Here is a 144179-nt window from a genome sequence, read left to right as displayed (position 1 = left end):
CCTCCAACTTTGAGAAAAGAGCTGAAATTTTCAAGTGTGAAAAGAATTCCAGCCTTCACAAATTTTAATAAGACTGTACTTTGGAAATAATTACCATAAATCTACTACTGAAATTGAATTATATCGGACACATTTGAAAAGAGCGGCCCCACTCCACAGACTTGAGCACATAATCTAGGCTGATACTCCAGTGCAGTACTGAGGGAGTGCCGCACTGTCAGAGGTGTCGTCTTTCGGATGAGTTGGGCGTAAAAAAAAAATCCCACGGTACTATTCAAAGAAAAGCAGGAGAGTTCTCCTCGGTGTGCTGGCCAATATTTATCCCTCAACCAACATCACTAAAACAGATGATCTAGTCATTATCGTATTGCTGTTTGTGGGAGCTTGCTGTGTGCAAATTGGCTGCTGTGTTTCCTACATTACAACAGTGACTACACTTCAAAGGTGTCATTCATTGGCTGTCCTGAGGTCATGAAATGCGCGATATAAATGCAAGTTTTTTTTACTGTGAGAAGCGGAACAGTGAACCGAAGAGTCAATGCTTTACACAGTGTTAACTTCCGACATCAGCAGTGTCACCTCTCATTGAGAAAGGCTGGATTTGGTTCAGTGGACCAGTAGTGGCTTGCAGGAGGGAGAAAAGGGTTTTACTCGGTGTTATCAGTGAGGTGTTAACAATTTGAGACAGGGACAGAACATACCTAACGCTATCCTGCTGAAGCAGCCTACTTTTCAAGTTGCAACCTTTGATCGTGGGCTTTACTCAAAAGGCTTGTTCTGCTTTTAAAATGATCCTTGAGAAAGACTTATTGCTATAATTGTGTGTGTGTGTGTGTGTGTGAGAGTGTGTGTGTGAGTGTGTGTGTGTGTGAGTGTGTGTGTGTGTGAGTGTGTGTGTGTGTGTGTGAGTGTGTGTGTGAGAGTGTGTGTGTGTGTGTGAGAGAGTGAGTGAGTGTGTGTGAGTGTGTGTGTGTGAGTGTGTGTGAGTGTGTGTGAGAGTGTGTGTGTGTGAGAGAGTGAGTGTGTGTGTGTGAGTGTGAGTGTGTGTGTGTGAGAGTGTGAGTGTGTGTGAATGTGTGTGAGAGTGTGTGTGTGTGTGTGAGAGAGTGAGTGAGTGTGTGTGCGCGCGTGCGCCCGTTCCCCCTCATGTCCTTCTATCACACTTGGATAACAGCCACTTGTTTCAAGTATGAGGGGCTGCCAGAAAATGCCTCACTAAAAATAAACATAAGCCAGGCTAGGGGGTGCGGCTTAATCACTGGCAAAATATATTGATGGATTGTTATATTTTTAGGATTTTTACGACAGATGTTATCCAGTGTCTGAGCATTCCCAGAGGTGAGACCTTGCTCCCTCTATCCCAGGGGGCACTGATACCTGCCCAGATCTCTGTGTCGGTGAAAGAATATCCACAGAGTTCACCTGATGTCCTGCCGTAACTTTGGCAGGAGAGTGACAGATACCCTGGAGAAATGGTGTAAATGGCCTTGTTTCGCCTCAACACTTTCTCCCGGGGAGGGGCGTGTTTCCGTTGACCTCCCGTCAGAGAATCCCTGCAGAGATTCTGGAGCAGATCTCTGCTGTGTTTCTCATTTGATGTCCCCAGGTGAACAATCCTTTACCTCACTAGGCCTCCACATGTAAACACCGCACCAAGGTGAAAGGTTTTGGATTTTGGCCTGTTCTAGTGAACCAAATTGATTGCTATACAATGCACTGTGATTTACCTGCAAACGGCAGGCTTTTTTTTGTGCTGGATTCAGCCCGGTTAAATGGTCCAAGCCACGTACTATAAACCTGCTGTGTTGACAGTGACAGTAATGTAATTTTAAATATACAGTACCATTTAATAGCAGGTACTCCATAACATGAAGTGAAATTCAGAAATATATTCATATAAATGTAATTGAGACAACATAGCTCAAAGCAATTTTTCTTTATAATGAATATTTAATCAGGATACTTTCTGCTCTCCCTCGTATTCTATTATCACTGTGATACACATTGTCATTAATTTGTACTATAAATAGCAGCACAATGTACATGTTTATGTTCGTTCCCATTATATTCTGAAATACTCACGGCCCTTACTTGTACTCCCATTGATGAGATAGTGACCTGTGTTTCGCAACTTCAAAATTTTGGACAACTGAACCAAAGTGGCCGAGATAGCTTTGTGGATTCATGAAATCAGGCTCTGCAGTCTTGCGATTGATAGAACTGGTTTTAAAGATCCCACGGCACTATTTGTAGAGTTCTCCCGGTGTTCTGGCCTCAACCAACACCACCAAAACACAGAATACCTAACCATTTATCTCCTTTGCTGTCTTTGGGATCTTGATTGTTACATTTATCCACATAACAGCAGTGACTGCACTTAATACTAAAAATCTGGAATTCTCTTCCCCCCCCAAAAGGCTGTGGATGCTGGGGGTTAATTGGAGCTTTCCAGACCGTGATCGATAGATTTTTGCTAGTTAAAGGGTATCAAGGGACATGGAGCAAAGACGGGTAAATGGAGTTGGGGTACAGATCAGCAATGGTCTAATTGAATGGTGGAACAGGCTTGAGTGGCTGAATGGCCTACTCTTGTTCCTATCTTCCTGGAGTAATTAACTGTACGTGAAGCACTTTGAGATGTTCTTGAGAGACCCGATAAGGCAAAGTATATACGCAATGTCTTTCATCTTAAAATTCTTAAAATGCGTTTCTTGTTTAGAAGTAAAAGTTGAGCCCCAGCACCATGACGATACCACAGTGCAAAATAAAACAACAACTTGCATTTATTTATTTTTTTACTCGTTCATGGGATGTGGGCGTCGCTGGCGAGGCCAGCATTTATTGCCCATCCCTAATTGCCCTTGAGAAGGTGGTGGTGAGCCGCCTTCTTGAACCGCTGCAGTCCGTGTGGTGAAGGTTCTCCCACAGTTCTGTCAGGAAGGGAGTTCCAGGATTTTGACCCAGCGACGATGAAGGAACTGCCGATATATTTCCAAGTCGGGATGGTGTGTGACTTGGAGGGGAACGTGCAGGTGGTGTTGTTCCCATGTGCCTGCTGCCCTTGTCCTTCTCGGTGGTAGAGGTCGCGGGTTTGGGAGGTGCTGTCGAAGAAGCCTTGGAGAGTTGCTGCAGTGCATCCTGTGGATGGTACACACTGCAGCCACGGTGCGCCGGTGGTGAAGGGAGTGAATGTTTAGGGTGTGGGGCTGCACTCATCCAGGCAAGTGGAGAGTATTCCATCACACTCCTGACTTGTTGATGGTGGAAAGGCTTTGGGGAGTCAGGAGGTGAGTCACTCGCCGCAGAATACCCAGCATCTGTCCTGCTCTTGTAGCCACAGTATTTATGTGGCTGGTCCAGTTAAGTTTCTGGTCAATGGTGACCCCCAGGGTATTGATTGTGGGGGATTCGGCGATGGTAATGCTGTTGAATGTCAAGGGGAGGTGGTTAGACTCTCTCTTGTTGGAGATAGTCATTGCCTGGCACTTGTCTGGCGCAAATGTTACTTGACACTTATCAGCCCAAGCCTAGATGTTGTCCAGGTCTTGCTGCATGCGGGCACAGACTGCTTCATTATCTGAGGGGTTGTGAATGAACTGAACACTGTGCAATCATCAGCGAGCATCCCCATTTCTGACCTTATGATGGAGGGAAGGTCATTGATGAAGCAGCTGAAGATGGTTGGACCTAGGATACTGCCCTGAGGAACTCCTACAGCAACGTGCTGGGGCTGAGATGATTGGCCTCCAACAACCACTACCATCTTCCTTTGTGCTCGGTATGACTCGAGTCACTGGAGAGTTTTCCCCCTGATTCCCATTGACTTCAATTTTACTGGGGCTCCTTTATGTCCCAAGGCGCTTCGCAAGAGGGTAATCTGTCAAAATTTGACACCGAGCCACTATAAGGAGATATTAGGACAGTTGACCAAAAGCTTGGTCAAAGAGGTAGGTTTTAAGGAGCGACTTACAGGTGGAGAGGCGTAGAGGCGGAGAGGATTAGGGAGGGATTAGAGCCCAGGCAGCTGAAGGCACGGCCGCCAATGGTGGAGCAAAGGAAATCAGGGATGAACAAGAGGCTAGAATTGGAGGAGCGCTGAGGTCTCGGAGGGTTGGGGGGCTGGAGGAGCTCAGAGATAAGGAGGAGAGAGGCCATGGAGGGTTTGAACACAAGGATGAGTACACAATATGCAATACTGCAGCTACCTGCTGACTGTCACTCTACCATTCAGGGTGACTTGCAGTGCACAATACTGCAGCTACCTCTTTGGTCACCTGTCCTAATATCTCAAGCTGTTACTCTGTGCACTGCACAATCATCTCAGCTTTGTGCCTTTCTCATGGTTTTAGTCCCATCACCATCACCTTCTGAGGGCTTCAATCTTAAGCTCTGTGACACACATGCCCCACCCAGTACAATCTTCTCAGCGTGGTCTGCTGGTACTATATAAAGGCCATATCCATTACTTCAGTTCTGGCCAGTCTGTGCTTCCCAGCTGTTACCCAGCACCCTCGCTGTACAGCACATCCAAAAGAATCCAGTCTGTGGTTTTGTGCCGAAGCCATTGTCCAACTCTCAGCACCATTCCTGGGCACTAACCTCATACATTCTCACATTTCAAGATCTGTCTTCTCAGTTGCACTTTGGGACCTTATTTCTATTAAAGGTGCAATGTAAGTGCAAATTATTGTTATCTTCTCTCCCCCTTAGTCCATCAAAACATTTTGAGCAAAATCAATGAAGCGCTTCATCTCTTTCTCATATTCCCGCTCCATAGGGCATCTCATCTGAAAGACAGCATCTGTGACAGTGCAGCACTCCCTCAGTACTGCAGGGCCGCATCTTCGAGCATCCCTTCACAAGAAGCTTCAAGAGGGTCACGTGGAACCCCACTCAGCTCTCAACCCGTAATGGCGCAACCAAACACTGCCAGACATTCATGTTGGAAATGAACATAGAATCAGAATGATGTAGCACGGAAGGAGGTCATTCGGCCCATTGTGCATGTGCCAACAATTAGTCCCATTCCCCTGCCCATTTCCCATAGCCATGCAAATTTTTCCCCTTCAAGTATTTATTCAATTCCCTTTTGAAAGTTATTGCTTCCACCACCCTTTCAGGCAGTGCATTCCAGTTCATAACTCGCTGCATAAAAAAGTTTCTCCTCATCTCATTTCTGGTTCTTTTGCCAATTAATTTAAATCTGTGTCCTCTGATTACCGACCCTTCTGGCACTGGAAATAGTTCCTCCTTATTTACTCTATCAAAAACCCTTCATGATTTTGAACACCTCTATCAAATCTCCCCTTAACCTTCTCTGCTCTGAGGAGAACATCCCCAGCTTCTCCAGTCTCTCCATGTAACTGAAGTCCCACATCCCTGGTACCATACTAATAAATCTCCTCTGCACCCTTTCTAAGGCCTTGACATAGCAATACACGCAGCAGTGCTGCTACTTCCTAGTATGTAGGAAGAATTGAATCAAAACTCCCTTGGGAAGAATTGGATTGGGATTTATTGTTAATGTTCCCCTTACCGCACGCTCACCCGTTCTTTAAATACCCCTTCCTCGTTAATGCCAAGGATTTCACTCAGAGAGTCATTCTACATAAACCAATTCACTTAAAGTGTCTTGGCCAGTGATTAACATCAGTATAATGCACTATTGCAAAGACTAACAATTAACTCTTGGCATATTTGGAAGGCCTCAAGGACCTCACACAAAACCCAGTGTGCTGCTGACAACTCCATTACCTAACTACATCTGCAGTATTACAGTGACTGCCAATATAAGGTTCAGTGTTAATGGCTACAGTAAAAGGAGCTGATACTTAACATAGTCAACAGAATCTGAATCACACAATACACAGTGTTAGCTGAGTTTAACCCAACACAGATTAATTACAAGAGATACAGCCCCTTTCATGCAAGAGGAGACCAACTGAAGCATTGAGCAGCCCAATAGGTTTTGATAATGTGCTGATTTGGGTATCATTAATCCGTCTTTCAGCTCTTCCTCTTCTCTCCCAAAGTCCCTCTTCACCTCATAGTTTTACTAAAAACATTCTTTCTTAAACCTTTGCAAAATCTTTTTCCAAAATCCATCTGCAAATTAGGTGAACAATGTTTCCCCTTATACTGAAACTGGGCGTCACTTCAGGCAATCAGACCAATGATTGCCTTTAATCATTTTTAAAGAGATGAGTTCGGGTGGAGAAACACAATGCAAAGTTGTCGATACCAAAATTAATTATATAATTATAGAACATGACGAGTCATTTTACTGATTATTTTGTTTTACTTCGAGGCTTTTACTACAGCGTGCTTTTGGTCACGCACCATTGGGAATTAATTCCCTTTTGTTTATCTTTTCTTGAGCTGGACAGGTGTACCAGAAATTGTATCTTAGCTTGTGTCGACATTACATGCCACCAGGCCAAAGAGAATAAATCCCGTTGTCTTTCATTGAGTTAGGCAGCCAAGCCCCTGGATATTTAGCCAGCACATTGTCCCTCTCTATGTGTTCATCCATACAATTTTATCAATTACAAGACTGGAGAAAACAAAGACCTCTAGTTTCAAGTTATTTTTGTTGGAACAATTTTAATATTGTCTGCAGTATGACACCAATATTCCTTGAATTAATTCAAATTTGAGCATCTTTTACAGCAGCCCAGTATCAGTCCCCAGCCTGTTCTGGTGGAAGGTCCCATTCTATACCTAAGCCAGGCTTTCTCTTTACAGATCCTGACTGATTAGCAGTGTGTTTCCAGAATGCTCTGTTTTGCAGATTTACCCAGTTCCTTTCTATCTCATTTCATCGGATATTATATAATTTGCTGCCAAACTTGATCAGATGCATCTTGAAGTGTTCTGTTCTTTAAGTTTGTGCATCAGTGCGTTTCACCAACGCTTCCCACTTAGAGTGGTGAGTCATTCCATAATCGGGCCATCGATTTGTTGTGGCAGGTGACTTGTCACTGCTCTGGTCAGTATAGAATCCAGCATTTTCACTGGCCCCAGGACTTTCTCTATGGTATTCAGGCAGCAAGCCTCACCTTACATGGTACAATATCGACAGATACTGAACCCAGCCACCGGCCCTAGCCATAATGGTGTTACACATAAACACTGTGACTTCACCGTTGCAAGGCAAGTGTCAGCAAAGCTAAACCTGTGCTTCATTCAGCCTGCTGACTTCTCCCCCTTCTGTATTTGCATTGAGCCCAAGTCAGATCACTAAGAAACCATTTCCACTGGGATAGAACATGTTTGGCCACGTTGTACAGGGAGTGAAGGACTTACGCTGTACAGGGAGTGAAGGACTTACGCTGTACAGGGAGCGAAGGATGTGCGCTGTACAGGGAGTGAAGGACTTACGGTGGACAGGGAGTGAAGGACTTGCGCTGTACAGGGAGTGAAGGACGTGCGCTGTACAGGGAGTGAAGGACTTACACTGAACAGAGAGTGAAGGACTCGCGCTGTATAGGGAGTGAAGGACTTACACTGAACAGAGAGTGAAGGACTCGCGCTGTATAGGGAGCGAAGGACTTGCGCTGTACAGGGAGCGAAGGATGTGCGCTGCACAGGGAGTGAAGGACTTACGGTGGACAGGGAGTGAAGGACTTACACTGAACAGAGAGTGAAGGACTCGCGCTGTACAGGGAGTGAAGGACTTACGCTGTACAGGGAGTGAAGGACTCGCGCTGTACAGGGAGTGAAGGACGTGCGCTGTACAGGGAGTGAAGGACTTACACTGAACAGAGAGTGAAGGACTCGCGCTGTACAGGGAATGAAGGACGTGCGCTGTACAGGGAGTGAAGGACTGACACTGAACAGAGAGTGAAGGACTCGCGCTGTACAGGGAGTGAAGGACGTACGCTGTACAGGGAGTGAAGGACTTACACTGAACAGAGAGTGAAGGACTCGCGCTGTTTTGGGAGCGAAGGACTTGCGCTGTACAGGGAGCGAAGGACTCGCGCTGTACAGGGAGTGAAGGACTTGCGCTGTACAGGGAGTGAAGGACTTGCTCTGTAAAGGGAGTGAAGGACGTATGCTGTACAGGGAGTGAAGGACGTACGCTGTACAGGGAGTGAAGGACTTACACTGAACAGAGAGTGAAGGACTCGCGCTGTATAGGGAGTGAAGGACTTACGCTGTACAGGGAGTGAAGGACTTGCTTTGTACAGGGAGCGAAGGACTTGCGCTGTACAGGGAGTGAAGGACTTGCGCTGTACAGGGAGTGAAGGACTTGCTCTGTACAGGGAGCGAAGGACTTGCGCTGTACAGGGAGTGAAGGACTTGCGTTGTACAGGGAGTGAAGGACTTGCTCTGTACAGGGAGTGAAGGACGTGCGCTGTACAGGGAGTGAAGGACTTGCTCTGTACAGGGAGCGAAGGACTTGCGCTGTACAGGGAGTGAAGGACTTGCGTTGTACAGGGAGTGAAGGACTTGCTCTGTACAGGGAGTGAAGGACGTGCGCTGTACAGGGAGTGAAGGACTCGCGCTGTACAGGGAGTGAAGGACGTGCGCTGTACAGGGAGTGAAGGACTTGCTCTGTACAGGGAGCGAAGGACTTGCGCTGTACAGGGAGTGAAGGACTTGCGCTGTACAGGGAGTGAAGGACTTGCGCTGTACAGGGAGCGAAGGACTTGCGCTGTACAGGGAGTGAAGGACTTGCGCTGTACAGGGAGTGAAGGACTTGCTCTGTACAGGGAGCGAACGACTTGCGCTGTACAGGGAGTGAAGGACTCGCGCTGTACAGGGAGTGAAGGACTCGCGCTGTACAGGGAGTGAAGGACTTGCGCTGTACAGGGAGTGAAGGACTCGCGCTGTACAGGGAGTGAAGGACTTGCTCTGTAAAGGGAGTGAAGGACGTATGCTGTACAGGGAGTGAAGGACGTACGCTGTACAGGGAGTGAAGGACTTACACTGAACAGAGAGTGAAGGACTCGCGCTGTATAGGGAGTGAAGGACTTACGCTGTACAGGGAGTGAAGGACTTGCTCTGTACAGGGAGCGAAGGACTTGCGCTGTACAGGGAGTGAAGGACTTGCTCTGTACAGGGAGTGAAGGACTTGCTCTGTACAGGGAGCGAAGGACTTGCGCTGTACAGGGAGTGAAGGACTTGCGTTGTACAGGGAGTGAAGGACTTGCTCTGTACAGGGAGTGAAGGACGTGCGCTGTACAGGGAGTGAAGGACTCGCGCTGTACAGGGAGTGAAGGACGTGCGCTGTACAGGGAGTGAAGGACTTACACTGAACAGAGAGTGAAGGACTCGCGCTGTATAGGGAGCGAAGGACTTGCGCTGTACAGGGAGCGAAGGACTTGCGCTGTACAGGGAGCGAAGGATGTGCGCTGTACAGGGAATGAAGGACGTACGCTGTTCAGGGAGTGAAGGACTCGCGCTGTACAGGGAGTGAAGGACTCGCGCTGTACAGGGAGTGAAGGACGTACGCTGTACAGGGAGTGAAGGACGTGCGCTGTACAGGGAGTGAAGGACTTGCGCTGTACAGGGAGTGAAGGACTTACGGTGTACAGGGAGTGAAGGACTTGCGCTGTACAGGGAGTGAAGGACGTGCGCTGTACAGGGAGTGAAGGACGTACGCTGTTCAGGGAGTGAAGGACTTACACTGTACAGGGAGTGAAGGACTTGCGCTGTACAGGGAGCGAAGGATGTGCGCTGTACAGGGAATGAAGGACGTACGCTGTTCAGGGAGTGAAGGACTCGCGCTGTACAGGGAGTGAAGGACTCGCGCTGTACAGGGAGTGAAGGACGTACGCTGTACAGGGAGTGAAGGACGTGCGCTGTACAGGGAGTGAAGGACTTGCGCTGTACAGGGAGTGAAGGACTTACGGTGTACAGGGAGTGAAGGACTTGCGCTGTACAGGGAGTGAAGGACGTGCGCTGTACAGGGAGTGAAGGACTTGCGCTGTACAGGGAGTGAAGGACTTACGCTGTACAGGGAGTGAAGGACGTGCGCTGTACAGGGAGTGAAGGACGTGCGCTGTACAGGGAGTGAAGGACTTGCGCTGTACAGGGAGTGAAGGACGTGCGCTGTACAGGGAGTGAAGGACGTGCGCTGTACAGGGAGTGAAGGACTTGCGCTGTACAGGGAGTGAAGGACTTGCGCTGTACAGGGAGCGAAGGACTTACGCTGTACAGGGAGTGAAGGACTCGCACTGTACAGGGAGTGAAGGACTTGCGCTGTACAGGGAGTGAAGGACTTGCACTGTAAAGGGAGTTAAGGAATTGCGCTGTACAGGGTGTGAAGGACTTGCGCTGTACAGGGAGTGAAGGAATTGCACTGTACAGGGAGCGAAGGACTTGCTCTGTACAGGGAGTGAAGGATGTGCGCTGTACAGGGTGTGAAGGACTTGCTCTGTACAGGGAGTGAAGGACTTGCTCTGTACAGGGAGTTAAGGACTTGCGCTGTACAGGGAGTGAAGGACTCGCGCTGTACAGGGAGTGAAGGACTTACGCTGTACAGGGAGTGAAGGATGTGCGCTGTACAGGGAGTGAAGGACTTGCGCTGTACAGGGAGCGAAGGACTTGCGCTGTACAGGGTGTGAAGGACTTACACTGAACAGAGAGTGAAGGACTCGCGCTGTACAGGGAGTGAAGGACTTACACTGAACAGAGAGTGAAGGACTCGCGCTGTACAGGGAGTGAAGGACTTACACTGAACAGAGAGTGAAGGACATGCGCTGTACAGGGAGTGAAGGACTTACACTGAACAGAGAGTGAAGGATGTGCGCTGTACAGGGAGTGAAGGACTTGCGCTGTACAGGGAGCGAAGGACATGCGCTGTACAGGGAGTGAAGGACTTGCGCTGTACAGGGAGTGAAGGAATTGCGCTGTGCAGGGAGTGAAGGACTTGCGCTGTACAGGGAGTGAAGGACTTACACTGAACAGAGAGTGAAGGACTCGCGCTGTACAGGGAGTGAAGGACTTACGCTGTACAGGGAGTGAAGGATGTGCGCTGTACAGGGAGTGAAGGACTTGCGCTGTACAGGGAGTGAAGGAATTGCGCTGTACAGGGAGTGAAGGACTTGCGCTGTACAGGGAGTGAAGGACTCGCGCTGTACAGGGAGTGAAGGACGTACGCTGTACAGGGAGTGAAGGACTTACACTGAACAGAGAGTGAAGGACTCGCGCTGTACAGGGAGTGAAGGACTTACGCTGTACAGGGAGTGAAGGACGTACGCTGTACAGGGAGTGAAGGACTTACACTGAACAGAGAGTGAAGGACTCGCGCTGTACAGGGAGTGAAGGACTTACGCTGTACAGGGAATGAAGGACTTGCGCTGTACAGGGAGTGAAGGAATTGCGCTGTACAGGGAGTTAAGGAATTGCGCTGTACAGGGAGCGAAGGAATTGCGCTGTACAGGGAGCGAAGGACTTGCGCTGTACAGGGAGTGAAGGAATTGCGCTGCACAGGGTGTGAAGGACTTGCGCTGTACAGGGAGCGAAGGACTTGCGCTGTACAGGGAGTGAAGGACATGCGCTGTACAGGGAGTGAAGGAATTGCGCTGCACAGGGTGTGAAGGACATGCGCTGTACAGGGAGTGAAGGACTTGCGCTGTACAGGGAGTGAAGGACATGCGCTGTACAGGGAGTGAAGGACTTACGCTGTACAGGGAGTGAAGGACGTGCGCTGTACAGGGAGTGAAGGACTTGCGCTGTACAGGGAGTGAAGGACGTGCGCTGTACAGGGAGTGAAGGACGTGCGCTGTACAGGGAGTGAAGGACTTGCGCTGTACAGGGAGTGAAGGACTTGCGCTGTACAGGGAGCGAAGGACTTACGCTGTACAGGGAGTGAAGGACTCGCACTGTACAGGGAGTGAAGGACTTGCGCTGTACAGGGAGTGAAGGACTTGCACTGTAAAGGGAGTTAAGGAATTGCGCTGTACAGGGTGTGAAGGACTTGCGCTGTACAGGGAGTGAAGGAATTGCACTGTACAGGGAGCGAAGGACTTGCTCTGTACAGGGAGTGAAGGATGTGCGCTGTACAGGGTGTGAAGGACTTGCTCTGTACAGGGAGTGAAGGACTTGCTCTGTACAGGGAGTTAAGGACTTGCGCTGTACAGGGAGTGAAGGACTCGCGCTGTACAGGGAGTGAAGGACTTACGCTGTACAGGGAGTGAAGGATGTGCGCTGTACAGGGAGTGAAGGACTTGCGCTGTACAGGGAGCGAAGGACTTGCGCTGTACAGGGTGTGAAGGACTTACACTGAACAGAGAGTGAAGGACTCGCGCTGTACAGGGAGTGAAGGACTTACACTGAACAGAGAGTGAAGGACTCGCGCTGTACAGGGAGTGAAGGACTTACACTGAACAGAGAGTGAAGGACATGCGCTGTACAGGGAGTGAAGGACTTACACTGAACAGAGAGTGAAGGATGTGCGCTGTACAGGGAGTGAAGGACTTGCGCTGTACAGGGAGCGAAGGACATGCGCTGTACAGGGAGTGAAGGACTTGCGCTGTACAGGGAGTGAAGGAATTGCGCTGTGCAGGGAGTGAAGGACTTGCGCTGTACAGGGAGTGAAGGACTTACACTGAACAGAGAGTGAAGGACTCGCGCTGTACAGGGAGTGAAGGACTTACGCTGTACAGGGAGTGAAGGATGTGCGCTGTACAGGGAGTGAAGGACTTGCGCTGTACAGGGAGTGAAGGAATTGCGCTGTACAGGGAGTGAAGGACTTGCGCTGTACAGGGAGTGAAGGACTCGCGCTGTACAGGGAGTGAAGGACGTACGCTGTACAGGGAGTGAAGGACTTACACTGAACAGAGAGTGAAGGACTCGCGCTGTACAGGGAGTGAAGGACTTACGCTGTACAGGGAGTGAAGGACGTACGCTGTACAGGGAGTGAAGGACTTACACTGAACAGAGAGTGAAGGACTCGCGCTGTACAGGGAGTGAAGGACTTACGCTGTACAGGGAATGAAGGACTTGCGCTGTACAGGGAGTGAAGGAATTGCGCTGTACAGGGAGTTAAGGAATTGCGCTGTACAGGGAGCGAAGGAATTGCGCTGTACAGGGAGCGAAGGACTTGCGCTGTACAGGGAGTGAAGGAATTGCGCTGCACAGGGTGTGAAGGACTTGCGCTGTACAGGGAGCGAAGGACTTGCGCTGTACAGGGAGTGAAGGACATGCGCTGTACAGGGAGTGAAGGAATTGCGCTGCACAGGGTGTGAAGGACATGCGCTGTACAGGGAGTGAAGGACTTGCGCTGTACAGGGAGTGAAGGACATGCGCTGTACAGGGAGTGAAGGACTTACGCTGTACAGGGAGTGAAGGATGTGCGCTGTACAGGGAGTGAAGGATGTGCGCTGTACAGGGAGTGAAGGACTTGCGCTGTACAGGGAGTGAAGGACTTGCGCTGTACAGGGAGTGAAGGACTTGCTCTGTAAAGGGAGTGAAGGACTTGCGCTGTACAGGGAGTGAAGGACGTGCGCTGTACACGGAGTGAAGGACGTACACTGAACAGAGAGTGAAGGACTCGCGCTGTATAGGGAGTGAAGGACTTACGCTGTACAGGGAGTGACGGATGTGCGCTGTACATGGAGCGAAGGACTTGCGCTGTACAGGGAGTGAAGGACTTGCGCTGTACAGGGAGTGAAGGACTTGCTCTGTACAGGGAGTGAAGGACTTGCTCTGTACAGGGAGTGAAGGACTTGCGCTGTACAGGGAGTGAAGGACGTGCGCTGTACAGGGAGTGAAGGACTTGCTCTGTACAGGGAGTGAAGGACTTGCTCTGTACAGGGAGTGAAGGACTTGCGCTGTACAGGGAGTGAAGGACTTGCTCTGTAAAGGGAGTTAAGGAATTGCGCTGTACAGGGAGTGAAGGACTTGCTCTGTACAGGGAGTGAAGGACTTGCTCTGTACAGGGAGTGAAGGACTTGCGCTGTACAGGGAGTGAAGGACTTGCTCTGTAAAGGGAGTTAAGGAATTGCGCTGTACAGGGAGTGAAGGACTTGCGCTGTACAGGGAGTGAAGGACTTGCTCTGTACAGGGAGTGAAGGACTTGCTCTGTACAGGGAGTGAAGGACTCGCACTGTACAGGGAGTGAAGGACTCGCGCTGTACAGGGAGTGAAGGATGTGCGCTGTACAGGGAGTGAAGGACTTGCACTGTAAAGGGAGTTAAGGAATTGCGCTGTACAGGGAGTGAAGGACTTGCGCTGTACAAGGAGTGAAGGAATTGCACTGTACAGGGAGTGAAGGACTTACGCTGTACAGGGAGTGAAGGAATTGCACTGTACAGGGAGTGAAGGACTTGCGCTGTACAAGGAGTGAAGGAATTGCACTGTACAGGGAGTGAAGGACTTACGCTGTACAGGGAGTGAAGGAGTTGCACTGTAAAGGGAGTTAAGGAATTGCGCTGTACAGGGAGTGAAGGACGTACGCTGAACAGAGAGTGAAGGACTCGCGCTGTACAGGGAGTGAAGGACGTACGCTGAACAGAGAGTGAAGGACTCGCGCTGTACAGGGAGTGAAGGACTTACACTGAACAGAGAGTGAAGGACTCGCGCTGTACAGGGAGTGAAGGACTTACACTGAACAGAGAGTGAAGGACTCGCGCTGTACAGGGAGTGAAGGACTTACACTGAACAGAGAGTGAAGGACTCGCGCTGTACAGGGAGTGAAGGACTTACACTGAACAGAGAGTGAAGGACTCGCGCTGTACAGGGAGTGAAGGATGTACGCTGAACAGGGAGTGAAGGACTCGCGCTGTACAGGGAGCGAAGGACGTACGCTGTACAGGGAGTGAAGGACTTACGCTGTACAGGGAGTGAAGGACGTACGCTGTACAGGGAGTGAAGGACTTACGCTGTACAGGGAGTGAAGGATGTGCGCTGTACAGGGAGCGAAGGACTTGCGCTGTACAGGGTGTGAAGGACTTACACTGAACAGAGAGTGAAGGACTCGCGCTGTACAGGGAGTGAAGGACTTACACTGAACAGAGAGTGAAGGACTCGCGCTGTACAGGGAGTGAAGGACTTACACTGAACAGAGAGTGAAGGACTCGCGCTGTACAGGGAGTGAAGGACTTGCGCTGTACAGGGAGCGAAGGATGTGCGCTGTACAGGGTGTGAAGGACTTGCGCTGTACAGGGAGCGAAGGACTTGCGCTGTACAGGGAGCGAAGGACTTGCGCTGTACAGGGTGTGAAGGATGTGCGCTGTACAGGGTGTGAAGGACTTGCGCTGTACAGGGAGCGAAGGATGTGCGCTGTACAGGGAGCGAAGGATGTGCGCTGTACAGGGAGTGAAGGACTTGCGCTGTACAGGGAGCGAAGGACTTGCGCTCTTCAGGGAGCGAAGGACTTGCGCTGTACAGGGTGTGAAGGACTTGCGCTGTACAGGGAGCGAAGGACTTGCTCTGTACAGGGAGCGAAGGATGTGCGCTGTACAGGGAGTGAAGGACTTGCGCTGTACAGGGAGTGAAGGAATTGCGCTGTACAGGGAGTGAAGGACTTACGCTGTACAGGGTGTGAAGGACTTGCGCTGTACAGGGAGTGAAGGACGTACGCTGTACAGGGAGTGAAGGACTTGCGCTGTACAGGGAGTGAAGGAATTGCGCTGTACAGGGAGTGAAGGACTTGCGCTGTACAGGGAGTGAAGGAATTGCGCTGTACAGGGAGTGAAGGACTTACGCTGTACAGGGTGTGAAGGACTTGCGCTGTACAGGGAGTGAAGGACGTACGCTGTACAGGGAGTGAAGGACTTGCGCTGTACAGGGAGTGAAGGAATTGCGCTGTACAGGGAGTGAAGGACTTACGCTGTACAGGGAGTGAAGGACTTGCTCTGTACAGGGAGTGAAGGACGTGCGCTGTACAGGGAGTGAAGGACTTGCGCTGTACAGGGAGTGAAGGAATTGCGCTGTGCAGGGAGTGAAGGACTTGCGCTGTACAGGGAGTGAAGGACTTACACTGAACAGAGAGTGAAGGACTCGCGCTGTACAGGGAGTGAAGGACTTACGCTGTACAGGGAGTGAAGGACTTGCTCTGTACAGGGAGTGAAGGATGTGCGCTGTACAGGGTGTGAAGGACTTGCGCTGTACAGGGAGTGAAGGACTTGCGCTGTACAGGGTGTGAAGGACTTGCGCTGTACAGGGAGTGAAGGACGTACGCTGTACAGGGAGTGAAGGACTTGCGCTGTACAGGGAGTGAAGGAATTGCGCTGTACAGGGAGTGAAGGACTTACGCTGTACAGGGAGTGAAGGACTTGCTCTGTACAGGGAGTGAAGGACGTGCGCTGTACAGGGAGTGAAGGACTTGCGCTGTACAGGGAGTGAAGGAATTGCGCTGTACAGGGAGTGAAGGACTTGCGCTGTACAGGGAGTGAAGGACTTACACTGAACAGAGAGTGAAGGACTCGCGCTGTACAGGGAGTGAAGGACTTACGCTGTACAGGGAGTGAAGGACCTGCTCTGTACAGGGAGTGAAGGATGTGCGCTGTACAGGGAGTGAAGGATGTGCGCTGTACAGGGAGTGAAGGAATTGCGCTGTACAGGGAGTTAAGGACTTGCGCTGTACAGGGAGTTAAGGAATTGCGCTGTACAGGGAGTGAAGGACGTACGCTGTACAGGGAGTGAAGGACTTACACTGAACAGAGAGTGAAGGACTCGCGCTGTACAGGGAGTGAAGGACTTACGCTGTACAGGGAGTGAAGGACTTACACTGAACAGAGAGTGAAGGACTCGCGCTGTACAGGGAGTGAAGGACTTACGCTGTACAGGGAGTGAAGGACTTGCGCTGTACAGGGAATGAAGGATTTGCGCTGTACAGGGAGTGAAGGAATTGCGCTGTACAGGGAGTGAAGGACTTGCGCTGTACAGGGAGTGAAGGAATTGCGCTGTACAGGGAGCGAAGGAATTGCGCTGTACAGAGAGCGAAGGAATTGCGCTGTACAGGGAGTGAAGGACGTGCGCTGTACAGGGAGCGAAGGACTTGCTCTGTACAGGGTGTGAAGGACTTGCGCTGTACAGGGTGTGAAGGACTTGCGCTGTACAGGGAGTGAAGGACTTGCTCTGTACATGGTGTGAAGGATGTGCGCTGTACAGGGAATGAAGGACGTGCGCTGTACAGGGAGTGAAGGACTTGCTCTGTACAGGGTGTGAAGGACTTGCGCTGTACAGGGTGTGAAGGACTTGCGCTGTACAGGGAGCGAAGGACTTGCGCTGTACATGGTGTGAAGGACTCGCGCTGTACAGGGAGTGAAGGACTTGCGCTGTACATGGTGTGAAGGACTCGCGCTGTACAGGGAGTGAAGGACTTGCGCTGTACAGAGAGTGAAGGACTTGCTCTGTAAAGGGAGTTAAGGAATTGCGCTGTACAGGGAGTGAAGGACTTGCACTGTACAGGGAGTGAAGGACGTACACTGAACAGAGAGTGAAGGACTCGCGCTGTATAGGGAGTGAAGGACGTACGCTGTACAGGGAGTGAAGGACTTACGCTGTACAGGGAGTGACGGATGTGCGCTGTACAGGGTGTGAAGGACTTGCGCTGTACAGGGAGTGACGGATGTGCGCTGTACAGGGTATGAAGGACTTGCGCTGTACAGGGATTGAAGGACTTGCGCTGTACAGGGCATGAAGGACTTGCTCTGTAAAGGGAGTTAAGGAATTGCGCTGTACAGGGAGCGAAGGACTTGCGCTGTACAGGGAGTGAAGGACTTGCGCTGTACAGGGAGTGAAGGACTTGCTCTGTACAGGGAGTGAAGGACTTGCGCTGTACAGGGAGTGAAGGACGTGCGCTGTACAGGGAGTGAAGGACTTGCTCTGTACAGGGAGTGAAGGACTTGCTCTGTACAGGGAGCGAAGGACTTGCGCTGTACAGGGAGTGAAGGACTTGCGCTGTACAGGGAGTGAAGGACTTGCGCTGTACAGGGAGTGAAGGACTTGCTCTGTAAAGGGAGTTAAGGAATTGCGCTGTACAGGGAGCGAAGGACTTGCGCTGTACAGGGAGTGAAGGACTTGCGCTGTACAGGGAGTGAAGGACTTGCTCTGTACAGGGAGTGAAGGACTTGCTCTGTACAGGGAGTGAAGGACTTGCTCTGTACAGGGAATGAAGGACGTGCGCTGTACAGGGAGTGAAGGACTTGCGCTGTACAGGGAGTGAAGGACTTGCTCTGTACAGGGAGTTAAGGAATTGCGCTGTACAGGGAGCGAAGGACTTGCTCTGTACAGGGAGTTAAGGAATTGCTCTGTACAGGGAGTGAAGGACTTGCTCTGTACAGGGAGCGAAGGACGTGCGCTGTACAGGGAGCGAAGGACTTACGCTGTACAGGGAGTGAAGGACTTGCGCTGTACAGGGAGTGAAGGACTTGCGCTGTACAGGGAGTGAAGGACTTGCGCTGTACAGGGAGTGAAGGACTTGCGCTGTACAGGGAGTGAAGGACTTGCGCTGTACAGGGAGTGAAGGACTTGCGCTGTACAGGGAGTGAAGGAATTGCGCTGTACAGGGAGCGAAGGACTTACATTATTCACAAGTGTTACAATGCCAAATTGGTTCAATCGGTATTTGAAGCAACGGGGAATAAAAGCATATGAGAACATGGTGGACACAATGGGATTAGGAATACTGCTCACCAACATGGACTATTTGGGTCAATCGGCCTAATTTCATTGTTTTACTCTGTAACTGGTGTGTCAGGGTGCCTCTCTGTGCCTCCTAACAGCACACCTTAAACACCTCAATTAAATCACCCTCAATCTTCCATACTCAATAGAATACAAGCCTAGTCTATGCAACCTCTCCTCATCATTTCACATTTTTAGCCCCGTCACCATTCTGGTGAATCTGCGCTGTAACCCCACCATGGCCAGTACATCTTTCCTAAGGTGCGGTGCAGAACTGAACGCAGTACTCTAATTGGGGTTTAACCATTCAAAAATAAACCCTGAAAGGAATTTGAAGGGAGTGCTGGCAATGGATGGATTCTCTAAACTGAGCTGCGCCGACCTAATATCAACAGCAGCGCCAGTTTTGGGTTGTCTGTGCCAGTCAACCAAGAGCAGTGACTCTGTGTCAAAACTTAACGCTGGCAATATTGTCCCCGCAAGGGAAGGCCACGAGTTTCTGAACATAAGCAGAAGCCAAAATTCTGACTAGGTTGGTTAGTCCACAGTTTGAGTATTGTGCACAGTTCTGGACACCATATCACAGGAAGGATGTGATTGCATTCGAGAGGGTGCAGAGGAGATTTACGAGGATGTTGCCAGGACTGGAGAATTTTAGCTATGAGGAAAGATTGGATAGGCTGGGGTTGTTTTCACTGGAACAGAGGAGGCTGAAGGGAGATTTAATCGAGGTGTGCAAAGTTATGAAGGGCTTCGATAGAGTGGCTAGGAAGGATCTATTTCTCTTAGCAGAGAGGTCAATAATCAGGGGGCATAGATTTGAAGTAATTGGTAGAAGGATTCGAGGGGAGCTGAGGAGAAATGTTTTCACCCAGAGGGTGGTGGGGGTCTGGAACTCACTGCCTGAGAGGGTGGGAGAGGCAGAAACCCTCACCGCATTTAAAAAGTACCTGGATATGAAGTGTCTTAACCTACAAGGCTACGGACCAAGTGCTGGAAAGTGGGGTTAGGCTGATGGCTCATTTTCGGCTGGCATGGACACGATGGGCTTACTGGCCTCCTTCTGTGCCGTAAATTTTCTATGATTTCTATAAAGGAATTGATGGGGTAGAGAGAGAGAAAATATTTCCTCTGGTGGGGGGAGTCCAGAACAAGGGGGCATAACCTTAAAATTAGAGCCAGGCCGTTCAGGGGTGATGTCAGGAAGCACTTCTTCACACAAAGGGGGAGTGGAAATTTGGAACTCTCTCCCCCAAAAAGCTGTTGAGGCTGGGGGTCAATTGAAAATTTCAAAACTGAGATTGGTAGATTTTTGTTTGGCAAGGGTATTAAGGGCCATGGAACCAAGGTGGGTAGATGGAGTTAAGATACAGATCAGCCATGATTTAATTGAATGGCGGAACAGGCTTGAAGGGCTGAATGGCCTCCTCCTGTTTCTATGAATGCAAGACACTCACAAGCTGGCAAGCAATCATCATCACTTCACACCTCTTCCCCACCCCCCATTCACTCACACACACAATCATTTTTTTGACTGGCAATACCTGAGAACTGATCGTTCCTATCTAAAAAGACACATTGATTATTGTTCTACAATGATAAATGGGTCCTTATGACAGCCACAGCACAATGACGCTGTATCAAAGACACAGCCTTGAAGAAACAATCAATTAAACCCGATAACACAGGATGAAAGCGTGAATTTAAATTCTAGGGTGTAACTAGGGGACTGGGGGCCGCCTTCTTGCTATTTGATAGCTTGGCTCAGAGCAAAGCAGAGCACTGTTCCCCTTCTGAAGACCCCTGTATTACTTTCAATGCAACCCTAGCAATTATATAAGATTTACAATTTGCTCTGACAGATTGCAGGAGATGCTGTAATAATGTCAGTGTAAATCCTGTGGATTTTTGGTTTTATCACTGAGTAATTCACAAGTATATAAGATATAAGAAGGGCAAAGAGATAATATGGGAAAAGATTAGCAGGTAACATGAAAGGGAACCCAAAAATCTTTTATAAACCTATAAAAAGTAAAAGTATAGTTAAAGGAATGGTGGGGCCTTTTAGGGACAAAAAAGGAAATCTAATTGTGGAGGCAGAGGGCATGACTGAGGTACTGAATGAGGACTTTGCATCTGACTTCACAAAAGAAGAGGATGAGGTTAATGTCGCAGTAGAGGAGGGGGGGAGTAAAGATATTGGATAAGATAAAAATCGATAGAATGGAGGTGCTAAATAGGTTGGCATCACTCAAAGTGAACAAGTCCCCCGGTCCAGGTGGGATGCATCCCAGATTGTTGAGGGAAGCAAGGGTGGAGATAGCAGAAGCTCTGACCACAATCTTTCAATCCTCCTTGGATATGTGAGTGGTGCCAGAGGACTGGAGGATTGCAAATGTTAAACCCCTGTTCAAAAAAGGGGAGAGGGATAAACCTGGTAACTAAAGGCCAGTCAGTCTAACATCAGTGGTGGGACGACTACTCGAGGCCATTGTCAAGGACAAAATTAATTCTCACTTGGAGATGCATGGGTTAATAAAGGACAGCCAACACGGATTTGTTAAAGGCAAATCATGTCTGACTAACCTGATTGAGCTCTGATGAAGTATCAGAGAGGGTTGATGAAGGTAGTGCAGGAGATGTTGTATACATGGACTTTCAAAAGGCATTTGATAAAGTACCACAAAACAGACTTATTCGGAAAATAGAATCACATGGTATGAAAGGGACGGTGGTAACTTGGGTACGTAATTGGCTAAGGGACAGAAGGCAAATAGCAGTGGTGAACGGATGTTTTTCTGACTGGTGAGAAGTATAGAGTGGGGTCCCCCACGGGTTGGTATTAGGACCATTGCTTTTCTGATTATATATAACTGACCTGGAATTGGGTACAGGGAGTATAATTTCAAAGTCTGTGGGTGATACAAAACTTGACAACATAGTAAATAGTGAGCAGGATAGTAACAGACTTCAGGAGGACATAGACAGACCGGTGAAATGGGCAGACACATGGCAGATGCAATTTAATGCGGATCAGTGTGAAGTGATGCACTTTGGGAGGAACAACATGGAGAGACAGTATAATCTAAATGGTACCATTTTGAGGGGGTGCAAGAGCAGAGAGACTTTGGGGTGCATATTCACAAATCTTTGAAGGTGGCAGGACAAGTTGATAAGGTGGTTAAGAAAGTGTATGGCTTTGTAAATCGGGGCATTGAATGCAAAAACAAAGAAGTGATGCTAAACTTTTACAAATCATTGGTTAGGCCTCAGCTGGAGAATTGTGCCCAATTCTGGGCACCACACTTGAGGAAGGGTGTCAAGGCCTTGGAGAGGGTGCAGAGGAGATTTACCAGGATGATACCAGGGATGAGGGACTTCAGTTATGTGGAGAGATTGGAGAAGCTGGGATTGTTCTCCTTAGAGCAGAGAAGGTTAAGGGGAGATTTAATAGAGATGTTCAAAATTGAGGGGTTTTGATAGAGCAAGTAGGAGAAACGGTTTCCTCTGGCAAATGGGTCAGTAACCAGAGGTCACAGATTTAATATTATTGGCAAAAGAACTAGAGGGGAAATGAGGAGACATTTTTTCACAAAAGAGGGTTGTTAAAATCTGGAACGCACTACCTGAAAGGGAGATGGAATCAGATTCCATAGGAACTTTCAAAAGGTAATTGGACATGTACTTGAAGAGGACTCATTTGCAGGGTTAGGGGGAAAAAGCTGGGGTGTGGGACTAAATTGGTCAGCTTTTTCAAAGAGCCGGCACAGGCGCGAAGGGCCGAATGGCCTCCTTCTGTGCTGTAAGATTATATGATTCTAAGAAAGTTACTACAGAATAAAGAAAAAGTCTCCTCGGATTATAAAACTGCCTACAAAAATAGTAAAAAAATCTTTAAAGGTGCCTGCTGACTGGTACTGAACTTCTGATTTTCTCCAAGTGCCTACTCTTTAACTACGACAGATTAATGAACTGCAGTGTTTAATAACAACACTTGAAAGTGTCAAATTATGCACATCCTTCAGGGACCGATGAATATTGGACAGAGCACAATTAAAACCCGATTCTCTTGCAGAAATATTTACAGCCTGTCGTGTCTAAAGCATTGCACGTGCAGGCTTGTGATATTCATAATGACCCTGTGTGTTTCTGTTTGATTCTGTCCCGTCTCCTGTCCAAACGTTGTGCATTGCTGACAGTCTGTATGGTTTTAAAAGGGATATTCTGTGCATTTAAATCAAGATGTTCTGGTCTCAAATCAACTTTTTTATTTCTCTTCTGATAAGTCCTGGAAACATAGGCTGGTTTAGTTGGAGCTAAAAAATATATTTTTGCTACGTCTTACTTTTGCACCTCCATTTAAAGTTAGCCAAGATTGAGATTTGTGAATAGTTAAGTAGGTCTAAAATTATATATTTTTTTTAATTAGCAGATCTCCTGTGGCCTGTCCCTTTAAGGCCATTTCTCAATGGGAATCCACACCACTGCAAAAAGAAGCAACTTCCATGCAAAAATTGCAGTTGACACTCTTGTATTGGTAAGTCCTCCGTAAGATGTAATGTTTTGTTTATATTTTGCTTAATGAGCTCTTTCAATTGCACCTTTTCACCCTGAGCTGAAAGCATGAATTTCAAATACGACATGACTCGTGTCTTATAAATATGGAACAAGATGGGGCTGTATGTGTTTCCTTTAGGTCTTTATTTGAAATTGGATAGCATTATTGTTTAATATTCAGCAACCCACTGCTTCCCAGCATTAAACACCAAGTATAGACACGTCTCAGTTATTGTTTCATCTTCCCAAACAGTACATCACACATCACCTATAACAAATATTAAAAATCTTACATCTGCACACACTTCGGGGGCAATTTTAACCTAACCCGCCCGTCAGGAAACTGACGAGGTCAGGTGCAACTCTGGTTTATAACTCTCCCGATTTTACTCTCCATTGAAGTCAGTAGAGAGTAATATTGGGCAGGGTGTAAAACTGGCATTCCACCCGATCCCATGGGATTCCCGCTCGGTGAGTCAGGTTGAAATAACCCCCGAAATTCATGTCTGCAAAATCTTGCTCCCTGTTGTCACACTTTTGTCACACTTTTATGTCGACTGTTTTCCCATTATAAATTCCTATGTCCACATTTATAATGGAAACTGCCTATGTAAACTTATCAAGCTGTAATTGCACCCTACGCCAGTGGAGTGTGTGCGTCACATGGTATAATGTTCCTGTCTAATTAAAACAGTGTATGCTCCAACTTACCAGAAATAGTGCCACATTATAATTACGTCCTCCTCCGGCGGTGTGGTGGTAGCAACTCAGTTTTGTGTCTCGCAGCTCCTCAGCATGTGCTAAAGAGAAACCCAACTCCCCGGCATCCCAAATTGGCCTAAGTTTTGCTATTTAACTGTAAATAATATCAAATCAAAGTATTATATAAAATTAGGGACACAATAAGGGTATGGTAGCTGAGTGGTTATGGTACTGGACTGAGGAAACTTCAGTGAAACATCTCAGGTCCCTATCTTAGTGTCCCACAGCTAAATTTCACTCTGTAAGATTTCGCCCCTTTTTTTTAAAATCACTTTTAATCTGTTTTTTGTGAAGGGTGTTAGTGCTGGGGAATGGAAAACCTTCCATTTCAGGCACCCAGTGCCAGCATGAAGATGGTCAGCTAGACCACAGCCAGATGAGGGGTGAAACCTCCTCGACTCTGCCCCAACAACAGGCCTCGACCCCAGCCCCAGGACAGCAGCTCTTACTGCTCCAGCATGGTATTTTCTCCGTTCCCCACACCGTTGTCTCTCTCAGTGAACGTTGCCAATTAGTGCCAAATTAAGAGTGGTTTTGTGTCCATAAGGAGCTAATGAGGCTGCCCAACTCATTTCACACAGGACCTATACGGACAACAAACAGAGGAGACTTTCAGGCCATCAGCCTGAGCTGGATTTGAATCCAACTCCCAGAGCTGAGAGGCCAGTATTTAACCCACTGCCCCACCCAGATCCCACCCCTGCCAAACTTCTGTGTATTCGTGTTCCCCAGCAATCTTTTTGCCATTATTCACACATTGCGATAACTTTAACTATGTGATTAGCAGCAATTTATGTACAATGTGTGTAATTCTACTCAATAATCAACCCTTGAGACTTAAGTTAAATGAGTTTGCAGATGTCATATGAGAGAAAAGGTGCATATTAAGTTTGTCTAATACTCAGAGTATTCATTTCTATGTACGTATTGAAGTGTCTCTCTTCACTCAGTCTCTGCATTGCGTGCTTTTATCTTGTCATTATTAAAGTCATTATGAACAAAAAGCAATAACAGTTAATTAGATGTTTAGCAGAAATTTGTTCATCTAATTTAGGCATGAGGGCACTCTTTAGCCTTGCTACGTCTTTCCGTGAGATAATGTGGGCAGAAAGTTTTCAAAGTCCCACGCAACTAGCAGAATCTCCCGCTCAGCTAGCGGCTAATCGGAAACATTAACATCGATGGACTGAAAATCGCAGGCGGAACACCCGTGATTTTCCAGTAAGATGCCCACTGTTTAGGAAGCCGCACCAATGAGGCAGGGTCTTGTAAATATCTGCCCAAAATCTCTCTCTTGGGTGGGATTGGGGTGGGGTGAGGGGGTCATGGTTGTGGGGGATAATAGGAAGTTTCCTACCATTTTTGGGGGGGGGGGGAGGGGGGCTGTCCAATTTAAAATCTGGAATATAAACTATTCAGCGTCAGAAATTGATGTTAAAAAAAGACATTTGTCCGGCGTGGACATGATGGGCCGAATGGCCTCCTTCTGTGCCATAAATTTTCTATGATTCTATGAAAAAAGAGCACACATGGTACAAACTCTGAGCACAAAGATTAGGGGAATCCTTATGCTCCCTCCTAATTGGGAATTTTGTCAGCTATAATATATTCTGCTCCAGTACACCTGTCCTGTTAATCCCAGAATATTTGGAGCTGAGCTTCTCAACAGCCACTTTGAATATTCCCTAAGCCTTCTTGAAGCCATGAAGTAATCATGCTGCTTTGTCCATCTTTGCTTACACACCCAAAAAAAACTTTATCTAGTCTACTTTCTCGGGAATGATTTTAAGATGAAATAATGAAATAAACCTCCTTAATAGTTGAAGATATAACCTCAACAATTGTATTTTTTTTAAAAAGTGTCTTTAATGTAATAAAGTTCCCAAAACGCCTCGCAGAGCCTGCACAGCGAGTTGTGGTGGAAGGATGGTTAAGGGGGGGGGGGGGCGGGGGGGGGGCGTGACTCAAGGCTTGGTTGAAGCAGTAGATTTTGAGGAGGTCTTTGGAAGGGTAGCAAGGCGAAGGAATTTAGGGAAAGAGATGCAAAGAGTGGGATCAAGATCGCTGAAAGTCTGAAGGTGGAAGTGGGGTTTGGGGAGGAGGTGGGGGATGCAATAGATGACAGAGTTGGAAGAGTGGAGGGCATGAGCTGGGATGTAGGGCTGGAGGAGGTTATAGGCTTAGGGTGAGTTGAGGCCATGGCGAGTCTCAAGCACAAAGACAAGGATTTTTAATTCCATGTGTTGGGGTTTGGGGAGAAATAACTGGAACAAAATTTTGAATTTATTAATTATACTTTACACTTGTACAAGAAGCTCCCAACATCACTCTGGTTATCGTTGCTTTCTTGTTCTCAGAAGGACTTGTGTATCTCTCAGTTGCGGATTTCCCATGACGCTGCTCACAAGTAGTCAGGAGTCTGGAGTTTGGGGATGAAATATGGCCACTGACACAGGGAGTAAATGCTTGAGCAGCAGCCTGTCCCTTCAAGGCTACTCTTCAAGAACTCATTGTGGGAATCCAGATGCTTGTAAACTCTTTGGGTCAATTAGAGGTCAATATCATAAGTCTTGTGCCTTACATGCGTCTGTCACACTCCAAGCAGCTCACTCTGTTACAAATGCATAACATCTTTAAGAAACACACCGAAAGAGAACCAATTATTGATCTGGAGTCTGCATTTCACAGGCACTTTCCAACCCCTTACCAAACAACAATTAAGCTCTGACTGACCTTGAGTTCTGTTTACTTAACAACAGTTAGACTTTATGTTCTTAAAGGCAAACAGCTCCTCAGTAGCTAAATAATAATTTGCGCATTAAATGGTAGTCAATGGAAAAGAGAATCAGGCACGGTGTAAAACGGACTGCCGAGTCGCTATCGCCCGTTTCATGCTTTCTCTGAAGACCAATTTCACCCCTATAGTCATTCAACTGAATAAAAGATCCTGAGAGATGGACCAGTCTGTCCATTGGGTCACCTCTCTCCACAGACCATGTATAATTAACCCGACTGTGAAGTCCACCCCACTGTTTACCAAGGAAACATCCCATATAATTGTTCCATAATCCCAAGACATTTGAGCAGAATTTTGGACTATTTCTGTATCCTCTCATGGAAACTCTGGAATATTCATGCATCTTCATATCCCTCGCCGTAGTGTTTGGGCCTTCTGGAAAATTCTGCTAATGATGCACCGACTGCTTGAAGTGATAGGCATTAAGTGGGCGGTAAAAAGTCTGACACGTTTTTGCCCATTTTTAAAAAAATAAAAAGTTAATGTGAGCAGACTGTTCTGGCAGTGACAAGTTTAAAAACAATCACTTCAGTGGTACTTTTGCCAGAATGAGGTCTGATTTTTAATCTTTAAGTGATGTTAAACCGAGGTCTCAGTTGCCTGTTCAGGTGGAAGAAGGGAAAGGGGTTCTCTTGGTGTCATGGGCCAACATGCCTCCTTCAAAACAGGTTAACTGCTCATTTATCTCATTGCTGTTTGTGGGACCTTGCTGTGTGCAAATTGGCTGTCACGTTTGCCTACGTAACAGTGACTGCGCTTCAAAAGTAACTAATTGGATGTAAAACGCTTCGGGAGCTCCTGAGGATGTGAAAAGCGTTATATAAATGCAAGTTCTTTGTTTTTTTAGTGAAATGCATATCTCCTGGAATGCGACTATCAGCTCATTACTAGATGCAAAGCTGGGTCAGAGCTCACATAGCAAGTGTAAGGTGAAAAGTACAATCAGCCCTGTTGGGTGGCTTCAAAAGCCTACATTTTCCGATCGGCATGATTTTATTCTGGCTAGGTTAACGTCACCCTGAAACGGCGGCGATCAGAAAAATGTCTGGCACCATAAAGAGTGAAAGATTATTTCCGATTGTTGGTGAGTTGGTAACATGGAGCCACAGACTGAGGATTATCACGAGATGAATGAAGGGGGAAGTTAGAAAAAAAATCATTTCATGCAGAAGTTTATTAGACAATGGAATCCTTTACAACAAGGGGCTATTGAGACAGAGCCTTAACATCATTTAAAAGGGAATTGGGTAAGTGTTTGGAAAGGAAGAATATAAAAGTTTGCAGGGAAAGGGAAGGTAAATGGGATTAGCATACACAGCTCTAGTTGGAGTTAGCACCAGCGCTGGCACGATGGGCCGAATGGCCTCTTTCTATGCAGTAACTTCTACAATTACCCTTTCTCTGGGTCAAGCAGGACTCACGCTAAATGGCCGAGTAAACTCAGCCAAGAAATGAGCAAGGCGCACTTGTACAGGAAACTCCGTCTCCTACCGTCTCCTGAGAGTCAAGACATTCCAAAGGTGATCATGAGTTCAAATTGAAAGCATCTGCTCTCCTGTGATTGTACAGCGCTGTGTTAAACTGGCAACCTCTCTTATTCCACCAAAAGCTATTGAAATCTGGTCTCGTTCTGTCAAAATATATCCTGGAGATATCGGTGAACTAAAACTTGTTGCATCAGTACCACCCCCCTATTCCGGAAGAAAACAAGAATTCACCCAACTGATTTGGGTGATCCTAACGAGCACACGTGTTTTCATTCTGCAGATTGAATTCATCTCCCAGCTGATGGCAAGCTACTTATCCATCACCCCGCCAATAATGATGTGACACGTCCATTATCATATCATACAGGCACAACCTGATAAAGAACTCGAGCCAAAAACAGATGCCGTCCCTTCACAATGACGGAATGAACTTGCATTTATATAGCGCCTTTCATGACCTCAGGACGTCCCAAAGTGAAGTTCTTTTGAAGTGTAGTCACTGTTGTAATGTAGGAAACGTGGCAGACAATTTGAACATAGCAAGGTCCCACAAACAGCAATGTGATGTTGGTTGAGGGATAAATATTGGTCAGATCACTGGGGAGAACTCCCCTGCTCTTCTTTGAAATAGTGCCATGGGATTCTCAACTTGAGAGGGAAGACTTGGTTTAATTTGAAAGATGGCATCTCAGACAGTGCAGTACTCCCTCAGTACTGCAGTGGGAGCGTCAGCTTAGATTATGTGCTCAAGTCTCTTGATGTGGGACTTTGAGCCTGTAACCATCTGACTCAGAGGCGAGAGTGCTACACGCTGAGCCAAGGCCAACGTGAGAACAAACAAGAAAAAAATGCTTCCTCTCCAAGCTCTGCATGGCTATGTGATTCACACAAAACTTGTATACAACACGATGTCTCGTTCCTATGAGTAGAGATCCATGTCCCTCCCATGCTATCCTGTGCAGACTCTATGGCAGGTATTATCACCATGCTGGTTAGCAAACTTCAATTTATTTCAGCTCTTACAAGGCAAGCAGCCTGTAATTAGCAGCATTTGAATGATAAAACTAACCACTTCAATTCCTTCATCACAAGTGAACAGCTCTCCTGTCAGGAGAGAGTGGAAGGGACTCTACACAGCCTGCCCGTACATTGCACACCAACCACTTCACAAAAAGAAGTACAAAAAATGCTGTGAGCCAGAATTGACTAATTAAATTTCATTTAATTGCTTTCTTCTCCCTAAATGCATCAGATGCGTTGTTGTTTTAGTGTCAAATTATATGTGCCTGTGTCAATAGGACTGGGAATTTAACACAGGCTGAATATGAACACTTATTTATCAACATGCGCAGTAATTAACTCTATGGGCTGGAGTGTGGATGCCATAGATTTGTGTCGGTCAAAAACCCCAGGAGACTAGGCTTGAGGTGCTTCGTGCATTGAGAGCGGCACACAAAGATTGCAGCTACCTGTATTAGAAGCAGAAGAACACTGTGTAATTGCTTCAATGAAAGAAGTACTGCGGTGGAATTTTAAAAAGAGCATTTCTAATGATTTGCTGCATTGTTCTATTAGCTTGGGTGGAACATCAAAGAATGAGAAGCACACGGTACAATGTCAAGGGTAACGGCAATCACAAAATATGCGAGTACTAGCAAGTCTCCCGTGACAGGGCTCGGGGTAAGTTGGGCAGTGCGCTGTTTTACAATGACAGGATCGTTATATTAGGTAGCGTTGCAGTGTATTATTCTGCAGCTATGCCTTCGTTGTGTTTAACCTTGGCCTGTCTTTTTAAGGCCAGAGAGAGAGAGAGAGAAAGCGCACGAGAGAAAGTTAGTTAGTTCCTTAGTTGTGGCACAAAAGAGACCCATGGCTGGCAAACAAGAACTTAACATAAGCAATCTATATTGAAAATCTTACAACCTCCACAACTTCCTCTCAAGTTTCCCCATTATAAATTCCCCTGTCCACATTTATGGTGGAAACTGTCTCGTCACGCTGTAATTACACCCTCCCACCAGTAGAGTGAAAATATGCACTGTGCATTCCGTGGTATAATGTTCTCGTCCTCATAAAACAGCACATCCACCGACCGGTCATCCTGGACCAACACCACTCTGTGAGAGGGATCCTCTCGCTCACTTTACTGAAAATTCTTTATGACAATGATTGGCACTGCTGGTTTCACCCTGTGCAGCGCCTACCGCAGTGAGGGCTGAAACGTAGCCAGGCCTTTGGAGGTGGGGACGTTGGGGGGAGGCAGGACTCGTCAGCAGAAAGCAGGACAACTGGGCAGCAAAACAGCTTAGGCTATCCTCTCTCTCTCTGGGGTTGCCTCCTATCTACAGTTTAGTTTTTCTGTGCGGCTGTTCACAGATTTCCAACATGTAATGAGTCAACTCACTCAAAGGGAGGGAGGGTCAGAGAGTCGGCACTTACGATGTTGTCGGCTTATTAACGGCCTACTCTCCCGTTGGCATTTCAAAATAAATCCGTTCATTTCTGTTTCATGACACAGAGATATTAAACTTTCAGGTTTTCATTTAATATCCACCAGCAAATGTCAACCCAATTCAATGGTGTCAGCTGTGGCTCAGTGGGTAGCACTCTCGATTCTGAGTCAGAAGGTTGTGGGTTCATAGTCCCACTCCAGAGAATTGAGGGTGTAATCTAGGTTGACGCTCCCAGTGCAGTACTGAGGGAGTGCTGCACTGTCTGGAGGTGCTATCCTCTCAGATGAGATATTAAACTGAGGCCCTGTCTGCCCTCTCAGGTGGACATAAAAGATCCCATGGCACTATTTAGAGCAAGAGCAGGGGAGTTCTACCTGGTATCCTGGCCAATATTGAATCCCTCAACCAACATCACTAAAACCATCTGGTCATTATCACATTGCTGTTTGTGGGAGCTTGCTGTGTGCTGCATTTCCTACATTACAACAGTGACCGTACTTCTTTGGCTGTAAAGCATTTTGGGATGTCCTGAGGTCGTGAAAGGCACTATATAAATGCAAGTTCTTTCTTTATATCTCATGATTCCACCCCTTGGCCTGCATTGGTTCAGCCTAACTCTGGGACTTTATTCCCTGGAGAGTAGGAGGTTAAGGGGTGATCTTATAGAAGTCTATAAAATAATGAGGGGCATAGATAAGGTCGATAGTCAAAATCTTTTCCCAAAGGTAGGGGAGTCTATAACGAGGGGGCACAGATTTAAGGTGAGAGGGGAGAGATACAAAAGGATCCAGAGGGGCAATTTTTTCACTCAAAGGGTGGTGAGTGTCTGGAACGAGCTGCCAGAGGCAGTAGTAGAGGCGGGTACAATTTTGTCTTTTAAAAAGCATTTGGACAGTTACATGGGGAAGATGGGTATCGAGGGATATGGGCCAAGTGCAGGCAATTGGGACTAGCTTAGTGGTATAAACTGGGCGACATGGACATGTTGGGCCGAAGGGCCTGTTTCCATGTTGTAACTTCTATGATTCTATGATTCTAACTCAGTTTTAGCAAAGCTTTGGAAACAGGTACTTGGTCCAACCGTTTTCACTGACGATGACCTTGTGAGAAGGGGTGAATTCCCTCGCCGTTTTTGGTGCATTAAAGGTGTACAAATGGAATGAAAAATAGTTTTGTAGCAGGAAAATCAGGCAGAATCCCTTTCCACCCTATTTCCATCGTTAAATCGTTTCCCCTCCCCTCATGCTTTCTTGGCCCTTCAACCTGCCGAGTCCCCACTGCCCTCAATTTCAGTATATGCCAACACTGCTGCAGCTCCCAGTTTCTTGCTTTTACATTCCTAACGCACCCAGGGTAACTTAGGCTGAGAGTTTATAAGAGCGCAGCTGCTGCCAGAATCGGCTGAGACAGGCGGTAGTGAGGGGTTTCTGAAACTCCACAATCTGGAGAGTTTTAACCAGCCATTTCTGCAGCCGGTAAACACTTTTTTGCAGTGAGTTGTTTTCTTTTTGCCGATACTAACCTGGACTTGCTTTTCACTGCTTCCAAGAGGCTCAGACACCACCTCCCCCACCCCCGGCACCATCCTGCCCTCACCCCTTACCTGAAGTGAAGGCTTCTCTGGAGCAGGTATGGCATTCCCTATGGGCATACCCTTGTGTGTCATTATCATGATGTGGAGATGCCGGTGATGGACTGGGGTTGACAAATGTAAACAATCTTACAACACCAAGTTATAGTCCAACAAATTTATTTCGGAGGAAGGAGGAAGCCTCCGAAAGCTTGTGATTTTCAAATAAATTTGTTGGACTATAACTTGGTGTTGTAAGATTGTTTACATTTGTCATTATCATGGAGGAGGCAGAAGAGGAGCTACGCAGCATAGAGCAAAGGAGAGTCAGGCGGCATTTACGGAGGATGCCCCCACCCACCCCCTCTAGAGAATATACAGGCAACACAGGTCATATGAGTACCTTACTGAGGAATTGTGTGTAAGAAGATTGTGCTTCACCAAAGAAGCAGTAGGGTAGCTCTGTCACCTACTTGCTTGCCCGGGTGAGCTCGTTGAACTTCTTGCAGCACTGGTCAACAATCCTAGGGGTGAGACAGTTGGCACCGAGTACCAGTGCCACTTCCCTCCAAGTGGCACGAGTGAAACTCATGGCAGGCTTGCTGGCACGGACACCTCGGAGTCTGTGCCTCGTTAACTCAATTTCCTCGTTCCTCGAGGAGGGCTTGGAGGCCCGAGTCAGAAGAATTCTGCGGTCTCCTTCCGTGCCTGGGTGCTTTGTCTTGCTGCCTTGTTTGGCCGCTCGCTCCAGAGGATCCTGCTGTAGACATTTCTTTGGAAAAGATTGATGAGAAATGCAGTGAAGTTCTGAGAGAGTCAAGTGAATGAGCCAAGCAGAGACACCTTCCTTACCTGGCTGTCTCCCAGTCTGATGCCAAAGTCCGCAGGCTGCCCTGTCTTCTTGAGAGCTACATTCCAGTTTCCATGGACTCCAGCTGATTACACTCTTTTTACACGGAATTTACGCCAATCGTTAGTCCCCGTCCCAACCCCACCCCCACCCCCCCCCCCAAGCCCGCCCCAAACCATTAAAACACAAACTCTGCCTTCTATTTTTAAATGTTAAAATATTTTGAGCCGGCGGCTGTGCACAGTTTCTCCGCGTCATGGTGAGTTTTACCGAGGCCCCCCCGCCGCTGCGTGTGGGCCCCATAGGCCCGAGTGCTAATCTGCTCCTGCCTGACCACCGGCGTTTGTAACCCACCATGAGGAAATTCACCCCCAGAGAAACTGAAGAGCACCAGGGGGTGGGGAGTTCCCCTATTGAAATCTAACACTGCGGCAGAAGCCGTCGAGGCCAACCTGCGATCACTTTGTCAGTGACTAATAACCTTGTGCGGCTGGGAATACCAACACTGGTTGGGGAAAAGGCGGGAAAGTGGAGTTGAGGTTAAAAATAAAATCAGATCAGCCACGATCTCATTGAATGGTGGAGCAGGCTGGAAGGGCCAAATGGCCTACTCTTGCTCCTATCTCTTATGGTATCCCTGGAGGTTCGATCGGGTGACCTTCTGTCTCCAACCTCCCCGCCCGGTCAAACAGCTTTTCTTCGCCATCTCTAATATTTTTTATAACCAATAAGTAAAAGTGCTCAAAGAAAACGGGAAAAAAATAACCCCACTCCGTGATTTTTTTTATGCCCCAATGATTTTTCTCCCGGGTTTTGCTCGCAGCAGTGTCCTGGAGATTAATCTTTAATTCTTGGATGGTTGGCAACCCTATGTGTGGCTGTGTGAAATTCTGCCCCAGAGTTTGAACTGGTTGGGGCTGTTCTGGATTTTCAGGCCTGTCGGACTTAACTGATTAACATTCCAGTCACTAGCCCGTGTTTGCTAACAATGCCCGCAGCTCCTTGTCTCACCAACCCTAGCACATGGTTTGATTCTGATTTGGCTTTGCTGGGAGATAAGAACATTTCTTTGCAAGTGACAGCTTATAGCTACAAGCAACAAAAAATAAATAAATAAATATCCTGTGCAAGCAAAGAGTTCAGTTTGAGCCCCCGATTCATCGGTTCACTGCTGCAAACCCTCTCTTTATGTATGGGTTGAGTGTGGGTTTTTTTTCACCGCACTGACAGAACAAGCTCGTACCTCGCTGGAATGGTTGTGTTGTACCATTAGTCCACAGAACTGGGCAACAGCGACCAAGGGGGACGATCAATCTCCACCTACATAGGAACATAGAAAATAGGAGCGAGAGTAGGCCATTCGGCCCTTCAGGCCTGCTCCGGCATTCAGAATGGTCATGGCTGATTGTCAAACTCAGTACCCAACCTCTGGTCCTGTGCCAGGTACAGCAACCCAGCCCTCAAAGCGCAGGCCACCTGCTTACATTTCTCCTCATGTTTCTCCCTCGCCTATCTGTCCCATTCGAATCTGGTAGGATCCGGAGGTTTGGAAAGGGCTGATGCCTCATTGGTGGGCACATCCTCACAACACCAAGATCTCTTGGTTTCCACAGCTGGAGATATTCGGGAATTAATTAGGGACACGGATTTAAACTTTAGAGTGGCCCCTGAGGCTCCATTTACACACCTACATAGAAACATAGAAAATAGGAGCGAGAGTAGGCCATCCGGCCCTTCAGGCCTGCTCCGGCATTCAAAATGATCATGGCTGATTGTCTAACTCAGTACCCTGTTCCCGCTTTTTCCCCATATCCCTTGATCCCTTTAGCATTAAGAAATATATCTATCTCCTTCTTGAATACATCTAATGACTTGGCCTCCACTGCCTTCTGTGGTAGAGAATTCCACAGGTTCACCACCGCCACCAAGTCCCGTTCACCCATCACCCCCTGTAATTGCTCACTTACATTGGCTCCCGGTCCGGCAACGCCTCAGTTTTAAAATTCTCATCCTTGTTTAGGATTCCCTCCACGGCCTCGCCCCCCTCCCTATCTCTGTAACCTCCTCCAACCCTACAACCCTCCGAGACCTCTGCGCTCCTCCAATTCTGGCCTCTCGTACATCCCCAGTTTTCATCGCCCCACCATTGGCGGCCGTGCCTTCAGCTGCCTAGGCCCTAAGCTCTGGAATTCCCTCCCTAAGCCTCTCCGACGCTACCTCTCTCTCCTCCCATTAGGTTCTCCTTAAAACCTACCTCGTCACCTGTCCTAATATCTCCTTACTTGGCTCGGTGTCAAATTTTGTCTGACAACGCTTCTGTGAAGTGCCTCGGGACGTTTTACTACATTAAAGGCTCTGCATAAATGCAACTTGTTTGTTGTATTTTGCTCGCCAAGACAAGAGGGTCGGACACCCCCGCTAACCAGACAGCTGTGCATCCCGCTGCGAAGGGCATCTGAGCGGGGTGGTTTATGCTGCTTTATGCTAACAGTGGGTTGCAGGAATGTGTGGGGTTCAAGCACTATTCTCTCTCTTTCCCTTTCATCATGTTACTCTGGTCACTATTGGACTCTTTGGAAGGGTCATAGGAAGGAGGCCTGGATCTTCCGTCTCTGACCACAGACGTAGGGACCCAGGGAACGTTGGGTGCTAGACTCTGTTGAACCTGTGGCTCCTCCTTTCTTTGTTTCGACAGCAAACAGGGAGCAGTGGGAATATGCCCTCCGCTTGCTTCTGGCAGCACTCCATCCAGACGAGAAAGGGAAGCTTAGTGGGGGGGGCGAGGTGGGGGTGCATTCACAATCCACGAGCTTAGGTTCAGTACAAAGCTGAAAGCACTTTGCAATGATATTACCTTGGAGCGTGAAGCTGGTTGAAAGGCCTGAACTGACGCAAAAAGCCAAGCGGGGTGAGTCTACCCATCTCACTTTAGCTTGGCTCTGGTATCCAGTTGGGTCCAGATGACGCATTCAGGCTGCATTTAAACTGCAACTGCAATGTCAGTGTGAAGCTGCATCGCTTCACGCTGACACTGACTGCAGCCCAAGACCGGGAAATAAGCATTCCAAAATGTTCAGAGAAGTGATCGAATGCAACATCTCGGAAAGGGGCAGAAAAGGCTGGAAGCACGCAGTAGGTCTGGAAAGAGGAAAGACAGGTGTGGGGCTTTCATCAGAACTGGGAGCTGGCAGACCAAACACACCCGGGTGAAGCTTTGCTCAGGGCCAGCACCACCCTCGGGGGATGGGGGCAGTCTGCACCCCTGCTGTAGATTGTCCCCGTGCGCAAATTGGCTTTCGCGGTTTCCTATATTACAACAGTGACCGCACTTCAAAAAGTACTTCATTGGCTGTACAGCGCTTTGGGACGTCCCGAGGTTGTGAAAGGTGCTGTATAAATGCAAGTTCTTTCTTTTGTTTCCAGTGTTCAGTTCTGGTGAAAGGGTCTGTATTTGAAACGCTAGCCTGTCTTTACTCTCTGCAGATGCTGCTGTGCGGTTCCAATGCCTTCTGCTTTTATTTCAGGCCTTGTGTTTGCAGCTTTCTCTCTTTTTAATTTGTGCATTTTTGGAACAGCAAACTAATTGTCATTCGAGGAGGACTATTAATGGTTTGAATAGCCCGTTCTCTGATCAAATTCAGAGAAGGAGGTTAAATGGGCCATTAGGCAGCCTCCTCGAAACCAGATAAAAGGGTCACAGCAAATTACGGGTACTGGAGGATTCAGTTAATTTCTAATGGTTGAGCTCTTTTACTCCCGAGTCACCATTTACAGTGATAGACTTCACAACACGTTAGTTTCAGGCTTTCTCCTATTGTCGGCTAGGTCCATCAGTATTAGTTCAGGGCCCTGGGAGTGTGTTAATATTTGTGGGGGTCCCTGGGAGTGTGTTAATATTTGTGGGGGTCCCCGGGAGCGTGTTAATATTTGTGAGGGGTCCCTGGGAGTGTGTTAATATTTGTGGGGGTCCCCGGGAGCGTGTTAATATTTGTGGGGTGTCCCTGGGAATGTGTTAATATTTGTGGGGGGTCCCCGGGAGTGTGTTAATATTTGTGGGGTGTCCCCGGGAGTGTGTTAATATTTGTGGGGGTCCCTGGGAGTGTGTTAATTTTTGTGGGTTGTCCCTGGGAGTGTGTTAATATTTGTGGGGTGTCCCCGGGAGTGTGTTAATATTTGTGGGGGGTCCCTGGGAGTGTGTTAATATTTGTGGGGGGGTCCCTGGGAGTGTGTTAATGTTTGTGGGGGTCCCCGGGAGCGTGTTAATATTTGTGGGGGGTCCCTGGGAATGTGTTAATATTTGTGGGGGGGTCCCTGGGAGTGTGTTAAAATTTGTTGGGGGTCCCCGGGAGTGTGTTAATATTTGTGGGGTGCCCCTGGGAATGTGTTAAATATTTGTGGGGGGTCCCCGGGAGTGTGTTAATATTTGTGGGGGGGTCCCTGGGAGTGTGTTAATATTTGTGGGGGTCCCCGGGAGTGTGTTAATATTTGTGGGGTGCCCCTGGGAATGTGTTAAATATTTGTGGGGGGTCCCCGGGAGTGTGTTAATATTTGTGGGGTGTCCCCGGGAGTGTGTTAATATTTGTGGGGGTCCCTGGGAGTGTGTTAATTTTTGTGGGGTGTCCCTGGGAGTGTGTTAATATTTGTGGGGGGTCCCCGGGAGTGTGTTAATATTTGTGGGGGGTCCCCGGGAGTGTGTTAATATTTGTGGGGGTCCCTGGGAGTGTGTTAATTTTTGTGGGGTGTCCCTGGGAGTGTGTTAATATTTGTGGGGGGTCCCCGGGAGTGTGTTAATATTTGTGGGGGGTCCCCGGGAGTGTGTTAATATTTGTGGGGGCTCCCCGGGAGTGTGTTAATATTTGTGGGGGGTCCCCGGGAGTGTGTTAATATTTGTGGGGGGGTCCCTGGGAATGTGTTAATATTTGTGGGGGGTCCCCGGGAGTGTGTTAAAATTTGTGGGGGGTCCCCGGGAGTGTGTTAATATTTGTGGGGTGTCCCTGGGAATGTGTTAATATTTGTGGGGGGTCCCCGGGAGTGTGTTAATATTTGTGGGGGGTCCCCGGGAGTGTGTTAATATTTGTGGGGGGTCCCTGGGAGTGTGTTAATATCTGTGGGGGTCCCCGGGAGTGTGTTAATATTTGTGGGGTGTCCCCGGGAGTGTGTTAATATTTGTGGGGGTCCCTGGGAGTGTGTTAATTTTTGTGGGGTGTCCCTGGGAGTGTGTTAATATTTGTGGGGTGTCCCCGGGAGTGTGTTAATATTTGTGGGGTGTCCCTGGGAGTGTGTTAATATTTGTGGGGGTCCCCGGGAGCATGATAATATTTGTGGGGGTCCCTGGGAGTGTGTTAATATTTGTGGGGGGTCCCTGGGAGTGTGTTAATATTTGTGGGGTGTCCCTGGGAGTGTGTTAATACTTGTGGGGGTCCCCGGGAGCGTGTTAATATTTGTGGGGGGTCCCTGGGAATGTGTTAATATTTGTGGGGGGGTCCCCGGGAGTGTGTTAAAATTTGTGGGGGGTCCCCGGGAGTGTGTTAATATTTGTGGTGTGTCCCTGGGAATGTGTTAATATTTGTGGGGGGTCCCCGGGAGTGTGTTAATATTTGTGGGGTGTCCCTGGGAGTGTGTTAATATTTGTGGGGTGTCCCTGGGAGTGTGTTAATATTTGTGGGGGGTCCCCGGGAGTGTGTTAATATTTGTGGGAGTCCCTGGGAGTGTGTTAATATTTGTGGGGTGTCCCTGGGAGTGTGTTAATATTTGTGGGGGGGTCCCTGGGAGTGTGTTAATATTTGTGGCGGTCCCTGGGAGTGTGTTAATATTTGTGGGGGGTCCCCGGGAGTGTGTTAATATTTGTGGGGTGTCCCTGGGAGTGTGTTAATATTTGTGGGGGGTCCCCGGGAGTGTGTTAATATTTGTGGGGTGTCCCCGGGAGCGTGTTAAAATTTGTGGGGGGTCCCCGGGAGTGTGTTAATATTTGTGGGGTGTCCCTGGGAATGTGTTAATATTTGTGGGGGGTCCCCGGGAGTGTGTTAATAGTTGTGGATGGTCCCCGGGAGTGTGTTAATATTTGTGGGGGGTCCCTGGGAGTGTGTTAATATCTGTGGGGGTCCCCGGGAGTGTGTTAATATTTGTGGGGTGTCCCCGGGAGTGTGTTAATATTTGTGGGGTGTCCCCGGGAGTGTGTTAATATTTGTGGGGGGTCCCCGGGAGTGTGTTAATATTTGTGGGGTGTCCCTGGGAGTGTGTTAATATTTGTGGGGGTCCCTGGGAGTGTGTTAATATTTGTGGGGGGTCCCTGGGAGTGTGTTCATATTTGTGGGGTGTCCCTGGGAGTGTGTTAATATATGTGGGGTGTCCCTGGGAATGTGTTAATATTTGTGGGGGGTCCCCGGGAGTGTGTTAATATTTGTGGGGGGTCCCCGGGAGTGTGTTAATATTTGTGGGGTGTCCCTGGGAATGTGTTAATATTTGTGGGGGGTCCCCGGGAGTGTGTTAATATTTGTGGGGTGTCCCTGGGAGTGTGTTAATATTTGTGGGGGGGTCCCCGGGAGCATGTTAACATTTGTGGGGGTCCCTGGGAGTGTGTTAATATCTGTGGGGGGTCCCTGGGAGTGTGTTAATATTTGTGGTGCGTCCCTGGGAATGTGTTAATATTTGTGGGGGGTCCCCGGGAATGTGTTAATATTTGTGGGGGGGTCCCTGGGAGCGTGTTAATATTTGTGGGGGGTCCCTGGGAGTGTGTTAATATTTGTGGGGGGTCCCTGGGAGTGTGTTAATATTTGTGGGGGGGTCCCCGGGAGCGTGTTAATATTTGTGGGGGGTCCCTGGGAGTGTGTTAATATTTGTGGGGGGTCCCCGGGAGTGTGTTAATATTTGTGGGGTGTCCCTGGGAGTGTGTTAATATTTGTGGGGGTGTCCCTGGGAATGTGTTAATATTTGTGGGGGGGTCCCCGGGAGCGTGTTAATATTTGTGGGGGGTCCCTGGGAGTGTGTTAATATTTGTGGGGGGTCCCTGGGAATGTGTTAATATTTGTGGGGGGTCCCCGGGAATGTGTTAATATTCGTGGGGTGTCCCCGGGAGTGTGTTAATATTTGTGGGGGGTCCCTGGGAGTGTGTTAATATTTGTGGGGGGTCCCTGGGAATGTGTTAATATTTGTGTGGGTCCCTGGGAGTGTGTTAATATTTGTGGGGGTCCCTGGGAGTGTGTTAATATTTGTGGGGGGGTCCCCGGGAGTGTGTTAATATTTGTGGGGTGTCCCTGGGAATGTGTTAATATTTGTGGGGTGTCCCCGCGAGTGTGTTAATATTTGTGGGAGGTCCCCGGGAGTGTGTTAATATTTGTGGGGGGGTCCCCGGGAGTGTGTTAATATTTGTGGGGTGTCCCTGGGAGTGTGTTAATATTTGTGGGGGGGTCCCCGGGAGCATGTTAATATTTGTGGGGGTCCCTGGGAGTGTGTTAATATTTGTGGGGGTGTCCCTGGGAGTGTGTTAATATCTGTGGGGGTCCCTGGGAGTGTGTTAATATTTGTGGGGGGGTCCCTGGGAGTGTGTTAATATTTGTGGTGCGTCCCTGGGAGTGTGTTAATATTTGTGGGGGGGTCCCCGGGAGCGTGTTAATATTTGTGGGGGGTCCCCGGGAGTGTGTTAATATTTGTGGGGGGTCCCTGGGAGTGTGTTAATATTTGTGGGGGGGTCCCTGGGAGCGTGTTAATATTTGTGGGGGGTCCCTGGGAGTGTGTTAATATTTGTGGGGGGTCCCTGGGAGTGTGTTAATATTTGTGGGGGGGTCCCCGGGAGCGTGTTAATATTTGTGGGGGGTCCCTGGGAGTGTGTTAATATTTGTGGGGGGTCCCTGGGCATGTGTTAATATTTGTGGGGGGTCCCCGGGAGTGTGTTAATATTTGTGGGGGGGTCCCCAGGAGCGTGTTAATATTTGTGGGGGTCCCCGGGAATGTGTTAATATTTGTGGGGGGGTCCCTGGGAGTGTGTTAATATTTGTGGGGGGGTCCCTGGGAGTGTGTTAATATTTGTGGGGGGTCCCTGGGAATGTGTTAATATTTGTGGGGGGGTCCCTGGGAGTGTGTTAATATTTGTGGGGGGTCCCTGGGAGTGTGTTAATATTTGTCGGGGGGTCCCTGGGAGTGTGTTAATATTTGTGGGGGGTCCCCGGGAGTGTGTTAATATTTGTGGGGGTCCCTGGGAGTGTGTTAATATTTGTGGGGGGTCCCTGGGAGTGTGTTAATATTTGTGGGGGGTCCCTGGGAGTGTGTTAATATTTGTGGGGGGTCCCTGGGAGTGTGTTAATATTTGTGGGGGGGTCCCTGGGAGTGTGTTAATATTTGTGGGGGGTCCCTGGGAATGTGTTAATATTTGTGGGGGGGTCCCTGGGAGTGTGTTAATATTTGTGGGGGGGTCCCCGGGAGTGTGTTAATATTTGTGGGGGGGTCCCCGGGAGTGTGTTAATATTTGTGGGGGGGTCCCTGGGAATGTGTTAATATTTGTGGGGGTCCCTGGGAGTGTGTTAATATTTGTGGGGGGTCCCTGGGAGTGTGTTAATATTTGTGGGGGGGTCCCTGGGAGTGTGTTAATATTTGTGGGGGGTCCCCGGGAGTGTGTTAATATTTGTGGGGGGTCCCTGGGAGTGTGTTAATATTTGTGGGGGGGTCCCTGGGAATGTGTTAATATTTGTGGGGGTCCCCGGGAGTGTGTTAATATTTGTGGGGGGTCCCTGGGAATGTGTTAATATTTGTGGGGGGTCCCTGGGAGTGTGTTAATATTTGTGGGGGGTCCCTGGGAGTGTGTTAATATTTGTGGGGGGGTCCCTGGGAGTGTGTTAATATTTGTGGGGGGTCCCCAGGAGCGTACTAATATTTGCAGCATGTCCCTGGGAGTCCGATAATATTTGGAGGGGGGTGTGTGGGAGTTTGAAAGGGGTCCCCAGGAGTAAATGAGAGAGACAGAGAGATCCACGTAGAGAGACACAGAGAGATCCATATCGGGAAAGACAGAGACACAGAGAGAGAGAGAGAGAGCGACAGGGACAGAGAGAGAAAGAGAGAGAGAGAGAGCGATAGAGGCACAGAGAGAGAGCGCAAGAGGGGCACAGAGAGCGAGAGAGGCACAGAGAGAGACACAGAGAGCGAGAGCGAGAGAGACACAGAGAGAGAGAGAGCGACACAGAGAGAGAGAGCGACAGAGACAGAGAGAGAGAGCGACAAAGACAGAGAGAGAGAGAGCGAGCAACACAGAGAGAGGGAGAGCGACAGAGACACAGAGAGAGAGAGAGCGACAGACACACAGAGAGAGAGAGAGAGTGACCGAGCGACAGAGACAGAGACAGAGAGAGAGAGAGAGAGAGCGACAGAGACACAGAGAGAAGAGAGAGAGAGAGAGCGAGTGAGAGACAGAAAGACACAGAGAGAGACAGACAGAGAGACACAGAGACAGAGAGACAGAGAGAGAGAGAGAGAGAGAGCGACAGAGACACAGAGAGAGAGAGAGAGCGAGTGAGAGACAGAAAGACACAGAGAGAGACAGACAGAGAGACACAGAGACAGAGAGACAGAGAGAGAGAGAGAGGGAGAGACCGACACTAACCTCAGTGAGACCTCAGTGACCTACACCGACTCCATGTCCCACTCGCCCATCACCCCTCCATCCTCTTGGACCCACACGGGCCCACGATTCCCCAACTCACTCAGCTCAAAATCCAGTGGTAGCGGCTGTGATTAAAATGCTGGAGCCGTGATGCACGCAGAGCGAGCTGAAACAGCGCCACTCGAGGTTGAGTGGTAAGCCAGCCGGGCGTCCCAGAAAGAACAATGATCACAAAGGTCAGTACAAATGAGGGAGGCCATTCTACCTCAGCCTTTCATAGAAACCTTTGAGCCCTCATCACTCCTTGCCCATCGATCAGTCTGCGTGATGAAGTGCCTCCTGACATCAACGCTGAATTTGCCTATTGTACGTATGTCTCCTGAAGACATTGACACATGCATTGCTGCAGTATCATTCCAAACATGACAAGGACAAAAATTGAACAGGCTCACCGCACAATGACAATTGGCGTCAACCATTTGCAGCTCCAAGCTTCTACCTGGGAGGCTGACACAAGTGCCGCAGACTGAAGTTTTAATTACAGTCTCCAGTTCTCAGTAGTGAAAGTATCACACTCAAATACAGTCCTTGCAAGCATTAGTGAGCAAAAGGCATAGCTGGAATCTTCAAATATTGCACCTAAGTGAAGCCTAAACTTTCCTTCTTGCAATGGTATCTACAGGTCTGGATATCTTTACAGATCTTTAACAGCTATGAGTTGTGAGGCACAACCTACCTTAATAATGCACTCGCCCTGCAAATGTAGGGTGCAAGGTGCATGACATGAATATTTAACCCACTTCCCACCCTCAATTCTCCATATTAACCCTCAGATATCCATAACAGGAATGGTTCATCCTATCTCTGTAACCTCCTCCAGCCCTACAACCCTCCAATAACTCTGCGTTCCTCCAACTCTGGCCTCTTGTGCATCCCCCACTTCCTTCGACCCACCATTGGCAGCCGTGCCTTTAGCCGTCTAGGCCCTAAGCTTGGAATTCCCTCCCGAAACCTCCCCATCTCTCCACCTCTCTCTCCTTTAAGACTCTCCTTAAAACCTTTCTCTTTGACCAAGCATTTGGTTACCTGTCCTCATGGCTCAGTGCCAATTTTTGTCTGATTATGCTCTTGTGAAGCGCCTTGATACCTTTTATTACGTTAAAGGCGCTATATAAATGCAAGATGCTGTTGTTGTTATCCTGTGGCATTGCACTGGAGGCGGATAATTAACTCACTGGAGCGGGTTCCTACTGCAAACACCGTCTGAATTAAAATCCACCCCAAGTATAGTCTTTAGCTGAGGGGTTAGAGAGCGGGGGATCAATTGGATCAGGGTGTGCAGATGATAGTCCCCATTTTCAAGTCATACATTCTGTCCTTATTTTTATACAATACTTTGATTTGACATTATTTATAGTTAAATAGCAAAACTTAGGGCAATTTGGAAAGCAGAGTAGTAGAGTTGGTTGGAGCAAAGGCGGGTCTCTGCAGTACAGGCTGAAGAGCTGGGAGACGCCATCACTGGTGGGAGGGTGTAATTACAGCGTTACATGTTTACATAGGTAGTTCCCAATATAAACGTGGACATACAATGGAAAAAGTTGACACAAATGTATGACAAAGACATGACAACGGGAAGTAAGGTTCTGTAGGCGGTAAGGGCCCACAGATGCAGGATTTTTAATATATTACAGAGATTTCTGCACTATAGTGGAAGCATAACATAATTAGAATATTTCAGCTGTTCCCATCTGATAAGGCACTATATAAATGCATTCCTTATTTCTTTGACCGTCTCTGGGTTTTGTGCCAAATCACAAGTTGAATATTTAGCAATCAGTCATCATTGTTACATTTTATTATTTGCCATAGTTGACCATCTGCCAAGTAATATTTTACATAGAATCACATAGAATGTACAGCACAGCACAGAAACAGGCCATTCGGTCCAACTGGTTCGTGCCGGTGTTTCTGCTCCACCCCTCCCACCCCTCTTCATCTCACCCTATCAGCATATCCTTCTATTCCTTTCTCTATCATGTGTTTATCGAGCTTCCCTTTAAATGCATCTCTGCTATTTGCCTCAACTACTCCTTGTGGTAGTGAGTTCCACATTCTCACCACTCTCTGGGTAAAGAAGTTTCTCCTGAATTCCCTATTGGATTTATTAGTGACTATCTTATATTTATGGCCTCTCGTTCTGGTCTCCCCCACAAGTGGAAACATCTTCTCTATGTCTACCCTATCAAACCCTTTCATAATTTTAAAGACCTCTATCAGGTCACCCCTCAGATTTCTCCTTTCTGGAGAAAAGAGCCCCAGCCTGTTCAAATTTGATATTGTAGCAGCATTTCTGATACCTCAAGTTTCCCCAAGAAGGAGGCCAACTGGGCAGGGACCCATAGAAGACAGGGAAACACCATTCGCCACCAACAGGGATCTGCAGCTTACAATGGCAGCATGATCTCATTGAAACACATAAAAATCTGACAGGGTTAGACAGACTGGGTGCAGGGAGGATGTTTCCCCTGGCTGGGAGGTCCAGAACGAGGGTTCACAGTCTCAGGATACGGGGTAGGACATTTAGGACTGAGATGAGGAGAAATTTCTTCACTCAGAGGGTGGTGAACCTGTGGAATTCTCTACCACAGAAGGCTGTGGAGGCCAAGTCACTGAATATATTTAAGAAGGAGATAGGTAGATTTCTAGACACAAAAGGCGTCAAGGGGTATGGGGAGAGAGCGGGAATATGGGTATTGAGATAGAGGATCAGCCATGATCATATTGAATGGCGCAGCAGGCTCGAAGGGCCGAATGGCCTGCTCCTGCTCCTATTTTCTATGTTTCTATGATACCGCTGCAGACAGCTGAGCTGTAAAAGTCTTGCTGCGCGGTGAAAGCCCAGCAGCCTTGCCGACTAACCCAGTGAAGTGTTCGACCTCTTCATATCTGCTCTATTAAGGACAATGACAAATGACAGCACAGAAGGAGGCCATTCAGCCCATCGGGCTGGTGCCAGTCCTAGCCCTTCAAGTGGAGCCGTCTAGTGTAATCCCACTCCCCCTGCCCATTCCCATATATTCTCCCTTCTCAAATACTTATCCAGTTCCCTTTCAAATGAGGTTACAGTCCCTGCCTCTTGTGGTAAATCACACCATGTTCTAACCACCCTCTGCATGAAAAGAAATCCAAAAGTATCCCTTTGTTCTGGTGATAATCCTCGGTCTGTGCCCCCTCGTTGTCGATTTCTCAACCAGTGGAAACAGTCTTTCACTATTTGCTCTCTCAAAACCTTTCCTAATTTTGAAAAGCCTCTTAACCTTCTCTGTTCCAGGAAAATAATGCCCTCATTTTTTGAGCCTTGCTTCAAAACCATAACCTCTTTTTCTTTCTTGAAAGGCCCTTTTAAAGCGGTTCCCCTATAGCTCCACAGTGCACGTGTTGCCACACAAATGAAAGTAATTTACAAGCTTGCAAGTCCGAGTCTTCACTTGTGGGGATTGAAACAAGATGCAATCATGGAGTGTAGAACACAAGAGTTTGTTTGAACTGAATTAATGTATGCTATGCCCTTTTTAAATTTGTGGGCTATTAGCGTCTGACTCCTGGGATAACACATGCTGCTGGCCTTGCTGTTCACCATTCTGTATCCCATATTCAAAGCAATAAAAGAAAGAAAGAGCTTTCACATCTTCAGAACATCCCAAAGCGCTTCACGATTAATTATTTTGAAAACATTGGGCCCGATTTTAGCAGGCCTGCGGGTTCTCGGCGGATGGGCAAGCGCGCCCGGTGAAATTAGTGGGTTTCCCGCGCGATCGTAGCAGGCAACCCACTAATTGGATTCACTTACCTGCTCCTCCGGGTTCCCCGCTGCTGATCTGCGCGTCGGGCGGGCTGCGCATGCGCAGTAAGATCTGTCAGCTGGAGGCGCTCTATTTAAAGGGGCAGTCCTCCACTGACAGATGCTGCCACAAACAGCAAAGATGACTGCATGGAGCAGCCCAGGGGGACGGCTGCTCCCAGTTTAATGATGCCTCGCCCCAGGTATCAATACACGGGGTGAGGAGGAGGGGGAGGACAGAGATCTTCCACCCGGCGGTCGGGAGGAAGCGGCCCGCCTCTGCCACCAGGAAGGCCTGGCTCGAGGTGGCAGAGGGGGTCACCAGCGCCACCAACATATCGCCCACCTGCACACAGTGCAGGAGGCGGTCCAATGACCTCAGTAGGTCAGCCAAAGTGAGTACACGTAGTCTTTCCCCTACACTCCATCTGCCACATCACTGCCCCCACCCCACATCTCCTTCGGCACTGCCAACACCACTCTGTCACATCACCCCTCATACCCACTCAAACCTCTTCCTTATCTTACCTGCACCTACTCACCTCGCCAGTACTCATCCCGCCACTACCACGCAACCCAATCCTCATACAATCTCATGGCTCTATCCCATACTCACCCTCTCGTGCATCTCTCTCACGGCCAGCCTCACTCAACCTGCCACTACCTGTGCTGCAGCCACAGGGCATGCATCACATATGTGCAGTAGGCAGCGTAAGGCAAACGTGTCGTGAGCATGAAGGGGATGCACAAGGGTGTTTGAGGGATTGTCATGGTTGTTACTTATATTGAATTTCAGAACAACTCACATCACACATTATATTGGCACCACTACTGCCATGTCTTTGCCTGTCCGGTTTGTGCAATAATGCCCGCTCCTGGGTATCACTTTGAGGACCCACCACTGATGCCACCCATTGTGTCACTGCAGAGTGGGTGTAGGTGTATTTGCAGGGCTCTTCTGCGCAGACGACTGAGAGACATCGGGGATGTCCCCTGTTGCAGCCTGGAATGCTGTGGAGGAGAAGTTCGGGAGGGCAGTGGTGACTTTGACAGCGACAGGTAGGAAGATGGTGCACGGGCCAGCCAGGAGCAGCTCGGCATGAAAGAGGCTGCAGATGTCCACGGCTACATGTCGAGTGACTCTGAGCCTCCGTGTGCACTGATGCTCAGAGAGGTCCAGGAGGCTGAGCCTCGGTCTGTGGAACCTGTGGCGAGGGTAGTGCCCTCTGCGACGCATCTCTCTCTGCAGTAGCCCTCCCTCCTGCTGTACAGGTGGATGTGTCACAGCACTCTGTTGTGGAGCTCCACGTGTCAGAGGTGGACGGCGTGGATGGCGAGGCTGGTGAGGCTGGTGATACCGTTCGCCCTCCGAGGAGGTCATGACTGCAGCTACGGCGGCCCCCATCTGCAAGATGTACATCTGAGGGAGTCCGCAAGGTAGGTACATGTCTCCGGACCCCGGGGTAAGTGTGCAGGTTGGTGACTTTGACCGTCAGGAGGAGGGTGGTGGAGGCCAAACTTTGTCCCAAGTGACAGAGTGGCCTCCTGCAATGGGTGAGGGTCTCCCACCCCCCCCACCTGTCAAATGGACCTTTGCAGCTGCCACAGGCTGACAGCTGCAACACGTCCATTCGAGCTGGGAGTGTTTCCCCCAGTGTGGGAAACAGTCCCATGTTGATCAAAAATCCCACATAGTCCCTTAATCAGGTCAGTTAATGACCTGAAATACCAAACTAAATATTGTCAAGTGGCATCCCGCTGGCTTTAATTGCCTGCGGGATTCCCACCAGCGGGGGCTGCGCGCGCACGCCAGCGCGTCAGCGGAGAACCCGGAAGTGGGCGGGATCAAGGCGCGATCCGGTCCCGCTCCTGGACTTCGCGATTTTCAGGGCCCCCCCGCCGAGAACGCACCCGATAGCGGGTGCTAAAATCGAGCCCATAGACATTATTGTCATGTAAGCAAAGCTGGCAACCGATCTGCATGCAGCAAGATCCCATAAACAGCAATGAAATGAATGACCAGTTGATCTGTTTTGGCGATGCTGGTTTTCGGACCACCGAGGGAACTCCCTGCTTTTAAGTAGTGTCGTGGGATCTTTTACATCCATCTGAACAGGCAGGTGAGGCCTCAGTTTACATAGAAACATAGGAACAGGAGGAGGCCGTTCAGCTCCTTGAGCCTGTTCCGCCATTCAATCAGATCATGGCTGATCTGTCCCTCAACTCCATTTACCCGCCTCTGCTCCATATCCCTGACTACCCTTACCTGACAAAAATCTATTGATCTCAGTCTTGGAAATTTTAATTGGCCCAGCATTTACAGGCTCTTCGGGGGAGAGAGTTCCAAATTTCCATTACCCTTTGTGTGAAAAAAGTGCTTCCTTATTTCTCTCCCAAACAGCCTAGCTCTAATTTTAAGACTACGCCCCCTTATTCAGGATTCCCCCATCAGAGGAAATGGTTTCTCTTTATCTACCCCATCGAAACCCTTAATCACATTAAATACCTCAAATAGATTGCCCTTCAACCTCCTAAACTCAAGGGAATTCAAGCCAAATTTACACAAGCTGGCCTCATAATTTAACCCTTTAAGCCCTGGTGTCATTCTGGTGAAGCTACACTGTACTCCTTCCAAGCCCAAGGTATTTTTCCTGAGTTTCGCCGCCCAAAACTTCACGCTGAACTCCGGATGGGGTCTGATCAAGGCTCCTTACAAATAAAGCATCGCTTTTGAATTCCAATCCCCTTGAGATGAAGGCCAATATTCCATTGTCTCCGTTTGAGTGTCTACCGTCTGTCACTCAATACGCCATTTTGTCAGCTGAGTGGAGTTGTCCGTCTCGACCATGATGTCTGGAGCATAGATTGGCCTTTACTTGGGCATTCTATTTGGAAATGGGGAAGCAGGAGAAGGTATTTACGCTCGAAACATATCATTTGCTGATGAATCAAAGCAGCATGGACAGAGGATTGTGTCACAGACTACCCTGTCGCCCCAACCTGCCGAGTCATTTGGAGATTATTCCACCCTTTTTTTCTCCTTGATGTCACTCAACACTGAGTGTCCTCCCCTAACTGGTATAGGCTTGACCACAAACTCCTCAGCAGTGCCCATCAAAGCAGGGCTCTAATTAACTGGAAAATCACAATATAAGTCGTCAACTAAGACACGGAGATTCAAATGACTGTCCATCCTGCAGGTCAACCTTCCAGTCAAGAGTTACCAGGACTGTGTGACCTGCTCTGCTGCAACACCCCACAATTTGTGTTACTTTGTAAAGCTGAATCTGCGGGGTCGAGGTCCAATATTAAGATCTTATCTGTGTTCATCTTGGGCCGAGAGTGCCAATGTTGAAATATGTGATGTTAAGGCAGTTCCACTTTACAGTTCTCCTGGGAGCTGGATTGAAGATCTCCTCCAACTCATGTCACTTATAACCCTTTACATCACTGATGGCACAAAGCTAGATGTAGGTTCAACCAAAAATGCCTCTAGACAGCAATACTCAACTGTGGTTTCCCTTGCTGTTTTCATTTATTATTGTGTTGATGCAATGTCGCATCTGAATGACTTCTTGTGAATGCAGGGAAATGAAACAGATTAAATGGAATATCAAAACCGTGACAGAATTTTAGCAGAAAATAAAGTGCCATTTGAAGACAAGTATTCGGCTATCAGAACCCAGGGACAAGGTTGACAGTTCGTGCAAAATCACTCGACTGGCGAAGAGTCTGATGAGGAGATTCTCGACCCCTTGAGCAAGATTTAAACCAGGTTTTCTAAAAGGGATGAAACAAGCCAGTATCTGCATATTATTCCTTTGATGGGGTCATGGAGTAAATGTGCAGCGTATGGTCCCGATCTCAATTTAAGCCTGGCTCCCAGAGCTGAAAGACATGCTTCAGAACAATGGCAATTCAATTGCTAGTGTCCCTTTGGGTGGAAATCAAATGGGATCATAACAGGTTCTATCACACCCAAGGGATAAGTTTTCTGATGGATTGTTATTGTTATCAGCTGAAATAAATTGGTATAACTCAAAGCTAAAATCAAGCATCCAGAATCAGAGAATTTTACAGCACAGAAGGAGGATATTCGGTCCATTGCTCCTGTGCCAGCTCTCTGATAGAACTCTCCTCTCAACCCCATTCCCCTGCCCTTTCCCCATTCGGCCCATCGCTCCTGCGCTGACTCTTTAAAAGAGTTCTCCACTCAATCCCATTCCCCTGCCCTTTCCCCATACTTGCTTAATTTCCCTTTGCAGATATTTATCCATGTCCCTTTTAAAAGTTATTCTGCATCCACCATTGTTTCTGGTAGGACATTCCGGGGGTAAAATTGGATAGGGCCTGTTTTTGGGCGGGGGCAGTATGATCCGCTATTACCCCGCGCCCAATGGTCCCTGCGCAGGCAGGACGAGACTTCCATGGAATTCGCACTTTCCACCAGCAGGGGAGCTCCAATCTCTTAAAGGCAGGCTTTCTGTTAGAAATCTCTTAAAGGTATTTGCTGAAAATAACAGTCTGCTGTCTGCACAGAGTCTGAACGGAGATCAGATATCGCACACGTAAAACACAGATGCAGGTCCCGTCCCTATGTTTACATACTGATAAGTTAAGTTAAAACATTGAATAAATGTTGCACACCACTAAATCCCACATCCTCCAATCTGCATGCCAGACCTCACCAATCTGCCGATCTGAGTTTGTACCAGGCCTGCGAGGGTGCGTGCACCAAGGTTTTCTGCTGATGCACCAGAGGTGCAAGAGGTGGACAGAAGGAGGGATATCCTATATCCGCAGTGGGTGGGGGGGCAAGAGGCCCTCCAGACATATACCCAAAAGGCAGTGGGAGGCAGTAGGGGATGAAGTCAATGCCAGGCGCACAGCATCATGAACATGGATGCAGTGCAGGAAGAAGTTCAATGCTTTGACATGAGTGGTCAAGGTGAGTGAGGTCAACTGTCAAGTGGCGTCTCCTACCAACTGCACCATGAGCCGCATCCACTGCACCATGCACTACACCCCCCATCACCCACATACCAACAAACTCTTTCCATCAGTTCTCAACTCTTCCAATCAGATGCTTCCTCTCACCCTCACACATTAGCACTGTTGCAAGCCACCCACCCACAACTCACAGGCCACACACACTGGCAGCTATTCAACCATGACAGGCATATCATCCAGACGCATGTCCCTCTTTCTTGCAGGAGAAGGTGGCGCATATCAGGAGGCAGCAAGTGGCGGTGGCATTCAGCCCCTCGATCCTGTTCCGCCATTCAATGAGATCATGGTGGACCTGTGACCTAACTCCATATACCCGCCTTAGTCCCATATCCCATAATAACCCTTGGTTCACAGAAATCTATCAATCTCAGGTTTAGAATTCATAATTGAGCTAGCATTAACTGCCGTTTGCAGAAGAGCGTTCTAAACTTCTCCCACCCTTTGCATGTAGAAGCATTTCCTAACTTCACTCCTGCATGTCTTGGCTCTAAATGTTCGGCTATGTCCCCTCGTTGTATTATTCAAGTATAGGAGAACTCCAAAAACAGTTACAAGAAGCAATAATCCAGCCACTAACCTGTAAATCCTGCATGGTCCCTTTAAATAGCACTGGTGGGGGGTCCTCCAGGCACTCGAAGACACGTTCAGATGGTCGGGGTTAAGACTGTGCGTTGAGTTGAGCGTTAAGTCCCAAAATGGTGTCTATCACTTTAAATCAGCATTGCACACTGATTGAATCCATTTTCTCCCTACTTTACATGATTCCAGCGTACGTTATCTGCTCCTGTGCTAACTCCTATACCAAGATAGCGTCCGGCGCACGTCACGCTGGAAACGTGCGTGCGCAGCCAAGACGCCATCTTGGCATTTCGGGAGGCCGCGTAGCGCAGAAACAACAGGCGCTACACGGCCCAATTTAGCGCCCTCCATGTCCTAACAACCCCCTGAATAAAAAATAATGAGTACACCTAACCTTTCCCTTTGTTCTTTTGGTGATGATCTTAAATTTATGCCCTCTAGTTGCCCGTGCACAGACCACGGAAAATGGTTTTCCTCAGTTACCTTATCAAAACCCCTATAATACTCAACCCCACTATTAGATAACCTCGTCTGCTGCAATGCAAAGAGCCCCAGTTTCTCTAATCTCTCCTCATAACTAAAGGCTCCTGTTGGGAGACACCAGGTCAAGTCCCTGGGTCACTTCATAGGAACATAAGAACATAAGAAATAGGAGCAGGAGTAGGCCAATCGGCCCCTCGAGCCTGCTCCGCCATTCAATAAGATCATGGCTGATCTGATCCTAACCTCAAATCTAAATTCATGTCCAATTTCCTGCCCGCTCCCCGTAACCCCTAATTCCCTTTACTTCTAGGAAACTGTCTATTTCTGTTTTAAATTTATTTAATGATGTAGCTTCCACAGCTTCCTGGGGCAGCAAATTCCACAGACCTACTACCCTCTGAGTGAAGAAGTTTCCCCTCATCTCAGTTTTGAAAGAGCAGCCCCTTATTCTAAGACTATGCCCCCTAGTTCTAGTTTCACCCATCCTTGGGAACATCCTTACCGCATCCACCCGATCAAGCCCCTTCACAATCTTATATGTTTCAATAAGATCGCCTCTCATTCTTCTGAACTCCAATGAGTAGAGTCCCAATCTACTCAACCTCTCCTCATATGTCCGCCCCCTCATCCCCGGGATTAACCGAGTGAACCTTCTTTGTACTGCCTCGAGAGCAAGTATGTCTTTTCTTAAGTATGGATGCCTTTTAGTCATTTCTTGCTGTTAGACTAAGATCACATAGTGATCTGTTCAACACAATTCTTTCTCTCCTCGTTACGTTGGGACTCAGCAACAGAGGATCTGAAGAAAGAGCTATCATAACCCCACTTCACTCACAGCAGAGATGAGTGTTAGTGGGGAAGGGGGGCCAGGAAGACCTGGGGAAACTCCGAGATTTGGAGTGGGGAAGGGCATGTTTAAACCCATAACTTTCGGATGAGACGTTAAACTGAGGCTCTGTCTGCCCTCTCAGATGGACTAAAAAGATGCCATAGCACTATTTCATAGAAGAGCAGGGGAGTACCCTCTCCCCACCCACTCCTCCCCCCCCCGCCCCGTGGTTCCTGGCCGATATTTATCTCTCAACCAACGTCACTAAAAACAGATTATCTGGTCATTTATCTCATTACTGTTTGTGGGAACTTGCTGTGCGCAAATTGGTTGCCGCGCTATTTACATTGCAACAGTGACTATACTTCAAAAGTACTTCATTGGCTTTGGGACGTCCTGAGGTCATGAAAGGCTCTATAAAAATGCAAGTTCTTTGTTTCTTTCTCTAATTTGGGACCAGAAAAAATGCCCCCCTTCATTGCCCCCCCACCCCCGACAGTGGCTGTGCCTGTGTGGGTGTACACGCCCTGTTTGATAAACATAGTGTCAAGTTGGCTGGATTACAATGCCCATTAATTTTTCATGAAGAAAATACTGGAGGTGCAAGTTAATTAGAGTTGTAAAAAAGAGTGCGGAGACCTTCGGGGCAGGAGTTTTATTTTAAGGATATTGCGAGGCTTTCTGTCTCGCTGTTCCAACAGAAGAGGAAACGCTGAGCGAAAAGGCGAGACGGCTTCCCCCTTCTTTTACCTCGTGACTCCTGGTAAAAACTAAAAATTCCTGAAGAGTGTGGCATCTGGAGGGGGGAAAACACCTGGTGAAATGCCAGAACAGCGAGCTACCAGGAAGCGTTATGGGCGAGCTGTCAAAGAGCTGGCACATCGCATGTGTGCTGCAGGCCATTCCCGCAGAAAATCTGCCAGTTAGTGCATGTCAGCTGGAGACGGTAACCTGTTAACTAGCAGATCTTAATGCAGCTTGTAAATATACAGAGCACTTGGGCTAGATTCTCCTCCGCAATTTACCCCCGAAATTGGGTGGGAAGGCAGCGGAGATCGAGGAAAAGTTCCAGCAGGTGGGCCCATCACGGCCTCCGCCCGTCCCCATCTCGCTGGTATTGGCCACTTCTTCCCAATCCGCTGCAAGCAAATGGCGGTGGGGACAGAGGACCCAGGTTCCCAGTGAATGGTCCTGGTGTCAGCCCCTCCAAGCACCACTTTATGTGGTCACCGTGTGGAAGGTAACAGCCTTGAGGGAATGCTGAAGCCCTCGGTCTCAGTCGAGACCTTCGTTGGGAGATTCGATGCAGTCCTTGGGGCACTTTCTGCCCCCTTTAGCTGGCACTCCTGCCCCTTCTGGTGCCATGGTGGCATCACCGTCAGGATCCTCCTCTTCACCCTGGCCCATTCCCTCTTTGCTGTAATGCTTCTTCCATCAAATCCCCAAGGATCTTCAGTCTGGTGACGTCATGATCAAATATAGTTACCAGGGCGACCCGATGGGATCCGGACCCAAACCCACAACCCCCAGCTTAGGAGTAAGAAAACCTTAAGGTTTTCAATCTCTCTTCAATCCTTCAATAAGCCTGTCAGTTCGAAGTGGCCCTGCCTCCATCTAATGTTCCTGATACCACGTTTAAGTACACTTAATGCTTTTGCGGCCAAAGTTTACAACCACTCATAGGAACATAGGAACAGGAGTAGGCCATTCAGCCCCTCGTGCCTGCTCCGCCATTTGATAAGATCATGGCTGATCTGTGATCTAACTCCATATACCTGCCTTTGGCCCATATCCCTTAATACCTTTGGTTGCCAAAAAGCTATCTATCTCAGATTTAAATTTAGCAATTGAGCTAGTATCAATTGCCGTTTGCGGAAGAGAGTTCCAAACTTCTACCACCCTTTGTGTGTAGAAATGTTTTCTATTCTCACTCCTGAAAGGTCTGGCTCTAATTTTTAGACTGTGCCCCCTACTCCGAGAATCCCCAACCAGCGGAAATAGTTTCTCTCTATCCACCCTATCTGTTCCCCTTAATATCTTATAAACTTCGATCAGATCACCCCTTAACCTTCGAAACTCTAGAGAATACAACCCCAATTTGTGTAATCTCTCCTTGTAACTTAACCCTTGAAGTCCGGGTAACATTCTAGTAAACCTACGCTGCACTCCCTCCAAGGCCAATATGTCCTTCCGAAGGTGCGGTGCCCAGAACTGCTCACAGTACTCCAGGTGCGTTCTAACCAGGGTTTTGTATAGCTGCAGCATAACTTCTGCCCCCTTGTACTCCAGTCCTCGAGTAAGCTTTCTGTCTGGAGGGTAATGTTGACTTGCATTTTTGTATCATTGAGGCCATAACAGGCTCCAATATCTCAGCCCCAATTTAGTAATTCTGGTTGGTGTAAAGCAAGATGTTAACCCCCAAACTGGACATATGGCGTTGCCTTCTGTGCTTCTTGTTAGTTGTAACGCAATACCATCCGCTCTCTGAATAAACGACATTGGTCCTTCTCAAATTCAATGGTTCAATTAGGGGATTCTTCATCCAGGGCGAAATCACAAGCTGGCAGTGCACTTTGTAAAATGTCACATCTGCACAACCAGGATCCACTTTTCCTGGAACGGCATGAAGTGTTTGGTGCAATCCAGAACCCTTCTTATCCCCTTTACTGATATCTTTGATCTTAAGATAATTTATAAATTCCTTATTTACCAACAAGCCCATCGATTCCACTTTAAATACTTCCATTGGTTTTACATCAGCAGATAGCAATGATATTACCACTAGCACGGGAATTTTTTTTTTATTCGTTCATGGGATGTGGGGGGCGCTGGCGAGGCCGGCATTTATTGCCCATCCCTAATTGCCCTTGAGAAGGTGGTGGTGAGCCGCCTTCTTGAACCGCTGCAGTCCGTGTGGTGAGTCAGTGCTGTTAGGAAGTGAGTTCCAGGATTTTGACCCAGCGACGATGAAGGAACGGCGATATATTTCCAAGTCGGGATGGTGTGTGACTTGGAGGGGAACGTGCAGGTGGTGTTCCCATGCGCCTGCTGCTCTTGTCCTTCTAGGTGGTAGAGGCCGTGGGTTTGGGAGGTGCTGTCGAAGAAGCCTTGGCGAGTTGCTGCAGTGCATCCTGTGGATGGTACACACTGCAGCCACAGTGCGCCAGTGGTGAAGGGAGTGAATGTTTAGGGTGGTGGATGGGGTGCCAATCAAGTGGGCATCACACTCCTGACTTGCGCCTTGTAGATGGTGGAAAGGCTTTGGGGAGTCAGGAGGTGAGTCATTCGCCACAGAATACCCAGCCTCTGGCCTGCTCTTGTAGCCACAGTATTTATATGGCTGGTCCAGTTAAGTTTCTGGTCAATGGTGACCCCCAGGATGTTGATGTTGGGGGATTCGGCGATGGTAATGCTGTTGAATGTCAAGGGGAGGTGGTTAGACTCTCTTTTGTTGGATATGGTTTGAAGTTTGGAACTCTCTTCCACAAACGGCAATTGATACTAGCTCAATTGCTAAATTTAAATGTGAGATAGATAGCTATTTGGCAACAAAGGTATTAAGGGATATGGGGCAAAGGCAGGTATATGTAGCTGGATCACAGATCAGCCATGATCTTATCAAACGGCGGAGCAGGCACAAGGGGCTGAATGGCCTACTCCTGTTCCTATGTTCCTGTGGTCATTGCCTGGCACTTGTCTGGCGCGAATGTTATTTGCCACTTATCAGCCCAAGCCTGGATGTTGTCCAGGTCTTGCTGCATGCAGGCTCGGAATGCTTCATTATCTGAGGGGTTGCGAATGAAACTGAACCACTGTGCGATCATCAGCGAACATCCGCATTTCTGACCTTATGATGGAGGGAAGGTCATTGATGAAGCAGCTGAAGATGGTTGTGCCTGGGACACTGCCCTCAGGAACTCCTGCAGCAATGTCCTGGGGCTGAGATGATTGGCCTCCAAGAACCACTACCATCTTCCTTTGTGCTAGGTATGACTCCAGCCACTGGAGAGATTTCCCCCCGATTCCCATTGACTTCAATTTTACTCGGGCTCCTTGGTGCCACACTCAGTCAAATGCTGCCTTGATGTCAAGGGCAGTCACTCTCACCTCACCTCTGGAATTCAGCTCTTTTGTCCATGTTTGGACCAATGCTGTAATGAGGTCTGGAGCCGAGTGGTCCTGGCGGAACCCAAACTGAGCATCGGTGAGCAGGTTATTGGTAAGTAAGTGCCGCTTGATAGCACTGTTGACGACACCTTCCATCACTTTGGTGATGATTGAGAGTAAACTGATGGGGCAATAATTGGCCGGATTGGATTTGTCCTGCTTTTTGTGGACAGGACATACCTGGGCAATTTTCCACATTGTCGGGTAGATGCCAGTGTTGTAGCTGTACTGGAACAGCTTGGCTAGTGGCGCAGCTAGTTCTGGAGCACAAGTCTTCAGCACTACAGCCGGGATGTTGTCAGGGCCCATAGCCTTTGCTGTATCCAGTGCACTCAGCCGTTTCTTGATATCACGTGGAGTGAATCGAATTGGCTGGAGACTGGCTTCTTTAATGGTGGGGATATCGGGAGGAGGCCAAGATGGATCATCCACTCGGCACTTCTGGCTGAAAATGGTTGCAAACGCTTCAGCCTTGTCTTTTGCACTCACGTGCTGGACTCCGCCATCATTGAGGATGGGGATGTTTATGGAGCCTCCTCCTCCCGTTAGTTGTTTAATTGTCCATCACCATTCACGACTGGATGTGGCAGGACTGCAGAGCTTTGATCTGATCCGTTGGTTGTGGAATCACTTAGCTCTGTCTATAGCATGTTGCTTCCGCTGTTTAGCATGCATGTAGTCCTGAGATGTAGCTTCACCAGGTTGGCTCCTCATTTTTAGGTACGCCTGGTGCTGCTCCTGGCATGCTCTTCTACACTCCTCATTGAATCAGGGTTGATCCCCTGGCTTGTTGGTAATGGTAGAGTGAGGAATATGCCGGACCATGAGGTTGCAGATTGTGCTGGAATACAATTCTGCTGCTGCTGATGGCCCACAGCGCCTCATGGATGCCCAATTTTGAGCTGCTAGATCTGTTCTGAATCTATCCCATTTAGCACGGCGGTCGTGCCATACAACACGTTGGATGGTGTCCTCAGTGCAAAGACGGGACTTCGTCTCCACGAGGACTGTGCGGTGGTCACTCCTACCAATACTGTCATGGACAGATGCATTTGCAACAGGTAGATTGGTGAGGACGAGGTCAAGTAAGTTTTTCCCTCGTGATGGTTCGCTTACCACCAGCCACAGGCCCAGTCTGGCAGCTATGTCCTTCAGGACTCGGCCAGCTCTGTCAGTCGTGGTGCTACCGAGCCACTCTTGGTGATGGACATTGAAGTCCCCCACTTAGAGTACATTCTGTGCCCTTGCTACCCTCAATGCTTCCTCCAAGTGATGTTCAACATGGAGGAGGACTGATTCATCAGCTGAGGGAGGACAGTAGGTGGTAATCAGCAGGAGGTTTCCTTGCCCATGTTTGACCTGACGCCATGAGATTTCATGGGTTCCAGAGTCAATGTTGAGGACTCCCAGGGCCACTCCCTCCTGACTGTATATCACTGTACCGCCACCTCTGGTCGGCCTGTCCTGCCGGTGGGACAGGACATACCGGAGATGTGATGGAAGAGTCTGGGACGTTGGCTGAAAGGTATGATTCTGTGAGTATGGCTACGTCAGGCTGTTGCTTGACTAGTCTGTGGGACAGCTCTCCCAATTTTGGCACAAGTCCCCAGATGTGAGTGAGGAGGACTTTGCAGGGTCGACTGGGCTTTGTTTGCCTTTGTCGTGTCCAGTGCCTAGTGGTCCGATGCCGGGTGGTCCGTCCGGTTTTATTCTTATTATGACTTTTTTTAAGCGAGATTTTACAACTGAGTGGCTTGCTGGGCCATTTCAGAGGGCAATTAAGAATCAATTACGAAATCTGTCGTGAAACAACCTCACCTTGCTTGCAAGGCTTCCTGGCATAATACACCAATCCAAGTCTTCGCACCTTACACCAATCCATGTTCCCATCTGATTTCCAGGTTTTCATTTGTTTGTCCAATATAAAACTTGGGATCCAATTGTTTTCTATAACATTTAACGTCCTTTTGTATCTGAACATTGTAAAAACCCTCCATGCGTAATTGCCTTTAAGATCAGTTGTTCCATAATCTTTATTGTTCTGAATGATTGACAGTATCGCTAACCTGTCTCCCTGTCAGTCCTTTTATTAAAACCAGGAACTCTCCTTGCTCTGATATAACATCCCCCGCCCGCTTATTCATTCCTTTCAGCAATCTCTCTAATTGCTTGTGCATTGTTTTACCGTGTTCCCGTTGTCTCTATGTGAGTTCATCTGAATCTCTTCCCGATTGTGCTTCGTAAAACTGTACCATTCCTCTTGGCGTGATGAAAATCTACATACATTCAATTGCATAAATCAGAAGACAAAAGATACAGAGGGAAAAATTTAACAGAGCAGGAATAATCTCTGACTGCGAATTATAACAAGCTTCTTGTGTTTGCGTCACCACAAGTTCGTTCATGCATCTTTTCCTGCGCCTCCAATTTTGAAGTTTTAGTCTCAATTTTAGATCACATCTGCACTCAGGCATGCATGCAGGGAAACATTCACATCGGCCTCGGTATCGGTTCCCCTGCTTGACACAATAATCCAAGTTGAGCACCTTCTATGAGGCAGTTTTCCTGGCATACATCTGTTAACTTAGACAAGTTTACCCTTTGCTTATACACTTCTCCCTCTAAATACCCCACAGAATGTGGTTCTGCCAATTCGGTAAATACTTGGGTTGTAACATCCACGATAGGTGTGGGCAGGGTAAAAGTGCAGGTTTATTCTCATCCCTAACTTGGCCCATTGGGTGAATAGTAGCGTACCCCAGATTGCAGATTGTTGATACAGGTGGAACTTCAACCCTCACCATTTCCCTTAGAATACCAACGGACGGTCATCGTCCCTTAACATATCTTGGAATTCACCTTGCATCTAAAATCTCAGTGTTTGAGCAATAAACGAAAGTACATATGCCATACAAATAGTTGCCCATCCTATTTTCTTTGCTCGCTCGTTTCCCTTGTATATCATCTCATTTATTTTATCCTGTGTCTGAGTGAAAAACTTGGCAATATTGTGCATATAATAGACGCTATATCGTTCTTCCTGTGCTGGCTCATTAATTTTGTTTAGGGTTGGTGCATCGACCAGTTTGGCCCGCACATATTCATAATGACGTGCATGCTTCTTTATAGTCTGAACATCTCCCCAATACCAAATTGACATTCCTGTTCTGAATACCCCCAGTATTGCACCTACCTATCCCACAGCATCCACTATAATTGTCTTGTCCTGAAGATGCCCTCCTCTGGTCTAGTTTTTACCCCCGTTATGTTGTCTATCACTCTCTACCTCTCGTTCCCATTTTATCTGCACATCTCTTGTGGGCATTTACCACAGTACCGCAAATTGGACATTATTCGCTTATGGCACATTTTATAGTTTTTAGGTCCCTGTCATATAATACACCCCAATAATAAATGTAATTAATATCACATTGTCCATTTTGCTTCATCTATGGAGAAAGCAGAAAGAATTCTTTCTTTCTCCTCCAGTTTCTTTGGAGACTTGGAGTAGGACACCCTACACAATCTTGACCTGACGTCTCAGCTGTCTGTCATCTTGGACACTCTGTACTTTGCTACCGACTAACTTCCCCTGTTGGACGGCTGTAGACCCACAGGGTCAAAGTCGCCCCAAATGTGGAACTAACGCTGTGTAAGACAACGTGATTTTAAAACTGCTTTGCAATACTGACTGAAAAGAAGGCGGAGCCAGCTTCATCATAGCCGCTCCACTCAGGCAGATCTCAACTAAATTTTAAAAACTTTGTCGAATTGAAAAGAAAACAGTTGATTTTGAGCTCAAATCTCACAGACATGAGAAAGGACATAGTCCCGTGACTGTATAATAATTCCCCAAACTCTTTTGACTTCTTCTTGTACATTAACAGTGATACTATGCTTAGAAAACACAATGATTGAAATGCTTATTGTAAACGACCAGGACTACAAAGGGTGAACACTGCTTCAGTTTTGTGACAAAAAGAGGAAATCGAACCAGCTGCAGCCTGCAAGCTGCAGAGTGCAACACCTAAAGAGACAGTACACTAAAACTAAAGAAAAATCCAGTAGCTTGTAACAGTAGGAGAGAGAGATTCACTAGATTGATTCCTGGGATGAGAGGGTTGTCCTATGAGGAGAGGTTAAGTAGAATGGGCCTATACTCTCTGGAGTTTAGAAGAATGAGAGGTGATCTCATTGAAACACACAAGATTCTGAGGGGTTGTTTCCCCTGGCTGGCAAGTCTAGAACTCGGGGGCATGGTCTCAGGGTAAGGGGTCAGCCATTTAAGACTGAGATGAGGAGGAATTTCTTCACTCAGAGGGTTGTGAATCTTTGGAATTCTCTAGCCCAGAGGGCTGTGGATGCTGAGTCATTGACTATGTTCAAGGCAGAGATAGATGGATTTTTGGACTCTAGGGGAATCAAGGGATACGGGGATCGGGCGGGAAAGTGGAGTTGAGGTCGAAGATCAGCCATGATCTTATTGAATGGTGGAGCAGGCTCGAGGGGCCGTATGGCCTACTCCTGCTCCTATTTCTTATGTTCTTATGTTCCCTTTTCAGCTTTTCTCCATTTTAAATCATCTATCCTTTATCTCTCATCTGAATTTTCAATCTCTGATATTTCCTCAATTTTGTTACGATTTAAAATCTCATGTGGGAAAGACCATTTATCAGACTTGCATTGGCTCTCTTGTTTAAAAGATTTCTCCTTTTCTTCCGTTGCTGGAAGGATGGGGGTATAGTGACTGGAAAGAGGTTACTGGAGAACCAGCCGGGAGTTCTAGTCTCTTTCTCGGTTCACTATCTGGAACCTCTACGGCTGCCTCTCTCCCTTCTGGTCTTTTACGCTGTATCACGCTTTGGGTTTGTTTAAACGATTCTTTGACTTCTGCAACTTTCATTTCGCAGTCCTCACCTACGCCTTCACAATCTACTTTATTCTCACCCTTGTGTTATTGTGTTGTCTGGGGAGCCTCCTCTGCCAGCCCTTCTCCGTCTACCTCGTCTGCATCACCACCCGTTTGGGTCATTGTACATATACTGTCTCTCTTAACTTGGAGCCGTTGTCTGTTTCTGTTGTTGGGTAGTCAGGTGGGTTACTAATTTATCTAATTTTTGTTCCACTCCTCCCGGTTTTTGGGTAGTCATGGTATGATTTCCCTCGTTGTTTCTCTGCCGGGGGTGGGGTGGGGGTGGGGGGCGCTACATTACTCCAGCAGTCTACAGTGTAATGACCCATTTTCTGACATCGGAAACACCTGTCATTACGACCTCCTGTTCCTCCCATGACTTCTCATGTTACCGCAGCCACCACAGCCCCTTAGTCGGCTCAATTTGCCCCATAACTCCTGAATCATTAACTTACACCATGTGTGGTCTACTGAACTCATGGGTCGACATATAATCTCCCTTAAAGCCCCTCTACAGTCGGCAAATGCCGACTCCAGTCTCCCATTTTTCTCTGTCTATCTCTCTCTCGTAATGTTTTCTGACTCTGTAGTCCCTGTGCTGTCACAGTTTTAGCCACCAACTGCAAACTCTCCAGCATAGTCAAGACACCAGTCAGACATTCTTTCAATCTCTCGCTTTCATCTGACTGTCTCTTAATTGCCCTGTTTTTTCATCTGACTGTTTCTTAATTTCCCTGACTTTTTCGTCTGACGATCTTTTAGTTTCCTCTAACTGTTTCCTATTTTCCTCTTTAAATTGTTTAATACGTTCCTCACTCTTAAGCGAACGCAAGTTGGCCGCCCACATAAAGGTCCTTTTGCCAACCCTCACCCTTCATCTTTTTATTTCAAGCTTGATCCTCGACCCATTCCATGGCCGTCTCATAAGCCTCATCCTTCTCCACTATTTTGGAGATTCATTCTAAAGGTTCCTCGGACCCCTTTAGTTTCTTTTTCAGATTAGTTCGAACATTTCGTGGACATTTTCCATGCTCACTTATACTAAACAAAACCTCACTTCCAGAATTTGAACAATTCACGTCTTTCGTGATCAAATTAAGTCTGTCGATTTTTAAACGTTTTTTTCCCTTTTAGATGTTTAATTTTATGTCAACGCGAAACATTGATTAGTCACCTCCTGGCTGGCTCGCCAATTTGTAACAGATTCGGAGGTGACACCAAATGGTAATCAGTGTCTCATTTATTAATAGTCAAATCAAACATGTAAACGTATCAAATATTTAGACAAAGATCAAAATAATATTACCCTGTTTGATCTCTGGGCAGAGGTTATAATTAAGTTGGGCGACGTGGTCATTTCACGTTTTCCAACAGTGAGGTAGTCTTCTGATAGTCAGGTGTCTTTCTGACTTCTGACAGTGAAGTCGTCTTCAAACAGCTAAGTGTTATTTCGACAGTTCACGTTTTCCAACAGTGAGGTAGTCTTCTGATAGTCAGGTGTCTTTCTGACTTCTGACAGCGAAGTCGTCTTCAAACAGCTAAGTGTTATTTCGACAGTTGGGTGGTATTCACTCATTCCTCTGCCCTGAGCTCAAAAGACGTTGGGATTTATGTCACCACCCTCCCCCCACCCCCACCCCGGCCAGAAACTCACACCATATATGGAACTATATTCGCAAGACCCTCATAGATTAACAAAGTTATTTTTCAAAGAATTCAAGATGGTCAGTCTGTTTTAACATTACTCATTTAACCGCAAGACTTTTTTCAAGGTAGTTTTTCAAGTGGGCAGTTTGTTTGACCACACTCATCTAGCGAGCTCATCATGATCCTGATCTTATTGCTATCTTTGGATTATTGTTCTGCTTTTAGGGTCAGTGTTCCTCTTTTATCATGTAGCTGCCTTGTCTCGCAGGCAGGGTGACAAGGCTCAGAGACTAGTTTACAATTCAGCATAATAAGCCACACACTCAGCAAAATACACAGCACAGTCTGCACAGCATGATGGTTAGTAGCATTAAGAAAAAGATGTAAATTTTTCCCCATTTCTAATATTCTTTCAATGGGGCGGGGACGCAAAACAGGTGGTATGGCATCGGTCGCCTGTTACATGCTCTGCTGACGCCTGTTACACGCTCTGCTGACGCCTGTTACACGCTCCGCTGACGCCCGTTACACACTCCGCTGACGCCTGTTACACGCTCTGCCCAGTATTCAGTCCAGTTGACTTCAATAGATGCGAATATCGGGTGACCAATGCGATTCCGCCTGTCCCGGCTCCCCGCCCATGTCCAATTTCACCCCCGAGATCTTTCCTCCTGTGATATGGAACGTCACTTACCAAATTTGATCATTTGATATGTTGATATGGTTAAATGAAGTGGGGGTGGGAGGAGGCTCATGTGGAGTATAAACACCGGCATGGACCAGTTGGGCCGAACGGCCTGTTTCTGTGCTGTAAAATTCTATGTACCGTAATTCTATGTAAAAATCGGCAGTGATACTGGAATCAGCCCAGGTCATACAGCATAGACGTAAGCTATTACTAGTATCTAGTGTGGTCCTTATTGTACAATAGTTTCTGATAGAATTCGCTCCTCATTAACTCCATATTCCTGGCTAAAAAATAAATGGTATGGAGGTGAGGATAAAGGAGCTGAACTACGTACCACCAATGCATAGTTGGGCGTCTGCCATTAGTGCTCAACACACTGCAACCACAGCTTAACAGTTACTCGATGCAGCAAGAAAAGAAAGGACTTGCATTTATACAGCACATTTCATGTCCTCAGGACATCCCAATTAATTTTGAAGTATAGTCACTATAGTTACGTAAGCAAATGCAAAGCCAATTTGCACACAGCAAGATACCACAAACAGCAGTAAAATGGACGACTGCTTCATTTGTTAAGGGATGAATGTTGGCCGGGACACCAGGAGAGCTCCCTGCTTATCTCTACATAGTGTTGTGGGATATATTACATCCAGCCCTACTCAGTTTAATGTGTTATCAGAAGACAACACTTGTGACAATGCAACATGGCGGGACGGGAGGAGAGAGGGGGGAGGGGACCGTCCACCCTCTGTCTGAAGTGGATTTGAACCCAAATACCGCAGGTCGAAAAGACAGAAGCTGAGCCTAATAGGAAAAAAAAACGTTCTGCACTTTTAGCTTGGTGTCAAAATGTATAAAAATTGGAGAGTAAAAAAATGGCACAAATGTCTCGTTCAATAAACCTTTCATGAGCAAAAATAAATGTCAGTTGGGTTTAATGGTCCGTCATGTGCTAAATTCAGACACAGTATTCAAACTATTATTTCTGCTCTCTTCATTACTTCGCCTCTCATTTTTCACATATGTTATGCTAACCAGCCAAGAAGCCAAGGTATTTGCATTTAATAGGCCGGGCAGCACTTGTGGGCATAAATAAATGGATGTTACTGTACTTTATCTGTATTACTCGCTACAAGCCGTACACATCGCACTAGCTGTCAACTTCCTTTTAAAGGTTTGCATAGCTGTGGAGTTGAGAGGACTGGATAGAAAGAAGAAAGGAAGAATTTGCATTCATACAGCACCTTTCATGACCTCAGCACGTCCCAAACCGCTTTACAGCCAATGAAGTAGTTTTGAAGTGTAGTCACTGTTGTAATGTAGGAAACACGACAACCAATTTGCCCACAGCAAGGTCCCACAAACAGCAATGAGATAATGACCAGATCATCTGTTTTAGTGATGTAAGGTTGAGGGATAAATATTGTCCAGAACTCCCCTGCTCCACCTGAGAGGGCAGATAATTACAGCGATTAAAGGCGCATTCACCCTGCAACTGTGGTGTCAGCACGAAGCCGTATCGGCATTTCAAAAGGGAATTGGATATATTCTTGAAAAGGAAAATGTTGCAGGGCTATGGGGGAAAGAGCAGGTGAGTGGGACTAATTTTTTTCTTTGATTCGTTCATGGGATGTGGGCGTCACTGGCGAGGCCGGCATTTATTGCCCATCCCTAATTGCCCCTTGAGAAGGTGGCGGTGAGCCGCCTTCTTGAACCGCTGCAGTCCGTGTGGTGACGGTTCTCCCACAGTGCTGTTAGGAAGGGAGTTCCAGGATTTTGACCCAGCGACGATGAAGGAACGGCCGATATATTTTCAAGTCGGGATGGTGCGTGACTTGGAGGGGAACGTGCAGGTGGTGTTGTTCCCATGTGCCTGCTGCCCTCGTCCTTCTAGGTGGTAGAGGTCGCGGGTTTGGGAGGTGCTGTCGAAGAACCCTTGGCGAGTTGCTGCAGTGCATCCTGTGGATGGTAAATTGGATAGCTCTTTCAAAGAGCCGGCACAGGAAAGATGGGTCGAATGGCCTCCTTTCTGTGCTGTTAGATTCCATGATTTAGAAAGGCTGAAACCTCACCTGCATTCCCCAGTGGAGGGCGGTGCTCACACGGAGTGCATCGTGGGAAATTCTGGGGGCTTGAGCCATGAATTCCCACTTAATTAGTTTTAACTTTGGGTCACCTTTACACTAGAGGCCCAACTCCGCCTTGGGATCTTTAACACCCACCTGAATCCGGAATCTGGGCCTGACTTGGCACCATGGTGAATTGGATTGAGGAGGGTGTTTCGCACCTCTTCACTCTGAAAGGATATTATATTCTGAAGACAGGGTGCATAAACTTGGTTTGTATTCCCTTGAGTTTAGAAGATTGGGGGTGAACTGATCGACGCGTTTAAGATGATTAAGGGATTCAACAGAGCTCTGTTTTTTTAATTGGCATCTCCACATCATCTGTTTTTTTAGTTCTGGCCGTTTGTATATTCGGTGGGCCTGTAGGTAACACCTATCTGTCTGAACACTTTGGTTGCCTTGGCAACGGGCAGTTGAAAAGACTCTCTGTAATCACCAGGCATTGTTCTGTAATTTATAAATGCGATAGGTTCGAGGATTTCAGTTCCACATTCACCTGAGGAAGGAGGAAGCCTCCGAAAGCTTGTGGATTTTAAAATAAAAATTGTTGGACTCTAACTTGGTGTTGTAAAATTATTTACAATGATCTAATAGAATGGCGGAGCAGGCTCGAGGGACCTCCTCTTGTTCCTAAGAATCAAGACAGGCCTTCACGGCAGACTCATACAGCATACGTTTACCATCGGTGCGAAGTGGCCCCGGCACCACACACGGCCCCAAGCCTGTAGCGTGATTGAACCATTAATTGTCGAGGTAGAAGGGCAGTAACTTTCCAATCCATTGGGAGCTCGGTCAGTGTATAAAACTGGTTTGCAGAGTTTTTTTCAAGTGGTTACAAGTGCTATTCAGCTATGTTCACACTCAAGTGACTCAGTGCTTAATTCTAGATTTGGGTCAGTTGATTTATAAACGAGCTCTCTCTTTTTTGCACTGGAGGCAGACTGGAAGCAAGCTGAGTGGGCATCATCTATAACTGAATCCCTTACTGCCCTTTTTCCATTACGAGAGAGAGAACAAACTTGCATTTATACAGCACCTTGCCACATCTCCTGATGTCCTAAAGCCTTTCACCTATAATAAATTACTTTTGAAGTGCAGCTAGTATGCCAGCAAATGTGGAAGCCTTTTTTGGAGCACAGCCAGATCCCACAACAGCAATGAGCGAAATGTCCAGTTAATGTTTTCTTGGTGGTGTTAGTTAAAGGAGGAATGCTGGCCAGGACTCCGGGAGAACTCCTCTGCTCTTGTACCATCAGACTTTTAACGTCCACCTGAACAGGCAGATTAACATCTCCTCTGAAAGATGGCACCTCCAACAAGGCAGCACTCCCTCAGTACTACACTGCACTGGCAGCTTACAGTGGACCTTGATTCCCCAACCTTCCGACTATATCTATGGTTTCAGATTCTGTGATCGACGTACCACTGAACAGAAAAATTCACACTCAAGTTTATTTGGGTGACACTATTCCAAATTCGGGTCTGCCGCAGATGTGGACTCTGGTTCAGGGGTGTCAGCCGCTCCCTTCAGTGTCTGACCGCCTGATCTTTGCAGAGGTTGTCTGCCACTGCCCTGTATCTACTCGTGGGTTATCAGGACTCAAGATTGTAACAATAAAACTCCCCTGTGTTCTAGACCAGGTTTACGTGTCTCACACCCGTGTAAGCCCCTTCAATCTCTCTGATGGCGGATCGAGTTAACACTGGGTGGGACGATGTTCCATTTGATTCATGAACTGTTTCCTCCAATTTACACTACAACTGTGGTGTCAGCACAAAGCTGTATCGGCACTTCAAAAAGGGAATTGGATATATTCTTGAAAAGGAAAATGTTGCAAAATGTGGGCAAAACGTACAGCGTGCTGAGTATGATGGGCGACACTGGGTACAATCGGTATAACTTACAAATAACAAAGGACAGGCATTCACAAGCCCATTTGTGCTCACCTTAATATAAAAGGACGATCTGTCTCTGCACCCTGCCCCTGAGCACAAGTCAGAGCTGATCTCCTCCTCACAACCTCTCCGCCGCTTAACTGACCTTTTTGGTGTCAATGGGCCCGATTTTAACACCCGCTACCGGGTGCGTTCTCGGCGGGGGGGGCCCCGAAAATCCCGAAATCCAGGTGCGGGACCGGATCGCGCCTCGATCCCGCCCACTTCCGGGTTCCCCGCTGACGCGCCGGCGTGCGCGCGCAGCCCCCGCTGGTGGGAATCCCGCAGGCAATTAAAGCCAGCGGGATGCCACTTGAGAGTATTTACTTTGCTTGTTCAGGTCATTGACTGACCTGATTAAGGGACTGTGTGTGATTTTGGATAAACATGGGACTGTTTCACACACTGGGGGAAACACTCCCAGTTGAAATGGACGTGTTGCAGCCGTCAGCCTGTGGCAGCTGCAAAGGTCCATTTGACAGGTTGGGGGGGGAGACCCTCACCCATTGCAGGAGGCCACTCTGTCACTTGGCACAAAGTTTGGCCTCCACCACCCTCCTCCTGATGGTCGAAGTCACCAACCTGCACACTTACCCCGGGGTCTGGAGACATGTACCTACCTTGCGGACGCCCTCAGATGTACATCTTGCGGATGGGGGCCGCCGTAGCTGCAGTCATGACCTCCTCGGAGGGCGAACAGTATCACCAGCCTCACCAGCCTCGCCATCCACGCCGTCCACCTCTGACACGTGGAGCTCCACAACAGAGTGCTGTGACACATCCACCTGTACAGCAGGAGGGAGGGCTACCGCAGAGAGAGATGCGTCGCAGAGGGCACTACCCTCGCCACAGGTTCCACAGACCGAGGCTCAGCCTCCTGGACCTCTCTGAGCAGCAGTGCACACGGAGGCTCAGAGTCAGTCGACATGTAGCCGTGGACATCTGCAGCCTCTTTCATGCCGAGCTGCTCCTGGCTGGCCCGTGCACCATCTTCCTACCTGTCGCTGTCAAAGTCACCACTGCCCTCCCGAACTTCTGCTCCACAGCCTTCCAGGCTGCAACAGGGGACATCCCCGATGTCTCTCAGTCGTCTGCGCAGAAGAGCCCTGCAAATACACCTACACCCACTCTGCAGTGACACACTGGGTGGCATCAGTGGTGGGTCCTCAGAGGGATACCCAGGAGCGGGCATTATTGTACAAACCGGACAGGATTTGCGAAGACATGGCAGTAGTGGTGCCAATATAATGTGTGATGTGAGTTGTTCTTTAATTCAATAGAAGTAAGAACCATGACAAACCCTCAAACACCCTTGTGCATGCCCTTCATGCTCACGACACGTTTGCCTTACGCTGCCTACTGCACATATGTGATGCATGCCCTGTGGCTGCAGCACAGGTAGTGGCAGGTTGAGTGAGGCTGGCCGTGAAAGAGATGCACGAGAGGGTGAGTATGGGATAGAGCCTTGAGATTGTATGAGGATTGGGTTGCGTGGTAGTGGCGGGATGAGTACTGGCGAGGTGAGTAGGTACAGGTAAGATGAGGATGAGGTTTGAGTGGGTATGAGGGGTGATGTGACAGAGTAGTGTTGGCAGTGCAGAAGGAGATGTGGGGTGGGGGCAGTGTTGTGGCAGACGGAGTGTAGGGGAAAGACTACGTGTTCTCACTGTGGCTGACCTACTGAGGTCATTGGAGCGCCTCCTGCACTGTATGCAGGTGGGCGATATGTTGGTGGCGCTGGTGACCTCCTCTGCCACCTCGAGCCAGGCCTTATTGGTGGCAGAGGCAGGCCGCTTCCTCCCGCCCGCCGGGTGGAAGATCTCTGTCCTCCCCCTCCTCCTCACCCCATGTATTGATACCTGGGGTGAGGCATCATTAAACTGGGAGCAGCCTCCCCCCTGGGCTGCTCCATGCTGTAATTTTTGCTGTTTGTGGCAGCATCTGTCAGTGGAGGACTGCCCCTTTAAATAGAGCGCCTCCAGCTGAAAAATCTTACTGCGCATGCGCAGCCCGCCCGATGCGCAGATCAGCAGCGGGGAACCCGGAGGAGCAGGTAAGTGAATCCAATTAGTGGGTTGCCTGCTACGATCGCGCGGGCAACCCACTAATTTCACAGGGCGCGTTTTCAACGCGCCCGCTGGCCCACCCGCCGAGAACCCGCACCCCTGGTAAAATCGGGCCCGATGTCTTTCTTCAAAGACAACCAGAGATCAACAGAGTTTGTCAACTCCAACATGCTACTTGTCTTCCTGAATGGCCAGACATTGTGAACCAATGGGCCATTGTATGGGATTATGTGCAAAACAACTGCCCCTCCCACAAAGTTAACACCTTTTAAAGAAAGAAAGAACTTGCATTTCTGCAGCGCCTATCATGACTTCAGGATGTCCCAAAGTGTTTTAGAGCCAATGAAGTACTCTTGGAGTGTAGTCACTGTTCTAATGTAGGAAACGTGGCAGCCAATTTGTGCGCACAGCAAGGTCCCACAAACAGCAATGAGATAATGACCAGATAATCTGTTTTAGTGATATTGGTTGAGGAACAAATATTGGCCAGGACACTATTGGCTAGAACTCCCTAGCTCTCCTTCTGCTCCAGCAGTGGAGAGATGCCTTTCAATGCATCGCGAATGCTGCACAATCCTGAACAATCCGATTAAAAGCATGTATCTCATCAACTGAGACAGACTGGTCATATGGCAACGTGAGGCGATGCCAATCTATTAGTGTCGACGGCCAGGAATCTCCAGAGACAGCACTTGTGACAGGGTGCAGACACCGAGCAGAGTTCCTGCGAGCCTCCTGCTCTATCCCATATCCCCAAGATGCGGTACTCATTTGATTCAGTTCCAAGGGGTGACGAGCTCAGTGCACCTTGTGGGATTTGAACCCAGGATCCCCTGGCAGCCAGTCCAGAACTCAATTAAGAACACTAAATTTAATTCGAGAACAATTTTACACTTAGGAAAAGTATTAGCTCCCCAACCTTTAGAAGGGATTGAGTTACCATCTATTGCTGAGTACAAGATCTAAAGAGATAAAAGAGAGGATGAGATCATTGCTGATATTAGTTTTACTGATGGAATTTAATTGTAAAGCTCCACCCTAACCTTGAAAGCCATCATAAATGGTAAAAAAAAATCGACAATAATTTAAAAAATAAATTTCTGGCCTGCGGATTTCATTTTTAAAGTTTCCAGATCTATCATGCAAAGGCAAAAATGGTCTGCTCCAAAATTGGAAAAGTGACAAACATAAAAAGGATACCCGATATGCAGTTATCATGATGAAAATGTTGGTGGACAGCAGCAGTGAGCCTGCACCTTTCTCCTTCTACAATTATCTAACAGCAAGATCCCCGAAAACAGATCACCCGGACGGTCAGCCAAGTGCTGCCTGCAGGACCTTGCTTTACACAAAATGGCTGCCGTGCTGGTCTAACACAACAGTCACTACACTTTCAAAATGGCTGCCACGTTTGCCTAATAGAGCCGGCACTACACTTTCTGAATTAATCTGTATGAAGCACTTTGGGACGTCCTGAGAAACATGATTCATTGTTCTAAAGTTTCAAGTCTTTCTTTCAGTATAATTTATTCTGTCTGTAATTCTAGCTCATTTGGGCCTCTGGTTTGGTTGACAGTTCATTTTTGAAAGAAGTGCTGACAGGAAACTAAGTTTTCTTACATTCCTTTTGCTTCTCTGTACTGTTCCAGCGTGCTGTCGTGACAACATCAGTACAAAAATTCCGCAACAGACTTTGTCTGTTATTGTAAATATTGCAGCCAGGCTTCCTCAGAATGTTCTGCGGTTTATTCTTTGGAGCAAGATGATTTATGGCACTACCGTCCCCTTCAGAGACAGAGATGAATTGCCTCCAATTCCTGACTTCAATTGCAACTTGTTTCCTGCATCATGTACGGACTGACTTTAACACTACTCTTGCTTATTGTCCTCTTTGACAAGGCTCAAAATTAACACTCTTGTGCCCAACCAATAGATTTGGTATGGATCAGTGACAATGGGTGATTGACTGACCTGATGGAGCAGTAAGTTAAGTCCTGACCTCCGGCATTCCTCTGCACTGAACTTATTGTCGAAAGGTTTCTTATGATGTATTTCTAATATTGAGCACTCGTCAGTTGAAGGCAAGGTTGGACAAATGAGGGAAGGGCGTGTATGAGGTGAATCAGGATCAGTGGAAACACTGCAAATCCAACCTCCAAAGAAAGTGCAGTCAAGGGATTCATGTTGTCATTTCAAATTCCCCCAAACAATCTGCAGTGAAGCTCAGAGATGGTGAATGAGTGGCTGCTGGTCTTGTGACCATTTGGAACTGGACTGAGACTGATGATTGCACTTTTAACGAAAAGGAAGATCTGATTTTCATTCCATCATGGAATTAAACGCATCTCAAAAGTTGGAGGCCACTCATTTGCTCAATATCTCCAAATTACAAACGATCCCGTTAGTTTTGCCTTAGTGCTTTCAATCATACCTCGGTGAAAGAGCTAAGCAATAATGAATCATGTAAAATGGAGAGCCGGGTGAAAGACAAAACTGAAACCAAGTCAATTAGTGAGTTCGGTCGTCCTTGGCTCAGTGGTAGCACTCTTGCCTCTGAGACAGTAGGTTTTGGGTTCAAGCCCCACTCCAGAGACTTGAGCAAATATCCTAGGCTGGCACTTCGGAGCAGTACTGAGCGAGTGCAGTATTGTTGGAGGTGTCGTCTTTTGGGTGAGATGTTAAACCAAGGCTCCATGTGCCCTCTCAAGTGGACGTAAAAGACCCCATGGCACTATTCGAAAAAGAGCCAATATTTATCCCTCAACCAACAACTTAAACAGATTATGTGGTCATCTATCACATTGCTTTTTGTGGGACCTTACTGTGCGCAAATTGGCTGCCGTGTTTCCCTACATTACAACAGAGGCTACACTTCAAAAGTACTTCACTGGCTGTAAAGGGCTTTGGGACATCCTGAGGTCATGAAAGGCATTTTATAAATGCAAGTTCGTTTTTCTTCTTTCTTTCTATCCTAATAAGTCAAGTTTTGGGAACTGCATGCTCCATTTTGGTTATACGGGTTTCTGGAATTTTCCCAGCGTTTGAGGTCTGGAGTCATACCTAGCACAAAGGGAAATGGTGGTGGTTGTTGCAGGCCAATCATCTCAGCCCCAGGACATTGCTGCAGGAATTCCTCAGGGCAGTGTCCAAGGCCCAACCATCTTCAGCTGCTTCATCAATGACCTTCCCTCCATCATAAGGTCAGAAATGGGGATGTTCGCTGATGATTGCGCAGTGTTCAGTTCCATTCGCAACCCCTCAAATAATGAAGCAGTCCGAGCCCGCATGCAGCAAGACCTCGACAACATCCAGGCTTGGGCTCATAAGTGGCAAGTAACATTCGCGCCAGATAAGTGCCAGGCAATGACCATCTCCAACAAGAGAGAGTCTAACCACCTCCCCTTGACATTCAACGGCATTACCATCGCCGAATCCCCCACCATCAACATCCTGGGGGTCACCATTGACCAGAAACTTAACTGGACCAGCCATATAAATACTGTGCCTACGAGAGCAGGTCAGAGGCTGGGTATTCTGCGGTGAGTCACTCACCTCCTGACTCCTCAAAGCCTTTCCACCATCTACAAGGCACAAGTCAGGAGTGTGATGGAATACTCTCCACTTGCTTGGATGAGTGCAGCTCCAACAACACTCAAGAAGCTCGACACCATCCAAGATAAAGCAGCCCGCTTGATTGGCACCCCATCCACCACCCTAAACATTCACTCCCTTCACCACCGGCGCACAGTGGCTGCAGTGTGTACCATCCACAGGATGCACTGCAGCAACTCGCCAAGGCTTCTTCGACAGCACCTCCCAAACCCGCGACCTCTCCCACCTAGAAGGACAAGAGCAGCAGGCACATGGGAACAACACCACCTGCACGTTCCCCTCCAAGTCACACACCATCCCGACTTGGAAATATATCGCCGTTCCTTCATCGTCACTGGGTCAAAATCCTGGAACTCCCTTCCTGACAGCACTGTGGGAGAACCTTCACCACACGGACTGCAGCGGTTCAAGAAGGCGGCTCACCACCACCTTCTCGAGGGGCAATTAGGGATGGGCAATAAATGCCGGCCTCGCCAGCGACGCCCACATCCCATGAACGAATAAAAAAAAACTCCATCCATTCATCCATGAATTTCACAAATTGGTAGCCGTGCCGATAAGATCTGTGTGCGCTCATCGTGGGTTAACTGGATGACAGAGACAGATCGATTTTGCACAGAGTACAGCCTGAGAAAGCAAGAGACAAATTTCTAAACAATTATAAGTTATCTTTCAGCTTGCTACTTTGGTTTGTCTTATAGGAGCGCACTCAGCAAAAGACCATCGTCTAAACCACATCCTTCAACCCCACTCATCCTCCTACCTTCCTCCAATGACGTAAGGACTGGTCACCCGATCAATAAAGTCCACACCACACCCATACATTTTGGTGCTTTGTGATCTAATATTCAGATGGTCACTGACTCCGATCATTGATAATGTAGATTAATTCATCACTGTCAAGGCAAACTGATCAGTAGTCAACATTTTTGAAGTGGTTTCTATGAATCAGCTTAATTGTGAAATGTCACTCTCTAATTCACTAGCTGTCTTTGGGCTCCTCCTGACTGGTTTGCAATCTGTTATGTAGAGTTCTCATTGAAGCTGCAAGAAATCAAAGCCAAAAAGCTTTGCTCCAGTTAGTGTTGTGTTTTCTCTCATCGTTGGTGCTATCGCAGAATTAAATCTGAGCCAAAAGCCAACAAACTTAAAACCACCCCCATTACTGCGAGTAAATGCTTGGGTTTTGTGGGCCTAGAGGTTTTGAAAAGCGTTGTTCTTCGCGCTGCTGCCTCCTAAATCAGAACACCAAGGGGTTCGATTTTACCCCTACCTGCTTGGTGGAAAGCGGGCCGGCGGGCAGTTGAAAACGAACAGGTTACTTGTCCCACTCGGCCCTCGACCCTCTCCCGCCATTTGCAATTTTAACCTGGCAGATGAGACGGCCACCTAAAGCAGGCCGGGACCTCCCTAATTCATGCAAATCGGGTTCCTGTGGCGTCAGTAGGACCCCGATTGCATTTTAAGCGGGGCTTGAGCGGGGAAGCTGCCGCAGCATTCCCACCGGGCTGAAAGAGGGCAGCAGCTGGTGGGAAGGACTAAGAGACTCTAGGTAAGCGAAAGAGCTTCCTTGGTGGGGCCAGGCCTGCACCTCTGGCCCTCACAAGGAATGTCACAGCATTCCCTCAGAACTGCACTGGGGGTATCAGTCTAGATAAGGTCTGAACGATAGCATCAAGGGTCTCACAAGTTCACTTCTGTCCGATTATAAACACAATGCTTTAAGTTGTCGAATTAAGTTTCAACTCGACTCAGTTGATAGCACTCTCTGCTCCGAGTCAGATTGTATGTGTTCAAGTCCCACTTCAGGACGTGAGCATGTCACCTAGGCTGACACTCTAATGCTCCACTAAGGGAGTGCTGTACTGTCGGAGGTACCGTCCTTCAGATGAGACATTAAACCATGGCACCGCTTGGCTTGTCCAAGCCAGATGTTAACAATCTCATGGCACATAGAATTACATCGAGTCTACAGCAGCGAAACAGGTCGTTCGACTCAGGTGGTCAATGCCGGTGTTCATGCTCCACACGAGCCTCCTCCCACCCCACTTCATCAAACCATTTCAGCATATCCTTCTATTCCTTTCTCCCTCATGTGTTTATCTAGCTGCCCCTTAAATGCATCTGTGCTATTGGCCTCAACTACTGCTTGTGGTAGCGAGTTCCACATTCTCACCACTCTCTGGGTAAAAAAGTTTCTCCTGAATTCCTTATTGGATTTATTCTTTACCCAAACTTCTTTACCCAAAGAGTGGTAAGAATGTGGAACTCACTTCCTGGTGAAGTAGTTGAGGCACCATTCAAGGAAGAGAAAGAGAGTGCTTCCAGTGTCTTGGACAATATCCCTCCCTTGACCTAACACCATCAAAAACAGATTAACTGGTCATTCTATCTTGTTGAGTGTGAAATTGCCATTTGGCTCCACTTGAAAAAGTAATTCATGATCTGAGAAGCTCTTTAGAACATTCTCTGGAGATGTGCTTGGCAAGTCTTTCTTTCTATTGATTGGTACTGCCTCACTGTGGCACCGACTTTTAAACAATCAATTGATTCACACACAGTTCTAATCTCGACTCGCTTTTCAATTGTTCACGGCAGAATTCCTCCAATGTTGGCAAAGTACATGAAGATTTCATGGATTGCACATCATAAATGAAGCCCATTATCAGACAGTTAATGCAGTTTTAGTATTCAGTACATGATTAGCCAACACATGCAAGCTGTGACCATAAACAGGTGATTTAGACTAGTTATGCAACATAAACAGGTTGTTAGGACATTATTAGTATGCAGAAGAGGATTAGGATCTGTACACAAGCTGCGACCGTAAACTTGTAATTAGCTAACAGCCATCTTCTCTGTCTGTTTGTGGTCTTTGCTTATGGGCCTTTTGTCAAGGCTGTCCCTTCACCTACAGATGAAATGATCAGTTAATTAACGACTTGGTGTCGCCACACCTCTCCACTTAGTTCTTGCTGCACTTATGGGTTTATACTGGGTTTAAAAAAAAAGATAAACTGGGTCTATGAGTCTGCTGCTAGAATAAGGGAGCTGGATTTAACGGTGTAAACGCATGGAGCCCATTCAACTAAGACAAGCACAGTATAAAATCACCCAGTGAGTGTTTTTGGCTGCTAATTTCCCACTGCTTTATGTAATGCCGTTCCACTTTTACTTGCATGTGTAATGCAGAGTCCCTGTATGGAGTCTCGATAGATGAGAGCATAGGTCAGAAATAGGACCATAACACGATAGGGTCGATTCTGGGGTCCACAGTCCCATCCAGAGAGGCTGCTTGCCCAGAATCTCTTAGAAATTCCCCCAACATCTCTGCTGACTTCAACCGAAAAAGAAATCATGGAACTAGTGGCATTTTGACCTTCCTAAAAGTAGCTCCATTTATTTGAGATTGTTGTAGAGGTTATCGGCAGCCATTCTAATGGGACGAATTCTGTAGATATTTTTACAACAGCCAGGGGACAAAATTATGTGCAACTAAATCACTGTCCGCGCACACTGTTGGAAAAACACAAGTGGAGAGCAGCTGTGTGACCCTTTTCTCAATGGCTCGTCAGCCAGTCTTTGTCTGGTTTCTCACTCCCGCACATCAGTCACTGTCAGCTCCTCAAGCCAGATCGGCTACTGTTAAAGAAAGGACTTTATGGTTGAAAGCAGAGTCAAAAGAAAACCCCAAAACACGTCTTCCCTGTTCACAAGGAACACTTATGCCTTTTACAAAAGCCAGGGGGAAAATATTTTGGACCTTACTCACTGCAGGCAGACAGGCTTAATGTCTTTCAAACATGCATTACTTTCTTCATCATTAGTGACTCAGTTCCTTTCAATCTGTCATAAAGTCCATCACTGTCTCCTTAATCAACTATTATATGATAAATGTTTGCTGGGTCACCTCTCTTGCTGTTCCTTGAATAGTGCCACGGGAGCTGTAACATTCACCTGAAAGAGCAGGCTTGGTTTAACATCTCATCCAAAAGACAGCACCTCCGACAGTGCAGCCCTCCCTCAGTACTGTATTGGGAGTGTCAGCCTGGATTATGTGCTCATGTCTCTGGAGTGGGGACTATGAACCCACAACCTTCTGACTGAGAGGCAAGAGTGCTACCCACTGAGCCATGGCGAACACATTGCTGGTGGATGTACGAGCTTGCAGCCAAAATAACATAAAATATGTTAGACGTATCAGTGCCCTGCTTCCCATATAACTCACAGGGAATATAGCAAGTGTGGACAGACTGGTGTATATGCAATAGTCAGCTTTGTTATGTAAATAAATAGATTAAAAAATGAATCTATAATTTTATAAAAATGTTACCTTGGCATGCCATTCCTGTCATGGCACTTCTCTGGCAGAGCTGATCACCTGCCCATTGTAGAACCCGCCCGATTTACATTCCATGAAAATTTGCTTCTACAATGGGCGGGCAATCTGCTCTGCTAGACCACTGCCCAGGCAGTGAAGGTGAAAGTTGTCCCCAGTATAACATTGGGCTTACCATGAGCAATGTCATAGAATCATAGATTCTTACAGCACAGAAGTCAGGAGTGTGATGGAATACTCTCCACTTACCTGGATGAGTGCAGCTCCAACAACACTCAAGAAGCTCGACACTATCCAGGACAAAGCAGCCCGCTTGATTGGCACCCCATCCACCACCCTAAACATGCACTCCCTTCACCACCGACGCACAGTGGCTGCAGTGTGTACCATCCACAGGATGCACTGCAGCAACTTGCCAAGGCTTCTTCGACAGCACCTCCCAAACCCGCGACCTCTCCCACCTAGAAGGACAAGAGCAGCAGACACATGGGAACAACACCACCTGCACGTTCCCCTCCAAGTCACACACCATCCCGACTTGGAAATATATCGCCGTTCCTTCATTGTCGCTGGGTCAAAATCCTGGAACTCCCTTCCTAACAGCACTGTGAGAGAACCTTCACCACACGGACTGCAGCGGTTCAAGAAGGCGGCTCACCACCACCTTCTCAAGGGCAATTAGGGATGGGCAATGAATGCCGGCCTCGCCAGCGACGCCCACATCCCATGAATGAATTTTTAAAAAGGAGGCCATTCGGCCCATCATGCCTGTGCCGGGGCTGTTTGAAAGTGCTGTCCAATCAGTCCCACTCCCTTGCTTTTTCCCCATAGCCCTACAAAAGGATCTTGGATGCATCCATTACATGTCAGATGTCACATACAGATGCAAATTAATCTTAGAAAAGAAGACAAATAAAGCCAGGTACTGATCTGCGGCCTAAGATTGCCAGCAGTTTCTCAGTAGCTACAATTACCTGAATTTCCCTAATTAGGGCAGTGGCTTTATAGGTACACACGAGCTCCAGGCCTCAGACTACCTGAGAGCAACACCACCGGAGATCCAATATTTATGGAGAAAACACACGATGGAGTCTGTTGGAAACATGTCCGTTGGTCCATGTCAGGTTATATGTAAAATAAATGATGCTGTCCTTTAAATAAAGTGGGATAAAAGAGGGAGGAGGGATTAAGGTTAAAGCTGAAAGAAACTGTGCAAACTCGTTGATCAAGTGCAACCAAACTCGCTTTGTCTATTCGAGTGAATAGTGAGGTTTACTCTAATTGACTAGAAACTGATTGTGTAGGTCCTCAGTCATTCTTTTATTGTCTTCACGAGGAGGAAAAGTTGCCTGAGGAGATTATCCTGCACTACCTTTGCACACTTTCAGACTGCACTGGCTTGGGGGGGGGAGCGAGGCGCTGTCTGTATGAGGTGACGCATAAAAGCTCCAATTCCCAAAGGCTTGCAGGTTTCCGCAAGAAGGTCGATGATCCGGACAGAAAGGCCGCAAATGCTGGAAAGGTGCTGCAAGCCCGTCAGCGCCTGAAAGGCACGTTAACGGTCCAGGTGCGCGCCCCTTCATCAGAACGAAACCATCAGCTTCTCCCACTCCCACTCGCAAGTCAGAGCACTGACTCCAGGAAAAATAGACAGGTGTTTGTCCCACAGCAAAGAGGCCCCATCAAGCTTTGACATTCCTCTTCGCCTATGCTGTAAAATGGACTGATGTTCATCCATTACCAAATGCTTCTGGCCACTGCAGATCTACCCAAGCAAGAAACAAGTCATTTAAGTGTACTCTATATCCATAAAACTGCTGAGGAAAATTACTTTCACTGTGAGCACTGCAGCCGCACTTCAGAGAATAATCAGCGTCTAAGTATAATACTAATTTAACAAGCCAAAGCTCATGACGGTCGAGTGAAAGGAAAAAACAGCAAAAATCGGAAATCACAACAGAAAATGCTGCCAATGCACAGCAGGTCTGTCAGCTCCTGTGCAGAGAAAAATGCAGGTTTATGTTTCAGCTGTGGGCCGTTTGTAAAACTGGGAATCAGGAGATGGAATTGGGTACAGGAGGCGGGAAGGGAAGGGGGAAGAGATAATTGGTGCGATGCACAAGCAGGCTGTCATTGAGATATAATCCCCACCAGTTTCACCTCTCTTCAGATTTTGGAAAAAATGAGTTTGGCCATCTCCTCATTTGCTGTCTCCGTCCCTTTTGCTCAGGACCCATTTATCTTCCCGTTGCTCCGTTCTGATGAAGAGCCAGTACGCGAATTGTTAACCTGTCTTTTGAACGGATGCTGTGTGTTTCTGGCACTCTGCTTTTCCCAACCGCTGTAATAACCTTGTGGTACTGCCGGGCTTGATACTGAGCTGTACAAACTGCTCTTACATTGGTACAGTTTGCACTTGGACTGCCACCCCTGGCACTGACATTGTAAATCCAGCAGCAAGCAAAAGAACTTGTACAGTGCCTTGGGACATCCCAAGGCACTTTATGACCAATGAAGTACTTTTGAATTGTAGCTACCATTGTAATGTTAGGGAAATGCGACAGCCAATTTGTGCAAAGCAAGCTCCCACAAACAGTGTAGGGGGTGGTGGTGTGTGTCAGCTTCACCTCTGACTTCTGAGCGGTTCGAATCGCTCCCACTCCCTGGGTTCTAGACCTTGGACTTATTTGGGGGTTGTGACAAAAAGTGCAGCAGACAACTGGTTTTGGTGCAAGAAAAGAAACTGGGTTTATTGAAGTCACAAATGAACTTATAACATTAGGATTACACTGAGATTATACAGACCTACAAAAGTACATTTAGTTAAGAATGGGGAACACACGGCATAATGAGGGAAAATCACGCTACTAATCCCCTTACCCTTGTCCCACCCCCAAAACCTAACTAAATTGAACTAGGAGAGGTCAGGGATCATGCTCACCAACAAGGGTTCCTTGACAGTTTGAAATCCAGCCAGGTAAGCCGGTTGCAGTTTTGGGGTACGCTCTTTGTGTCCTTTGGGGCCTGCCGTCCCCATGTGGTCCTGGTCTGTGGCATCTGCGAAGGTTCTTCAGTTGGGTGGAGTCCGCTGATGCGGCAAGGCACGGTTGTGGGTGGTCGATCTTCATGGAGGGCTGCGGTTGCGGCCTTGTTGTCTTCGGTTGAGCCTGCCACGCCGTGCCCCTTGCCGTGATGTTGCCTGCGGGCCTGCGAACCTCCGGATCTCCTTCCTCCGCTTAGCTCAGCTATCTCTCCCTGCTTAAACTCTGCTTAAAAACTGCTTAAAAACCTTCGTAACTGGTGGCCCAGTTATACTGTTTTTCGAATTTCTTATCTGAGCCCCAAATCAAGGTTAGTTCTTTGTCTGATTTAGGTGGGCTTCTTCAGGTGATCATAGTTTTTTGCCTCAACTGGTTTTGGGGCGGTTGTCTCGCTGTTTTTAATGGGCTTGCATAATGTTTATCGTTGCCTTCCTGCCCCCATAACTAGTCTTGAACTGAAAGCCATTGTATATGTGAAGTCTTGATGGGCTCGCATAATTGCTCCATTGTTGCCTTCCTGCCTTAGTCGCTAGTAGTGATTATTTATGCAAGGTTTTGATGGGCTTTAGTTTCGTGTAAGATGAAGTCTTTCTCTGGGTTGATTGTTTTAAAGGGAAGAATGCGTATTCTGTCTCCTCTCGTTGTCTGGTTTCAGGCAACAATCCACACTGCACCCGACAAGCCCGGGCATGTCAAGTCCCAGGCCCTCACGGGCCTAACCTCCTGTCTGCAGGGTTCCACATTTAACCCAGCAGTTGGGTCCTCTGCCATAAAAGTCCAAAAGTCATATCCTCGTTGATGATATGAAAAATGTGGGAATTTTGAGAACCCTTCAACAGCAATGAGATACTGACCAGATAATCTGTTTTAGCATTGCTGGTTGAGGGATAAATAGTGGCCAGGACACCGGGGAGAATTTCCCCTGCTCCTCTTCAAAATAGTGCCTTGGGATCTTTTACGTCCACCTCAGAGGGCAGATAGGGCCTCAGTTAAACGTCTCATCTGAAAGTCAGTACCTCTGACAATGCAGCACTCTCTCAGTAACCATTGACCAGAAACTTAACTGGACCAGCCACATAAATACTGTGGCTACAAGAGCAGGTCAGAGGCTGGGTATTCTGCGGCAAGTGACTCACCTCCTGACTCCCCAAAGCCTTTCCACCATCTACAAGGCACAAGTCAGGAGTGTGACGGAATACTCTCCACTTGCCTGGATGAGTGCAGCTCCAACAACACTCAAGAAGCTCGACACCATCCAGGACAAAGCAGCCCGCTTGATTGGCACCCCATCCACCACCCTAAACATTCACTCCCTTCACCACCGACGCACAGTGGCTGCAGTGTGTACCATCCACAGGATGCACTGCAGCAACTCTCCAAGGCTTCTTCGACAGCACCTCCCAAACCCGCCACCTCTACCACCTAGAAGGACAAGGGCAGCAGGCACATGGGAACAACACCACCTGCATGTTCCCCTCCAAGTCACACACCATCTGACTTGGAAATATATCGGCCGTTCCTTCATCGTTGCTGGGTCAAAATCCTGAAACTCCCTTCCTAACAGCACTGTGGGAGAACCTTCACCACACGGACTGCAGCGGTTCAAGAAGGCGGCTCACCACCACCTTCTCAAGGGGCAATTAGGGATGGGCAATAAATGCCGGCCTTGCCAGCGACGCCCACATCCCATGAACAAATTTTTAAAAAAACTTAATTCTTCTTCCGTTCCATTACCCTAACCCCAACCCCAACAGTTTTTTATTTAAACACTGAGTGTAAAAACAACATTGTCTTTCCTCGAATGCTTTAATTTGGCCACAGAAAATGTGAAGCATTGTTATCACGGCATCCGTGTTGCTGTGGGCTCGGGGGGGGGGGGGGGGGGGGGGAATTCGGAGTTGCAATCAGCGAAGGAAAGAATTTACCGAGTCGGTTGCTAGGAGATGCCACGAGCAGCCAATTTCTCAGTTCCATTTAGAGACTGAAAACTGTGAATGTCGGACAGACAAAAGCCGCTTTCAGATCACGCGAGACCCATGCTGGCGTCTCCGGCGACCGACCTATGGGTCGTGTGCCACCTGCTTGCAATCTGAAAAGAAACCTGTCCGGTTTGCTCAGGTCAGCTGCTGGGGAGGCCCGCCAACAAATTATCACTTTCAGTCAATATAACCGCCTAGAATTACATCGAATGTACAGCACAGAAACAGGCCATTCGGCCCAGCTGGTCTATGCCGACGTTTATGCTCCACACGAGCCTCCTCCCACCCTACTTCATTTCACCCTGTTGACATTTCCTTCTATTCCTTTCTCCCTCTTGTGTTTATCGAGCTTCCCCTTAAAAGCATCTCTGCTATTCGCCTCAACTACTCCTTGTGGGAGCGAGTTCCACATTCTCACCACTCTCTGGGTAAAGAAGTTTCTCCTGAATTCCTGATTGGATTTATTAATGATTATCTTATATTTATGGACCCTCATATTGGACCACCCCCCCCCACCCCTGACAAGTGGAAACATCTTCTCCATGTCTACCCTATCGAACACTTTCATAATTTTAAAGACCTCTATCAGGTCACCCCTCAACATCTCTTTTCAAGAGGAAAGAGCCCCAGCCTGCTCAGTCTATCCTGATAAGTATAACCTCTCAGTTCTAGTTTCATCCTTCTAAATGTTTTTTGATTCATCTCTGGTGCCTCTACATCCTTTTTTGTAATATGGAGACTAGAATTGTGCACAGGACTCCAAGTATAATCTAACCAAAGTTCCATACAAGTTTAAAATAACTTCTCTGCTTTTCAATTGTATTCCTCTGGAAATGAGCCCCAATGCTTAGTTTGCACTTTTTATGGCCTTATTAACCTGCATTGCTACCTTTAATGATTTGTGAATCTGTACCCCTTGATCCATTCAGACTCTTATTTTCCAAGGAGTAGGTGGCCTCTTTATTCCTCTTACCAAAATGCAACACCTCACACTTATCTACACTGAGATTAATGTGCCATTTACACACGCATTCTGCTAGTTTGTTCATGTCTTCTTGTATTTTGTCACAATCTTCCTCGGTATTAACTACATCCCCAATTTGGTTTCATCTGCAAATTTTGAAATTGTACTTTCGATTCCCGAGTCCAGATGTAAATGGTGAACAACAGTGGCCCTCGCACTGATCCCTGTGGAATCCTCCGACAGCAGATCAGTGGACCCCTGGGGAAACGGCGGAGAAAGCAAAGAAAAATACAAGGCTATGGGAAGAGGCTGGAGAAGTAGGAGTCGTGTTGGATTGCTCTAGCGAAGAGCCAGCACAGACACGGTGGGCAGAATAGCCACTCCCATCACTGCATTACTAATGCCAATGTTTCTGGGATGGGTAGGATGGGTGGATTCGGTGGAATTGACTGCTTTACCGACTCGGGTTTGACAATTGTCATTTTAAGCGTCTGTTGGGACCGTCCATCAGTTCTGTTCCTGGTGTCCTCCTCTTTGGGGTCAGCGAGGGGAGGGGATTGGAATGGCTGCAAACACCATTCACCAGTCTGCACAACATCATACATACACCAATATGACACTTTTGTTTCCACACTGTACGCACAAAAATAGACTCTCTGCTAATTCTGACTGTGAACTCGCTTAAACTCATTTCATGCAAAGACGACACAAACATAGGTTGATAAGCTGGTGGATTTCCAGAGGCATTGCTCATCATGAGTCGGAAGAGGCGATGTTACATTAGGACAGGACCATGGTACTATGGAACACGGAACTGAGTTCCTTTAAAGCCATCAGATCTAATTACTGTAAATATCTCACGAGGTCAATGAGAGGGTAATTAATTGTTTTCTTAAGATTGGCGGGTGCTCGTAAATCTCTGGTTCCTCCCCATGGCAAGAAGAACCCATCAAATAATATCTAGCTTTCTTCTTTTTAACTGAAATGAAGGGCAGCGTATGGAGTGCGGGGTCTGGAGTACGGGGTCTGGAGTGCGGGGTCTGGAGTGCGGGGTCTGGAGTACGGGGTCTGGAGTGCGGGGTCTGGAGTGCGGGGTCTGGAGTGCGGGGTCTGGAGTGCGGGGTCTGGAGTGCGGGGTCTGGAGTGCGGGGTCTGGAGTGCGGGGTCTGGAGTGCGGGGTCTGGAGTGCGGGGTCTGGAGTGCGGGGTCTGGAGTGCGGGGTCTGGAGTGCGGGGTCTGGAGTGCGGGATCTGGAGTGCGGGGTCTGGAGTGCGGGGTCTGGAGTGCGGGGTCTGGAGTGCGGGGTCTGGAGTGTGGGGTCTGGAGTGCGGGGTCTGGAGTGTGGGGTCTGGAGTGCGGGGTCTGGAGTGCGGGGTCTGGAGTGCGGGGTCTGGAGTGCGGGGTCTGGAGTGCGGGGTCTGGAGTGCGGGGTCTGGAGTGTGGGGTCTGGAGTGTGGGGTCTGGAGTGCGGGGTCTGGAGTGTGGGGTCTGGAGTGCGGAATCTAGATTTCAGAGTCTGCAGTGTAATGTGCAGCCTTTGGAGTGCGATATGTGATGTCTGGAGTTGGGCTTCTGGAGGGCAGTGTCTAGACTGCGATATGCAGCCTCTGGAGTGGAGTGTCTGCAGTGTGATGTGCGGCCTCTGGAGTTCAGTGTTTGCAGTGTGATGTGTGGCCTCTGGAGTTCAGTGTGTGCAGTGTGATGTGCGGCCTCTGGAGTTCAGTGTCTGCAGTGTGATGTGTGGCCTCTGGAGTTCAGTGTGTGCAGTGTGATGTGCGGCCTCTGGAGTTCAGTGTTTGCAGTGTGATGTGTGGCCTCTGGAGTTCAGTGTGTGCAGTGTGATGTGTGGCCTCTGGAGTTCAGTGTGTGCAGTGTGATGTGCGGCCTCTGGAGTTCAGTGTCTGCAGTGTGATGTGTGGCCTCTGGAGTTCAGTGTGTGCAGTGTGATGTGCGGCCTCTGGAGTTCAGTGTTTGCAGTGTGATGTGTGGCCTCTGGAGTTCAGTGTGTGCAGTGTGATGTGTGGCCTCTGGAGTTCAGTGTCTGCAGTGTGATGTGTGGCCTCTGGAGTTCAGTGTCTGCAGTGTGATGTGCGGCCTCTGGAGTTCAGTGTTTGCAGTGTGATGTGCGGCCTCTGGAGTTCAGTGTGTGCAGTGTGATGTGCGGCCTCTGTAGTTCAGTGTCTGCAGTGTGATGTGTGGCCTCTGGAGTTCAGTGTCTGCAGTGTGATGTGCAGCCTCTGGAGCTCAGAGTCTGCAGTGTGATGTGCGGCCTCTGCAGTTCAGTGTGTGCAGTGTGATGTGTGGCCTCTGGAGTGCAGTGTTTGCAGTGTGATGTGCGGCCTCTGGAGTTCAGTGTGTGCAGTGTGATGTGTGGCCTCTGGATGTTCAGTGTCTGCAGTGTGATGTGCGGCCTCTGGAGTTCAGTGTGTGCAGTGTGATGTGTGGCCTCTGGAGTTCAGTGTCTGCAGTGTGATGTGCGGCCTCTGGAGTTCAGTGTTTGCAGTGTGATGTGTGGCCTCTGGAGTTCAGTGTTTGCAGTGTGATGTGTGGCCTCTGGAGTTCAGTGTTTGCAGTGTGATGTGTGGCCTCTGGAGTTCAGTGTGTGCAGTGTGATGTGTGGCCTCTGGTGTTCAGTGTGTGCAGTGTGATGTGTGGCCTCTGGAGTTCAGTGTTTGCAGTGTGATGTGTGGCCTCTGGAGTTCAGTGTCTGCAGTGTGATGTGTGGCCTCTGGAGTTCAGTGTGTGCAGTGTGATGTGTGGCCTCTGGAGTTCAGTGTGTGCAGTGTGATGTGTGACCTCTGGAGTGCAGTGTCTGCAGTGTGATGTGTGGCCTCTGGAGTTCAGTGTCTGCAGTGTGATGTGTGGCCTCTGGAGTTCAGTGTGTGCAGTGTGATGTGTGGCCTCTGGAGTTCAGTGTGTGCAGTGTGATGTGTGGCCTCTGGAGTCAGTGTTTGCAGTGTGATGTGTGGCCTCTGGAGTTCAGTGTCTGCAGTGTGATGTGTGGCCTCTGGAGTTCAGTGTGTGCAGTGTGATGTGTGGCCTCTGGTGTTCAGTGTGTGCAGTGTGATGTGTGGCCTCTGGAGTTCAGTGTGTGCAGTGTGATGTGTGGCCTCTGGAGTCAGTGTGTGCAGTGTGATGTGCGGCCTCTGGAGTGGAGTATCTGCAGTGTGATGTGTGGCCTCTGGAGTTCAGTGTCTGCAGTGTGATGTGCGGCCTCTGGAGTTCAGTGTCTGCAGTGTGATGTGCGGCCTCTGGAGTTCAGTGTTTGCAGTGTGATGTGCGGCCTCTGGAGTTCAGTGTTTGCAGTGTGATGTGTGGCCTCTGGAGTTCAGTGTCTGCAGTGTGATGTGTGGCCTCTGGAGTTCAGTGTCTGCAGTGTGATGTGCGGCCTCTGGAGTTCAGTGTCTGCAGTGTGATGTGTGGCCTCTGGAGTTCAGTGCCTGCAGTGTGATGTGTGTCCTCTGGAGTTCAGAGTCTGCAGTGTGATGTGCGGCCTCTGGAATTCAGTATCTGCAGTGTGATGTGCGGCCTCTGGAGTTCAGTGTCTGCAGTGTGATGTGCGGCCTCTGGAGTTCAGTGTTTGCAGTGTGATGTGCGGCCTCTGGAGTTCAGTGTTTGCAGTGTGATGTGTGGCCTCTGGAGTTCAGTGTGTGCAGTGTGATGTGTGGCCTCTGGAGTTCAGTGTCTGCAGTGTGATGTGCGGCCTCTGGAGTTCAGTGTGTGCAGTGTGATGTGTGGCCTCTGGAGTTCAGTGTTTGCAGTGTGATGTGCGGCCTCTGGAGTTCAGTGTCTGCAGTGTGATGTGTGGCCTCTGGAGTTCAGTGTCTGCAGTGTGATGTGCGGCCTCTGGAGTTCAGTGTGTGCAGTGTGATGTGTGGCCTCTGGAGTTCAGTGTCTGCAGTGTGATGTGCGGCCTCTGGAGTTCAGAGTCTGCAGTGTGATGTGTGGCCTCTGGAGTTCAGTGTCTGCAGTGTGATGTGTGGCCTCTGGAGTTCAGTGTGTGCAGTGTGATGTGTGGCCTCTGGAGTTCAGTGTCTGCAGTGTGATGTGCGGCCTCTGGAGTTCAGTGTCTGCAGTGTGATGTGTGGCCTCTGGAGTTCAGTGCCTGCAGTGTGATGTGTGACCTCTGGAGTTCAGTGTGTGCAGTGTGATGTGTGGCCTCTGGAGTCAGTGTTTGCAGTGTGATGTGTGGCCTCTGGAGTTCAGTGCCTGCAGTGTGATGTGTGACCTCTGGAGTTCAGTGCCTGCAGTGTGATGTGTGACCTCTGGAGTTCAGTGTGTGCAGTGTGATGTGTGGCCTCTGGAGTTCAGTGTCTGCAGTGTGATGTGTGGCCTCTGGAGTTCAGTGTGTGCAGTGTGATGTGCGGCCTCTGGAGTTCAGTGTCTGCAGTGTGATGTGTGGCCTCTGGAGTTCAGTGTGTGCAGTGTGATGTGTGGCCTCTGGAGTTCAGAGTCTGCAGTGTGATGTGTGGCCTCTGGAGTTCAGTGTCTGCAGTGTGATGTGCGGCCTCTGGAGTTCAGTGTGTGCAGTGTGATGTGTGGCCTCTGGAGTCAGTGTTTGCAGTGTGATGTGTGGCCTCTGGAGTTCAGTGTCTGCAGTGTGATGTGTGGCCTCTGGAGTTCAGTGTGTGCAGTGTGATGTGCGGCCTCTGGAGTTCAGTGTGTGCAGTGTGATGTGCGGCCTCTGGAGTTCAGTGTGTGCAGTGTGATGTGCGGCCTCTGGAGTGGAGTATCTGCAGTGTGATGTGTGGCCTCTGGAGTTCAGTGTCTGCAGTGTGATGTGCGGCCTCTGGAGTTCAGTGTCTGCAGTGTGATGTGCGGCCTCTGGAGTTCAGTGTCTGCAGTGTGATGTGTGGCCTCTGGAGTTCAGTGTCTGCAGTGTGATGTGTGGCCTCTGGAGTTCAGTGTCTGCAGTGTGATGTGCGGCCTCTGGAGTTCAGTGTCTGCAGTGTGATGTGCGGCCTCTGGAGTTCAGTGTTTGCAGTGTGATGTGTGGCCTCTGGAGTTCAGTGTCTGCAGTGTGATGTGCGGCCTCTGGAGTTCAGTGTCTGCAGTGTGATGTGTGGCCTCTGGAGTTCAGTGTCTGCAGTGTGATGTGTGGCCTCTGGAGTTCAGTGTTTGCAGTGTGATGTGCGGCCTCTGGAGTTCAGTGTCTGCAGTGTGATGTGTGGCCTCTGGAGTTCAGTGTCTGCAGTGTGATGTGCGGCCTCTGGAGTTCAGAGTCTGCAGTGTGATGTGTGGCCTCTGGAGTTCAGTGTCTGCAGTGTGATGTGCGGCCTCTGGAGTTCAGTGTGTGCAGTGTGATGTGTGGCCTCTGGAGTTCAGTGTTTGCAGTGTGATGTGCGGCCTCTGGAGTTCAGTGTCTGCAGTGTGAAGTGTGGCCTCTGGAGTTCAGTGTTTGCAGTGTGATGTGCGGCCTCTGGAGTTCAGTGTTTGCAGTGTGATGTGTGGCCTCTGGAGTTCAGTGTGTGCAGTGTGATGTGTGGCCTCTGGAGTTCAGAGTCTGCAGTGTGATGTGTGGCCTCTGGAGTTCAGTGTCTGCAGTGTGATGTGTGGCCTCTGGAGTTCAGTGTTTGCAGTGTGATGTGCGGCCTCTGGAGTTCAGTGTGTGCAGTGTGATGTGTGGCCTCTGGAGTTCAGTGCCTGCAGTGTGATGTGCGGCCTCTGGAGTTCAGTGTCTGCAGTGTGATGTGTGGCCTCTGGAGTTCAGTGCCTGCAGTGTGATGTGTGGCCTCTGGAGTCAGTGTTTGCAGTGTGATGTGTGGCCTCTGGAGTCAGTGTTTGCAGTGTGATGTGTGGCCTCTGGAGTTCAGTGTCTGCAGTGTGATGTGCGGCCTCTGGAGTTCAGTGTGTGCAGTGTGATGTGTGGCCTCTGGAGTTCAGTGTGTGCAGTGTGATGTGCGGCCTCTGGAGTGGAGTATCTGCAGTGTGATGTGTGGCCTCTGGAGTTCAGTGTCTGCAGTGTGATGTGCGGCCTCTGGAGTTCAGTGTCTGCAGTGTGATGTGCGGCCTCTGGAGTTCAGTGTTTGCAGTGTGATGTGCGGCCTCTGGAGTTCAGTGTGTGCAGTGTGATGTGCGGCCTCTGGAGTTCAGTGTTTGCAGTGTGATGTGCGGCCTCTGGAGTTCAGTGTTTGCAGTGTGATGTGCGGCCTCTGGAGTTCAGTGTCGAGAGTGTGATGTGTGGCCTCTGGAGTTCAGTGTGTGCAGTGTGATGTGCGGCCTCTGGAGTTCAGTGTCTGCAGTGTGATGTGCGGCCTCTGGAGTTCAGTGTCTGCAGTGTGATGTGTGGCCTCTGGAGTTCAGTGTCTGCAGTGTGATGTGCGGCCTCTGGAGTTCAGTGTCTGCAGTGTGATGTGCGGCCTCTGGAGTTCAGTGTCTGCAGTGTGATGTGCGGCCTCTGGAGTTCAGTGTTTGCAGTGTGATGTGTGGCCTCTGGAGTTCAGTGTCTGCAGTGTGATGTGCGGCCTCTGGAGTTCAGTGTCGAGAGTGTGATGTGCGGCCTCTGGAGTTCAGTGTCTGCAGTGTGATGTGTGGCCTCTGGAGTTCAGTGCCTGCAGTGTGATGTGCGGCCTCTGGAGTTCAGTGTCTGCAGTGTGATGTGCGGCCTCTGGAGTTCAGTGTCTGCAGTGTGATGTGTGGCCTCTGGAGTGCAGTGTCTGCAGTGTGATGTGTGGCCTCTGGAGTTCAGTGTCTGCAGTGTGATGTGTGGCCTCTGGAGTGCATTGTTTGCAGTGTGATGTGCGGCCTCTGGAGTTCAGTGTCTGCAGTGTGATGTGCGGCCTCTGGAGTTCAGTGTCTGCAGTGTGATGTGCGGCCTCTGGAGTTCAGTGTTTGCAGTGTGATGTGCGGCCTCTGGAGTTCAGTGTGTGCAGTGTGATGTGCGGCCTCTGGAGTTCAGTGTGTGCAGTGTGATGTGTGGCCTCTGGAGTTCAGTGTCTGCAGTGTGATGTGCGGCCTCTGGAGTTCAGTGTCTGCAGTGTGATGTGCGGCCTCTGGAGTTCAGTGTCTGCAGTGTGATGTGCGGCCTCTGGAGTTCAGTGCCTGCAGTGTGATGTGCGGCCTCTGGAGTTCAGTGTCTGCAGTGTGATGTGTGGCCTCTGGAGTTCAGTGCCTGCAGTGTGATGTGTGGCCTCTGGAGTTCAGTGTGTGCAGTGTGATGTGCGGCCTCTGGAGTTCAGTGCCTGCAGTGTGATGTGTGGCCTCTGGAGTTCAGTGTCTGCAGTGTGATGTGTGGCCTCTGGAGTTCAGTGTCTGCTGTGTGATGTGTGGCCTCTGGAGTTCAGTGCCTGCAGTGTGATGTGTGGCCTCTGGAGTCAGTGTTTGCAGTGTGATGTGTGGCCTCTGGAGTCAGTGTTTGCAGTGTGATGTGTGGCCTCTGGAGTTCAGTGTGTGCAGTGTGATGTGTGGCCTCTGGAGTCAGTGTGTGCAGTGTGATGTGTGGCCTCTGGAGTTCAGTGTGTGCAGTGTGATGTGTGGCCTCTGGAGTTCAGTGTCTGCAGTGTGATGTGTGACCTCTGGAGTTCATTGCCTGCAGTGTGATGTGTGGCCTCTGGAGTTCAGTGTCTGCAGTGTGATGTGCGGCCTCTGGAGTTCAGTGTGTGCAGTGTGATGTGTGGCCTCTGGAGTCAGTGTGTGCAGTGTGATGTGTGGCCTCTGGAGTTCAGTGTGTGCAGTGTGATGTGTGGCCTCTGGAGTTCAGAGTCTGCAGTGTGATGTGTGACCTCTGGAGTTCAGTGTGTGCAGTGTGATGTGTGGCCTCTGGAGTTCCGTGTGTGCAGTGTGATGTGCGGCCTCTGGAGTGGAGTATCTGCAGTGTGATGTGTTGCCTCTGGAGTTCAGTGTCTGCAGTGTGATGTGCGGCCTCTGGAGTTCAGTGTCCGCAGTGTGATGTGCGGCCTCTGGAGTTCAGTGTTTGCAGTGTGATGTGCGGCCTCTGGAGTTCAGTGTCGAGAGTGTCATGTGTGGCCTCTGGAGTTCAGTGTTTGCAGTGTGATGTGCGGCCTCTGGAGTTCAGTGTCTGCAGTGTGATGTGTGGCCTCTGGAGTGCAGTGTTTGCAGTGTGATGTGCGGCCTCTGGAGTTCAGTGTCTGCAGTGTGATGTGCGGCCTCTGGAGTTCAGTGTCTGCAGTGTGATGTGCGGCCTCTGGTGTTCAGTGTTTGCAGTGTGATGTGCGGCCTCTGGAGTTCAGTGTGTGCAGTGTGATGTGCGGCCTCTGGAGTTCAGTGTGTGCAGTGTGATGTGTGGCCTCTGGAGTTCAGTGTTTGCAGTGTGATGTGTGGCCTCTGGAGTTCAGTGTCTGCAGTGTGATGTGTGGCCTCTGGAGTTCAGTGTCTGCAGTGTGATGTGTGGCCTCTGGAGTTCAGTGTCTGCAGTGTGATGTGCGGCCTCTGGAGTTCAGTGTCTGCAGTGTGATGTGCGGCCTCTGGAGTTCAGTGTCTGCAGTGTGATGTGTGGCCTCTGGAGTTCAGTGTTTGCAGTGTGATGTGTGGCCTCTGGAGTTCAGTGTCTGCAGCGTGATGTGCGGCCTCTGGAGTTCAGTGTCTGCAGTGTGATGTGTGGCCTCTGGAGTTCAGTGCCTGCAGTGTGATGTGCGGCCTCTGGAGTTCAGTGTCTGCAGTGTGATGTGTGGCCTCTGGAGTTCAGTGTTTGCAGTGTGATGTGCGGCCTCTGGAGTTCAGTGTCTGCAGTGTGATGTGCGGCCTCTGGAGTTCAGTGTCTGCAGTGTGATGTGTGGCCTCTGGAGTTCAGTGTCTGCAGTGTGATGTGTGGCCTCTGGAGTTGAGTGCCTGCAGTGTGATGTGCAGCCTCTGGAGTTGAGTGTCTGCAGTGTGATGTGCGGCCTCTGGAGTTCAGTGTCTGCAGTGTGATGTGTGGCCTCTGGAGTTCAGTGTGTCCAGTGTGATGTGCGGCCTCTGGAGTTGAGTGCCTGCAGTGTGATGTGCGGCCTCTGGAGTTCAGAGTCTGCAGTGTGATGTGTGGCCTCTGGAGTTCAGTGTCTGCAGTGTGATGTGCGGCCTCTGGAGTTCAGAGTCTGCAGTGTGATGTGTGGCCTCTGGAGTTGAGTGTCTGCAGTGTGATGTGCAGCCTCTGGAGTTCAGAGTCTGCAGTGTGATGTGTGGCCTCTGGAGTTCAGTGTCTGCAGTGTGATGTGTGGCCTCTGGAGTTCAGTGTCTGCAGTGTGATGTGTGACCTCTGGAGTTCAGTGTCTGCAGTGTGATGTGTGACCTCTGGTGTTCAGTGTTTGCAGTGTGATGTGCGGCCTCTGGAGTTCAGTGTCTGCAGTGTGATGTGTGGCCTCTGGAGTTCAGTGTGTCCAGTGTGATGTGTGGCCTCTGGAGTTCAGTGTCTGCAGTGTGATGTGTGGCCTCTGGAGTTGAGTGCCTGCAGTGTGATGTGTGGCCTCTGGAGTTCAGTGTCTGCAGTGTGATGTGTGGCCTCTGGAGTTGAGTGCCTGCAGTGTGATGTGCAGCCTCTGGAGTTGAGTGTCTGCAGTGTGATGTGCGGCCTCTGGAGTTGAGTGCCTGCAGTGTGATGTGTGGCCTCTGGAGTTGAGTGCCTGCAGTGTGATGTGTGGCCTCTGGAGTTGAGTGCCTGCAGTGTGATGTGCGGCCTCTGGAGTTGAGTGTCTGCAGTGTGATGTGCTGCCTCTGGAGTTGAGTGTCTGCAGTGTGATGTGCGGCCTCTGGAGTTGAGTGCCTGCAGTGTGATGTGTGGCCTCTGGAGTTGAGTGCCTGCAGTGTGATGTGTGGCCTCTGGAGTGCAGTGCCTGCAGTGTGATGTGCGGCCTCTGGAGTTCAGTGTCTGCAGTGTGATGTGTGGCCTCTGGAGTTCAGTGTTTGCAGTGTGATGTGTGACCTCTGGATTTCAGTGTGTGCAGTGTGATGTGTGACCTCTGGAGTTCAGTGTTTGCAGTGTGATGTGTGGCCTCTGGAGTTCAGTGTTTGCAGTGTGATGTGTGACCTCTGGAGTTCAGTGTTTGCAGTGTGATGTGCGGCCTCTGGAGTTCAGTGTTTGCAGTGTGATGTGCGGCCTCTGGAGTTGAGTGCCTGCAGTGCGAGGTGTGAAGTGCCACGTCAGGAGTCTGGCGTATGAGAAGTGGCAGGCTGCAGTAGACTTTGATCGATATATGATAGATAGAAATATGAAGCCGACAACAGCCAATTGTGAGCTGCACTCTCTGGGGCTGCTGATATCACAACTTGGTGCAGCTCGGATGGTTTGCTTTTCGAGACCGTCGAATTCACATCAAAACTCAGCGAGTTGCTGCAACTCCAGACTGGAACACGGCCGTCCCCTCGAGCGCAACCCACTGAATGGTAAAATGTGCCCTCACCGATCGTTGCCCAATCACCTGCCCTGCCAAGTGTCTCGAGGGAACGTGGCAGAACCACAGATGTGACACTGTCGGAATAATGAATTGCACTTGCCTAAGCGTTCAGGGAGCTCGTTAAAATGCAGGGCCGGGGGGGGGGTGGGGGTGGGGGCGGGAGCGGGCAGGGCAAAGTCGCACATTTTGAAATGATATGGGCCAGTTCAACTTTTATCTCCCTGCACTTTGTGAATTACGCAGTCCATGGCTGGGACATCCCTGATTCCACCGGCCGTACCTTGCTGGAAGTGTGCCAGAAACCCTATCTACCCGCGTTAGTGGGGTTTACGCCGTACGTCCGGTGAGGTAACGCCGGCAGAGCGGGAGGAGCTCCGAAGAATTTCCCGGTCAATGTAATCTCTTGCTTGCTTTGTAACAAGAAAATTTGTAACAGGTAACAGGCTGTGCCCTGAGCACTGACATCACACTGCCTGCACTGTGCTTTTAGTACATAAACATACATACGGGAATCAGAGAGTCATACCTCGCACAAAGGAAGATGGTAGTGGTTGTTGGAGGCCAATCATCTCAGCCCCAGGACACTGCTGCGGGAGTTCCTCAGGGCAGTGTCCTAGGCCCAACCATCTTCAGCTGCTTCATCAGTGACCTTCCCTCCATCATAAGGTCAGAAATGGGGATGTTCGCTGATGATTGCACAGTGTTCAGTTCCATTCGCAACCCCTCAGATAATGAAGCAGTTCGAGCCCGCATGAATCAAGACCTGGACAACATCCAGGCTTGGGCTGATAAGTGGCAAGTAACATTCGCGCCAGAAAAGTGCCAGACAATGGCCATCTCCAACAAGAGAGAGTCTAACCACCTCCCCTTGACATTCAACGGCATTACCATCACCGGATCCCCCACCATCAACATCCTGGGCGTCACAATTGACCAGAAACTTAACTGGACCAGCCATATAAATACTGTGGCTGCAAGAGCAGGTCAGAGGCTGGGTATTCTGTGGCGAGTGTCTCACCTTCTAACTCCCCAAAGCCTTTCCACCATCTACAAGGCACAAGTTAGGAGTGTGATGGAATGCTCTCCACTTGCCTGGATGAGTGCAGCCCCAACACTCAAGAAGCTCAACAACATCCAGGACAAAGCAGCCCACTTGATTGGCACCCCATCCACCACCCTAAACATTCACTCCCTTCACCACTGGCGCACCGTGGCTGCAGTGTGTACCATCCACAGGATGCACTGCAGCAACTTGCCAAGGCTTCTTTGACAGCACCTCCCAAACCCGCGACCTCTACCATCTAGAAGGACAAGGACAGCAGGCACATGGGAACACCACCACCTGCACGTTCCCCTCCAAGTCACACACCATCCCGACTTGGAAATATATCGCCGTTCCTTCATCGTCGCTGGGTCAAAATCCTGGAACTCCCTTCCTAACAGCACTGTGGGAGAACCGTCACCACATGGACTGCAATGGTTCATGAAGGCGGCTCACCACCACCTTCTCAAGGGCAATTTGGGATGGGTAATAAATGCCGGCCTCGCCAGCAACGCCCACATACCACGAATGATTGAAATAAAAAGGTGCCTGGGATTTATCGGGCGTCTCCTCCGATAGGCGGAAAGACTGTTTACATGTCAATCCGGGGCTTCTGCCAATCTTCTGCAGGCCGATCGAGGAAATTCCTAATGATGATGTGATTGGAAAGAAATAACTTGTGTTTATAGAGCATCTTAGCACCTCCATGGAACATCCCAAAGCACTTTGCAGCCAGTATAATACTTATTGAAGTATGGCCTCTGTTATCTAGTAGGATAACATGCCAGCCCATCAGTGACCATTTCAAGCACGACATCAGTAATCTCAATGTTAGGTCCTTATTATCAGCGCCACAAGACAATCCGCCTCATTTTCATGATGGATCTGCTGGGCCAGATCATTAGAAGCCATTCCTATCTGGACCAGCGCGGACGATGGGCCAAATGGCCTCCTTCTATGGTTCTGAGGGCTGTGCTCTGTTAGCGACAGTGGGGTTGCTTGTGATACCTCAATGTCCCCTCCCAGCACCCACCCCCAAATGTATCTGACCAGATTCGGGGCGGTAGGGATCAAAGTATCGGTGGCTGGAGGACTTTGGTTTAACCGAAGGTACAAACGTACACCAATCTGGTGGCATGGCCAATGTTTTTGTTGAATCTGAATTTCTGACACATTTGGGAATGTTCTTTGCAGCTAAAATGCTGATAACAATGGTGCCGGAAGGAAGTAATTGCAATGCTGTTGCCAAGGAAACACTAATACTGTGCTGCCGACATTCGCCTCCTGTTCTCATATTTCAGTCAGCACACTCTCGGTCCACAGAATGCACAATATGTGAGAGTGCTGGCGTCTTTTCTTCCTCAGTAGGCAAATGGCAACGGAAAATAAACATAACAGCAGCAGCAAAAGCATGCATTTGGACAGTGGGGCTTCAATGTGAAGCAACATCCCAAAGGTGTAAAGAAAATGGACGCCATAGGAAGGAAGAGATTAAGGGGAAGGTCAACGATACGGGTTTTGAGCAGGCTCTTAATGCTGGAGAGAGCAGTGGGGAAACAGTTCCAGAGAATAAGACTCAGTTTGCTGAATGCTTTGCCACCAAGGGTGGAGTCAGGGGAATGGGCCACTCAGGAGGGGATCCAATGAACTGGCCCACAAGATCTTTCATTAACATAAAAAAGCATTTGGTCATCACTTCACAACGGTGCGCTGGAGATCTTCATATTTTCTATGTAGTTCTTCTTCGCAGTTCACGACTCATTATTGGCAGAATCGGACAGGGTCGCCCTGACTGGGTGGAACCCTGTGTCTCCGAGCAGTCAGCCAAAAGGGCACACAGGAGGATACCTGGGAGCAAGCCACCTACCTACAGAAGGTAGGTTCACATGAACCGAAGAAACGCAGACAATAATATGTAGTCAATGAACGGTGTTGTGACAGGTGAAGGTGTGAAGCAACAGTCAGTGAAGCAAGTACAATGCTGAACAATCAGAAAAGAGAAGGCTGAGGGATGACCGAATTGAGGTCTTTAAGATTACGAAGGAGTTCGATAGGGTAGATGTAGAGAAGGTGTTTCCACTTGTGGGGAAGTCCAAAACTGGCGGCCACAAATATAAGATCGTCACTAATAAATCCAATAGGGAATTCAAGAGAAACTTCTTTACCCAGAGAGTGGTTAGAATGTGGAACCTACTAAAATGTGGAGCAGTTAAGGTGAAAACAATAGATACATTTAAGGGGAAGTTCGAGAAGTACATGGGAGAGAAAGGAATAGAAGGTTATACTGATAGGATTAGGTGAAGTAGGATGGGAGGAGGATTATGTGGAGCATAAACACCAGCATAGACCAATTGGGCCGAATGGCATGTTTCTATGAAATAAATTATTTGTAATTCTAAGTAATTCTATCTACTCACATCACGAGAGTGTAAGTCTGAGGGAGTCAGTAGAGAGTCCGTCTGAGGGATCAGTAGAGAGTCCGTCTGAGGGATCAGTGGAGAGTCCGTCTGAGGGGTCAGTGGAGAGTACGTCTGAGGGGTCAGTGGAGAGTACGTCTGAGGGGTCGGTAGATTGTAAGTAGAGGGGTCGGTAGATTGTAAGCCTGAGAGAGTGAGTGGAATGCAAGTCTGAGACATACACTACTGACCCCCTCACACTTACACTCGACTGACCCCCTCAGATTTACACTTGACTGACCCCCTCAGACTTACATTTGACTGACCCCCTCAGACTCACACTCTACTGACCCCCTCAGACTTACACTCTGCTGACCCCCTCAGACTAACACTCTGCTGACCCCCTCAGACTCACACTCTACTGACCCCCTCAGACTTACACTGTACTGACCCCCTCAGACTTACACTGTACTGACCCCCACAGACTCACACTCTACTGACCCCCTCAGACTGACACTGTACTGACCCCCTCACACTTACATTTGACTGACCCTCTCAGACTTACACTCTGCTGACCCCCTCAGGATAACACTCTGCTGACCCCCTCAGACTGACACTCTGCTGACCCCCTCAGACTTACACTCGACTGACCCCCTCAGACTTACACTCTGCTGACCCCCACAGACTCACACTCTGCTGACCCCCTCAGACTGACACTCTGCTAACCCCCTCAGACTCACACTCTGCTGACCCCCTCAGGATAACACTCTGCTGACCCCCTCAGACTTACACTCTGCTGACCCCCTCAGACTTACCCTGTACTGACCCCCTCAGACTTACCCTGTACTGACCCCCTCAGACCTACACTCTGCTGACCCCCTCAGACTTACACTGTACTGACCCCCTCAGACTTACCCTGTACTGACCCCCTCAGACCTACACTCTGCTGACCCCCTCAGACTTACACTGTACTGACCCCCTCAGACCTACACTCTGCTGACCCCCTCAGACTTACACTGTACTGACCCCCTCAGACATACCCTGTACTGACCCCCTCAGACCTACACTCTGCTGACCCCCTCAGACTTACACTGTACTGACCCCCTCAGACTTATAATGTACTGACCCCCTCAGACTTACAATGTACTGACCCCCTCAGACTCGCACTCGACTGACCCCCTCAGACTCACACTCTACTGACCCCCTCAGACTTACACTCTACTGACCCCCTCAGACTTACAATGTACTGACCCCCTCAGACTCACACTGTACTGACCCCCTCAGACTCACACTGTACTGACCCCCTCAGACTCACACTGTACTGACCCCCTCAGACTTACACTGTACTGACCCCCTCAGACTTACACTGTACTGACCCCCACAGACTCACACTCCACTGACCCCCTCAGACTTACACTGTACTGACCCCCACAGACTCACACTCTACTGACCCCCTCAGACTAACACACTACTGACCCCCTCAGACTTACACTGCACTGACCCCCTCAGACTTACACTGTACTGACCCCCTCAGACTTACAATGTACTGACCCCCTCAGACTTACACTCTGCTGACCCCCTCAGACTCACACTGTACTGACCCCCTCAGACTTACAATGTACTAACCCCCTCAGACTCACACTCTACTGACCCCCGCAGACTAACACACTACTGACCCCCTCAGACTTACACTGTACTGACCCCCTCAGACTTACACTCTGCTGACCCCCTCAGACTCACACTGTACTGACCCCCTCAGACTTACAATGTACTGACCCCCTCAGACTTATACTCTACTGACCCCCTCAGACTTACACTGTACTGACCCCCACAGACTCACACTCTACTGACCCCCTCAGACTTACACTGTACTGACCCCCTCAGACTCACACTCTGCTGACCCCCTCAGACTCACACTGTACTGACCCCCTCAGACTTACACTGTACTGACCCCCTCAGTCTCACACTCTGCTGACCCCCGCAGACTCACACTGTACTGACCCCCTCAGACTTACACTGTACTGACCCCCTCAGACTCACACTCTACTGACCCCCTCAGACTCACACTGTACTGTTGCAACAGAGGAATTGGGGGAACACACCAGTAAATGTGGGGAATTGGGGCAGGGCACCAGTAAATGGGGAATTCGGGGAGGGAACCAGTAAGTGGGGGAATTGTGGAAGGTGACCACTAAATGGGGGGAATTGGGGAGGGCTCCAGTAAATGGGAGAAATTGGGGAAGGGCACCAGTAAATGGGGGAAATTGAGGAAGGGCACCGGTAAATAGGGGGAATTGAGGAAGGGCAACAATAAATGGGGGGAATTGGGGAAGGGCACCAATAAATGGGGGAAATTGAGGAAGGGCACCGTGAAATAGGGGGAATTGGGGAAGGGCACCAATAAATAGGGGGAATTGGGGAAGGGCACCAATAAATGGGGGGAATTGGGGAAGGGCACCAATAAATGGGGGGAATTGGGGAAGGGCACCAATAAATGGGGGGAATTGGGGAAGGGCACCGGTAAATAGGGGGAATTGGGGAAGGGCACCAATAAATGGGGGGAATTGGGGAAGGGCACCGGTAAATAGGGGAATTGAGGAAGGGCACCACTAAATGGGGGGAATTGAGGAAGGGCACCAGTAAATGGGGGAAATTGAGGAAGGGCACCAATAAATGGGGGGAATTGGGGAAGGGCACCAATAAATGGGGGAAATTGAGGAAGGGCACCGTGAAATAGGGGGAATTGGGGAAGGGCACCAATAAATGGGGGGAATTGGGGAAGGGCACCGGTAAATAGGGGGAATTGGGGAAGGGCAACAATAAATGGGGGGAATTGGGGAAGGGCACCGGTAAATAGGGGAATTGAGGAAGGGCACCACTAAATGGGGGGAATTGGGGAAGGGCACCAATAAATGGGGGGAATTGGGGAAGGGCACCAATAAATGGGGGGAATTGAGGAAGGGCACCAATAAATGGGGGGAATTGGGGAAGGGCACCAATAAATGTGGGGAATTGGGGAAGGGCACCAATAAATGTGGGGAATTGGGGAAGGGCACCAATAAATGTGGGGAATTGGGGAAGGGCACCAATAAATGGGGGGAATTGGGGAAGGGCACCAATAAATGTGGGGAATTGAGGAAGGGCACCAATAAATGGGGGGAATTGGGGAAGGGCACCAATAAATGTGGGGAATTGGGGAAGGGCACCAGTAAATGTGGGGAATTGAGGAAGGGCACCAATAAATGTGGGGAATTGGGGAAGGGCACCAATAAATGTGGGGAATTGGGGAAGGGCACCAGTAAATGGGGGAATTGAGGAAGGGCACCAATAAATGGGGGAATTGAGGAAGGGCACCAATAAATGGGGGGAATTGGGGAAGGGCACTGGGAAATAGGGGAATTGAGGAAGGGCACCAATAAATGGGGGGAATTGGGGAAGGGCACCAATAAATGGGGGGAATTGGGGAAGGGCACCAATAAATGGGGGAAATTGAGGAAGGGCACCAATAAATGGGGGGAATTGGGGAAGGGCACCAATGAATGGGGGAAATTGAGGAAGGGCACTGTGAAATAGGGGGAATTGGGGAAGGGCACCAATAAATGGGGGGAATTGGGGAAGGGCACCAATAAATGGGGGGAATTGGGGAAGGGCACCAATAAATGGGGGGAATTGGGGAAGGGCACCGGTAAATAGGGGGAATTGGGGAAGGGCAACAATAAATGGGGGGAATTGGGGAAGGGCACCGGTAAATAGGGGAATTGAGGAAGGGCACCACTAAATGGGGGGAATTGGGGAAGGGCACCAATAAATGGGGGGAATTGGGGAAGGGCACCAATAAATGGGGGGAATTGAGGAAGGGCACCAATAAATGGGGGGAATTGGGGAAGGGCACCAATAAATGTGGGGAATTGGGGAAGGGCACCAATAAATGTGGGGAATTGGGGAAGGGCACCAATAAATGGGGGGAATTGGGGAAGGGCACCAATAAATGGGGGGAATTGGGGAAGGGCACCAATAAATATGGGGAATTGAGGAAGGGCACCAATAAATGGGGGGAATTGGGGAAGGGCACCAGTAAATGTGGGGAATTGAGGAAGGGCACCAATAAATGGGGGGAATTGGGGAAGGGCACCAATAAATGTGGGGAATTAGGGAAGGGCACCAATAAATGTGGGGAATTGGGGAAGGGCACCAGTAAATGGGGGAATTGAGGAAGGGCACCAATAAATGGGGGAATTGAGGAAGGGCACCAATAAATGGGGGGAATTGGGGAAGGGCACCGGGAAATAGGGGAATTGAGGAAGGCCACCAATAAATGTGGGGAATTGGGGAAGGGCACCAATAAATGTGGGGAATTGGGGAAGGGCACCAATAAATGGGGGAATTGAGGAAGGGCACCAATAAATGGGGGGAATTGGGGAAGGGCACCAATAAATGGGGGGAATTGAGGAAGGGCACCAATAAATGGGGGGAATTGAGGAAGGGCACCGGTAAATAGGGGAAATTGGAGAAGGGCACAAATAAATGGGGGAATTGGGGAAGGGCACCAATAAATGGGGGGAATTGGGGAAGGGCACCGGTAAATAGGGGGAATTGGGGAAGGGCAACAATAAATGGGGGGAATTGGGGAAGGGCACCGGTAAATAGGGGAATTGAGGAAGGGCACCACTAAATGGGGGGAATTGGGGAAGGGCACCAATAAATGGGGGGAATTGGGGAAGGGCACCAATAAATGGGGGGAATTGAGGAAGGGCACCAATAAATGGGGGGAATTGGGGAAGGGCACCAATAAATGTGGGGAATTGGGGAAGGGCACCAATAAATGTGGGGAATTGGGGAAGGGCACCAATAAATGTGGGGAATTGGGGAAGGGCACCAATAAATGGGGGGAATTGGGGAAGGGCACCAATAAATGTGGGGAATTGAGGAAGGGCACCAATAAATGGGGGGAATTGGGGAAGGGCACCAGTAAATGTGGGGAATTGAGGAAGGGCACCAATAAATGGGGGGAATTGGGGAAGGGCACCAATAAATGTGGGGAATTAGGGAAGGGCACCAATAAATGTGGGGAATTGGGGAAGGGCACCAGTAAATGGGGGAATTGAGGAAGGGCACCAATAAATGGGGGAATTGAGGAAGGGCACCAATAAATGGGGGGAATTGGGGAAGGGCACCGGGAAATAGGGGAATTGAGGAAGGGCACCAATAAATGTGGGGAATTGGGGAAGGGCACCAATAAATGTGGGGAATTGGGGAAGGGCACCAATAAATGGGGGAATTGAGGAAGGGCACCAATAAATGGGGGGAATTGGGGAAGGGCACCAATAAATGGGGGGAATTGAGGAAGGGCACCAATAAATGGGGGGAATTGAGGAAGGGCACCGGTAAATAGGGGAAATTGGAGAAGGGCACAAATAAATGGGGGAATTGGGGAAGGGCACCAATAAATGGGGGGAATTGGGGAAGGGGACCGGTAAATGGGGGAAATTGAGGAAGGGCACCAATAAATGGGGGGAATTGGGGAAGGGGACCGGTAAATGGGGGAAATTGAGGAAGGGCACCAATAAATGGGGGGAATTGGGGAAGGGGACCGGTAAATGGGGAAGGGCACCAATAAATGGGGGAATTGGGGAAGGGCACCGGTAAATGGGGGGAATTGGGGAAGGGCACCGGTAAATAGGGGAATTGAGGAAGGGCACCAATAAATGGGGGGAATTGGGGAAGGGCACCAATAAATGGGGGGAATTGGGGAAGGGCACCAGTAAATGGGGGAAGTTGAGGAAGGGCACCAGTAAATAAGGGGAATTGAGGAAGGGCACCAATAAATGGGGGGAATTGGGGAAGGGCACTGGTAAATGGGGGGAATTGGGGAAGGGCACCAATAAATGGGGGGAATTGGGGAAGGGCACTGGTAAATGGGGGGAATTGGGGAAGGGCACCAATAAATGGGGGGAATTGGTGAAGGGCACCAATAAATGGGGGGAATTGGGGAAGGGCACTGGTAAATGGGGGGAATTGGGGGAGGGCACCAATAAATGGGGGAATTGGGGAAGGGCACCAATAAATGGGGGAAATTGAGGAAGGGCACCGGTAAATAAGGGGAATTGAGGAAGGGCACCAATAAATGGGGAGAATTGGGGAAGGGCACCAATAAATGTGGGGAATTGAGGAAGGGCACCAATAAATGGGGGAATTGAGGAAGGGCACCAATAAATGTGGGGAATTGGGGAAGGGCACCAGTAAATGGGGGAATTGGGGAAGGGCACCAGTAAATGGGGGAATTGGGGAAGGGCACCAGTAAATGGGGGAATTGGGGAAGGGCACCAATAAATGGGGGAATTGGGGAAGGGCACCAATAAATGGGGGAATTCGGGAAGGGCACCAGTAAATGGGGGAAATTGAGGAAGGGCACCAGTAAATGGGGGAATTGGGGAAGGGCACCAGTAAATGGGGGAATTGAGGAAGGGCACCAGTAAATGGGGGAATTGGGGAAGGGCACCAGTAAATGGGGGAATTGGGGAAGGGCACCAGTAAATGGGGGAATTGAGGAAGGGCACCAATAAATGGGAGGAATTGAGGAAGGGCACCAATAAATGGGAGGAATTGAGGAAGGGCACCAATAAATGGGGGAAATTGAGGAAGGGCACCAATAAATGGGGGGAATTGGGGAAGGGCAGCAATAAATGGGGGAATTGGGGAACGGCACCAGTAAATAGGGGGAATTGGGGAAGGGCACCAGTAAATGGGGAGAATTGGGGAAGGGCACCAGTCAATAGGGGGAATTGAGGAAGGGCACCAGTAAATGGGGGAATTGAAGAAGGGCACCAGGAAATAGGGGGAATTGGGGAAGGGCACCAGTAAATAGGGGGAATTGAGGAAGGGCACCAATAAATGGGAGAATTGAGGAAGGGCACCGGTAAATGGGGGAATTGGGGAAGGGCACCAATAAATGGGGGGAATTGGGGAAGGGCACCGGTTAATGGGGGGAATTGGGGAAGGGCACCAGAAAATGGGGGAATTGAGGAAGGGCACCAGTAAATAGGGGGAATTGGGGAAGGGCACCAGTAAATGTGGGGAATTGGGGAAGGGCACCACTAAATGGGGGGAATTGGGGAAGGGCACCAATAAATGGGGGAATTGAGGAAGGGCACCAATAAATGGGGGGAATTGAGGAAGGGCACCAGTAAATGGGGGAATTGGGGAAGGGCACAAATAAATGGGGGAATTTGGGAAGGGCACCAATAAATGGGGAGAATTGAGGAAGGGCACCAATAAATGGGGGGAATTGAGGAAGGGCACCAATAAATGGGGGAATTGGGGAAGGGCACCAATAAATGGGGAGATTTGGGGAAGGGCACCAATAAATGGGGGAATTGGGGAAGGGCACCAGTAAATAGGGGGAATTGAGGAAGGGCACCAATAAATGGGGAGAATTGGGGAAGGGCACCAATAAATGGGGGGAATTGGGGAAGGGCACCAATAAATGGGGGGAATTGGGGAAGGGCACCAATAAATGGGGAGAATTGGGGAAGGGCACCAATAAATGGGGGGAATTGAGGAAGGTCACCAATAAATAGGGGGAATTGAGGAAGGGCACCAGTAAATAGGGGGAATTGAGGAAGGGCACCAATAAATGTGGGGAATTGAGGAAGGGCACCAATAAATGGGGAGAATTGGGGAAGGGCACCAGTAAATAGGGGGAATTGAGGAAGGGCACCAATAAATGGGGAGAATTGGGGAAGGGCACCAATAAATGGGGAGAATTGGGGAACGGCACCAATAAATGGGGGGAATTGGGGAAGGGCACCAATAAATGGGGAGAATTGGGGAAGGGCACCAATAAATGGGGGAATTGGGGAAGGGCACCAATAAATGGGGGGAATTGGGGGAAGGGCACCAATAAATGGGGGAATTGGGGAAGGGCACCAATAAATGTGGGGAATTCGGGAAGGGCACCAATAAATGTGGGGAATTCGGGAAGGGCACCACTAAATGGGGGGAATTGAGGAAGGGCACCAATAAATGTGGGGAATTGGGAAAGGGCACCAATAAATGGGGGAATTGGGGAAGGGCCCCAGTAAATGGGGGAATTGAGGAAGGGCACCAATAAATGGGGGAATTGGGGAAGGGCACCAATAAATGTGGGGAATTCGGGAAGGGCACCAATAAATGGGGGGAATTGAGGAAGGGCACCAATAAATGGGGGGAATTGGGGAAGGGCACCAATAAATGGGGGAATTGGGGAAGGGCACCAATAAATGGGGGAATTGAGGAAGGGCACCAATAAATGGGGGGAATTGAGGAAGGGCACCAGTAAATAGGGGGAATTGGGGAAGAGCACCGGTAAATGGGGGGAATTGGGGAAGGGCACCAATAAATGGGGGAATTGGGGAAGGGCACCAATAAATGGGGGGAATTGAGGAAGGGCACCAATAAATGGGGGGAATTGGGGAAGGACACCAATAAATGGGGGAATTGGGGAAGGGCACCAATAAATGGGGGAATTGGGGAAGGGCACCAATAAATGGGGGGAATTGAGGAAGGGCACCAATAAATGGGGGAATTGGGGAAGGGCACCGGTAAATGGGGGGAATTGGGGAAGGGCACCAGCAAATGGGGGGAATTGGGGAAGGGCACCAGCAAATGGGGGGAATTGGGGAAGGGCACCAATAAATGGGGGAAATTGTGGAAGGGCACCGGTAAATAAGGGGAATTGAGGAAGGGCACCAATAAATTGGGGAAGGGCATGAATAAATGGGTGAAATTGAGGAAGGGCACCGGTAAATAGGGGGAATTGGGGAAGGGCACCAATAAATGGGGGAAATTGGGGAAGGGCACCAGTAACTGGGGGAATTGGGGAAGGGCACCAGTAAATAGGGGGAATTGAGGAAGGGCACCAATAAATGGGGAGAATTGGGGAAGGGCACCAATAAATGGGGAGAATTGGGGAAGGGCACCAATAAATGGGGGGAATTGGGGAAGGGCACCAATAAATGGGGAGAATTGGGGAAGGGCACCAATAAATGGGGGAATTGGGGAAGGGCACCAATAAATGGGGGGAATTGGGGGAAGGGCACCAATAAATGGGGGAATTGGGGAAGGGCACCAATAAATGTGGGGAATTCGGGAAGGGCACCAATAAATGTGGGGAATTCGGGAAGGGCACCACTAAATGGGGGGAATTGAGGAAGGGCACCAATAAATGTGGGGAATTGGGAAAGGGCACCAATAAATGGGGGAATTGGGGAAGGGCCCCAGTAAATGGGGGAATTGAGGAAGGGCACCAATAAATGGGGGAATTGGGGAAGGGCACCAATAAATGTGGGGAATTCGGGAAGGGCACCAATAAATGGGGGGAATTGAGGAAGGGCACCAATAAATGGGGGGAATTGGGGAAGGGCACCAATAAATGGGGGAATTGGGGAAGGGCACCAATAAATGGGGGAATTGAGGAAGGGCACCAGTAAATAGGGGGAATTGGGGAAGGGCACCGGTAAATGGGGGGAATTGGGGAAGGGCACCAATAAATGGGGGAATTGGGGAAGGGCACCAATAAATGGGGGGAATTGAGGAAGGGCACCAATAAATGGGGGGAATTGGGGAAGGACACCAATAAATGGGGGAATTGGGGAAGGGCACCAATAAATGGGGGAATTGGGGAAGGGCACCAATAAATGGGGGGAATTGAGGAAGGGCACCAATAAATGGGGGAATTGGGGAAGGGCACCGGTAAATGGGGGGAATTGGGGAAGGGCACCAGCAAATGGGGGGAATTGGGGAAGGGCACCAGCAAATGGGGGGAATTGGGGAAGGGCACCAATAAATGGGGGAAATTGTGGAAGGGCACCGGTAAATAAGGGGAATTGAGGAAGGGCACCAATAAATTGGGGAAGGGCACGAATAAATGGGTGAAATTGAGGAAGGGCACCGGTAAATAGGGGGAATTGGGGAAGGGCACCAATAAATGGGGGAAATTGGGGAAGGGCACCAGTAACTGGGGGAATTGGGGAAGGGCACCAGTAAATGGGGGGAATTGGGGAAGGGCACCAATAAATGGGGGGAATTGGGGAAGGGCACCAATAAATGTGGGGAATTGGGGAAGGGCACCAATAAATGGGGGAATTGGGGAAGGGCACCAGTAAATGGGGGAATTGGCGAAATGCACCGGTACATAGCAGGAATTGGGGAAGGGCACCGGTAAGTCGGGGGAATTGGGGGAGGGCACCAATAAATGGGGGGAATTGGGGAAGGGCACCAATAAATGGGGGAATTGGGGAAGGGCACCAATAAATGGGGGAATTGGCGAAATGCACCGGTACATAGCAGGAATTGGGGAAGGGCACCGGTAAGTCGGGGGAATTGGGGGAGGGCACCAATAAATGGGGGGAATTGGGGAAGGGCATCAGTAAATGGGGGAATTGGAGAAGTGCACCAGTAAATGTGGGGAATTGAGCAAGGGCACCAATAAATGTGGGGAATTGGGGAAGGGCACCAATAAATGTGGGGAATTGGGGAAGGGCACCAATCAATGTGGGGAATTGGGGAAGGGCACCAATAAATGGGGGGAATTGGGGAAGGTCACCAATAAATGGGGGGAATTGAGGGAGGGCACCAATAAATGGGGGGAATTGGGGAAGGTCACCAATAAATGGGGGGAATTGGGGGAGGGCACCAATAAATGGGGGGAATTGGGGAAGGTCACCAATAAATGGGGGGAATTGGGGAAGGGCACCAATAAATGTGGGGAATTGGGGGAGGGCACCAATAAATGGGGGGAATTGGGGGAGGGCACCAATAAATGTGGGGAATTGTCGGAGGGCACCAGTGAACCCGAAATGAGTGAGGACATCCGTAAATGGACAATTTGGAGAAGGGCACCACAACAGGGGGAATTCACTGAGACAAAAATTAGACACTCAGGCCTCGAGTTAGTGCAGAGAAATGCCTCGAGGTCAACACCTTATGTCACACATCTGAATTATGAGCACAGACTGGAGAAACCTGATCTGTTTGGTTCTGAAAGGAGGCCAGTAAAATTGGCCCACTGCAGAGGTATATACAAACAGTATCGAAGAGTCTAATCCAGTTAAACTCTGACGAGAGGACAAAGGTAATGGGCAAACTATTAGAATCAATACTGAGAGATAGGATAAACTGTCACTTGGAAAGGCATGGTTTAATCAGGGATAGTCAGCATGGATTTGTTCAGGGAACGTCATGCCTTACAAATCTGATTAAATTTTTTGAGGAAGTGACAAGGAGGATTGATGAGGGTAGTGCAGTGGATGTTGTCTACATGGATTTTAGTAAGGCATTTGACAAGGTCCCACATGGCAGACTGGTCAGAAAGTTAAAAGCCCATGGGATACAAGGAAAGGTGGTGAATTGGATCCAAAATTGGCTCAGTAACAGGAAACAAAGAGTAAAAGTGCCACAGGGCTCAGTGTTGGGTCCCTTGCTGTTTGTGGTATATATTAATGATTTGAACTTGAATGTAGGGGGCATGATTGGCAAATTTGCAGACGACACAAAAACTGGCCGTGTAGTTGATAGTGAAGAGGATAGCTGTAGACTCCAAGAAGATAACAATGGGTTGGTGGAGTGGGCGGAAAAGTGGTAAATGGAGTTCAACCCGGAGAAGTGTGAGGTAATGCATTTAGGGAGGGCAAAGTAAAAGGGAATATGCAGTAAACGGGAATATATTGAGAGGGGTAGAGGAAGTGAGAGACCTTGGAGTGCATGTGCACAGGTCCCCGAAGGTGACAGTACAGATTGATAAGGTTGTGAAGAAGGCATACGGAATGCTCTCCGTTATTAGCCGAGGTATAGAATACAAAAGCAGGGATCTAATGATGGAACTGTATAAAACGCTGGTCAGGCCACAGCTGGAGTATTGTGCGCAGTTCTGATCACCACATTACAGGAAGGACGTAATTGCTGTGGAGAGAGTGCAGAGAAGATTTACAAGAATGTTGCCAGGGCTTGAAAATTGCAGCTACGAGGAGAGATTGGATAGACTGGGGTTGTTTTCCTTGGAGCAGAGGAGGCTGAGAGGTGACTTGATTGAGGTGTACAAAGTTATGAGGGGCCCAGATAGAGGAGACAGGAAGTACCTGTTTCCCCTAGTGGAGAGTTCAAGAACTAGAGGACATAGATTTAAGCTGATTGGTGGAAGGATTAGAGGGGACATGAGGAAACATGAGGGGACATGGACGAAAGAACTGAATTCCAGAGGTGAGGTGAGAGTGACTGCCCTTGACATCAAGGCAGCATTTGACCAAGTGTGGCACCAAGGAGCCCGAGTAAAATTGAAGTCAATGGGAATCGGGGGGGGAAACTCTCCGGTGGCTGGAGTCATACCTAGCACAAAGGAAGATGGTAGTGGTTGTTGGAGGCCAATCATCTCAGCCCCAGGACATTGCTGCAGGAGTTCCTCAGGGCAGTGTCCAAGGCCCAACCATCTTCAGCTGCTTCATCAATGACCTTCCCTCCATCATAAGGTCAGAAATGGGAATGTTCGCTGATGATTGTACAGTGTTCAGTTGCATTCGCAACCCCTCAAATAATGAAGCAGTCCGTGCCCACATGCAGCAAGACCTGGACAACATCCAGGCTTGGGCTGATAAGTGGCAAGTAACATTCGCGCCAGACAAGTGCCAGGCAATGACCATCTCCAACAAGAGAGAGTCTAATCACCTCCCCTTGACAGTCAATGGCATTACCATCACTGAATCACCCACCATCAACATCCTAGGGGTCACCATTGACCAGAAACTGAACTAGACCAGCCACATAAATACTGTGGTTACAAGAGCAGGTCAGAGGCTTGGTATTGTGCAGCGAGTGACTAACCTCCTGACTCCCCAAAGCCTTTCCACCATCTACAAGGCACAAGTCAGGAGTGTGATGGAATACTCTCCATTTGCCTGGATGAGTGCAGCTCCAACAACACCCAAGAAGCTCGACACCATCCAGGACAAAGCAGCCCGCATGTTTGGCACCCCATCCACCACCCTAAACATTCACTCCCTTCACCACCGGCGCACAGTGGCTGCAGTGTGTACCATCCACAGGATGCACTGCAGCAACTCGCCAAGGCTTCTTCGACAGTACCTCCCAAACCCGCGACCTCTACCACCTAGAAGGACAAGGGCAGCAGGCACATGGAACAACACCACCTGCACGTTCCCCTCCAAGTCACACACCATCCCGACTTGGAAATATATCGCCGTTCCTTCATCGTCGCTGGGTCAAAATCCTGGAACTCCCTTCCTAACAGCACTGTGGGAGACCCTCTCAGGTGGCTATGAAATATCCCATGGTGCTATTTTGAAGAAGAGAAGGGGACTTCACCCCAGTGTCCTGGCCAATATTTATCCCTCGACCAACATCACCAAACAACAGTTTATCTCATCACTGCTGTTTGTGGGATCTTGCTGTGCGCAAATTGGCTGCCACGTTTCCTGCATTGCAACAGTGATTACACTTCAAAAAGTACTTCATTGGCCGTAAAGCGCTTTGGGTCGTCCTGAGGTCCTGAGAGGTGCTCTGTAAATGCAGCATGGGGAATGAGTGGAGTCGGAGGGAGAAGTAGCTCAAAATTATGTGACGGGGGTGGGTTGTCGTTCTATTTTTGATGGATGAAATAGGATCGACCACATGTCCTTTGTCAGCCACGTCGATCTCGCGACGTTTGTGAGCTTACTCGTGGGGAAAGTACATTCAAATCAACTGAGAGGCAGCAGAGTGCCAGAAAGATTATTCTTTTCAGTGGTGTGAGAGGAACTTTTTTTCAAGTTGCAGTGAGTTATTTTCTGGTGTTGTGATATTTACTTGCCACTGCAGAATTAACGCCAGGGAATCCCCATTTGAAAATCATCTGCGCCAAATGTTTTAGATGTGCGAAAAGTTTCTGACCGACTGTCGGGCACAAATCTGTGCAGCGTTAGATCTTTGATTGTTATCCCGACAACACAGACAGCGACTGATTAACGATGTCCCCTCGCTCTCCCTACTACCTTTATAGATTGGTGTGTGCAGTCTTATGATAACTATCATTGGCCGGGATCTGCCTGCACTTAGTCAGCAGTGAGCCGCTGGGAGGATTAAGCTGGAGTGAGTGTAATATGGAATCTGTCAGTCGCTGCATGAGATAGATAAATATGCAGTCAGTTCAGCCAAGTAATGGTTTCCCGGCATGGGGGAGAGGGTGTGGGGGGAGGGTGGGAGATAGCTGGGGACACTTGTGTATTCAGATGGCACACTCCAAAAAAAAGGAAATGGGAAAATGACCACGCAAGGCAGACATTTCTCATTCTTCGCAAAATCCCCACTGGTCCATCACAGCAGCAGCAACAACTTGCATTTATACACCGCCTTTAACATCATAAATTGTCCCAAGGCGCTTCACAGGAGCGTTATCAAACAAAATTTGACACAGCCACTGTAAAGGGATATTAGGACAGGGGACTGAAAGCTTGGTCGAAGAGGTAGGTTTTTAAGGAGCGATTTAAAGGAGGAGAGAGAGGTAGAGAGGTGAAGGTTAAGGGAGGGAATTCCAGAGTTTAGGGCCGAGGCAGCTGAAGGTACGGCCGCCAATGAAATCGGGGATGCATGAGGCCAGAATTGGAGGAACAGGGGCTTGTAGGGCTGGAGGAGGTTACTGAGATAGGGAGGGGCGTTGCCATGGAGGGATTTCAACACTCTTGAATAATCCCTCTGTAGTTTTTTTTTCTACTTTTTTTTGTTCTCCTGGCCTGCTGGCTGAAAGGTAAGAGTAAGGACTCTCCCTCTCCCGTGTAACTGACTACCCAGGTACTGATAATGCTGCCTGCGGTGCCTGAGGCACTGTAGAGCTTCGGCCACTGGGGTCTTGAATTACTGGGAATGGAAGCCTGAGGCCTACTTATTCTTGAGCGCAGGGCGATTCAAGCAGAAAGCACCTAAAACACCAGGACAATGCACAAAACTCATCAAGGTCCCAAAATGCCATGCAAATTAGAGTGCCTTCTGTGGCTGGAATGGGATCTTTAGCGGCCACTTGAACAAGCAGACAGGGGCCTCAGTTCAGCCTCCTACCTGGAAGGCAGCATTCACTCAGCACTGCATTGGAGCGTCAGCCTCGATTATGTACTCCAGTCTTGCGGGACCGCACCTTTCTGACCCAGAACCGAGCTGTTACCTAACGAGCCAAGCTGCCAATCACTCACCTACTTAGAATCAGTGCAAATGCAGATTGCAGGTTTACACGTAGAAGTTTAGATGAAAGTCTGAAGTCTTCCATGTGTGCCTTTGTATGCCAGGAGGGTGAGAAATAGTTTTTTTTTTATTTGCAAGCCATGTTAAGAGAAGATATGAAATGGAAGAAAGAACAACTTGCACTCATAGCGTGCCTTTAATTTGAAAACACGTCCCAAGGCACTTCACAAGAGGGTAATCGGTCCAAAAAAAAAAGGAGGCTGAGCCAAAGGAAATATTAGGGCAGGTGACCAATAGCTAGGTCAAAGAGGTGGAATTTAAGGAGGGTCTTAAAGGAAGGGAGAGGTGGAGAAAGAGGGGGTTGGAGAGTGAATTCCAGAGTGTGGGACCGAGACGGCTGTAGGTGTGACTGCCAGTGGATGGGGCGCTGGAAGGGAGAGGGGATATCCAAGAAGCCAGAGTTGGAGGAGGAGAGGGTTCTGGTGGGGGAATGGGATAGAGGTGGGTTATAGCCAAAGGAAACTTCTATACCAAGCCATTCACTGAGATGTCCTCGATCGGGATTGAGAGACATTGGATTTTGACAGTGAGCAGATTTACAGCCTTCACCAGTTGAAGCTGCCTCATCTATATAGATACAGTTGGTAATGACTCTCAAGAATCTGCCCTTGGAGAACGTATCATCCTGACTGCACTGACATCTCACAAATCATGTCAAAATCAGACTTAGATCAACCATGAAAAGAGAAGAAATTTGAATGAAAGTCAAACACAGTTGCCAGAAGCTAGGTTGATGCTTCACATTATGTCAACAAGTTGTCTTGGTATTTTTTTTGTCTACTTACACCAAACAGGTTGTAATACAGCGTGAATTGCGATGAACTGATGTGCAGTAAAAGCTCGTGGGGTCACTTCATTGTCAGCTTGGCAAAACTGCCAGAAGGACGAGCACAGAATCTAGGCTGAGACTTCAGTGCAGTACTGAGGGAGTGCCGCACTGTCGGAGGTGCCCTCCTTGGGTTGAGATGTGAAACAGAGACCCTCGCGGTTTGGTTGACCTGTAAAGACCCCGTGGCAAGAAGCTGTCCTCACCAGCATTCCATCTACCGATGAAAACAGAACAACTAGTCGTCTATCTCTCTGCGGTGTCACTTGCAGTATCTTCCTGTGCAAAATGGCTGCTGCATTTGTCTATACTACCTGTAACTGTTTCACTGTTCGTGAAATGCTTTGAGATGTGCCTGAGACATGATAAGGTGCTAAATCCAGGCAAGTTGTTACGTCCTCCTCCCAACTCCTAAAATGTAAAACGTGACATTTTCAAACTCAAAAGTTGGGTGTCGGGGGCGGGGTGCGGGGGGGTAGATTTTAACTCCTGGGTGGGAAGCTGGTGGGACCCACAAGAAGCCCGGACACCCGGCCGATACTGACGGCTGGGCCTCGTGTACATCCCGCCGGCCAGCTGCCCACCCAAAATGGGCATAAAGAGGCAGCTGGCCAGCTGCCAGCAGGCGAAGATCGGGCAGCCCGGAGGGCCGTCCGCTGGCAGTTGGGTAAGTCGGTGCATAGCGGGAGTAGGGGTGGGTGAGGCGGGGGGGGGGGGGGGGGGGCGGTCAGCAGAGTTTTGAGGGGGTGGGAGCACAGGGGAAGCAATGGTCCAGTCTTTCCTTGTGGAACCCGGAGAAACGCTCCTGCTCCTCCTGGCCCTACAAAGATAAGTTCAAATCTTACCTTATTAGCTCCTTGGCTTCTTCCCTGACTGGTTTCACCGAGCAGGGCGCCCTGCTCGATTCGTCACCAAGATGCCACCAGGGTCCTATGTACGACTTGGGAGCCCAGTGAGGCTCCTCCCGCACAAGTCAGATGGGCACCTCGGCTTCCGGCAAAAAAAAAACAGCCGAGTTACATCAGCTATGGGACGTGGAATGGAGCAGCAAATAGCGCCCCTTGGTTTCTGCTGGTCGGAGGGAGTTAAACCACCCCCTGAAAGTAACAGCTAAAAGACGTGTTTTGTTCAACATTTTTACCTCTCGACTTGTCTATTCCAATGCTCTCCTGGCCGGCCTCCCATCTTCCACCCTCCGTAAACTTAAGCTCATCCAAAACTCTGCTGCCCCGTATCCTAACTCGCACCAAGTCCCGTTCACCCATCACCCCCTGCGCTCGCTGACCCACATTGGTTCCCGGTCCGGGAACGCCTCGATTTTAAAATTCTCATCCTTGTGTACAAATCCCTCCACGGCCTCGCCCCCCTCCCTATCTCTGGAACCTCCTCCAGCCCTACAACCCTCCGAGATCTCTGCGCTCCTCCAATTCTGGCCCCTTGCGCATCCCCGATTTTAATCGCCCCACCGTTGGCGGCCGTGCCTTCAGCTGCCAAGGCCCGAAGCTCTGGAATTCCCTCCCTAAATCACTCCGCCTCTCTCTCCTCCTTAAAACCTACCTCTTTGACCAAGCTTTTGATCACCTGCCCTAATATCTCCTTATGTGGCTCGGTGTCAAATTTTGTTTGATAATCGCTCCTGTGAAGCACCTTGGGACATTTTGCTACGTTAAAGGGGCTATATAAATGCAAGTTGTTGTTGAAATGCATCAACCAGGTCAATTCAAACTCAGCTGCTCAGGGATATCTTGACAATGGCTGCGTTTATTAAATCGGAGAATCAAGCCCAGTTTTCATAAGTTTCTCAAGTGTGCACTGTTTCTGATACTTGCCCAACGGGGGCAGAATATTTCAACTTAAATATTGGAATGCTAACATTAGTTGTTTATCCTCAATTGAAACTATCTGTGACATAATTAAAGCACAGAGTGCAGCTGTCAGATTCCCCAGGGCATTGATTTTTAAGCAATTTCTGTTCTGTGGAGATGTTATTCATCAAACACGAGTCCACTTAGACTGCTTCTAAGTGATGTTTGTGACCTGGAGCCAAATAAAAGTTTTGCATTCTGTCTCCAGGCTGCTGAAACCCCTGCCTGTTCTATCAACATCAAAGAGTAATCATACAGTGGTGGCAAGCAATGCCAGAGAGTGTCTCCACTGAACGCACTCTCAATTGAAGTTTTTTTTTATTCGTTCATGGGATGTGGGCGCCGCTGGCGAGGCCGGCATTTATTGCCCATCCCTAATTGCCCTTGAGTTGGAGGGAAAAGTGATAAAACTTCAAGGGTCATCAGCGGGAAGCAAAGGGGCAAGAATCAGTAAGTCGGCAGCTTATAAATTCATCGCATACGAAGTCTCGAAAGGTCAAGGAGAGTTTTCCGTCTTCCAGATGAGACGTTAAACCGAGGCCCCCTCTCCCCTCTCAGGTGGACGTAAAAGATCCCAAGGCACTATTTCGAAGAAAAGCAGGTGAGTTCTCCCCGGTGTCCAGGCCAATATTTATCCTCAACCAACATCAGATTATCTGTTCAATTATCACATTGCTGTTTGTGGGATCTTGCTGTGCGTAAATTGGGCTGCCACGTTTCCCACATTGCAACAGGAGGATTTTTCCCCAGATTCACACTTAACTGTCAGCGCAGCGCACAAATTCCCTGAAGCGTTCTTTGAGAGGCAGTAAGTGGTCAGTTTTTCAAAGGTAGTGAATGGCCTCCGTGCAAGAGGGACCAGTCATTGTGGGTCACTTGGGTTCATACCACTGACCCTCAAGGATCCTATATAACGCTCAATGGTGGGGCGCATCACCCCACTGTCCCAGCACACCAAGGGCCGAATGCCAGGGTTTTCTGACATCCAGCGGGCAAGGACACTCGACCCTGTAAATTTACAATTCCCATTCCCATTAGTCCCCATATATCTCCAGTTACCGAGACTAACAGATCTTGATTATTCTGAAATAGGATTTATTCACCAACGAAACAGCAGGGAAAAGAACAGCTCTTTCCAAACCCCCAGAGCCACGCAGATCAAACAGAACAAAGCAGCCCGTAAGGAATACAAGCGCAGATAGGACCGAGTGGGCCGGGCTTTGTGGGCTGGATTACCAGAGCTCGAAGGCTGAAAATGCCTCACGCCTCTAGGCTGGACAGCACTGCTTCGGTGGCAGGATCTGCTGCAAAGGCTGTTAGCTGACAACAGATCAGGACCCCCTTTTATTTTGCGGTCAGTTTTGAAGCAAATCCCAAAAGAAACATGGCTTCATGCTTTATTTTCATCTGAAGTTTTCTAAAGACAGTAAGTGCTATAAATGGCATGGTCTTTTCCTGATTTGCTCAGTAATTCTGCCATTAACGTTACCGGTCCTTTCACACCAATGTGTCAGTCACCTAATCCGCAGTTTCCATTCAATTGATCCCTTTATCCTATCATCTCTCTAAAATTCCCATTTAAGTGTGCTAGACTGTAAGGCAGATTTACTTTTTAGACTGAGTTTGATCTAAAGGATCCTCTGAAGAAAAGGTATTGTCATCTGGTGTATAATGACACACTCGTCTTCAGGCTCCAATTACACCAGCCGAAGATTTTGACACAAGAAACCATTAGATGAGGGAGAGGCTGAATGAGTGAGAGTGGGCACATTATCTTTCATTGCTTGTTCCGTGTGAAACTATCACTTATTTTCCAAGCACGACACATCATGTTGTGTTGTGTAGGATGGGAATTCTGTCAAAAAATTAATTATCCAGCCATCTCATCTTAATTTTTAAAAGAATCACTGCCACTCAAGTAAATTGAAAAAAATGTGACGAGTGCTGCAGGGAGAAACATATCATTTTCTGCCACCTCCCTGTCAGTTCATACCGTTCCTCCAGGAATCACTGTCTCTCTCTCACACACACACACACACACACACGGGTGTGCGTACACACGCATGGATATTGCATACATGCATACACACATACATGCATACGTGTATACACACCAATGCATAATTGTATATTCACACAGATGCAACACTATAAAATCCAGTAAAGAATTTTACAACTTGCAATATTTGGTGTACAGTTTATGTGCTGATATGTTTGATCCTTTGTTGGCTAGTTATTGCAATTGTAGATGAATGCACCAGTGCAGAATTTGAAAAAAATACAAATTAACATGGTTTAACAATTTAATACCATACCTGTGAGACCGTGGGTCACATCTGTGTCTTTTGATAAATAGTGACAACTACCCTGTGTGCACTTCCCACATGTGCCTCTTTGTGCCACGTATTTTAATGAAAGCGTGACTTGAATTTTAATAGCATCTCTCAGAAACATCCTGGAGTATTTCACACAGAATTAATTATGTTGAAACTGCAATCACTTATTGTGTAGACACATGCAGCAGCCATTTTGCACAGAGCATCCCATAAACAGCAATGAGATGAATGTCCCATACATCTATTTTTGGTGCTTCAGGGAGGAATGCTGGCTCGGATTTCAGGAAAACTCCTCTGTTCTTCTTCAAACAGTGCGATCTTTTACATCCACCAGAACAGGCCTCCGTCAGCCTCCCCTATGCTCGCTGACCTACATTGGCTTCCGGTCTGGCAACACCTCAGTGTTAAAATCCTCATCCCTATTTTCAAATCCCTCCATGACCTCGCCCCTTCCTATTTCTATAACCTCCACCAGCTCCTACAACCCTCCAAGATCCCTGCGCTCCTCCAGTTCTGGTTTGCGCATGCCCGATTTTAATCGCTCCACCATTGGCGGCCGTGCCTTCAGCTGCCTCGGCCCCAAGCTCTGGAATTCCCTCCTTAAACCTCTCCGTCTCTCCACTTCACTCACCTCCTTCAAGATGCTCCTTAAAACCTACACCTTTGACTAAGCTTTTGGTTACCTGTCCTAATCTCTCCTTTTGTGGCTCGGTGTCAAATTTTGTTTGATAATCGCTCCTGTGAAGCGCCTCGGGACATTTTACTACGTTAAAGGCGCTATATAAATGCAAGATGTTGTTGTCTAACATCTCATCTGAAGGACAGTGGAAACTTTAGAGATGCTCCTGGATTTTCTCATTTGTTTCTTAAACGTTCAGTCCAGTACCACTATGGACTGAGTTGGGAGACAGTGGCATAGATTTGTCTCGGGCAGTAGTGCAAAACGGGCGATAGTGAATTGGCGATAGTGAATCGGCAGTACGTTTTGCACTCTGCCCGATTTTCTCGTCCATTGACTTCAATGGAAACATTGGGCATCATTTTAGCACCCGCTATCGGGTGCGTTCCTGGCGGGGGGGCTCCGAAAATTGGAGAATCCCGGAGCGGGACCGGAGCCCGGCTCCAACCCGCCCACTTCAGGGTTCCCCACTGACGCGCTGGCATGCGCGCGCAGCCCCCGCTGGTGGGAATCCCGCAGGCAATTAAAGCCAGCGGAGTTCCACTTGACAATATTTATCTTGCTTGTTCAGGTCATTAACTGACCTGATTAAGGGATTATGTGAGGAGGGGTGGGATTTTATAGAAAACTGGGACTGTTTCCCATACTGGGGGAAACACTCCCAGCTCGAATGGACGTGTTGCAGCTGTCAGCCTGTGGCAGCTGCAAAGGTCCATTTGACAGGTGGGGGAGGAGACCCTCACTCATTGCAGGAGGCCACTCTGTCACTTGGGACAAAGTATGGCCTCCACCACCCTCCTCCTGACAATCAAAGTCACCAACTTGCACACTTACCCCGGGGTCCAGAGACATGTACCTACCTTGCGGACCCCCTCAGATGTACATCTTCTGGATGGGGGCCGCTGTAGCTGCAGTCATGACCTCCTCGGAGGGCGAACAGTATCACCAGCCTCACCAGCCTCGCCATCCACGCCGTCCACCTCTGACACGTGGAGCTCCATAACAGAGTGCTGTGACACATCCACCTGCACAGCAGGAGGGAGGGCTACCGCAGAGAGAGATGCGTCGCAGAGGGCACTACCCTCGCCACAGGGTCCACAGACCGAGGCTCAGCTTCCTGGACCTCTCTGAGCAGCAGTGCACACGGAGGCTCAGAGTCACTCTACATGTAGTCGTGGACATCTGCAGCCTCCTTCATGCCGAGCTGCTCCCGGCTGGCCCGAGCACCATCTTCTTACCTGTCGCTGTCAAAGTCAACAATGCCCTCAACAACTTCTCCTCCGCATCCTTCCAGGGTGCCACCAGGGACATCGCCGATGTCTCTCAGCCGTCTGCACAAAAGAGCCCTGCAAATACACCTACACCCACTCTGCAGTGACACAATGGGTGGCATCAGTTGTGGGTCTTCATAGTGATCCTCAGGAAAGGGCATTATTGCATAAACCAGACAAGATTCGCAAAGACATGGCAGTAGTGGTGCCAATATAATATGTAATGTGAGTTGATCAGAAATTCAATATAAGTAACAACCATGACAAACCCTCCAACACCCTTGTGCATCCCCTTCATGCTCACGACATGTTTGCCTTACGCTGCCTACTGCACATATGTGATGCATGCCCTGTGGCTGCAGCACAGGTAGTGGCAGGTTGAGTGAGGCTGACCGTGAAAGAGATGCACGAGAGGGTGAGTATGAGATAGAGCCATGAGATTGTATGAGGATTGGGTTAAGTGGTAGTGGCGGGATGAGTACTGGCGAGGTGAGTAAGTGCAGGTAAGATGAGGATGAGGTTTGAGTGGGTATGAGGGGTGATGTGACAGAGTAGTGTTGGCAGTGCAGAAGGAGATGTGGGGTGGGGGCGGTGATGTGGCAGATGGAGTGTAGGGGAATGAGTAAGTGTACTCACTTTGGCTGACCTACTTAGGTCACTGCAGCGCCTCCTGCACTGTATGCAGGTGCGAGATATGTTGGTGGTGCAGGTGACCTCCTCTGCCACCTCGAGCCAGGCCTTCCTGGTGGCAGAGGCAGGCCGCTTCCTCCCGCCCGCCGGGGGGAAGATCTCTGTCCTCCCCCTCCTCCTCACCCCATCTATTGATACCTGGAGTGAGGCATCATTAAACTGGGAGCAGCCTTCCCCCTGGGCTGCTCCATGCTGTAATTTTTTCTATTTGTTGCAGCATCTGTCAGTGGAGGACTGCCCCTTTAAATAGAGCTCCTCCAGCTGACAGATCTTACTGTGCATGCGCAGCCCGCCCGACGCGCAGATCAGCAGTGGGGAACCCGGAAGACAAAGTAAGTGGATCCAATTGGGCTGCGATCGCGCGGGTGGCTGACTAATTTCACTGGGCACATTACCCACGCGCCCAGTAGCCCCCCCCCGCCGCGAACCAACAGCCCTGGTAACATCGAGCCCATTGAGTGTGAATTGAAAATTTGAAAACTGAGATTGGTAGATTTTTGTTAGGCAAGGGTATTAAGGGTTACGGAACCAATGTGGGTAGATGGAGTTGAGATGCAGATCAGCCATAATCTAATTGAATGGCTCGAGGGGCTGAATGGCCTCCTCCTGTTCCTGTATTCCTATGTAAAACGGTCTTGCCGATTCACTTTTGTTCATTGTGCACTATCACCCAAGGTGAATCTGTACCCCTAAATTACTCTTCTGCTTTGTGTAAAACAGACCCACTTACCTTCATCACCTGTGTCCAATAACCAATTAAAACTCTAAAGTGGTGGTGCATAATTGCGTAGCCCCAGTGAGTGCCATAATTGCACCTTAAACTTTTAATTATAGCCATAAAAGTACCCATTAGTATAAATCTTTAACACGACCGTGTAGTGAAACCCAACAAGCACACTATGAATTAAATAATTGTATTATTCTTGTGCTCATTCACAAATGGGAGAGCTCCACTGCAGTAAATTCACACGAGAGATCTACATGCAAACCATTTTTATGTATGCCCGAAGTTACATGCTGGAGCTTTCTGATTGGTCCGTTGTTCCTATTCTTTGTGATTGGCGTCTATTTGAACCAATCACACTCTGCCAAAAATATTCTCTACGGTGTCATGTTGTGAAGTGATAATCACTTCTTGGGTTAACCTGCATAGCAACATCACTGCATGTCAAAAGTAATCCATTGGCTGTGAAGCATTTTGGGCTGTCCTGATGACAAGACAAGATGCTCTATCAAAGTCTTTCTTTCATTGTCATCCAATAATATCCTGAGACACATCTTCAGTGGAAGTCTGTTTCTGAAGAACGATTCTCAAACAGTCCACTTCATTCTTCAATCAGCTATCCTGCTGTCCTGCTCCACCTCAGGACCTTTGTGTTTGTGTGATATAAGAATAGAGCACTCAGCTGATGGCGGGACCCCGCTCACCACCTCGTCAGTATGGGGAAGGAGGCACGTGGATATCAGTGGCGGAAAGTGTAATATGCCCCGTTTCACGTGCAAGCCATATTAATCGATCCTGCTTAACTCCTACGCGAGTCCTTGGGTCCATCAGTGCTTAACCTTTGACAGGTTAGTTCCCGCCAATGCAATGACATACACCCACAAGGCATCTGTGTTCATGTGACATGACAATAGCGTACTTGACCGATGAAAGCATGAAGTCTAAGATAGTCTTGAAATAGTTCTCAAACTTAATCATTGCACTGTAACCAGAACCAAATGGAGATGAATGAAAGAGCCCCATTTTTTTGATCTTTTGATTCCAGAGATGCTCCCAAAACTGTGGTAGAATGGGACAATCCCAAGGGTGCACAGGCAATATTCCTTTCGAATACCAAACAAGAACTCAGTCTTTGTCAGCAGGATCGACTAGTCAGCAGTCCTTGCAACCCAACGTCTCCTTTCATCTTTTGTCCTGGGAGGAGGAAGAAAACACCATTCTGAAGACACCAGCCCAGGCCACATCAGCTAGTTCCCTGGTTCACGTTGACCTTTAGCAGGACAAGACTCCAGCCGCACACTTGTCAGGTTTGTACTTATTTATTTATAAATGATACTCTTCCCTCTTGGGCAGAACGCGGGCTAGCTGACCACCAAAGCCCGCTCTGGTGGCAGACGGAGAAGATAGTGGCGGTGCATAGCAGAAGGGCTGCTTAGCAAATAGTTTTTACACAATGCCTGCCTTGCGCATGTTGCTGTTGAGGGGGTTGGAGCTGTAAATGTCCGTTAATTCAACGCAGCATATAGAGCGGAAAGGAATGCCCAAGCACCCAATTAATGAACATTATCTTGAGAAGAACTAATCATTCTGCCCGCCAACAGCTTAACGAGGCAGGGAGAGTGTGAAAATTCAGTCATCTGAATGGATGGTACGCAGATCCATGCCCAAACCACCCAATTTGATTCAATACGTTGAACCTAAATACTAGATCAAGAGGGTGGGTGAGATGGTCAGAGCTGCTCCTTTAAAGAGAACACTGCAGTTTGTTTTTTTGAAGGTCACAAACAAAGCGCCCTGATATTTGTTTTATCATTTACAGCGAGCCCTTTATATTCGGTGCATAAAGTTTCTCATACCTCATTATCTGTGCAGAACTGGGGAGAGCAGTGGGATGCTTGACTTCTTTTTCTAATTCCTCCGGCTCTCCATGTTTATTACAAATCAGAATGCATTAGTGCAGTGCCCATAACTCGTTCGTCTTTTTCCCAGACACAGCCCTACATTTTATACCAAATTAACCTTACTATCTGCACGCCAGGCTGCACAGCCGTGTTACATTCTGATTAGCACTCTGTCCGCTTATGTTTCTCTTCTCTTAAAGTTTCTTCCTCCCCACCCCACCCCACCTCCCCCTCCCACATTTGTATACAACAGGAACATCACACTCAGATTATTTTCTTCTCTGTCTTGCTTTCAGTTCAGCCTGTCTACGTGTGACTGCACATGCCGACCTCACGCTGCAGATGTCACACTACAGATGTTGCACTAAAGACATCACAGTACAGATGTCGCACTAAGACGTCACATTATGGATGACGTGGTACAGACATCTTCGTTTTTACAGATGCAAACTATTTTAATGTACTGTATTTGTCTCAGCTTGAGCCGGAAACTGAAAAGCACATTCCAATTGACAAAGTTCCCTGATCAAGCAACAGCTAAATTCCAAATAACATGGGGTTCTGCTTACTTAAAAATTAGACTTGTGGCCTTAAAGGAACATACATGACTGACACTTAGTAGAATGATGCATTGTGCATTACATGGACAATCTTGTCCTTACAAAGCAGTGTATCATCTGACAACAACACAGGAGAACTGTTAGCATATTAATAACATTCTTGCATTCAGCAAACATCTGACACACTTCAGATATCACACTTGAAAGTGTCAAAAGTATATAAAAAGAGAGAAGAAAGCCAGTCATTTCCTGCTGGTATTCTGACCTGACCTCCAAGGCCAGCCTGGCTTCTTGCAAAAGCAAGAGCCAGAAATTACAAGCTGCTGCCAACCTAAAGAAACTTTCCTCGGCAATCTGTAGAAACTTCCCTCTAATTAACCTCAGTGCCTATTTGGGCCATTTCCAAAAAGAGACAACCTGATCAGTGGCCTTGAGGAGGCAGGTCAAATTAAACAACATCCCCATCAGTTAATCATCCCAACCGTGCTCCAGACCGCCAACTATCCATGAGCAATGCTACAGGAGATCAGCTAGCTGACAAACACATGCATATGGTTTGTGAAGTTACTGTACTGGTACAGTTCAACACCTATTGGGAACCACCCACTGTTTGAGTGAGGGTCAGGAAATCTTGGCAAGAGTCCTTGAGGTTTGGCTGGGACTGGGGGAGTTCGAGTCCTGCCTGCCTGTAGGCGTGAGTTGCTGAACTTTGTGGACACAGGGAGAGGGTGGTTAGTTTGTGGTTCCATTCTGGCCTACGTGGGAGGTGACCTGGGCATGTTTCGGCAGTGGCTGACTCACGTAGCCTGCCAGAAAAGGCCCAGCTAGCTTTTCTCGTCCACTTCAAAATAAGCACTTTCAGATGGGACCACCAGGGTTTTATAGGGTAGACATAGTGAAGATGTTTCCACTTGTGGGGAATCCAAAACTAGGGGTCATAAATATAAGATAGTCACTAATAAATCCAATAAGGAATTCAGGAGAAATTTCTTTACCCAGAGAGTGGTGAGAACGTGGAACAGATGCACTTAAGGGGAAGCTACATAAGTAGAGAAAGGAATAGAAGGATTTGTTGATGGGGTAAGATGAAGTAGGGTGGGAGGAGGCTTGTATGGAGCATAAACACCGTGTGGACCAGTTGAGCTGGGTAACATAAGAATCTTGGGGATTCTGACGTTACCCAGCTCACTCACCTCTCTGGTTGTGTTTTATGTTGTGGCACTACATCTCCAACACATCAATGTCTTTTTAAAGGTAAGGTGACCAAAAGTCTCTGGTCGCTACGTGCAGTGGCTTCATAAATCCATTCACTACACATGATGACCAGAGCAATTCTTGCCCCAATTTCTAAGAAATTATCATGCATCTTGCACATGTCAGTCACACTTCAGATATGACACAACTTAGATGTCACGTTCCAGATCTCCTGATGTCAACACAGACATCACGCTCCTGATGTTAACACAGACGTCACCCTCCTGATGTCAACACAGACGTCACAGACCACTCGTCACACTCCTGAAATTAACACAGACGTCACATTCCAGATACACGCATGAGACGTCACACATCAGCCATCACACACCCGACATCATATTTTCAAAGTTACAGATGCAAAATTATCTGTAAAAAAAAAGAGAAAACCAATGATTGCCTGAAATTTGCAAGCAGTTATAACTGCACTCTGATAATTGCAACAGTTTGTCATAACTACCGTAGCCTAGATTTGCCTATGAAGAAGACCATCCTTAAAGGGAAAGGCCAGGATAGCAGCTAAACATCACAACTATGCTCCAGACCCCATATCTCGCAGGAGCAATGCCATAGGACATCCACTAGTTCTATAAATATGTCCTCATCAGTAAATTATACAAGATTAGAGTATCGTCTTTCAACTTTAGTCAAATACCCTCAAGATGGATGCCAACATTTCCTTACCTTTGTTGAGAGTAGCTTTACATTGAGTGGTCAGTGATGAAACTCAAGTTCCTCTTCCTTCTGCACTGTTACTAATGGACCCCCCTTCATGTGTACGCATTCACAGTATCAACATGCATCATCTGATGTGCTTCTATATTTAAATCCATTTGCAGACCATTTTATAAAGAGGGTGTTGGTATCCTTTCGAACGCTGTGCAAACCACCAATACAACTGGTCCAAGCTCGGAAGGTCTGCTGAAAAGGATTGAGTACGTGGTGCGTGTACTGCATCGGCATATCACGTCCAGCGGCACGAATACAACTTTTGGAGCACTTTCATATGTGTTTAAGATCCATAGGTGAGACTGTGACCAAAATGAGGCACATTGTCCAAATTAAGATGTGGAGATGCCGGTGATGGACTGGGGTTGACAATTGTAAACAATTTTACAACACCAAGTTATAGTCCAGCAATTTTATTTTAACACCTGAGGAAGGAGGAAGCCTCCGAAAGCTTGTGAATTTAAAATAAAATTGCTGGACTATAACTTGGTGTTGTAAAATTGTTTACAATTGTCCAAATTAAGTTAGTGGTTGTTCTTTTTAAATCCAATCGCACTACATAAGCAATTTAAAGTAAAACACTGACTGCAGTTTGAATCCCTGTACCAAGCATACAAATATTGCAAGTTTAATTGGTTACAAGCTGGAGAGAGGAATAATTCAAACTTAATCAATGTTGTGTGGTTGGTTCAGTTTGTCTGTGACTGACGGTACCGTTGAGATTTGACTGGAAGGAAATTCAAAATCTAGGTGTCAGCCATGACTCAGTGGTAGCACTCTTGCTTCTGAAGATTATGGGTCCGGAGACTTGAGCAAATAATCTAGGCCGACACTCCCAGTGCGGTACTGAGGGAGTGCTACACTGTCGGAGATGCCGTTCTTCGGATGAGACGTTAAACCGAGGCCCCATCTGCCCTCTCAGGTGGATGTAAAAGATCCTGTGGCACCGTTTCGGAGAAGAACGGGAGGAGTTCATTACGACAGTGGCGACACTTCAAAAAAAAGTACTTCATTGGCTGTGAAGCGCTTTGGGACATTCTGAGGTCGTGAAAGGCGCTATATAAATGCAAGTCCTTTTTCTTTCTTTAGGAAGTCCCAGAAACTTTTTTTTTTAACAGGATGAGAAAAAACTGTTCTGTTCAAACTGGGGACAGTTGTAAAATCCCCGGAGAGTAGGCAGTTTGACATTTCAGAGGAGCAACTAGTCAGTATGTGTCAGTGTGATATTCCTGAAAGAAAGGTGAAACACTGCGTATATTTAGAAGGGGTTTTTTTTCTTACTAAGGATTGGCTTGGTTCTCACAGTTGGGATCTTATTATTATTATTATTATTATTATTATTTATTATGTTCACCCAAGGGGTTGGGGCAAGTTTCAGCCTGTGCCAGCCTCAGATCCGGAAAAAATAAACGGAAGGCGAGCGGGAAATCTAGCCCGTGTTTTGCAGAATTTTCTGACTGACAAATGGCAATGACGACTGCCTCAGGACCCCTTGGACTAAGGAGTAAAAAGGAAAAACACCATCTCACCGTTCCAGCCAGGCGAGGGTAGTATTAGGCTTGACTGCGATGCACGCTATGGTCGAATAGCCCAAGGGCAAATCACACACGATAAACTATGACTTAATGAAGGGCACCCATGGAACCACGGGGCCTTCGGGAGAGAAGAGAAGGAGAAGGACAAAAAAAAAATGGCAAGGCCACAGTTCTCAGCTCAAATCTGCTCAATTATCGCAGCCGAATAATCGCGGCAGCTCTTTAATCAGCTGCCGCCTTTTAAGGACATTGAAAGCGATTGAGATTAGCCTGCTTTGTTGGCACCACGCTGTCTCAATTGCCTGGGTGACACTGCAATCATTTGAAATGCTCTCCAAGTCAATAAGAAAAAGGGAAAAAAAAAACGACATCAATATTTGGAATCTTCTCCACTCTTGAAAGAGGCAGCTCGTTTGATCTGAATTCAATGGAGTGTGGCATGTTCAGAGGTGGGAGACATCAGTCAAGGGCACTGAATTCGAACTGCAGCTTGTTATTCGGCAGTGTGGGTCTGATTTATTCAATCATTTTTCACCTCCGCGTCTCTATCATTTATTGCGCTCCCTTTATTCACTACTTGTTCACTGTCTGTTTCATTACACCAAGTGCCACAGTTTAAAACAAAAAATTCCATTAGCTTTTCCAACCCCCACCCCCCTTTCAGAGCCTGAATAATTCACTTGATGGAGTTTGCATTGCAGTTTGCTGAAGTGTCTCAGGAAGCAGTAGAGATTAACCCGTATACAGTGCATGAAAAGCCAGGGTACGTAATCTCCTTGCGGCTGCCCACATTAAAATTTATTGTTGGCACACGACCTAAAATTGTGCAGTGTTCTGTTGCCAACTTGTCAAAGTCCTGTTCACTCCAGGCACATTTTGGAACCTCAATCACAGCAGTTGATATGTTTGTTGAGAAGAAGAGCAAATTAAGAAATGTCATAACAGCTCAAAATGTTAGAAATCGTGCAGACGAAGATACAGGGCTATGGGGAGAGCAGGGCCCTGGGATTAGTTTGGGATTGATACAGGACTATGGGGAGAGAGCAGGGCCATGGGATTAGTTTGGGATTGATACAGGACGATGGGGAGAGCAGGGCCGTGGGATTAGTTTGGGATTGATACAGGGCTATGGGGAGAGCAGGGCCGTGGTATTAGTTTGGGATTGATACAGGGCTATGGGGAGAGAGCGGGGCAGTGGGATTAGTTTGGGATTGATACAGGACTATGGCGAGAGAGCGGGGCAGTGGGATTAGTTTAGGATTGATACAGGGCTATGGGGAGAGAGTGGGGTAGTGGGATTAGTTTGGGATTGATACAGGACTATGGGGAGAGAGCAGGGCCGTGGGATTAGTTTGGGATTGATACAGGACTATGGGGAGAGCAGGGCCGTGGGATTAGTTTGGGATTGATACAGGACTATGGGGAGAGCAGGGCCGTGGGATTAGTTTGGGATTGATACAGGGCTATGGGGAGAGCAGGGCCGTGGGATTAGTTTGGGATTGATACAGGGCTATGGGGAGAGAGCGGGGCAGTGGGATTAGTTTGGGATTGATACAGGACTATGGGGAGAGAGCGGGGCATTGGGATTAGTTTGGGATTGATACAGGACTATGGGGAGAGAGCGGGGCATTGGGATTAGTTTGGGAACGATACAGGGCCATGGGGAGAGAGTGAGGCAGTGGGATTAGTTTGGGATTGATACAGGACTATGGGGAGAGAGCGGGGCATTGGGATTAGTTTGGGAACGATACAGGGCCATGGGGAGAGAGTGAGGCAGTGGGATTAGTTTGGGATTGATACAGGACTATGGGGAGAGAGCGGGGCATTGGGATTAGTTTGGGAATGATACAGGGCCATGGGGAGAGAGTGAGGCAGTGTGATTAGTTTGGGATTAACACAGGACTATGGGGAGAGAGTGAGTCAGTGGGATTAATTTGGGATTGATACAGGGCTATGGGAAGAGAGCGGGGCAGTGGGATTAGTTTGGGATTGATACAGGACTATGGGGAGAGAGCAGGGCTGTGGGATTAATTTGGGATTGATACAGGGCTATGGGAAGAGAGCGGGACAGTGGGATTAGTTTGGGATTGATACAGGACTATGGGGAGAGAGCGGGGCATTGGGATTAGTTTGGGATTGATACAGGACTATGGGGAGAGAGCGGGGCATTGGGATTAGTTTGGGAACGATACAGGGCCATGGGGAGAGAGTGAGGCAGTGGGATTAGTTTGGGATTGATACAGGACTATGGGGAGAGAGCGGGGCATTGGGATTAGTTTGGGAACGATACAGGGCCATGGGGAGAGAGTGAGGCAGTGGGATTAGTTTGGGATTGATACAGGACTATGGGGAGAGAGCGGGGCATTGGGATTAGTTTGGGAATGATACAGGGCCATGGGGAGAGAGTGAGGCAGTGGGATTAGTTTGGGATTAACACAGGACTATGGGGAGAGAGTGAGGCAGTGGGATTAATTTGGGATTGATACAGGGCTATGGGAAGAGAGCGGGGCAGTGGGATTATTTTGGGATTGATATCGGACTATGGGGAGAGAGTAGGGCTGTGGGATTAGTTTGGGATTGATACGGGGCTATGGGGAGAGCAGGGCAGTGGGATTAGTTTGGGATTAAAACAGGGCTATGGGAAGAGAGCGGGGCCGAGGGATTACTTTGGGATTGATACAGGGCTATGGGGAGAGAGTGGGGCAGTGGGATTAGTTTGGGATTGATACAGGGTTACGGTGAGAGAGTGGGGCAGTGGGATTAGTTTGGGATTGATACAGGGCTATGGCGAGAGAGCGGGGCAGTGGGATTAGTTTGGGATTGATACAGGACTATGGGGAGAGAGCAGGGCCGTGGGATTAGTTTGGGATTGATACAGGACTATGGGGAGAGCAGGGCCGTGGGATTAGTTTGGGATTGATACAGGACTATGGGGAGAGCAGGGCCGTGGGATTAGTTTGGGATTGATACAGGGCTATGGGGAGAGAGCGGGGCAGTGGGATTAGTTTGGGATTGATACAGGACTATGGGGAGAGAGTAGGGCTGTGGGATTAGTTTGGGATTGATACAGGACTATGGGGAGAGAGCAGGGCTGTGGGATTAATTTGGGATTGATACAGGGCTATGGGAAGAGAGCGGGGCAGTGGGATTAGTTTGGGATTGATACAGGACTATGGGGAGAGAGCGGGGCATTGGGATTAGTTTGGGATTGATACAGGACTATGGGGAGAGAGCGGGGCATTGGGATTAGTTTGGGAACGATACAGGGCCATGGGGAGAGAGTGAGGCAGTGGGATTAGTTTGGGATTGATACAGGACTATGGGGAGAGAGCGGGGCATTGGGATTAGTTTGGGAACGATACAGGGCCATGGGGAGAGAGTGAGGCAGTGGGATTAGTTTGGGATTGATACAGGACTATGGGGAGAGAGCGGGGCATTGGGATTAGTTTGGGAATGATACAGGGCCATGGGGAGAGAGTGAGGCAGTGGGATTAGTTTGGGATTAACACAGGACTATGGGGAGAGAGTGAGGCAGTGGGATTAATTTGGGATTGATACAGGGCTATGGGAAGAGAGCGGGGCAGTGGGATTATTTTGGGATTGATATCGGACTATGGGGAGAGAGTAGGGCTGTGGGATTAGTTTGGGATTGATACGGGGCTATGGGGAGAGCAGGGCAGTGGGATTAGTTTGGGATTAAAACAGGGCTATGGGAAGAGAGCGGGGCCGAGGGATTACTTTGGGATTGATACAGGGCTATGGGGAGAGAGTGGGGCAGTGGGATTAGTTTGGGATTGATACAGGGTTACGGTGAGAGAGTGGGGCAGTGGGATTAGTTTGGGATTGATACAGGACTATGGGGAGAGAGCAGGGCCGTGGGATTAGTTTGGGATTGATATAGGGCTATGGGAAGAGAGCAGGGCAGTGGGATTAGTTTGTGATTGATACAGGGCTACGGGGAGAGAGCAGAGCAGTGGGATTAGTTTGGGATTGATACAGGGCTATGGGGAGAGAGCAGGACCGTGGGATTAGTTTGGGATTAATACAGGACTATGGGAAGAGAGCAGGGCAGTGGAATTAGTTTGGGATTAATACAGGACTATGGGGAAAGAGTGAGACAGTGGGATTAGTTTGGGATTGATACAGGGCTACGGGGAGAGAGCAGAGCAGTGGGATTAGTTTGGGATTGATACAGGACTATGGGGCGAGAGCAGGGCCGTGGGATTAGTTTGGGATTGGTACGGGGCTATGGGGAGAGCAGGGCCGTGGGATTAGTTTGGGAATAAAACAGGGCTATGGGAAGAGAGCGGGGCATTGGGATTAGTTTGGGAACGATACAGGGCCATGGGGAGAGAGTGAGGCAGTGGGATTAGTTTGGGATTAATACAGGACTATGGGGAGAGAGTGAGGCAGTGGGATTAATTTGGGATTGATACAGGGCTATGGGAAGAGGGCGGGGCAGTGGGATTAGTTTGGGATTGATACAGGACTATGGGGAGAGAGTAGGGCTGTGGGATTAGTTTGGGATTGGTACAGGGCTATGGAAAGAGAGCGGGGCAGTGGGATTACTTTGGGATTGATACAGGGTTACAGTGAGAGAGTGGGGCAGTGGGATTAGTTTGGGACTGATACAGGACTATGGGGAGAGAGCAGGGCCATTGGATTAGTTTGGGATTGATACAGGGCTATGGGGAGAGAGCGGGGCAGTGGGATCAGTTTGGGATTGATACAGGGCTACGGGGAGAAAGTGGGGCAGTGGGATTAGTTTGGGATTGATATAGGGCCATGGGGAGAGAGCGGGGCAGTGGGATCAGTTTGGGATTGATACAGGGCTCCGGGGAGAAAGTGGGGCAGTGGGATTAGTTTGGGATTGATACAGGAATATGGGGAGAGAGCTGGGCCGTGGGATTAGTTTGGGATTGATACAGGGCTATGGGGAGAGAGCGGGGCAGTGGGATTACTTTGGAATTGATACAGGGCTACGGGGAGAAGGTGTGGCAGTGTGATTAGTTTGGGATTGATACAGGGCTGTGGGGAGAGTGGGGCAGTGGGATTAGTTTGGGATTGATACAGGGCTATGGGGTGAGAGCGGGGCAGTGGGATTACTTTGGAATTGATACAGGGCTATGGGGAGAGCGTGGGGCAGTGGGATTAGTTTGGGATTGATACAGGGCTATGGGGAGAGAGCAGGGCAGTGGGATTAGTTTGGGATTGACACAGGGCTATGGGGAGAGAGCGGGGCAGTGGGATTAGTTTGGGATTGACACAGGGCTATGGGGAGAGAGCGGAGCAGTGTGATTAGTTTGGGATTGACGCAGGGCCATGGGGAGAGAGTGGGGCAGTGGGATTAGTTTGGGAAAGAGCTGGCACAAACACGATGGGACACAAGGTGGCCTCCTATCCTGTCAATGTCTATGGTACTATGAACAGCAGATCTGTCAGCAACAATAAAGTTGAAGGCAGTTTGATGTTTGGGAATAATGTGTCACAAGTCACTCCTTCTGTTTGCTTATGTCCTTTCCAATATACAGTTTTCTCCTGATAATTCAAAGTATTTTTTAGAGCTAAAAAAATCTGATTTAAACAACATAACTAACACAGCAAAGAGTGCTTTTTGAACTTTGTGATAATTTTCATTTGGTGAGTTTGAATAAAGCATAGGCTGGGGCTGAAGAAAGAAAGACATTGCATTTATAGAGTGCTTTTCGCAACCTCCCAAATCTCTTTACAGCCAACAAATTACTTTTGAAGTCACTGTTGTAATGTACGGAATGTAGCAACCAATTTGCACACAGCATGGTTCCACAAGCAGTGATGAAATGAATGACCAGATTATCTGTTTGTAGGATAATTGTTGTTTAGGTCACGGGGAGAAATACCCTGACTCTTCTTTAAATAGTGCCACAGCATCCTTTATGTTCATCTAAGAGGGCAGGTGGATCTTCGGTTTAACATCTCATCCACCAGGAACAGCACCTCTGACAGTGCAGCACTCCCTCAGCACTGCACTGGGAGTATCAGTCTAGGTTCTGTGCTTAAGTTTCTGGAGTGGGAGTTGAACCTATGAACCTCTGACTCAGAAATGAGAGTGTTACCAACTGAGCCACCTTAGCTGATACCTACCTCCATATAACGTAGATGCTGCTTCAGATACACGAGCTTTTAATCTGTCGATGAACACTTTTCCCACTTTGTGTGGCCGACTTGGAGCCTCACCTGTCGGCCACATATATCAGGATATTGGCGGGCACACTGCTCCACGATTAACTGTCCGTTCTTTATAATTCCATATTACATAGAAGTAGATAGAATTTACAGCACAGAAACGGGCCATTCAGCCCAACTGGTCTATGCCGGCGTTTATGCTCCACACGAGCCTCCTTCAGCCCTACCTTACCTCACCCTATCAGCATATCCTTCTATTGCTTTCTCACAGTGAGGTTTCCCCATCGGCAGTGAAAACTCAGAACATTATCCCCTTAATGTGTTCAAGCGGCACTCCTCTTATTCTCTATGTTAAAGGAGGCTTTAACACTTCTAGCCTATAGTTTGTAAACACCAAATATGCTTGAGTTAAGTTGTTGAGCTGCTGTCTTCTATTAAGTGTATACTGCCCATGGGATTGTCTGTTAATCTACTGCACACTCTCTTAGATGCCTTTTTGAAGTGATCTCAGGAAAACAGCGGCAATTGTAATGGCTTTATTCCATTAAAAGTACTTCCGCCAACAGAGTGCTCTCACAAACATTGGATGGTCGTTGGTCTGCAGGGGCGATTCAGTGGGGAAATCGGGTGCCAGCGTGGCTGCAATTTCCCAAGACGCACAATCCCTGCCAGCGATGCTCCCCTTTGGGAGCATCACATGGCAAGGTTCTCCCTTGCATCCGGACCTTAGGGTGCGCGAGCGCGCGACGAACGCATTTGGCTACAAACCCTCCCTCTGCCATTTTAACAGGGCCGCTTGCACATTTATTTCAAACCGCCTCCAGTGGAATGACAGCGAGGGGAATTTCAGACAGACATGTGACAAATGTCAAAGTACTTGACTTCACGAAAAGTGAAAAGTTGGGGGGGGCGGTAGCCCTGATAATAAAGGATGACTTGAAGACAGTAGTGAGAAAGAATCTTGGCTCGGAATTTCAGGTAGTAGGATCAGTATGGATGGAGATAAGAAATAACAAGGGGCAGAAAACACAGGTGGGAGTAGTTTATAGGCCCCCGAACAGTAGTTATACCGTTGGACAGAGTATTAATCAAGAAATAAGAGGAGCTTGTAACAGAGGTAATGCAATAATCGTGAGGGATTTAATCTAAGAGATGGGTGAGATCCTGAATGAATATTTCACATCGGTATTTACGGTTGAGAAAGGCATGGATGTTAGGGAACTTGGGGAAATAAATAGTGATGTCTTGAGGAGTGTACATATTACAGAGAGGGAGGTGCTGGAAGTCTTAACGCGCATCAAGGTAGATAAATCTCCGGGACCTGATGAAATGTAGCCCAGGACGTTATGGGAGGTTAGGGAGGAAATTGCGGGTCCCCTAGCAGAGATATTTGAATCATCCACCGCTACAGGTGAGGTGCCTGAAGATTGGAGGGTAGCAAATGTTGTGCCTTTGTTTAAGAAGGGCGGCAGGGAAAAGCCTGGGAACTACAGACCAGTGAGCCTGACATCTGTAGTGGGTAAGTTGTTAGAGGGTATTCTGAGGGACAGAATCTACAGGCATTTGGAGAGGCAGGGACTAATTAGGAACAGTCAGCATGGTTTTGTGAGAGGAAAATCATGTCTCACGAATTTGATTGAGTTTTTTGAAGGGGTAACCAAGAAGATAGATGAGGGCTGTGCAGTAGACGTGGTCTACATGGACTTCAGCAAAGCATTTGACAAGGTACCGCATGGTAGGTTGTTACATAAGGTTAAATCTCATGGGATCCAAGGTGAGGTAGCCAATTGGATACAAAATTGGCTTGACGACAGAAGACAGAGGGTGGTTGTCGAGGGTTGTTTTTCAAACTGGATGCCTGTGTCCAGCGGTGTGCCTCAGGGATCGGTGCTGGGTCCGCTGTTATTTGTTATTTATATTAATGATTTGGATGAGAATTTAGGAGGCATGGTTAGTAAGTTTGCAGATGACACCAAGATTGGTGGCATTGTGGACAGTGAAGAAGGTTATCTAGGATTGCAACGGGATCTTGATAAATTGGGCCAGTGGGCCGATGAATGGCAGATGGAGTTTAATTTAGATAAATGTGAGGTGATGCATTTTGGTAGATCAAATCGGGCCAGGACCTACTCCGTTAATGGTAGGGCGTTGGGGAGAGTTATAGAACAAAGAGATCTAGGAGTACAGATTCATAGCTCCTTGAAAGTGGAGTCACAGGTGGATAGGGTGGTGAAGAAGGCATTCAGCATGCTTGGTTTCATTGGTCAGAACATTGAATGCAGGAGTTGGGATGTCTTGTTGAAGTTGTACAGGGCATTGGTGAGGCCACACTTGGAGTACTGTGTACAGTTCTGGTCACCCTATTATAGAAAGGATATTATTAAACTAGAAAGAGTGCAGAAAAGATTTACTAGGATGCTACCGGGACTTGATGGTTTGACTTATAGGGAGAGGTTGGATAGACTGGGACTTTATTCCCTGGAGAGTAGGAGGTTAAGGGGTGATCTTATAGAAGTCTATAAAATAATGAGGGGCATAGATAAGGTCGATAGTCAAAATCTGTTCCCAAAGGTAGGGGAGTCTATAACGAGGGGGCACAGATTTAAGGTGAGAGGGGAGAGATACAAAAGGATCCAGAGGGGCAATTTTTTCACTCAAAGGGTGGTGAGTGTCTGGAACGAGCTGCCAGAGGCAGTAGTAGAGGCGGGTACAATTTTGTCTTTTAAAAAGCATTTGGACAGTTACATGGGGAAGATGGGTATCGAGGGATATGGGCCAAGTGCAGGCAATTGGGACTAGCTTAGTGGTACAAACTGGGCGACATGGACATGTTGGGCCGAAGGGCCTGTTTCCATGTTGTAACTTCTATGATTCTATGATTCTATGATTCTATAGACTGGGCAAATCAAATCGGCAAAAGTAGTTTGGAGGACAAGTTCATGGAATGCATTCGAGACAGTTTCCTCGAACAATATGATGTGGAACCAACCAGGGAACAGGCTAGTTTAGATCTTGTATTGTGGAATGAGACAGGGTTAATTCGTAATCTCATAGTAAGGGACCCTCTGGGGCAGAGTGATCTTAATATGCTAGAATTTCACATTGAGTTTGAGAGTGACGTATGTAAGTCTGAAACTAGAGTCTTAAAGCCAATTACACAGGTATGAGGGGCGAGTTGGCGAAGGTTGATTGGGAAATCAGATTAAAAGATATAACGGTAGATAAGCAATGGTGAACAGTTGAAGAAATATTTCATAATTCTCAACGAATATACTCAACGTATATATATATATATATATATATGTATTGAGGAATAAAAACCACATGGGAAAAGTGATCGATGCGTGGCTAACTGAAGAAGTTAAGGATAGTATTAGATTAAAAGAAGAGGCTTATGATGTTGCCAAGAAGAGTAGAAAGCCTGAGGATTGGGAAAGTTTTAAAAACCAGCAAAGGGTGACCAAAAAATTGATAAAAAGGGAGAAAATAGAATATGAAAGTAATCTAGCAAGAAATATAAAAACAGATTATAAGAGCTTCTACAAGTATGTAAAAAGGAAGAGATTAACGAAAGTAAACATGGGTCCCTTAGAGGCTGAGACAGGAGAAATTATAATGGGGAATAAGGAAATGACAGACGTTAAACAAATATTTTGTATCTGTCTTCACTGTAAAAGACACAAAAAACCCCAGAAATAACGGGGAACCAAAGGTCTAATGAGAGTGAGGAACTTAAAGTAATTAATATCAGTAAAGAAAAAGTACTGGAGAAATTAATAGGACTAAAAGCCGACAAACGCCCTGGACCTGATGGCCTACATCTGAGGGTTCTAAAAGAGGTGGCTGCAGAGACAGTGGATGCGTTGGTTGTGATCTTCCAAAATTCCCTAGATTCTCAAACGATCCCAATGGATTGGAAGGTAGCAAATGTAACCCCACTATTCAAGAAAGGAGGGAGAGAGAAAATAGGAAACTACAGGCCAGTTAGCCTGACATCAATAGTCGGGAAAATGCTGGAATCTATTATTAAGACCATGGTAATGACGCACTTAGAAAATCATAATATGATTAGGCAGAGTCAACATGGTTTTATGAAAGGGAAATCGTGTTTGGCAAATTTATTTGAGTTTTTTGAGCATGTAACCAGCAGGGTAGATGAAGGGGAACCAGTGGATGTAGTATATTTGGATTTTCAAAAGGCATTCGATAAGATGTCACACACGAGATAAGCGTTCATAGGATTGGGGGTAATATATTAGCACGGGTGGAGGATTGGTTAACGGACAGAAAACAGAGAGTAGGAATAAACGGGTCACTCTCAGGTTGGCAGGCTGTAACTAGCAGGGTGCCACAAGGTTCAGTGCTTGGACATCAGCTATTTACAATCCATATTAATGACTTAGATGAAGGGACCGAGTGCAATGTATCCAAGTTTGCTGATGATACACAGTTAGGTTGGAAAGTAAGCTGTGAGGAGGACACAAAGAGTCTGCAAAGGGATATAGACAGGTTACGTGAGTGGTCAAGAAATTGGCAGATGGAGTATAATGTGGGGAAATGTGAGGTTATTCACTTTGGCAGGAAGAATGGAACAACAGAATATTTTTTAAATGGTGAGAAACTATTGAATGTTGGTGTTCAGAGAGATTTGGGTGTCCTTTTACACGGAAAGTTAACATGCAGGTACAGCAAGCAATTAGGAAGGCAAATGGTATGTTGGCCTTTATTGCAATGGGAATGGAGTATAAGAGTAAGGAAGTCTTGCTGCAATTGTACAGGGCTTTGGTGAGACCACACCTGGAATACTGTATACAGTTTGGTCTCCTTACATAACGAAGGATATACTTGTCTTCGAGGCGGTGCAACGAAGGTTCTCTTGATGGATTCCTGGGATGAGAGGGTTGTCCTATGAGGAGAGATGGAGTAGAATGGGCCTATACTCTCTGGAGTTTAGAAGAATGAGAGGTGATCTCATTGAAACATATAACATTCTGAGAGGTTGACAGGGTAGATGCTGAGAGATTGTTTCTCTTGGCTGGAGAGTCTAGAACGAGGGGGCATAATCTCAGGATAGGTGGTCGACTATTTAGGACTGAGAGGAGGAAAAATTTCTTCACTCAGCCATTGTGAATCTTTGAAATTCTCTACACCAGAGGGCTGTGGATGCTCAGTCATTGAGTATATTCAAGTCTGAGATCGATAGATTTTTGGACTCTAAGGGAATCAAGGGATACGGGGATTGGGCAGGAAAGTGGAGTTGAGGTCGAAGATCAGCCATGATCTGATTGAATGGCAGAGCAGGCTCAAGGCGCTGCATGGCCTACTCCTGCTCCTATTTCTTTTGTTCTTATGAACTGCTGTATTCCTGAAGGATGCAACAGTGCAAATGTGAGGTGGGAGGTGGTTTGACAGTTCACAAAGGGGTTTTGTTAAGAGTAAATTGGGAGAAACTGTTTCCACTGGCGGGAGGGTCGATAACCTGAGGACACAGGTTTAAGGTAATTGAAAAAAGAAAAAGAATGTAAGGGAAAAAACTTTTACGCAATGAATTGTTATGATCTGGAATGCACTGCCTGAAAGGGTGGTGGAAGCAGATTCAATAGTAACTTTCAAAAGGAAATTGGATATATACTTGAAATGGAAAAAATTACAGGGCTCTGGGGGAAGAGCAGGGGAGTGGGACTAATTGGATAGCTCTTTGAAAGAGCCAGAACAGGCACGATGGGCCGAATGACCTCCTTCTCTGCTGTATAATTCTATGACTTTCAACAATGTTGTTACAAATGTGAGATCCCCACTTTCGAACATGTTGTACCAAATCAAATGGCATCCTGTGTTAATCAGAAATCACTAATAGTTAAATTGGTATTTTTATTATCACATTTATTTGGCCGGAATCAGATAACAGAAAGAAAACAAAATGCAGTCATGTCAATGGGGGTGGAGCTGTAGGGTCTTCCTGGATGAATGAGTTGACATGGGCCAAATGGCCTTCCTTCCCTGTATCTATCTTGAGATCTTGTCATCCCAGAGGGATTCTGGCCAAGAAACCTAACACAGGTAGACTGTTTTCAAAAACAAACAAAACAAACCATTTCTTCAGGCAGGTCAGAAGTATTCAAAGCATTTTTTTTGGACACAGGGCAAAGGAACTTTGGAAAGAAAGTATTTTTCTGCAGTACCCGCCTTTAAAAACAGTCAGGATTCAGCCTCTTAGACATAACTTCAAACATCACTCATTTAACATCACTGGAAGATAATGATACCCAATGGAATGGCAGATCGGTTTTAATGTGGATAAATGAAGGTAATGGATGTTGGAGCAGGAAGGATGAAATATGGACATGCCATAAATGGCTCTTTATTAGCGAAGATGGAAAGGGAACAGGGTTTGAGCCTGGCCAGTGATAATTCACTGGTCTCCAGTCAATGTGAAATCATTATTAGAAGGAAAGAAAGATTTGCATATATACAGCACCTTTCACAACCTCAGGACATCCCAAAGTGCTTTACAGCCAATGAAGTACTCTTGAAGTGCAGTCAATGTTGTAATGTAGGAAAAGCGGCATCCAAATTGCGCACAGCAGGTTCCCACAAACAGCAATGTGACAATGACCAGATAATCTGTTTTTGTGATGTTGGCTGAAGGATAAATATTGGCCAGGACCCCGTGGAGAACTCCACTGCTCTTCTTCCAATGTCGGAGAGGGAGACTCGGTGGGGAACTCGGAAGTTGGCGGGTTGGAGCCGGCTTCCGAACCCGCTCTGCATTTCTGCAATTTTCGCAGCCCCCCCGCCCCCAACGCACCCGCAATTTACGTGTAAAATTGAGCCCTATGCCTCTATTTAAAAAGCCCAGGATCCTGGATGCTTTTTTAACCGCTTTCTCAACCCGTCCTGCCACCTTCAAAGATTTGCACACACAAACCCCCAGGTCTCTCTGTTCCTGCACCCCTTTTAGAATTGTACCATTTACTTTATGTTGCCTCTCCTCGTTCTTCCTGCCAAAATGTATCACTTCACACTTCTCTACGTTAAATTTCATCTGCCACGTGTCCGCCCATTCCACCAGCCTGCCTATATTCTCTTGAAGTCTATCACTATCCTCCCCACTGTTTACTACCCTTCCAAGGTTGGTGTCCCCTGCAAATTTTGAAATTGTGCCCTGTACACCCAAGTCCATATCATTAATATATATCCAAAAAGCAGTGGTCCTCGTACCGACCCCTGGGGAACACCACTGTACACCTCCCTCCAGTCCGAAAAAACGACCGTTCACCACTACTCTCTGTTTCCTGTCACTTAGCCAATGAAAAGTCTGAGCAAATACAGCGCGATTTCTTATTTTCTAACAGATCTGAAAAACCCCAACAATATACCCTCAATCCTAACTTTATCAGTGGTCTAAATCTGTGCCTTTCTGTGTGAGGGATTGGGCCTAGCTCCTGAGCTCCCGATACCCTTGGCTTCTCAATGGCTTCTGAGGTTTGGCTGGTTCTCGGTGGATCTGAAGTCTTTTCAGCACATCTGTCATGACCAAAAGACCTTCTTGTTGACTAAACCTTGACTTTCTGACTCTCTTCTTCAAAGATGCCAAGTACTGCATTAACTTGTAGGGTTCAGAGGCCTAAGTTCTGGCTAGTTAAGTGTGTTAAAACATAGAAACATAGAAAATAGGAGCAGGAGTAGGCCATTCAGCCCTTCGAGCCTGCTCCGCCATTCAATATGATCATGGCTGATCCTTTATCTCAATACTATATTCCCGCACTCTCCCCATACCCCTTGATGCCTTTTGAGTCTAGAAATCTATCAAGCTCCTTCTTAAATATATTCAGTGACTTGCCCTCTGTGGTAGAGAATTCCACAGGTTCACCACCCTCTGAGTGAAGAAATTTCTCCTCATCTCAGTCCTAAATGTCCTACCCCGTATCCTGAGACTGTGACCCCTTGTTCTAAACCCCCCCAGACAGGGGTAATATCCTCCCTGCATTCAGTCTGTCCAGCCCTGTCAGAATTGTATATGTTTCAATGAGATCCCCTCTCATTCTTGTAAACTCGAGTGAATAAAGGCCGAGTCGACCCAATCTCTCCTCATACGACAGTCCTGCCATCCCAGGGATCAGTCTGGTGAACCTTCGCTGCACTCCCTCTATGGCAAGTATATCCTTTCTTAGGTAAGGATTTTTTTCTGTGCACAGTTTTGGTCTCCTTACCTATAAAACAATAACTGCAAGTGTGTTTTGATTTGTTGGCTTAACTTGCCATCAGCAGGAGATTGCCATGAGTGTGGAAGTAACTTTCTTAAGACTGTTTGGTAATCCTGAGGTTTGTATGTAGAATTGTTAACGGTCTTTACAGAAGCACACAGGGTATTTGAATTCTAAATTTCATAATTATTTTGCTGCATGCTTTTTTTTGAGTGTGTTAGCTTGGCTCAGTTGGTAGCACACTTGCCTCTGAGTCGGAGAGTTGTGGTTTGAAGCCCCACTCTAGGACTTGAGCCCATCTAGGCTGACATTCCAGTGCAGTACTGAGGGCGTGCTGCCCTGTCGGAGGTGCCATCCTTTGGATGGGATATTAAATCCCCTCCAATCCAAGGCACGAAGTGATGAAGAAGATGCAGTTGTCCTGGCCAACTGAACCAACCAGTCCAACTTTCTGAGTCATGCCATCTGAAACCGGTCAACTGAGTACTGATCTCATTGCTGTTTGTGGCGCAGTGTTCCTCATGTAGAAACAATCACTGCACTCCAGAAAGAATTCTTTGTTCACCTGTCGGTCTGCGGACTTCCCTCAACAACAGCAATTAAACTCTCATTGACCTTGGGATTTACAACAATTAAGGGGTCAATTTTCGGAGGGCCGAGTGTGTGCGTTCATGCCGGGGGGGCTCCTAAAATTGGGGATTGCCAGAGCGGGTCCGGAGCCCGGTTCCAACCCGCCCACTTCCGGGTTCCCCAATGACGCGAATCGGTGCGCGCGCAGCCCCCGCATGCGGGACTCCCACCGGCAATCAAAGCCGGCGGGATCCCACTTAAGATCATTATCTGGGTACTTGAGGTCGTTTATATACCTCATTAGTTGGAGATTTTAGGAGGATTCGGATTTTGGACTACCCAGAGCGTGTTTCCCATGCTGGGGGAAACACTCCCTGTTCAAACAGACGTGTTGCAGCCAGCAGCCAGTGGCAGCTGCAAAGGTCCATTTAACGGGTGCAGGGTAAGCCCTCATTCATTGCAGCAGGGCACTCTGTCACCTCAGACAAAGTTTTGCCTGCCACACCGTTGTCTCCACACTCCAAATTATTAAATCAGACCCTAAACTCTGCTGTCCAAACACATTTCCCTACTTTGTGGACCCCCTCACACTCACACCGTCAGGATGGGTGGGGAGGAGGGTTCCATTGCTGCATTCATCACTCCATTAGAAGACGAGCAACATCACCAGCCTCGCCAGGCATGCTGTCCACCTCTGTCACGTGGAGCTACACAACACAGTGCTGCGTAACAGGCACCTGCACAAAGTAGTCGTGCAACTACACATACACCCACTGTAGGGTGGCCCAATGCGTGCATCAAGGGTGTTCATGGAGAACCTCATGAAAGGGCATTATTGCACAAACCAGTCAAGAATGGCCAAGACGTGGCAGTAGTGGTGACAATAGAAGATGTAATGTGAGTTGATCAGACATCAACTATAAGTAAAAACCATGACAAACCCTTAAACACCCTTGTGCATCCCCTTCATGC

The sequence above is a fragment of the Heptranchias perlo genome, chromosome 20, assembly GCF_035084215.1.
Source record: "Heptranchias perlo isolate sHepPer1 chromosome 20, sHepPer1.hap1, whole genome shotgun sequence".
NCBI lineage: Eukaryota > Metazoa > Chordata > Chondrichthyes > Hexanchiformes > Hexanchidae > Heptranchias > Heptranchias perlo.
The sequence above is the reverse complement of the archived record's forward strand: the minus strand, read 5'-3'. Positions refer to the sequence as shown.